At 48.9% G+C, this 121,896-nt stretch overlaps 7 protein-coding genes across 8 annotated transcripts; 2 read left to right on the top strand and 5 right to left on the bottom strand.

Moving 5' to 3' along the window:
- The first annotated feature begins 5,724 nt into the window (after positions 1-5,724).
- On the top strand, positions 5,725-15,764 carry MPO (myeloperoxidase). Of its 2 annotated transcripts, none has more exons than XM_059149511.1 (14): positions 5,725-5,809; positions 5,945-6,022; positions 6,145-6,238; positions 6,569-6,744; positions 6,957-7,080; positions 7,167-7,296; positions 7,399-7,605; positions 8,481-8,799; positions 11,196-11,356; positions 12,504-12,759; positions 13,113-13,283; positions 13,912-14,149; positions 14,827-15,041; positions 15,675-15,764. In XM_059149511.1, exons 2-13 carry the CDS (start codon positions 5,947-5,949, stop codon positions 15,032-15,034), a joined length of 2,160 nt encoding a protein of 719 aa, XP_059005494.1. In that variant the 5' UTR covers positions 5,725-5,809; positions 5,945-5,946; the 3' UTR covers positions 15,035-15,041; positions 15,675-15,764. The 2 variants fall into 2 exon arrangements, with proteins under 2 accessions (XP_059005494.1, XP_059005495.1); XM_059149512.1 differs by having other exon boundaries at positions 5,749-5,813.
- Positions 15,765-16,718: 954 nt separating this feature from the next.
- Positions 16,719-41,758, bottom strand: LPO (lactoperoxidase). The gene is made up of 14 exons (XM_059149333.1): positions 41,701-41,758; positions 40,723-41,061; positions 36,657-36,734; positions 35,431-35,518; positions 30,933-31,093; positions 28,658-28,775; positions 28,214-28,343; positions 27,231-27,437; positions 25,418-25,742; positions 23,009-23,169; positions 20,635-20,887; positions 19,307-19,480; positions 18,157-18,394; positions 16,719-17,989 (listed from the first exon to the last, which is right to left on the bottom strand). Exons 3-14 carry the CDS (start codon positions 36,730-36,732, stop codon positions 17,782-17,784), a joined length of 2,139 nt encoding a protein of 712 aa, XP_059005316.1. The 5' UTR covers positions 36,733-36,734; positions 40,723-41,061; positions 41,701-41,758; the 3' UTR covers positions 16,719-17,781.
- A 12,657-nt stretch (positions 41,759-54,415) lies between these two features.
- Positions 54,416-66,138, top strand: MKS1 (MKS transition zone complex subunit 1). Its single transcript, XM_059149083.1, has 18 exons — positions 54,416-54,518; positions 54,917-55,026; positions 56,301-56,371; positions 57,063-57,218; positions 58,474-58,571; positions 58,750-58,878; positions 59,144-59,248; positions 59,910-60,018; positions 60,555-60,611; positions 61,100-61,142; positions 61,398-61,463; positions 63,084-63,154; positions 63,488-63,557; positions 63,647-63,754; positions 64,432-64,565; positions 65,070-65,152; positions 65,238-65,335; positions 65,437-66,138. The coding sequence occupies exons 1-18, from the start codon at positions 54,439-54,441 to the stop codon at positions 65,526-65,528; spliced, it is 1,680 nt and encodes a 559-aa protein (XP_059005066.1). The 5' UTR covers positions 54,416-54,438; the 3' UTR covers positions 65,529-66,138.
- A 218-nt stretch (positions 66,139-66,356) lies between these two features.
- EPX (eosinophil peroxidase) lies at positions 66,357-75,986 on the bottom strand. Its single transcript, XM_059149081.1, has 13 exons — positions 75,803-75,986; positions 75,599-75,692; positions 75,225-75,400; positions 74,949-75,066; positions 74,699-74,828; positions 73,727-73,933; positions 72,282-72,600; positions 71,466-71,626; positions 70,826-71,081; positions 70,226-70,396; positions 67,784-68,021; positions 67,041-67,253; positions 66,357-66,771 (listed from the first exon to the last, which is right to left on the bottom strand). Exons 1-12 carry the CDS (start codon positions 75,927-75,929, stop codon positions 67,052-67,054), a joined length of 2,199 nt encoding a protein of 732 aa, XP_059005064.1. The 5' UTR covers positions 75,930-75,986; the 3' UTR covers positions 66,357-66,771; positions 67,041-67,051.
- Positions 75,987-89,756: 13,770 nt separating this feature from the next.
- Positions 89,757-90,701, bottom strand: LOC131816436 (olfactory receptor 4D2). The gene has a single exon (XM_059149170.1). The coding sequence runs from the start codon at positions 90,699-90,701 to the stop codon at positions 89,757-89,759; it is 945 nt and encodes a 314-aa protein (XP_059005153.1).
- Positions 90,702-103,654: 12,953 nt separating this feature from the next.
- LOC131816408 (olfactory receptor 4D2-like) lies at positions 103,655-104,651 on the bottom strand. The gene has a single exon (XM_059149096.1). It carries the CDS (start codon positions 104,649-104,651, stop codon positions 103,707-103,709), a length of 945 nt encoding a protein of 314 aa, XP_059005079.1. The 3' UTR covers positions 103,655-103,706.
- Positions 104,652-115,289: 10,638 nt separating this feature from the next.
- LOC131816455 (olfactory receptor 4D1-like) lies at positions 115,290-116,225 on the bottom strand. Its single transcript, XM_059149222.1, has one exon. It carries the CDS (start codon positions 116,223-116,225, stop codon positions 115,290-115,292), a length of 936 nt encoding a protein of 311 aa, XP_059005205.1.
- Positions 116,226-121,896: the final 5,671 nt, after the last annotated feature.

The following is a 121,896-nucleotide window of genomic DNA, read 5'->3' as shown; positions in this document are numbered from 1 at the left end:
TGGACTTCACCCTAGGGGTGGGGATGTTTGGGGAAGGTAAGTGGGGAGAAGGGGTGGCTCCCTCAAAGGACTACAGTCTGGGGATGTAGGAGTGGCAGCAGTGCCCTCCAGAGGCCACCCCCAGGATGGCGACCAGGGGTAACTAATAGGGCAAGATTGGTCTGGAGTATCTCCTCGGGCAGACATGTTCTTCTGGTTGCTTCGAATGCTGAGAAGCCTTCTGAGCCTCACAGACCCCTGTGCCACACAAACAAGGCCCACACGAGGGATCCCCCATGGGCAGCCTTCAGCAGAACCTGCTGTGTCATCACTGATCGGTTGGAAACCTCGTAAAGTCACGAAGCCTCCCAAGCCTCCACCCACCTGCAAACGCAAGCGCACAGCCCCAGGCCTGAGCCAAAGGCAGGTGGTTTGGGGATGGTTGAGAATTCCTGAGAATCCTCCCACCTCCATATGGGTACAGCAAAGGGCATTTTTAACATCATTCTTTGAAGAGGCTTTAGCTTTCCAAACATTCATTGCATCATTGCCCCCTGTGAGAAAACAGGGCTGGCCTCTCACCCCCAGCCCTTCATCCCAGGGGTGCCTCCTGCCCAGCGTTTAGCCTCTGGGCCTGGAGCCTGGGGCACCCTCCACTCTGCTGAGTCAGCTTTCTAAAACGCCCTTCAAGGCCTTTACGGCTCCCTGGAGCCTTCAGGACAAGAACTTCTCAACAGGCCATCAAGACTGTTAGGTTCCTGCCTTTCCAAGCTCATCCGGCCTCATCCTTGCCCCCAGCTGGAACCGTCTAAATGAAGACCACTGGTGTCGAGGCCTTTGCTATGCTGTTCTCTGGCCCACAGTGCTCTTCCTCCCTGTGTCTACTTGGTCAACCTCTTTCTTTTTTTAAAGATTTTATTTATCTAGGGGCGCCTGGGTGGCTCAGTGGGTTAAAGCCTCTGCCTTCGGCTCAGGTCATGATCCCAGGCCCCACATCGGGCTCTCTGCTCAGCAGGGAGCCTGCTTCCCCCTCTCTCTCTCTCTGCCTGCCTCTCTGCCTACTTGTGATCTCTGTCTGTCACATAAATAAATAAAATCTTAAAAAAAAAAGATTTTATTTATCTATTTGATAGAGAGAGAGAGAGAAATGAGAGGGAAACAAGCAGGCAGAGGGAGAGGGAGAAGCAGGCTTCCTACCAAGCACGGAGCTCAAAACGAGACTCAGTCCCAGGACTCTGAGATCATAACCCGAGCCAAAAGCAGATGCTTACCCAACTGAGGCAGACGCTTAACTGACTGAGCCACCCAGGCATTCCCTACTTGGTTGACTTCTAAACATTCCTAAAGATAGTCTCAAGCACCAACTCCTCAAGAAACCCTTCCTCCGTACCGATTGGTCTAAGTGCTGCTCTTCAGTGCTCCCAAAGAACCCTGCACGAGGCTCTTACGTTCTGTTACTGTCATCTGTATTCTCCTGTGCGCTCCTCGAGGACAAGGCCTTCGCTCTGCAGGGTATGCACAGTGGTGAGCACAGGGCAGGCGACATATGCAAGGGCCTGGTAAATACTTGTTGAATAAGTGCCCGAAAGAAAGGTCACAAATAAGTATGCAGAGGTCACTGGGTGAAGAGTGCTGGTGTGGGAGGCAGGCAAACCTTAAGAGATGGTAAACTCTAGGAAACAAAAAGGGTTATTGGAGGGTGGGGGTGGGGAATGGGGTCACTGGGTGATGGGCATTAGGAGAGCACGTGATGTGATACAGTTAGATGCAACTGAGGAACCACTAAATTCTACCCCTGAAACTAATTATACACTATCTGTTCACACACTGAATTTAAATAAAGAATTTTTTTTTTTTCAAGATTGCTTGTGTGGAAGTCAGGAGACCTAACAGCCAGATTATCCTGAACTGTGCCACACGGTCACCTTCGGCACAGGCGCTTCCTTTCCTGTCTCTGTCTTTTTTTATCTGTGCTGCAAGGGACTTGTGTTAAATGTCTCTTTCCCCCTAAAAAAGTAAAAGGACGCTGACTGTCAGAGTTGACGAGGGTAAAGAGGAACAGGTGTTCCATGCATGGCTAAAGGGAGGGTGAAATGCAATCGTCATGAGGTCATCTGACGATTTTTTTAGTCTATGTTTTATGCGCATTACTTATAATAGCCAAACTATGGAAGCAATCATAGTGTCCATCAATAAATGAATGGACAAAGAGGATATGCAAAGGATGAATTAAGATACATACACAATGGTACATTAGGCAGCCCCCCAGAATAAGATCTTGCCATTTGCCAAGACACTGGTGGACCCAAAGGGTAAAATCCCAAGTGCTTAAATCAGAGGAAAACAAATGATTCCACTCATATGTGGACTTGCAGAAACAAAACAAATAACAAAGAAAAAAAGGAGATGAACAAAACCCCAAACTCTTTTTTTTTTTTTTTAAGATTTTATTTATTTATTTGACAGACAGAGATCACAGGTAGGCAGAGAAGCAGGCAGAGAGGAGGAAGCAGGCTCCCCGCTGAGCAGAGAGCCTGATGTGGGGGCTCGATCCCAGGACCCTGGGATCATGACCTGAGCTGAAGGCAGAGGCTTTAACCCACTGAGCCACCCAGGCGCTCTAAAACCCCAAACTCTTAAATACAGAGAATAAATTGATAGTTACCAGAGGGGATGGAAGGATGGGTTAGATAGATGAAGGGGATTAAAAGTCCACATATGGTGATGGGCACCGAGTAATTTATAGAATTGCTGAATCACTCTATTGTATCTCTGAAACTACTAAAACACTGAATTAATTATACCGAAATTAAAACAAAGTAAAATTAAGGTGTTAGGAAAACAGTAGATGCTATACGGATTACAAAAGATATAGTTCTCCAAATATTTTATAAATACTTAACATATGTTTAACTCAAATATTAAAAGAGAAAAATTAAAGTGGGATACTTGACAATTTTTTTAAAGACTTAAAAATATTGATACCTAAATATGCAACAATTTTACTTCAAGGCCTAAGGAAATAATTGAAGATGTGACAAGAGATTTTACCCAACAGATGTTGGCCTTAGTACTGCTTATAACACTGAAAATAGGAAACAACCCAAGGATCTAACAAGAAGGGATTAGTGAGTAAATCCTAGTACTTAATGCAAAATATTATGCAGATATGTGAATGAACTAAGTCTATTTATCGACATAGAGAGAATCCAGGCTAAAGTACTAAAGTACTTTAAGTACTAAAACTAGGTCGTAAAGCAATATTTAAAGTATATTTTTATCACCATTTTAAATACATATTATATCTACATATAGGGTGTCAAATGATTAAATGGGGTTATTTATGCATAGTGGGGTTATGAGAAATTTTCTTCCTGCTTCTTATTTGTATGAAAAATGACAAGCCTGGAAAGATAAAAATTTTGCTTTTAACCTCACTTGATTAGAAGTAATTTTGGTTTATTTTAATTTTTTCTTGTGTTCTTTGACTTTTCATGATAGAAATATATTACCTGTAGGATTAAAAAAGTATTTTCTTTTTAAAAAAAGTTTTATTTATCTAGGGGCGCCTGAGTGGCTCAGTGGGTTAAAGCCTCTGCCTTCAGCTCAGGTCATGATCCCAGGGTCCTGGGATCGAGCCCCGTGTTGGGCTCTCTGCTCAGCGGAGAGCCTGCTTCTTCCTCTCTCTCTCTGCCTGCCTCTATGCCTACTTGTGGTCTCTCTGTCAAATAAATAAATAAAATCTTTTAAAAATTTTTATTTATTTATTTGAGAGAGAGAGAGAGAGAGAGCTCAAACAGGGGGCTGGGTCAGAGGGAGAGGCAGACCCCTTGCTGAGCAGGGAGCCAGATGCCGGGCTGAATCCCAGGACCCCAAGATCATGACCTGAGCTGAAGGCAGACACTTAACTGACTGAGCCACCCAGGTACCACTAAAAAATTATTTCAGGGGCGCCGGGGTGGCTCAATGGGTTAAAGCCTCTGCCTTCGGCTCAGGTCATGATCTCAGGGTCCTGGGATCGAGCCATGCATTGGGTTCTCTGCTTGGAGAGCAGCCTGCTTCCCTTCCTCTCTCTCTGCCTCTCTGCCTACTTGTGATCTCTGTCCAACAAATAAATAAATAAATTAAAAAAAAAGAAGGGTCAAATTAAAAAAAAAAAGTATTTCTAAAGTATAAAATTCTAGATCTGATTCACAAGGAGCCACTTGTCCAAGTTCACACAGAGCAAGTCACTGCGAGAGCAAGCCTGGAAGAATGGCCTCCTCTCTCATGGGCTCCAGTGGTGACGGGATCTGCGGGCACACCCGGAAGGTGTTCTTGTTGTGTTCTGTCCCTTGTTCCTCAGCCAAGATGTGGTGTGGGCATAAAAGACAAGAGGAAGGGCAGGAAAGTGGCTGGAGTGGGAGATGGGGCGAGACCACACATCATACGAGCCCAACAAGGGCCCAGGCAGGTAAACAAGCACAGCCATTAGTCAGAGGGTACCTGTCCTGCCTTGCCAGCGTTCTTAAGGGGAGACACCTCCCCCTCTTCTATTTCAGACCCATTCAGATCCTTTTTTTTTTTTAAGATTTTTTTTTTTTTTAAAGATTTATTTATTTATTTATTTGACAGACAGAGATCACAAGTAGACAGAGAGGCAGTCAGAGAGAGGAGGAAGCAGGCTCCCTGCTGAGCAGAGAGCCCGATGCGGGACTCGATCCCAGGACCCTGAGATCATGACCTGAGCCGAAGGCAGCGGCTCAACCCACTGAGCCACCCAGGCGCCCTTTTTTTAAGACTTTATTTATTTATTTGACAGAGAGATCACAAGTGCGCAGAGAGACCGGCAGAGAGAGAAGGGGAAGCAGGATCCCCGCTGAGCAGAAAGCCCAATGTGGGGCTAGATCCAAGGACCCTGAGATAATAACCCAAGCCGAAGGCAGAGGTTTTAACCCCCTGAGCCACCGAGGCGCTCCTTTCAGACCCATCCTAAGAGTTAACCCCAGTCCTCTTAACTGCACTGATCTTATCCCAGAGAGGCCCTGGGCTTTGTCACTCAACTGACCACTAACCACATCCAGCTCTGCTCTCTCCTGGTTCCTGAAATCCAGGAGCAGATGGCAGGAGTGCTGAAGACAGCCTGCTGCCCGGAGCCGAGAAGAAAGGGGAGGGGACCAGGGAGGGAGGAAGTTACCGTGGTCCCCAGCCTGTAGCCCCCAGGCTTTCCTATGAAACCCAACGGTCTCCTGCCAGGTTTCCTGTCCCTTCAGCCTTTGTCAAGAATGGGGTTGCTGCCAGGGGCCAGCATACTGTTGGGGGTGGGGGGCAGCCCCTCCAAGGCTGATTGATCATTACTCCAGGTGTCTCCTACACCTTCCCTCCTCCTCTGGGGTCATTCCATGTCCTATAGTTTCTTAGGCTGTTGGTTCCTGACTTTTGTACCTTTCAAAGGACCCCCAGATAGTTTAACCAGAATTTTAGAGGGGCATTAATTGTCCCCCATAGGGATAGCGCTGGTCTAGGCACACAATGGGAGCTAAGAAGCTCTAGGGTGGGATGCTAAGTTCAAAGGCTGGGCACCGGTCTGGTCTCTCCTTTCTTGTCCCTCTCTCCCATATGAGGGGCCACGTTTTGGGCACCCCAACCCCAGTGGGGGGAAGAGAGAGCATTTAGTTTCCCAGGGCGGGGTTTCTTCTGCCCCGCCCCCTCCCTCAGTGCAGAAGACATAAAGGCCTTGATTCAGGTTAGCCTCCTGGCCAGTACCAGGTGAACTTCGGAGGTGAGGTCCTGGGGGTTAAGAGACTGAAGCTAGCAAAAGAGGGGCGCTGTGGACCCCTTCCCTGAGGAGGTAGGTAGGACCCACTGAGGTTGTACTGGAGTATGAAGGTGGGAATGAGGGGTCAGGGGGAGAGGGCTGGTGGGGCTCTCTTCTCCCAAATGCACTGGGCCCTCTGGACTTACTGGGCTTGGGGTCTTGTTGCAGAGATGAAGCTGCTACCAGTCCTTGCAGGGCTCCTGGCCGTTCTGGCTGTGCCCCAGCGCTCTGAGGGTGCCAGTCCAGGTAATGGTGCAGAAAGAAGGGAAAAGGGTGTGTTCAGGGTGGTTCTGAGTGTCCAGGACTTGGCACAGGCCACCCTAGCTCTGGGGCCCACTCCTGACTTTGTGACCCCCTGTTCTGGGCAGCTGTCCTGGAGGAGGTAGAGACTTCAGTGGTACTGACCTGCATGGAGGAAGCCAAGCGACTAGTCGACACGGCCTACAAGGAGCGGCGGGAGAGGTGGGGTGCCGGGCACTTCCCAGCTCTGGGCACGGCTGCCCCAGGTCTTTCAGAGAAGCAACTTGACACAGGGATGTCGTGGGTGGGAATAGAGCCCCTGTTTGCCTGTTGGTCTTAGTGTCTTTGGGTTTGAGAATACCTTCAAAACCATCCCTCCACATGGCTTTGCCTCTGTCTGGACACCCAGATCCACACTCCGTTTATAAAGAGAAACCTTCTTCCTGTCTGTGGTTCTGTCTGCGCTGTCCTGCATGCTGGCCTGGGGCTAGGGCTCTGCGGAGTATCCCCCGCCCCACTGTCTCTGGCCTCACTCCTCTCTTCTCTAAACAGCATCAAGAGGCGTCTTCACAGTGGCTTGGCCAGCCCCATGGAACTGCTGGCCTACTTCAAGCAGCCGGTGGCAGCCACCAGGACAGCTGTGCGGGCTGCCGACTACCTGCACGTGGCCCTAAGCCTTCTGGAGGGGAAGCTGCGGCCTCTGCAGCGGGGGCCCTTCAACATCACTGGTACTGCCACCCCTGCAACCTTGGTCCCCTGCTCTGCTAGTGACCTCGGCCATCTCCCAGTGACCCCCACCTCCCATTCTTCTTCTGGGGAGTCTCAGGTGCTCCGGGATCTGCTTTCTGTGTCCTCAGACTGGGCCCCCAAGGAAGACTCCCCAGCTTAGAATAGGAGATGAGGGGACTAGCCAACCACGCCCCTCTTTCCCTGGCCCCAGACATGCTGACACCAGCCCAGCTGAATCTGCTGTCCAAGTCTAGCGGCTGCGCCTACCAGGACGTGAGGGTGACGTGCCCGGAGAATGACAAGTACCGTACCATCACCGGTCACTGCAACAACAGGTGCGGTCGGCTACAGGTGGCCCCTGGCAGAAGGGCGACTCCCCCCCGGGGCCACCTTACGTCAGCGCCCGGTCCTCCCTCTGCAGACGCAGCCCCACGCTGGGGGCCTCCAACCGCGCCTTTGCACGCTGGCTGCCGGCCGAGTATGAGGACGGCTCCTCGCTGCCCTACGGCTGGACGCCCGGGGTCAAGCGCGGCGGCTTCCCGGTGCCCCTGGTGAGCGCCGGCCGGCGGTGGCGTGTGGGAGGTGGGGCGCTAGGCCCGGCCCCGAGGCGAGCGCGGGGTCCCAGGTGTCCCCTGACGCTCTGTGTCCCGCAGGCGCGCGCAGTCTCCAACGCCATCGTGCGCTTCCCCACCGAGCAGCTGACCCCGGACCAGGAGCGCTCGCTCCTGTTCATGCAGTGGGGCCAGCTAATCGACCACGACCTCGACCTGAGCCCGGACCCGGGTGCCCGGGTCTCCTTCGTCGCTGGTGTCGACTGCGAGACCAGCTGCCTGCAGCAGCCGCCCTGCTTCCCGCTCAAGGTGCTCCCTTCTTTCCGCCCCGCCGCTGCCTGCCCAGTGGGGAGAGGGGGAATCCTTCCTGGAAACGGCCACCTCCCTCTATGCCTAGAGTTCCCTCCCCAACAACTAGGGCTGGCCCTGCCACCAACTTGCCTCTGCCTCCGTGCGGAGGACCTTCCCGTCTCCCTCTAACTTCGGGGTGCTGGTGCCAGGTGCTCAGTCCCTTTCCTCCTCACTGACGGCCACCTCCTCACCCCTGCCCTTGGCACACATTGCACAGAGCCTGGGCTGTCAGTTGCAGGAGGGCTGGAGGAGACCGGATGGTTGAGGTACAGTAGGGAAAGGAGTAGAGAAAGGTAGGAGAGAATGGCTGAGAAGGAGAGAGGGAGAGGAGACCAAGGCACGGGCCAGAGTGAAAGACAGGAAAGGGACGGGGAGGTGGGGTGGGGGGAGCAGGAAATGAAAAGAAAGAGGAGGCTAAAAAAAAAAAAAAGAAAGAGGAAGCTAACGGAGAGTTCGAGACCGCATCCAGAGAACAGGGGAGTGAGGGGCGGAGCCCCTGGAGTAAAGGAGAGAAAGAAAGGACGTTTAGGCTAGGACTGGTTGGCCCTCCTCCAGGGGGCCCCGCACATTCCCCATTCCGGAGTTCTGGTCACACCCCCAAAGCTGGTAGCTGGGAGGAACACCGCAGGTGCAGCCTCAGGCAGTGAGCCTCTGTGGGCCTCGAGAGGCCCCCTGCAGGCCGAGGGGGCCAGAAGTCCTGAAAAACCCTCCTTTCGGTGTCTGGGTCTCCCCCTCTGGTCCTGGGTTCCAGGCTGCTTTGGAGGTGGGATCAAGGCCTTGGGACTAGGGGGTGGACAGGCAGAGAGCCAACCGGCCCTGTCTGTGTGTCACAGATCCCACCAGATGACCCCCGCATCAAAAACCAACGTGACTGCATCCCCTTCTTCCGCTCCTCGCCGGCCTGCACAGACAGCAACATCACCATCCGCAATCAGATCAACGCGCTCACCTCTTTCGTGGACGCCAGCATGGTGTACGGCAGCGAGGAGCCTCTGGCCGCCAAGCTTCGGAACACGTCCAATGGGCTGGGGCTGATGGCTGTCAACACCCGCTTCAGCGACAACGGCCGGGCCCTGCTGCCCTTCGACACCCTGCATGATGACCCCTGCCTCCTCACCAACCGCTCGGCAAACATCCCCTGCTTCCTGGCAGGTCAGCCCAGAGTGGGAACCTTGGGTGGGGGGGTGGAGGCGGGGGCGCAACGCTGGCGCCGCAGGGGGCCTGTTTGTGAGCAGCCTGTGGGTTTGCACTTAGACGGACTCTGTGGGCTCCCTCACCAACTTCACCTTAGTCCAGTTGCCTTGGTGACAAGTTGGGTGGAGCCGGGAAGGCAAACAAACCAAAAAACCCAAACTGAAACTAACAAAAAACCAAAAAGCCAAACCTAAGAAGGAGACTCAGGGATGGGTGAGGAGCCTCTGTCCTTCCGTCCATCCCTTTCTCCATCTCTCCTTTTCCCTCTGGACTCTGGCAGAGAGATGGGTCCCCAGGAGCAGTGAACTGTGGGGACAGAGAGGAACGCGGCGTCCTCACTCTCTAGGACGGCATCATCTGCCTGTGGTAACCACGCGCCAAATGTGGCAATTTTCATTTAAATTTAAATTAATTCAAATTAAATTAAATAAAATTCCGTTCCTCTGCCGGTCTAGCCACATTTCAAGTGTTCAGCAGTCTCCTAGATTAGTGGTTCCCATGTCGGGCAGCACAGATGTAGAACGTTTTCATCAATTCCGAAAGTTCTATGGGATGGTGCAGCTGCAGACTATCCCCTCCTGCTGTCTCCAGTCCCTGTAATACGAGAGGGTGAAATTTAAATTTAAATTTAAACATGTGGCAGCTCTAGGGAAGTGGTTGGAGCATAATGGTGCCCACGCCTAGAAATTTTCCACTGTGGGTTTTTTTTTTTTTAAGATTTTATTTAATTTAAAAAAAAGATTTATTTATTTGTTTGTTTGTTTGTTTGGGTGGGGGAGGGGCAGAGGGAGAGGGAAGAGCACTCTGGAACATGATATTGGGCTTGATCTCAGGACCCAGAAATCATGACCTGAGCCGAAATCGAGAGTTGGACATTCAACTGACTGAGCTACCCAGGAGCTCCAAGATGTTATTTTTAAGTAATCTCTACACCCAACCTGGGGCTCGAACTTATAACCCCCAAATCAAGAGTTGCATGTTCCACCAACTGAGCGGCCAGGCACCCGTTCAGTACTTTTTTTTTTTTTTTTAAAGATTTTATTTATTTATTTGAGAGAGATTTTATTTATTTATTTGAGTGAGGAGAAGGGCAGACTCCCCGTGGAGCTGGGAGCCCAATGTGGGACTTGATCCCGGGACTCCGAGACCATGACCCGAGCCGAAGGCAGTTGTCCAACCAACTGAGCCACCCAGGCGTCCCCCCGTTCAGTATTTTTTAACGGAAATCCGTTAAATCAGGGTAGTGGTCCTGAGGCCCTTCTGTTCACATCTGGCCTCCCAGCCTCTCCTCCTGTTGGCTTCCAGTGGCCTCTCCTCTGCCTGGACACTGGGGAGGAGAGTCAAGGTCAGCTCTGGTCCACACGGAGGCCCATACTTTTCTGGGCTAGTGAGGGAAAAGAAGGGCTCCTCCTCCAGCCATGGCCGCCCCCATCCTGGAATCAAGCTGCGTGTCCTGGGCCTGGATCGTCATGACCCCAGGCAGTTCATGGGATAGTAAAACCTGCTCTCAAAGAATTTCTTTTCCACCAGCATCTGGAGCTGATAAAGACTGGACCCAGCGTCCTGCTCATAGGGTCTGGCCCCAGTTCTCTGGCCTTCCAGAGAAGAGGTGGGGAGGGCTGGAGGGATTAGAGTTCTTACTTGGCTTTTGTTTTTTTGTTTTTTTTGAACAGTCTCAGCGGACTGTAAGCACCCTAGGACCTAGGCCCTCTCCCTCCCCCCCACTCCTGGGAGCCTGAGCAGGCTTCAAATTAGCATGTAGTAAGGATGGGGATGGCAACTCTGATCAGATGGTAGTGGCTTTCTAGAGTCTTGTATTGAGGTTGCATCCAGTTTGAGCAGGAGAGAGTGCTGTGATCATTAGCTGCCGTGCACAGGCATGAAAATAGGGAGGGCCAATGAGCACGCTACGTCTTGGCCCTCCATGCATCAAGGGAATAAGTCAACCAGGCAGTTCACGGATCACCCACTTTGTAGCCGGCACGGTGTTAAATTCCACATGTCTCTTTGCGAGCTGGATGGAGGGCCAGATACAAAAAGGCACAAACCTTGGTCCTCGTCCTCCAGGAGCCCCCAGTCTCGGCTACCAGAATGTGGCCAGTCATGTGTCAGCTCTGTTGCCTACTGAATGAGCATCTCCACCCAACAGGACCCCTACACAGAGGAGGAAGTTATCATGGTGGACTTGGGCATCAAGGGAGGACCTCTTAGAGGAGGTGAAAACTGAGCATGGTGTGGGAAGATGGACGGAGAGGAAGTCTGGGTCTCAGACCTTGGCTGGGGGAGGGAGTTTGGGGGGAACAAATCCTTCCTGATGGGATCTTAGGAATGACAGCAACTTTTGCTTCCCCAAGGCGATATGCGCTCAAGCGAGATGCCTGAGCTCACCTCCATGCACACGCTCTTTCTGCGGGAGCACAACCGGCTGGCCACAGAGCTCAAACGCCTGAACCCCTGCTGGGATGGAGAGAGGCTCTACCAGGAAGCCCGCAAGATTGTGGGAGCCATGATCCAGGTAGCAGGCCTGAGTACTGGCAGTGCCAGGGGTCAGGCAGGCTTGGGATCCAAACATGCCTACACCATATCCTAGCTGTGTGACCTGGGGCAAGTTAACCCCCGCCTCCCATGAGCCTCAGCGTGTGCAACCATGATGCTGTAAAGATTGAATGATAAGTGTGAAAATGCCTAGCAGATACTAAGCACCTGACAAGGGTCACTTGGCTTCCATCCACTCCTTCCTAGGCTGACTCCCCTTTCTGCTTCCTGTCTATGGGGAATGGTTTTGGGAGGGTTAAACGGGTGGGTCTGCAGTGCCTGGTGCACCGTAGCTGGACAGTAAGTGCTTTCCTTTCCTCGTCTCCTTGTGACTCCTGGCTCCTTTACCCACTCAGCTCTATCCTAGCTCACCCAGTCTCCTCACCCTTGGTTAACCCTGGGAAGTGCGTCTGGTTCTCTCTCCCAGCTTCTGATGCTTCAGCATTCCCATCCTCTCCCCGAGACACACACACACACACACACACACACACAGGCATGCAGGCACACGCATGCGCACCTTTTTTATACTCTTAGACTCAGAGTGGGAGAAGAGTTGCAGGTGTGGAGGGTAAGTTTTTGCTTTGCACTAAGAATGTAGGTGAGATTCACTGACGCCTCAGAAGATTCCAGACTCTAGAGTCTATGACTCCTGTTTGCCCTGGCGGAAATCATCTAGGGTGGCCCTTTTGCTTTTTGCTTCCCCTTCTCCGCAAACGCCTGTTGAACCCTACGGTGAGCCAAGTGCTTGCTGGGCCCCGAGTAATTTCCAGAGAAATGAGATATAAGCCTGGCCCTCAGGAACTTATAAATTAGGAGAAAAAAAGACTGGAGTAACTTGAGGGCAAAGGATCCGTTGATTAACAAAGCTCTTCGTTATTTAATCCTTTAAGGCAGAGGGGAGGGTAATTATCCTTAATTTACATTTGAGTAACTGGGGCTCACCGAGCTTCAGGACTGGTCCAGGGTCACACAGAGTGGTGGAGCTCGGTGCCACCCTTTTAGACCCAGACCCAGTGCTGTGAGAGACAACTCCCTGACCTGGACAATGGAGGGGACCCCCCCCCCCCCCCCGCAAACCAGGAGCAGCTGACAGTCTGCACAGAGGGTGAGTGGGGACTCTTCCTCAGATCATCACTTACCGGGACTACCTGCCCCTGGTGCTGGGACCTCAGGCCATGAGGAAGTACCTGCCCCCCTACCGCCGCTACAATGACTCGGTGGACCCCCGCATCGCCAACGTCTTCACCAATGCCTTCCGCTATGGCCACACCCTCATCCAGCCTTTCATGTTCCGCCTGGATAACCAGTACCGGCCCATGGGGCCCAACCCCCGTGTTCCACTCAGCAAGGTCTTCTTTGCTACCTGGAGGGTAGTGCTGGAAGGTGAGAGGGACCTCAGCCAGGCTCAGTTCACCTGACTGCTTCTGTATATAATACTAAACCCAGGGGTGCAGATGGCTCGTAGGGAGCTGGGTCCTTCCTGTGTATTATGATTCTTAGTGACCCAGGAGCCCAGGGGATTGGTGCACCCCAACTTGCAAATCTGAATGGCATTATCCCCTGAGATCTCGATTCCCCAGCCAAGACCTTCCCACTGAGGCCACCTTGGCACCAGGAGCTGCGTGTGCCCAGCCCTCTTCCAATGCCCTGACGGCACCTGGGACTTTTTCCTAACTCCAATCTGAACTCTGGCTTGTAAGCCACACCCTTCCCCAAGCTTATTCCTCTTGTCCCAGGTGGCATTGACCCCATCCTGAGGGGCCTCATGGCCACCCCTGCCAAGCTGAATCGCCAGAACCAGATCGTGGTGGACGAGATCCGGGAGCGGTTGTTTGAGCAGGTCATGAGGATCGGGCTGGACCTGCCTGCCCTGAACATGCAGCGCAGCCGGGACCACGGCCTTCCAGGTGAGGGGCTGCAGGAGCCCCCCAGGTCCCCCACCTCCCCGTCTAGGGTCCTGCCCTAGAGAGTGCCCCCAGCTGCCCAGGTGGGCTGGAAACCTGGCTCTATCACATATCATGTTGCTTTGTTTTACAGGAATTTTGAGGGGGAAGAGATTATTATCACTTTCATTTTACAGATGAGAAAACTGAGGCTTGCCCAGGTTCTTCTCCAGCCAAGTCAGTGATCGAGCTTGAATTTCAACTCAGCTTAGCCTAACACCAAAGCCTGTGCCTAAATTATGGGACAGCTGGTTTGGCTGAACCCTCTAGACACACCTCCCCCCTCATAGGTCTGAGATCTTCAGAGGGGGACAATGAGCTGTACCTATACTTGGAGGCTGTAGGACTTATGGCAGTTTAGGATCTGCCTCACAGTGGGGTGGGGCAAAGGAAAGAGAGAGGGCCTTGGCCCCTCAGTTCGGGGTTCCCTGGGGGCTTAGAGCCTGGGAGAAGGTGCTCTATGTCCTCCTCTCCCTCATGTCCCTCAGTAGAGGGTCGCGGCCTCGATCATGGTCATGGTCATGGGGTGTTGGCGAGGTGGGTTTTGTGGGACCCTCCCTCACCTGCCATTCCCCCCTCCCCCGCCCTGCAGGATACAATGCCTGGAGGCGCTTTTGTGGGCTCCCCGAGCCCAACACGGTGGGCGAGCTGGCCACAGTGCTGAAGAATCTGCAGCTGGCGGAGAAGCTGATGCAGCAGTACGGTTCACCCAACAACATTGACATCTGGATGGGTGGCGTGGCCGAGCCCCTGGAGCCCTTAGGCCGCGTGGGCCCGCTTCTCGCTTGCCTCATTGGGACCCAGTTCAGGAAGCTCCGCGACGGTGACCGGTGAGGGGCGGCGAGCGGCTCAGGCCGGTCATATGGTTGCAGGCCTGTTCTCAAACCTCTGGGGGTGGGGGCACTGTGGGCGGGAAAGAATCTGTGGTTTTCCAGGGTGTTCCAGGGCCTCGAGGTCATCCCTCATATACTCTGAACCTACTATGCAGCCAGGAGGGGCCTGGACCCCTCATTGTGAAAGAGGGAAGACAGAAAGCACAGCTCTTCCTTACTCCTCCGGTTCCGGGATGCTCGCTGTTGAACAGTTCCTAAGGCTCTGCTAGTGTCGCGACATCTGCCACGCTCAGTTCTTACCTAGCCCGTATTACACCCTTAGGAAAACTAGAGAAAAGTGTCCCTCTCTGGGTGGAGCCATTGTAAACCGACAGCAAGGTTCTCTGCGCCACCCTGGACATGGCCCCGGGCCAGAGTGCAGGGAGTCGTGAGGGAGCACCGCCACCGCTCTCCGTGCAGCGTGAGTGGGGTGCCGAGGGTGCTCCTCTCCACCGCACTGTGAGGAGGGCCCCACTCGTGCGAAAGCCCCTATAATGCCGGGGTTCCCGGAGCCCTCCCAGCCGTGGAGCTGGTGTCTGCGGTGGTGCTCTTACATCCAGGGAGCTGTTCAAGCCAGCAGAGGTGCTCCCGGCCGATGCAGCCTGGGCACAGTGTCTGCGGGTGTCCCCATGCAGGTTTTGGTGGGAGAACACGGGCGTGTTCAGCAGGCAGCAGCGGCAGGCGCTGACCAGGGTCTCCCTGCCCCGTATCATCTGTGACAACACGGGCATCACCACCGTGTCCAAGAACAACATCTTCATGTCCAACATGTTCCCTCGGGACTTTGTCAACTGTAGCACACTCCCCAGACTGGACCTGACTTCCTGGAAGGACAGTGACTAGAAGCTGGGTAAGGGGGTGTGCTGGTGAGGGGTCACCTGGGCAGTCCCCAGGCTGGTCCCATGGGGGCCCCTTCCTGAGGTGAGCTCTTCCCTGTTCCGCCCGAGAAGATGAGTGTGTGTGTGTGTGTGTGTGTGTGCGCGCACACGCAGTATGGATAAGTTGTATGTCCTGTGTGTGAGTTTTCTGAGACCGTGGGTAGTGTTTTGTGTGCTGTGTATACGAGTCGTTTTTATGAGGGTGTGTTTGCTGTTCATGGGAGGGTTAAGAATACGGAGGAGAGTAGCGTGTGGAGGCTGGCTCTGAGCCAGCCCGCTGGGTTCAAATTCTGACTCTGCCCCTCTCCCACTGTGTGACCTTGAACAAATGACTCAACTTCACTTTTCTTGAGAAAACCTTGAGTTTTCTTCTTTGCAAATCAAAGCTGTCGTGGTTCCTTAGAGGCTCTGTTTACACCATGTCTGGCCCCAGGGAGCGTATACCTGGGAGTGTCCAGGCTAGTGGAGGTGACTCAGTGACCCCTGGGGAAATGACCATGAGCAGTTAGGCTGGGAGTGCTGGTTGAGCTGTGGGCTCAGGGGTGCAGGGCTCGGCCGGTGGCTCCCCTTTTGCTTCCTTACACTGTTCTCTTGCTTGTTCCCAGGAGCCCCCCTGGAGAGGAAGTGGGGCCCATTGGCCCTTCTGTGCTATGTTTTTGTACCTGACGTGACAATAAAGCGCCACTGATGGGGATCTTCGCTCTGTCGTTGTCTGCTATGGGGCTGGGCCCTTGGCATGAGGCTTGCTCTGGCTTCTGATTTTGAACCAGGGTGGTCCGTGCCTCCGAAATGGGGGTGGGGGAGAGGGTATCTGGGAGTCATCCTCTGATGCACACGTAGCAGGCAGTTCTTAGAAGCCTCCGGGCCCGGACAAGCCCAGCAGACTATCCTGACTCACCTTCCACCCACACCATCCCAGAGAACAGACACTGCGGTCACCAAGGCCTCACGTGCCTTCACTGCTCTAGCCAGTGTCTGCTGTGTCCTCACTCTGTGTCAGGCCTGTGTCAGGGGTTGGGAGATGGAGGGGACACAACGCTGTCCTGCAGGAGAGAAAGGACAGAGGTGTGATAGGAAGGTAGGCCCTTCCCAGGTGATGGGGTGCCTCTGGCTCGGGCATCCCTGCAGCCTGGCATGGTGGCTCGGAGGCCCTCAAGAGAGCAGACTCCTCAGTCCTGGCTTCATGCAGCCAGTTTCCGAGAGCAGGGACAGCAGATGGCTGGCTGGGCCCAGGAGGACAGAGCCAGAGCTGACGGAAGGGAAGAAGGTATTTCCCAGATAATCTTGCCTGGAGCTTGACCCCCTCTATCTGAGACTGGTGGGCTCCCCTGCGCCCCGTCCCAACTGGAAGCCTGAAGGTGCAGGATACTGAGGCTTGTGTACCCATAGGAGCCACAGGCCACATTAAGACCTCCCATAACAGGACAAATACTCCACATTTCACTGATGCCAGAGAGGTGATGGGGCTTCTCTGAAGCTCAAAGACATAGGTGCGAGAGCTAGGACAACAGCCCAGGTCTTTGGCCTCCTGGACTCTTCCCAGAGGATGGCTAAGAGCCTCCCACCCCTACTCCACCGCTCAGGGGACCTGGAGGTGCCAGCTAGGCTGACCGTACCTGGAGGGTCATTTTATTTATTTATTAAAAAAATTTTTTTTTAAAGATTTTATTTATTTATTTGACAGAGAGAGATCACAACTAGGCAGAGGCAGGCAGAGAGAGAGGGGGAAGCAGGCTCCCCCCTGAGCAGAGAGCCCGACACGGGGCTCGATCCCAGGACCCTGAGATCATGACCCGAGCCGAAGGCAGGGGCTCAAGCCACTGAGCCACCCAGGCACCCCAAGGAGGGTCATTTTAAAAGAAGACATGAGTATATATTGGGTAGCAGTGCAAGGAATATTCTGGAGATGCCCCTTCAAGGGTCTTATAGGCTCCAAAGACTGCCCTCAAAGAAGAGGGTAGTTCCCAGAAGGGTTTCTGGAAGGAAAATCAACTTTAGCTGTAGAAGAATCCAGGCTTGGAAGTCCTCCCTGTTTGATCCCTGGACAGCACCCCAAACCCTCTCCCTTGGCTCTATCTGTGGTCATTGTTTCTTTCCCCAGGAGCCCCTTGCTTCCTTCTTTTCTCTGAGAACTGAAATCTCCCCACACCATAACTTCTCACCCCCTAGACCCATGCACACAGCATCTTAGTGTAAGACATGTCTGCGCTGTAAACCTCCAGTTACTTATGTGGCCGTGGTTCCAAGGTCGGCCTTCCGGAAGGGAATAGCGTCACTGCCACTACCTTCAGTCACCCATCAGATGTTTATTGAGCCTGTGCTGTGTGCTGAGCGTCATGCTGGGTGCCACAGGGGACACACGGAAGCAGACTGGTCTCTGGCTCAAGGAGCTTACAATCTAGTTGTAAGAGCCCAACGGCCGCGGCCTCAGATGAGACATGTTGCAGGGAGAGGATAGGAGACATCCTGTGGACCGAGGGGATGACGTAGGAGCAGTAGAATTCAGGTGGAAATGCTGGGAAGGCTGAGGTGCTGGTCTTGGGCTTGAGCACAGTGTGCATCTGGTGAGTAGAGAGAAACCTGGCTGGAAAGAAGGGCCGGGATGGGGTGTGGAGCTCTAAGGAACGGGGTCACCAAACTTGCTTGAAATGGGATCAAGGACCAAAGGGAGCGCTACTGCACAGTGCCACGGAGGCCAGGAAGCCTGGGTCCCTAATTCTCCACTGAGGCCCAGGGTGACAGGTCCAGCTTGTCAATGGCCGAGCAATCCACAAAGCCCTGGGGGTAGCTGTTGGCCTGGAATGGGTCGCGTGGGACCTTGGTGATGTGGGTGTTGTCACAGACCAGACGTGAGAAGGACATTTTCTGGAGAGAGTCCCGTTGCTTCTCAGTGAAGACCCCAGGGTTCTCCCACCAGAATCTGCAGAGACAGAAGCAGGGTCTGTCCACACAGCCCCGCTGGCGGCCCCTCCCGCGCCCACTATGGTGAAGGGGAAGGAAGGAGGTGGCTGGGAACACGTGGAGGTCTGGGCCCCCCCACAGAAAAGGGTCTGCTCTCCCCTGTCTTCCTCACAAGATCTCACTTGCCTGTCTCCGTCACGGATTTGCTGGAACTGCTTCCCCAGGAGGCAGGCCAGGAGAGACCCCACTCGGCCCCTCTCTACCAGGGGCTCAGCAACGCCCCCAACCCAGATGTCAATGTTGTCAGGGGTTCCGTAGAGATCCAGTAACTTCTTAGCCAGCCTCCGGTTCTTCAGCACAGCGTTCAGCTCCTTCAGGGTCTGGGGCCGGGGGAGGTCACAGAAGCCTCTCCAGGAGTTGTACCCTAGGGCAGAGGGGCCGAGGCTGTCTCATCCCAGGGGCTTCTTCCCCATAACTCTCCTTGGGGACATACCTGCTCCAGTTCCACCGGCCCCAGAAAGCCTGGCCTCATAGCCTCGGGGGCAGGGTGGGCAGGGCTCCATTGTTTTACACTTGTGGTCCTTGAGGCTTGAGAAGGGTAGCAGGTTACACGGGGCTCGCTGTGGGCCCAGGCACTATGCCAAGCTCTGTACAAATATGTCAGCTGAAGAAGAGAGATGCTAAGTAACTTGCCCAACATGTCCCTAGAAATGGCACAGCTGGGATTTGAAACCCGGGCTGTCAGCTCTTAATTACTACATTAAATTGCCTTTTGTGGGCACAAAAGAAAGGTCCAAAAGTCATTGGTTTGTCTCTATTCTCCTTTCTTAATGTTTTTCTGGGATTTTTTAAACCAGCTTGACAAGTCAGTTGTTGGCCTCTTGTTCATCTGAGGAGCTCTGGAATGGTACTAGGTATGTTCTCTTATCTCTGCAGTAGGGAGAATGGAAGGCTCCATTTCACAGATGAACAAAATAAATTTTTTAAAAACTGGCATCTGGGGGGTGCCTGGGTGACTCAGTGGGTTAAGCCTCTGCCTTCGGCTCAGGTCATGGTCTCAGGGTCCTGGGATTGAGCCCTGCATCAGGCTCCCTGCTCAGCAGGAAGCCTGCTTCTCTCTCTCTCTCTCTTTGCCTGCCTCTCTGCCTACTTGTGATCTGTCAGATGTATAAATAAAATCTTTTTAAAAATAAAATAAAATAAAAAAATAAAAACTGGCATCTCTGCTAAAGTTTTAGAATTGGCCAGATCCCCTGGGTTATAGAAGAGAGTCCCTAAGACCCTCAGAAAGTAACGAGAAGTTCCCTGGGCCAGGCGGGACCCCAGGCCCACTCACCAGGCATCCCATGGTCTCGGCCCCGCTGTATGTTGATGGCGGCCAGGTCAAAGCCGTGGATCTTGTGGGTGGGCTGGAAAAGCTTGTTGCGCAGCTCTCTTGTCATCATTTTGTTCTGATCCAGGAGCTTGGACTTCTTGGCCAGCAGGCCCCTGACCAGAGGGTCAATTCCACCTGCAAGGGAGGAATTGAGGCCATCCTGGGGGCGGGGGGTAGGGTGAGGCTGTCTTCCACTGCTAGCCCCTCCCTCCACCAGACGTTTCCTATCAGGTAAAAAGTGAGGCCAACTGAACATCTCAGGCTGGCAGCCGGGAGAGAAGAGCGAGGCGCAGCCTTCAGGGTGTGCTGGGCCGAGGGCGTCTAGACTGCCTGCTGGGGGTGAGGAGGGGCTGGGGAACGGACCTTCCTGGGATGATGGCAGGAATATAAGCTTCAGGAGTTTTCTGAGCTTGGGCTCAGAGAGTCGGCGCGTTTTCCTTCCATGTGTTCCCCCGGGGAACTCTGAAGCATGGGGAGAGGTAGCAGGAGGCTACAGAGAAAGGCCCTGAGTTGTCAGGACTTAAGCAAAGCCAGGTTCAGTGCAGCCCCGCCCAGCCTAAAGAGGAACTGGCCCAATCTTTGGCACCTGATGGAGGTGGAGAGTCCTAGAGGACAGCAGAAAAGAGTAATTTATTTACCAGACCCATGAATTCTTTCTGTAGGGAAGCCTGTGGCAGGGAAAGGTCAGACACCTTGGAGGCCAGAGGAGGAGAGAAAGAAGTATAACTCATTTATTGACCACCTCCTGGGTCTCAGAAACCATTGTAGTGCTCTCCACACCTGTGCCACATGATTTTTTGTATATCCTACTGCTGTGGGTACCATTGTGGTCCCTGTTTTACAGATGAGGAAACTGCGGCTCAATGAGGTGAATTCACTTGCCCAAGGTCACATAGGAAGGAAGTTCCTGGAATCTGACTTCTAAGCCAGGGTTCTCTAGAAGAAGGGCGCCGTGCAGGACAGCCAGGTCACAGTGCCTCCCTGAAAGGACATACTGTCTTTTTTTTTTTTTTTTTTTAGGACTTTATTTATTTATTTAACAGATTGAGAGAGAGAGAGAGAGAGAGAGATCACAAGTAGGCAGAGAGGCAGGCAGAGAGAGAGGGGGAAGCAGGCTCCCTGCTGAGCAGAGAGCCCGACTCGGGGCTTGATTCCAGGACCCTGAGATCATGACCTGAGCCGAAGGCAGAGGCTTCGACTCGGGGCTTGATCCCAGGACCCTGAGATCATGACCCGAGCCGAAGGCAGAGGCTTTAACCCACTGACCCACCCAGGCGCCCCAGACGTACCGTCTTTGACTATCCTCCAGGTGTTGAAGAAGAGGGTGTGAAGAGGAAGCTCTGCCTCTGGACCCCACGGCTGATAGTTCTCATCCAGGCGGGACACAGTCGAGGGGACCTCCAAGTGGCCAAAGCGGAAGGCAAAGGTGAAGACGTTGGAAATTCGGGGGTCGGCAGATTTGTTATAGCCTTGGTATGGGGGGATCCACTTCTGCATCTCCTCACCGAGCACAATGGGTAGGTAGTCCCTAAAGGTGATAATCTGCAGGGGGAGAAACATCATGAGCCGAGGGTGGGAGAATGCAGAGACCTCTGCAGAGTGAGGCTGGAGGAAGCTGCATCAAGGGGACAAGTGGCCAAAAATCTAGGAGGGCAAATGGAAAGCAAACGTGCCCATTTCCCTTCCTGTGACCGTGGTAGACAGTTGCTAACTGATCATGACATTCTTTCTGCTGGCTGCTCATCGTCGGCCTCGAAACACGGGCCCTACTGATCAGTCCTTTGAATTGGCACTAGACATGTACTCTCTTGGTCACCTCTGCTCCAGGTCTATGGCCTTGAAGCTAAAGTGACAGTCCTCGTGTGTCACTTGAACATAACGATGCCACATCATCCAACTTTTCCCCATAGAGCCCAGAGCAAAAGGAACGATGAACCACAGGAATGGTTCACAGTGTGAGTTCACCTCATCTCCAATTCTGAGACAAATGTTGCGCCATGGAGAAGCAAGTTGGGGGGCTTGTTATACTCAAAGCAATGAGCTAACACAAACAGAGGAAAAAAAGAGAAAATCATGACACCACATAATGCAATAATTCTATTTTTTCTTTTTTCTAATCTTTGTCCATATGACGCATATTTTTACACACTTGTGCTCATAGAGAAGACATACTTTTACTTTCTGCTTTTTCATTTCAAGCTTCTCATGTTTCTACCTAGCTCACCATTACTATGTATTTCAACCTGCATAAAATTCTCTTGCATTCACGGATCCTTTTCTTATTGTTTTACTTTTAGGTTGCTTCCAATTTGTTCAGCAGCAAAGGCTATAGGGATTTCATCCTTGGAGCAGGCAGCTGCTTCTCAGACTCTGCAAGGTAGCTGTGGCATCAGACCAAGCTGGTTAGTCAGATTCTCACTCTCAGAAATTTTGGAGTTTTGGATCCCACAGTCCTGGACAGTTCACAGTGGCATCATTCAGAATAGCCCCAAACTGGAAACCATTCTAATGTCCTTCAGTGGGTAGATGGTTAAGTCAACCATTGAACACTGCTCAGCAGCAGAAAGGGAGGGACTTTACACCTGCAACAATCCCAGCGGACCTCAGGGGCATTACGCTGAATGGAAAGAGCTGATCTCAAAAGGATACAGACTGTTCTGGAAACAACGTAACTGTACAGACAGAGGGCAGACTGGTGATCACCTGTGGATAGGGACCTGGAAGGGGGTGGGTGGGTGCAGCTCTCAGAGGGTAGCAGGCAGGAGACTTGTGGTGATGGCAGAGTAAAGTTTCTTTATTGTGGGGGTGATTCCCTGAGACCACCCATGTGATAAAGTTGCACAGACACACACACACACACGCACACACACACACATACATACACACACGACTGTATTTCTAACGGGTGAAATCTGAATAAGACCTTTGGTTTTTGTCAATGTTAATGTCCTGGTTTGTTTGTTTGTTTGTTTGTTTTAATTTGACAGAGAGATCCCAAGTAGGCAGAGAGGCAGGTGGAGAGAGAGGGGTGAGCAGGCTCCTCGCTGAGCAGAGAGCCTGATGCGGGGCTTGATCCCAGGACCCCGAAATCATGACCCCAGCCGAAGACAGAGGCTTAACCCACTGAGCCACCCAGGTGCCCCAATGTCCTGCTTTTGATGTTGTACCACAGTCATGCAAAACATTAGCACTGGGGGAGCCTGAGTGCATGTGCTGCTTGTTTACAACTTCCTAAGAATCTGTACTTATTTTTTAAAAAATGCTTAAATATGTGCCCAGTTAATTCTAGCTAGTCAATCAGCCTATCTCCTAGCACTGGACGATGCCTGTGACCTGTGGCTTGGATGTGGAGAATTGACAAGAAAAGCATCCAGCTGAAACAGCTCGCCTAGCTGCTGTTCAACGGTCCTGGGCATGACAGAGACTTTGGTCCCAGGAATGACACTGGAGTGACCAACATACAAATGACTCTCGGACACTCTGAATCCAGATATTTGTTTTGGGGCAAAGATGCTAAAGAAATGAAAGAGAGGGTGAGAAGCATGAGACAGAAGGAAAGAAGAAACAGAGAAGGAGAAGGGGAAGCAGAGGTAGGGGAAACAGAGCAGAGCCAGGGGTGGAAGCCAGGTGGGCATGGGAGGCAGGGCTCCTGGGCTTCTGTACCTGCACGAAGGCTCCCAGTATCTTCCGGGCTTCCTGGTAGACCTTCTCTCCATCCCAGTGAGGGTTGAGTCTCTTTAGCTCAGTGGCCAGCCGGTTGTGCTCTCGGAGAAAGAGGGTGTGGGAAGTGGCCAGCAAGATCTGCTCGGAGGCTCGGGAATCTCCTGAAAGCCCAGAAGGCAGGAAGGTTTGTTTCCCCAGAGCAGCCCCAGAACCCAGTAATCTGCGCAAAGAAATAGATGATAGTGCCCCCAAGGGCCCTTCTCCTAAGCCCCTCCTTATAGTTAACCTAAGGGAAGTCAAGTGGAAAAGGGATCAGGACGGGGAGTCGCAGGTTTGAATCTTAGCTTCACACTCACAATTTTTAGCTGAGTCACTTTGGACAAGTTACTGGGCACTTCCAAGGCTCAGTCTGTGGGAGAATGGGGATAATAACGCTGACTGCACAAGAGTGTGCTAAAAACTACAGATGACACTAAAAAGGAAAATTTTGCTGATTACAATCCCAACTGCTCACTAAAACGGGGCAGTACAAATTAACGGAGGCTTTTTGGTGGAGCAACTTCGGAAGTTTTAGGAATGCCAGTTTGAGGCCAGGAGCATGGGTAGGGTCGAATTTCTCCGTGCAATAACGGGAGAAGAATCTAGAGATGGGGGTCTTTGGGAGAAAGGAAAGAAGGGAGGAATGGGGGTGGGGACTTAGTTAACTGGCAGAAGAGCAGGTGTTTCACAAGGGGACATTTTGTGTCCTCTGATCTTCAGGAAAAGTCTACTAAACTCACAAACGCTTGGTATGCACGGGTATTTTTATGGAAAACAGCAAAGGGTTTGGTTTTGTATCTGGATTGATGTGAGATATGTGTGAACATGGAATCCAAGAGGTCTACCCAAGAGATCTGGGCCTATGGACTGGCTTTCTGCCATGTCTGTCTGGGTGGGCAGGGGGTTTGTCCTGCAGAGTGGATTTTTGGAAGAGGAAAGGTCTCCAGAAGCCCAAGGCAGAGGGCCTGAGGGCATATCAGGAGGACATGAGCCCCCAGAATGAACAGAATTGGGGGGCTTTGGTTGTGCGCAGGTTGTATAGAGTGGGGACTTTGTGTTGAGTTTATAAAAAACCTTAAAAATAGGCATTCCTAGGGTGCCTGGGTGGCTCAGTCGTTAAGTGTCTGCCTTCGGCTCAGGTCCTGATCCCAGGGTCCTGAGATTGAGCCCCGCATCAGGCTCTCTGCTCAACAGGAAGCCTGCTGCTCCCTCTCCCACTCCCCCTGCTTGTGCTCCCTCTCTCACTGTGTCTCTCTGTCAAATAAATAAAATATATTTTTTAAAAATAGGCATTCCTCTTAATCTAGAATCTCCTCCTCTAGCAAGTTATCTTAATAAAATTATTAAAAACGAGGGGCACCTGGGTAGCTCAGTCAGTTAAATGTCTGCCTTCAGCTCAGATCATGATCCTAGGGTCCTGAGATCGAGCCCCACATGGGGCTTCCTGCTCAGCAGGGAGTCTGCTTCTCCCTTTGTCCCTTTCCTCCACTTGTGCTCTGTCTCTCTCTAATAAATAAATAAAATCTTCAAAAAAGTAAAAATTAAAAAATGAGTACAAAGATTCATCAACAAGGATGTTCATGACCTAAAAAACAGCAATAAATCACAGAAAATCTAGAATTATTATTATTATTTTTTTTAAAGATTTTATTTATTTATTTGACAGAGAGAGATCACAAGTAGGCAGACAGGCAGGCAGAGAGAGAGGGGGAAGCAGGCTCCCTGCTGAGCAGAGAGCCCGATGCGGGACTCGATCCCAGGACCCTGAGATCATGACCTGAGCTGAAGGCAGCGGCTTAACCCACTGAGCCACCCAGGCGCCCCGAAAATCTAGAATTATTTAAATGCTTCCAAGTAGGGTTGATAAAATAAATTATATGTCATGGAATACCAGGCAGCCAGTAAAAATCAAGTTGTAGAAGAATGATTAATGATGTGATATATTACATGAAGATATCAGGTTATAGAACATAACTGATTGTATAACCCCAATTATATAAAAACAGTGTAGAACTCTACCTATGATTTTTTTCAAAAAACTCTGGAAAGATGGGCACTAAAAATGTTAACAATCATTATTGGTGGGTGGCGGGGTTTTGTGGATTTTATTATTTGTGCTTCTCTGAACTGATTTGTTTTTTTTTTCATAGTGAATACACGTTCTTAGATTTGTTTTCATCTGGGCCCTTCTGCCACGCCTGAACCGGAGCCAGAGGCGGTGGCGACTTGGTGTGCGTTTTTTTTTCCAGAAGGCACAGGAGAAGAGGCAGTGGCAAAGCCTCTTTGGAAGTGCCTAGTAGCCTCCTGAAGCTTTTTTGGTGTCTCTCTGCTCCCAGTCCTTGGGTCCGTCTGTTCCCAGCCTAGACTCACCTGCCAGGAAGCAGGGCACTCGGGCGGTGGCATTGATGAACTCACAGGGGCTTGGCTTCTTGATGTCGAAGGGCAGGTAAGCCAGTCCATGGTCACAGAACTCCTGGTTCACAGCCATGAGGCCCAGTGGGCTGCTGAGGTTGCGAAGGCGGCTGGCCAGGCTGGGTTCGGGGCCGTATACCAAGCTGGCGTCCAGGAAGGAGGTCAGAGCGTTGATCTGATCTCGAGCCAGGGACTGGTAAGGTGGAGTGGGGCAGACGAACCCAGCTCGGAAGAAAGGCATGCATTTTCCTTGAGTCTTCAGCTTGGGGTCATTGGGAGGGAACTGTGGAGAGATTGGGGTAGGTGACTGGGCAGAGCTGGCACAGCTGGGAACTGACAACCTCTCCCCAGGGCAGGTCTGGATGCGGCTGGCAAAGATGCTGACGGAGCCCTCCTGGAACCCTGAGACCAGACACTGGCTCCAGAAACCTCCTGCTGACATTGTACCTCCTGGGCCACGATGCCCTGAAGTTCTTTACATTGCCACCATGTAAAATAGGCTCAGGGGGATCATTCAATCTTTCATAGCAAAGCTTCCACATTTTTGGTGGGGAGGGAGTCCTGAGATCCCTGGACAGGGAAGCAAGACATGACCCAGGAAAGGCTCTCTTACTAATTATTACCAACAACAGCTACCATTTATTTATTTTGGATCTAACATGTGCTATGCATAATGCATACCTTTTCTCACTTCGGTCCTCAAAAAAGGTAAGGTAGATCATTTAGTCCCATCTTACAGGTGAGAAAATGGAGGCTCAGAAATGTTAAGTAATTTGCCTAGGAACTTAGAAACTGGAAGGGATATATGGGATTCAGATCTAGATTGACCTCAGTCCACAGCTCATGTTCTTTATATCACAGCACACAACCTTGATTTGTTTGAGTGAATAAATCACTCTTCAACCGTAAAATCACAAATAAGAAGAAAATGGGGCACCATAGCAAGTTCCTCTCTCTTCCTGCTGGAAAGCCCCACGAATCCCAGCCCTGGCTCGGATTCACCCATCCAATCGCATCTCTTTCTGGGAGCAGCCCTCCCAGACCCCACGGTGACTTACAGCAGTGTTCTACCAAATGAACTGTGTATCAAAAGCATCTCCCGGGGGCACCTGGGTGGCTCAGTGGGTTAAGCCTCTGCCTTTGGCTCAGGTCATGATCCCAGTATCCTGGGATGGAGCCCCGAGTCTGGCTCTCTGCTCAGCGGGGAGCCTGCTTCCCCCTCTCTCTCTGCCTGCCTCTCTGCCTACTTGTGACCTCTCTCTCTCTGTCAAATAAATAAATAAAATCTTAAAAAAAAAAAAAAAAAGCATCTCCCGGGGATCCTGGTATAATGTAGACTTTGTTTCTCTCCGTCTGGGAGGAAGCTTGAGCTTTAATATCCCTAGTAATGGGAGGAAGCTTGAGCTTTAATATCCCTAGTAAGTCCCTAAGTGATGCCACTGCTTCCAGGGCAGGCACGGAGATGACCCTACCCAGAGCTCCCCCCAATTCTGCCATTAGCGATTACTTGCCCATTTCCCACACAGGTCTCAGTCTTTGAGGAAAGGAGCAGTGTTTGATTCCCCAGCGCTTAGCTCACTGCCTGGCATGGAGTCGGTAATAATGTCTATTCATGGGATAAATGGAAGGTGAATGAACGGACGTGTGAGGTTTGGGAAGCCGTCAGATCAGCATTTGGGATCTATCCTGAGCCCCTGGCTGACCAGCTGGGAACGTCTTCCCTGTGGTCAGGGAGGTGAGAGGCTTGTCACTGACAGCCATAGGGGCCTACCATGATGGGGAAGCAGTTGTCTCCCTGGATACAGTACTTGTCACACTGGGCTTTGGAGTACTCGCTGCTCCCCAGCTCGGTGTCGGGGGCAAAGTCCAGGTCATGGTCCACGATTTGACCCCACTGCATGAAGAGCAAGGATCTGTTTTGGTCCAGAACACCCTCCTCGTTCAGGTAATCTACAATCTGGTTGGATACGTCTCGGGTCTGCGGACGGAGAAAGGGCAGGAAGGATTGGAGGAGGAAGAGCTTTGAGGGGTCCAACTCAGCTGCGGTTTACTGTAAACCTCGGGCGCAACAGTGTGTACCTGTGTCCTGTGTACCTTCCATCCCCATGGCAAGTTTGTAAAGTGGATGGCATTACACTTGTCCTATAGGGGACGGCACCCAGTCCTGGAAAGGCCAGGCCAATCCCCAGCAGTCCTGCAGCTACCAAGGTGGGGACAGGACTGTGCACGGGTCTGTGTGACTTGATGGCTTGCAAGGCCAATGCCCTTTCCACGACGGAAGGAGAAAACAAAGTCTCCTGCCATCAGTGTCACTGAGGTGCCAGGTGTCTGGCAATAGGAGAGGGGCTCTGGGGAGGGGCTGCCAACTCAGATGAGGCCAACAGATAGGACTTCCAGGCAAACAACAGCTGATGCACCCCAGGGGCGGGGGCGGGGTAAGCGCAGGCAGGATGGGGCAGGGAGGCCATCTGCCTGGGACACCCCAGGGCATCTGGCCTGTGGGGCCTCCGGGCCGCGACCACCGCGTGGCGGGGCCCCGGGCTCTGCTGCCCTCTCGTGGCACTTTGGGGGAACACCGCCGGGGAGCCCGTCCAAACCTCCATCTCCGCCGCCGCGGCCTCGCCTCGCACCCTCTACCCTCCCACCTCTTTTTTCTGGCATCCCGCGTGTGTTTGGGGGCGCATCCCCACCCCTCTGACTGCCCTCCCGCCCCCTCCCATTCGGGGCTCGCGCCCACCCCGGGCCCGCCCTCACCAGCGGGACGGGGAAGCCGTTCCGCGTCCTGCCCGGCGTCCACCCGAAGGGCAGGGAGAGCCCGTCCTCGTACTCGGCCGGCAGCCAGCGCGCCAGCGCCCTGTTGGCGGCGCCCAGCGCGGGGTTCCTCCTGAAACCGAGCAAGACCCGCGCTCAGCCCGTGGGGACCTGTGTGGGAGCCGCGGGAGCCTCCGCCCGCGGGAAAGGGGGCGCGGAGGAGACGCCTCTTATATGTGGGGTCTGGGAAGGTCGGGAGGGTTCCAACAGAACCTTCCGGTGGGCCGCAAGCCCAGGAGGGTAAGGTAAAGGGGGCTCTGCCGGGAACGCCCCAGCCGCCCCGGGCCCCGGCTGGGTTGGGCAGGGCAGGCGGGCGGGGCTGGAGCGGGTCCTCTGGGCATGGCCTTTGGGAGGGGCCGCCCCCCACCCGGGCCTATGCCCGCTCACCTGTTATTACAGTCTCCTGTAATGGTTCGGTAAGGACTGTCCTCGTCACATTGCACCACCGGAACAGGGGCGTCACAGCCCACCTCCCAAGACAGTGCAGTCAAGTCCAGACTGGGGTCTGAAACAGAAGGGGCGCCAAAGCTGCTGAGTTCTTTCTCCATTCTGGGGCACTCGGGGAAGGCAGGACACTGAAACCAGAGGTCAACTTACATTTCTTGGAATACAGGTCTATGTTCTAGGGAGGTAATTCTTGGGTGGTTTCTGGTTCAATCCTGACAACTCGCTAAAGTAGAATTTTAATTCCCATTTTGCAGATAAGAAACTGAGATCACAGTGCTGAGGAGACTTTCCCCCGAGGCCAAACAGTTAATTGTGAAAGTTCCCAGAATTGTTAATGATTCTTTGTTTTTATCAGGTCATTTGAAAAAACAGACCTTTCTTTTAGAATGAAAATGCCCTTGAGAGGTAGAGCACCATTAGTCTGAATTAGTTTGGTAAGACTGCTTTTCTTCTAAAGGGGAACCCTCCTGCACTGTTGGTGGGAATGCAAGCTGGTGTAGCCACTCTGGAAAACAGCATGGGTGTTCCTCAAAAAGTTGAAAATAGAGCTACCCTATGACCTAGCAATCGCACTACTGGGTATTTACCCAAAGATACCAAATGCGGTGATCTGAAAGGGCACGTGCACTGGAATGTTTATAGCAGCAATGTCCACAACAGCCAAACTATGGAAAGAACCTAGATGTCCATCAACAGATGACTGGATAAAGAAGATGTGGTATATATACACAATGGAATATTATGCAGCCATCAAAAGAAATGAAAACTTGCCATTTGCGAAGACAGTGGATGGAATTACAGAGTATCATGCTGAGCAAAATAAGTCAATCACAGAAAGACAATTATCATATGATCTCCCTGATTTGAGGAAGTTGAGAGGCAATGTGGGGGGTTTGGGGGGTAGGAAAAGAATAAATGAAACAAGATGGGATCAGGAGAGAGACAAACCATAAGACTCTGAATCACACAAAACAAACTGAGCGTTGCTGGGGGTAGGGGGGTAGGGAGAGGGGGGTTGGGTTATGGACATTGGGGAGGGTATGTGCTATGGTGAGTGCTGTGAAGTGTGTAAACCTGGCGATTCACAGACCTGTACTCCTGGGGCTAATAATACATTATATGTTCATAAATAAATAAATAAATAAATGACTACAATACCTAAAAAACAAAAACAAAAAAAAATTGCTTTTCTTCTAGAGCTTCACTGACATCTGAAGTACCAAGCAAGCAGGAATCTAGATGAGGAAGATGTTGGGAAGGGACAGGGAATTTTCAAGTGAGAAGCACGGTGGTCTTGGAAGGAGTACCATGGTGTGGGGGCTTCAGGCATCGAAGGCGCAGATCGGAGGGAACTGCTAACCTAATGCAGCCTGAGAGGCACCTGGGTGCCTGGGTGGAAGGGAGGCAGGGGAACCTGGTTCTGTGGGGGCTTCGTCAGGGGACCATCTGTGAAGGGTGGCGGGGGCTGGGGTTCAACCTGCCCCTCCTTTGGAGTCTCATAGTTTCAAAGTGATTGCTACTTCTCCCCACCTTGTCCCAGTTTCCTTCTTTTGGAACTTTGGAATTTGCCCAAGTCCTGGGCCACTTATCTTCCCGCACTTGATATTTTCTCAGGGAGAACCTACAGCCTCTTCCTCCGGTTGGGACCAAACCCCTTCCTCCATGACCCTCCAGGAACGGTGACATTTGTTGGGGCGGGGTGGGGGGAGGCGGGCTGAGGGGTTGGAGGAGGTCACGCTCAATCCACTACCTCATTGTTTCAGGTCCTTACCCCAAACAAGAGGGAAATCTCATCTCCTGTGACCTAATCCCAGTAAATCCCCCTGATCAGGTGGTTTAAATGTCTCCTTTACAGGCCGTAGTGGTGGCACTGTGGTTTGGGACAGGGAGCCCATGTTTATTGACTTTAGAACTTCCTCTGGACGGAGGCTTACAGATGGCATTATACAAAGAGCATGAATGTCCCCTCATTTGGAGTTGGCAACGTGATCGTGCTGGGCCTGGGCTCCTTTCTCTGCAAAACACACCCCACATTGACATAGCTTCTTCTCTGTCCCTCCTCGCCCTGCAGGTCCATGACTCTGAGAAGGGAGAGCCGGGAGGACCCCTCCTTGGAGGTGCTCCTAAGAGAGGATGCAGGTTTTGGAGGCTTCTGTTCTCTCTTACAGAGGGATGGCCCCTTGCTGCCATCAGAGGGTTAGTGGGTTTTCTGTACCTGTGGCATTGGTCAAGGCCGCTTTCTGCCTCAGTCTCTTTAAGGACTCCTCCCACACCTGCCCAATGCGGATGGCTGTGCGTGCCCGGCCTTTGGCATGCTTGAGGTACTCGGAGAGCTGTCGAGTGGTGGGTGCCTCGGAGCTCATGGCCGTCTTCAGCCTACAGCAGAGAGCAATGGGAGAGTCATGACCAGACCCCTCGAGTCAGACCCTGTAGAAGGGGCGTGAGGGGACGTGTGGGGATGTGGGCAGCACGCAGGAGACAAGCGTTCCCTGAGTTCTTTTCTCATTTTCCTTTGGATGCCTCTGGAAAATCTCTTCTGGGAGGAGGAAGCTACAGTGTGTCTGGTTCTGAGAAAGGGCAGAGAGCTGGAGCTGAGCGCTGAATGAGAATCAGAGGGTTGTAGCTGTGCTGGCCGGGTCAGAATCAACTGGGGGAAACTTAAAAACACCCAGACCCACGATGTACGGGTTCAGACTGAGGAACTCCTGCCATGTGGCTGTGCAGACCAAGAATTCTAGAACGAGCAAACCTGTGGGCCTGTAGTTCTTCCCATAGAAACACCCCCAGTTCCATGTGACCCTAGAGTCCGAGTGGAGTTTGTTTAGATGTGGGCTGTAGCACCCGCCTTTTATGGACCATTTTTGGGGCAAGATGTTCAGTCTTTTATTCTTAATTTCCCGTGTGTAAAACGAGAAGCCCCAATCCCTGCTCCTAAGAAATTCATGACAACACAGAGATGACTGAGCGCAGGGTGGCGTCAGAAAAGTCCCTCTGTGAGAATCCACCACCCCTTCCCTGTGCCTCAGTCTCCTCAGGGGGGAGAGGAAGGGGTCTATGAGAGGATGTCCGTGGCTCTGAGACTGAAATCTTGGAAGTGGCTCACATTCTCCAAAAGATAGCTCTGCTTTGGGGGGGATGCTCACTAGCTCCAATATCTGGGCTGCCACTCATCAGGTTCTTAGCTATTTCAAGAGTGAGGGGCATGGTGTCTCCGCTGAGGGACTTTCTGGGCTAGCGGGAGAGGCACAAGGACAGCTGTGATAACTGGGTTCTCATCAGCAGGCCTACCCCTGACCAACTTCCCCCAACCTCAATAAAATAGGACCCAGGAAAAGAAACGAGGCTGTCTTGTGGCTGCTGTCGCAGGGACAGCATGGCCCAGTAGCCCAGAGTGCTGCCCTGTCCAACATGGTAACTGCCAGCCATGTGTGGCTATTTAAATGGAACTTCATCAAAATCAAGTTGAATTCAGCTCCTCCCTGGCACTAGCCACATTTTAAGTGCTCAGTAGCCATGTGTGGTTAGTGGCTCCTGTACTGGATGTCCCAGATATAGAACATTGCATTATCCTAGAAAGTTCTAGCGACCAGCCCTGGCCTAGAGTTTGAGCTTAGGAAACAAGATTTGAATGTTTGGCTGTTTTGACTCTGTTTTGATGCCTGCCACTTTCTAGCTGTATGCCTCCGGGCAAGTTACTCAACCTCTCTGTACCCAGCTTCCTTATCCCTAAATGAGGATAATGACAGTAACCTTAGGTCGAACCGTGCTATTTGATCATTTTGCCCTCAACAACAAGCTACTTGACATCGGTGGAGTTAGCACTGCATAGGGTTGTGGGGAGGAGGGAGCGTAAAGCTGGCATAGAATAAACAAACCCTCATGCATGTTAGCATCAGTGCTACCATCCTCATGAGCCAGGACCCAAAGGGACCCCCCCACCCCAGAAACAAGGTGGGCTGCTGAGCCTTGTAGGGCTCTGCCTGGAAGGTCTCACGCAAGGTTGTCTGTGCTCCTTCACGCTTCCTCTGCCCTGAGTTGTGTGTGGCTCTCCTTCCTGAAGGCTGAACCCCGGGGCACTTACCCCCTACTTGGCTAGGGCCTGGGCTCTGCGGGAACAGTCAGGGTGTGGGGAGAATTCTACCCATCTCCAGGCCCGCACCCTCACCCTAGCCACCATGCCCTCCCACCCAGACGGCTGCAGCAGCCTCCTGCTCCCATCCCTCTCCGGTCTCCTGTCCATGCCCCACACAGCCGCAGCAGGGACCTTTTGAGAAGGAAAAATAGACCACGTCACTCTGCATAGCAAAGCCCTTCATCGGCTTATCCTGGGGACATGGATGAATCCATGAGGATTCATGGAGCACTGCACACGTGCTCCTAATGTTGCAGAACATCTTCATCACCCCCAAAAGAGACGCTGTACTCCTTAAGCAGTCACTTCCCGTTCCTCCCCTGCTCCCTCTTCCTCACCGACCCCTCCCCCAGCAACCACTGATCTGCTTTCTGACTCCCTGGCCCTCAGGACCCGCCTCTCTCTCTCACGCCTCCACCAGCACTGGCCCTCTTAGCCTCCGAAACCTCTTTCCTGCCTTAGCACCTTTGCCTTTGTCCCTCCCCTGCCCAGCTCTCTACATGGCTAGCTGCTTCTCATCCTTGTCAGGCTTCCCTGGTCCCTGACCTCCAGCAGCAACCTTTGCTCTGTGTATTTCCCTGGTCCTTTTCACAAATCATGACTTGGATTGTTTGTGTTCGTGTCAGGAGAGGTTTCCGTATGATCCTTTATGTCTGAGGCTCCTGAGTCCAAGAACTAACCAGTGGGGATGAGTCCCAAAGCCGGGCCAGTCGTCCTGTGCACAACTTGCAAAGAAGTGAGGAACTCTGATGTTGTGGGTTTTACTCTAGCCCCACCTTGGGGTGATAGAAGGGTTGAAGCTAAGCTGGGAGAGAATGTTCCTTTGGAGGTGGCTGCTGAAGTCCCAGGTACTTCCCTGCTGCCAATCTGGGGCTTCCCCCTGTGCTTTAATTCTGGTGACAAGGACCTCAGGAGGAGGGCCTGACTGTGTGTCCTAGAGTCATGGCCAGTGGTTGGCACCTGCTCAAAGAGCCCCACGGGGTGGTGGCTGTCACTATGCACCTGAGAGAAAGCGTGAGCCAGACAGGGCAGCCCTGGGCAAAGTCTACACAGCCTCTGGCCACGGAGCAAAGCCTTTTGTCTTCTAGAGCCTGCTTAAAAGGGACCTGTCTCACGAGGGGGCTGGGAGGTGAGAGCTGAGCCAGATGGTTCTGGGTTGAGGGTTGGAGCTGTAGGCTACTGGCCAGAGACTTCTCTGGGTTAGGCAGCTGGCAGCAGAATCTCCCAGAGAGCTGACAAGTGCCCCAGGTGGGGAAGACCCTCTGTCTTCCTCAAGGCACTACGCTGTGAGGTGACTTAGACCTTGACCTCTGGTGTCTCTCCCCCTTTCCCCAACGTAACCCTAAGGAGTCAGACACCTGTGCTGGGGGAGAGAGAGGAGCCCAGGAAAGAGAGGGATCTGCAGACTGTGCTCCCTTTCTCACTCTAAGCCTAATGCGGCCCCGAGCTGAGGGAGGTGAGATGCTCTGGATTTGTTCTCCTTATGCTGACGTAGGAACTCCTGAAGGGACACTGTTCTTGGGACTAGAAGTGACGACAGAATGTATTGTCATCTAAAAGTCAGCAGAACAGGGGGTACCTGGGTGGCTCAGTGGGTTAAGCCTCTGCCTTCAGCTCAGGTCATGATCTTGGGGTCCTGGGATCGAGTCCCACATCAGGCTCTCTCTCTCTCTCTGCCTGCCTCTCTGCTTACTTGTGATCTCTCTCTCTCTCTCTCTCTGGGTCAAATAAAAGTCAGAACACTTAATGGGACTGCTTAAGAGTTCATTCAAAGGCCAAGAAGGAAGGAAGCCTCAATTCCAGCACAAAGGGACAGCAAGAGGAAGGAATAAAGTTGCCTTCTGCTCAACACAATGGTTATTGTTGGTCTGCCTTTAGCTGGCTGGGCTTGGTGAGGGCAGGGACCCAGCCGGCACAGCCCGCAGAGCTGGGGTCGGAGATCCCAACCCCACCTGTGGTTGGAGGGTGGCTCACTCTGCTGGTACCCTGTGGGGTCCCCAGGCACCCTCGGGTCTTCTTATGGGGTTGGGGTGATGTGACCCTAGCCACCCCGGGTGCAGCTGCTGAAGGCTCACATCTGAACCCGTCTGGTGTGATTACTGAGCCAGTCCTTGCTTAACTTCCTCCTTTGAGCTCCCCAGCTCGTCCCCTCACTCCATTCACAGCTTTCCTGAGAGCATGCCTTAGTAAGACCGCCTGTGTAGGAACCCACGCGTCAGATTCTGCTCCCAGGGAACTGGACTTAAGTTAGTCAATGTTAGTTGAACGAACAGAGAAATTCTACCTACAAGCTTGCTGAGACTCTGGAATGCATGACCCAAGGAAACACTGGGCCACGCGGAAGAAAGTCCTTACAGGGTGAGATTAGACATCCTCTTCAAGGTGGTTTACGGGCTGAGGATTTTTAAGACTCTAGTGGGCTATTACTCCCACTTGGCACACACTACAGGCCAAGGAGGTGGGGTGAGGGTAGCACAGCTTGTAAAAGGCTTTGCTTGGGTTTGTCAGGGCTGGCCCGGAGGTGCTTGTCATTAGTTAGAAGCCAGGAAGGGGAGGTAGGCTGTGTGTGCATCTCACGTACCTGGTCCGGGATTCCAGAAAGGCCTTGTTGACTTGGACCTTGACCTGACTCACGGCATCAGAGATGGCAGCAGTCATGGTGGTCTGTGCTTGGAGAGGGAGGGGCAAAGAGCCAAGTATCTGACACCATTCCTTTGAGATACCCTCTGCTTCTGTCTCCCTCTTTCTCAGCCATTACCCCCACCCCTTAAATCTGGGCAGGCAGAAGACCGAGATTAGGAAACATTCACAAGAAAGAGAAAAAGCACAGAATGGGACGGATATTCTCTGGGCCTTGCTAAGATGTCAAAGTCGCTCTTCAGGAGTCCACTAGAATACCCAGAGATGGGACTAAGGTGGGTGACCATTCAGGTTGGCTCAGGCTACTGGGCTGTGGGGATTTTTCTGGTTCTTGGTAAGATAGATGCTTAAGCGAGTCCATCAAAGGGCTTGGCTGATCAGGGCCCTGAGGTACAGAAGGGGATGGCACAAGGTAGAGGAAGGATTTCTTCTTGTTTTCACTTGTATTGCCCTCTAGTGCATGGGAGGCAGGATGCATTCTCTGAACAGGGAAGTCTGGTGAGTTAAATGGTGTCCTCCCCCCAAATACATGTTCAGCCAGAACCTCAGAATATGACCCTATTTGGAAATAAGGTCTTTGCAGATGTAATGAATTCGGATGAAGTCATAAAGGTACAGGATTAGGGTAGGCTCTAAATCCAATGACTAGTGATATTACGGCAAGAGGAGAGGGCACACGGGATTCACATAGGTGTGGGAAGACAGGGACAGAGACTGGACTGCTGCAGCTCTAGGCCAAGGAGTACAGAACTTGCTGGAGCCACCAGAAGCTAAGAAGAAGGAAGAAAGGATTCTCCTCTAGAGCCTTCAGAGGAATGGGACTCTGCTGGCACCTTGATTTTTGGATTTCTAACCTCCTGGACTATAGGAAAATAAATTTCTTTTTTCTTTTTTTTTTTTAAAGATTGATTTATTTATTCCAGAAGTGGGGGAACGGGCAAAGAGAGAGGGAGAGAAAATCCTGAAGCAGACTCCCCATTGAGCGTGGATCCTGATGGAGGGCTCAATCCCAGTACCCCGAGATCGTGACCTGAGCCAAAATCAAGAGTCAGCCACTTAACCAACTGAGCCACCCAGGTGTCCCTAAACTTCTGTTGCCTTATGCCACCCAGTTTGTGGTCCTTTGTTTCAGCAGACCCCAGGAACCCCATATAGGGAGACACTTACCATTTGCAGCCAGTGCTGCAGTCTGGAGCAAGGTCAGGGAGGCCAGAAGGGCTGGGAGATGGAGAAGGACCCGCATTGCTGAAACGAGACCCAGGATCATATGTGAGCTTGCTGTGTTCTCACAGGAGGGAGTGAGTCACAAAAAGGGGATGGTAAAGCAGAGAAGGCCCAGGGACCAGCAGATGCCCTCACACTGGAGCAGAGAAGGGGAGACTAACTCAGCATCTACCATCTGTGAGATCCATGCCAGGTACTGGCACACGTGGGAAGAAGCAGTACTGGAAGGGAAAGAACTTGGGCTTCGGGGTCAGGACATCCTGAGTAGCGTACTTCTGCATTTGCTATAACTAGCTCTGTGACATCGGGCAGGCTACCTAACATCTTTGGGCCCCTGGTCTGCCAAGTGAGGGAGCGAGACCAAGTGACCCAGGATGTCTGACTCTGCCCTGACAGCCTGTGACCCGAGATCCTGCACCTGTGGTGACAGGTGTGAGACATGCTGTTACCAAACCTGGAGCAGGGCTTTGGAGTTCCCCTCCCTCCCTTGAGGATGTATTGCATCAGGGAAGTGTGACTGAGAAGCAGGCACTCAACTCCTCCCTTCTGAAACCAGCAGGGGCTGCCCCTTTCCTTAAAGAGCCAATTTAATGGGAGCATAGGAATGGAAGTCCTGACAAAGCTCAGGGCTTACCCAAGCTCATAGCTTGTCCCAGGCTGCCTGGAGAGATTCCAGCTCTTAGATGAACCCCTCCATTGTAAGCTTTAACCCTAAACCTGAGTCATCAGACTAAAATTGGCACAGCCTTGTTTGCTGATGAGGGGCTCTGGGGCTTACGTAGAGTGTTTCATGAGGTTTGGTGGAATAGAACCAAAATATCTTTCGAGTAGATTCTAGCTCCAGCCCGGGGAAGAACCCACGGCATGCAAATGGAATGATGCCGTGTTTAGACCTTACTGGCAGGCCTCTTCGGTTTCACAGGTGGGCATGGGTTCTCCCCTCCATGTGTATTCCCTGGTTGGACTCCAGAAACATACCAGGGAGAGCATCTCAGATTGGCTGCCCCCTCCATAGTTGCTTGAAGCTCCCTAAGGAAAACTGTGGCTTCCCTAAGGGAAACTTGCCTGAGGGGCCACCCCGCTGGTCTCCTGGACACCCACTGATACACTCCCCTTGAATTAGACCAGCCCAGAAGAGAACTTTGTATCTAGACAAGGTAATTTTGGTCTAACACTCCCCCAATATTTCCCTCTGTCCTTCTACGATTCCCCTACCAACTTTTATCTTGTTGAGTATATTTTTTGTAAGCTAACTCTAGAAAAAAAAAAAAAAAAGTATGAGTAAACACCTTTCTGGCCAAGAGTCTCCTTGGCACTTTTATTTTTTTCCAAAAGGAGTTCCCAAATGGCTTGGGATCCTGTCTTACACTTCTACGACCCCAAGTAGAACCACAGTCCTTCCCTTTGTGACTCGAGGGGACCACTGAGCCAGCAGAAATCTGTCCTTTAAGGCACACAAAGATGATGGTTTGGGAGTAAAAAACAACAACAACAACAAACCAGTACTATATATATTTTTTAATTCTGGTAAAAACACATAGTATAAAATTTAGTATCTTAACCATTTTCAACCATCCTTCACAGTGGTGACTAGTATATTCACGATGTTGTACAACAATCTCTAGAACTATGTCATCTTGCAAAACTGAAACTCTATACCTACTAGAAACCAACTGCTTTTCCCTCTTCCCCTTGCCCCTGGCAACAGCCATATCGTTGATTTTTTAAAAGGGCTGTTGGCTACACAAGTATTCATTACACGACTCTTTTAGTGACTCGTAATAAATTAAAAACAAAAAGGAGAAGGTCCGTCTATGAAAAAGGGCATCATCTGAGATAGACTGAGGAAGAAAAATATCATAGCTGAAGACATGACAGTTGAGAAATCTGAACAGGGAAAAACAACCTCGGGGCTCGTTTCTCTTTTCCTTTCCTTGGGACCCCCTTTATGCTCCCCTCACTGGGAAGCAGGGAAGGGACCTCGAGGCCAAAGTCAAATTGTTTTCCATGTCTTGGCCAACTTCCCTGGTACGTGTGAAGGAAGGACGTAGGGCAGAAAGCAGACCCAAGCAAACGCAAGTTCATGCCACTGCATGGGAAAAAAGCTGTGCTAGAAGATCCTCAAGGATCTTTGAACACCTGGAGGGACACTGTCTACAGCCAGAGCCAAGCAGGACAGAGGCAGGAGGACTTGGAGCTTCACAGTGTAAGAGGCCAACCAGAGGCTTCTGTGATGTTTGGATATTTGTCCACATTCTTATCATCATGCTCAGTGAAGAAGCATGCTCATTTCCTAGTCCTTTGGAAGCCTGGAGCCTTCCCTGTGACATGAAGCATTATCTGGAGACAGAGTCATAGCCTCTGCTTCTCTAATGGCAGGCTGACCGATGAATTATTCATTCTTCAGCAGTCAGGTCAAATGCCACTTTCTCTGTGAAGTGAGCAGACTTCTCCAGGCAAAGTTAGGTCATTCACCTTCCCGTCCTCCTGTACTCTACTCATATCATGTACCTCTGTTTTCATCAGACCATGAGCTCCTCAAGGGCTATGTCTTATTTACTTTTATTTTTTTCCACACCCAAGCATACTGTTGGTACATAATAGGCATAGGTACATATGCTGAATGAATGAAACTCCTAGGACAGAGAAGGAGTTCAGCACCTGGAGGGTTCAGAGGGCGAGGGTGGTGATGGTCCCTTAGCCTACACCTTAATGTGCCTACTAATCACCTGGGGACCTTGTTAAATGCATATTATAACTCAGAAGGTCACAGAAGGGGCCTGAGAGCCTGTACTTCCAACAGGATCCCAGGTGATGCTGATGTTGTTGGTCTGCAGACCACACACTGAGTACCAAAGCCTTCCAGAGACAGGCTTTCGGATTTGCTGAGAAGTCACTACATTACACTGGAATGTAGAAAGGCATGAGAAGGGAAGGAATTAGTGGGATTCTTTTCCATGAGTGACAAGAGCTCTGTTGAGGATGGTGGGTTGAGCCAATAGGAAAACCAACAAACACAATCACTCCTTGAGCAGCTCCAGGGTCAAGAGGGAAACAGTGAGGAGAAAGTTCTTCTCAAGATCTCTTTAGGAGAAACAATCCCACACCTCAGCCACAGGGTTTTGGACATTTGATTACATAAAACACAGTAAAATCCAACCACTCCATTCTCCCAAAGTGAACCCCATTTAATATGATTGCAACTCATATGTCTGATTGAGATTCAGGTGTACACAAGAGCATTGAAGACACCTGGGACTAGACATTCAGGGATAACTAGATGTTTAGATATGTTAGAAATAGCAGGTCTGCGATGCTGGAAACAAGATAAAGAGCTAAGAGCCCCAACTTAGGGAACCCTTAAAACACTGCACAATTTTCCCTCTAGAATGTCACAGGATATCACCTTAGTCTCCAGAACACCATACAGAGCACCATTCTGTTACTCTTCATCCCCAACTCTCTGTGTTATCTCTTAGGCTTCAGTTTCTTTCTTTCTTTCTTTCTTTCTTTTTTTTTTTTTTTTTAAGATTTTTTATTTATTTATTAGAGAGAGACAGTGAGAGAGAGCATGAGTGAGGAGAAGGTCAGAGAGAGAAGCAGACTCCCCGTGGAGCTGGAAGCCTGATGTGGGACTCGATCCCAGGACTCCAGGATCATGACCTGAGCGGAAGACAGTTGTCCAACCAACTGAGCCACTCAGGCGTCCCTAGGCTTCAGTTTCTAAAGAGGATGGATGAGAGGTCTCTGGTATCTTCCAGACCTAAAACTTTACGATTCTTTGACTGTTTTCAGACTCAGAAAAGCTGCCTTGCTCTACCATGGATTTAGTCACATTCTCCCTTACACCAAATAGGCATGAACCACCATGGCGGCAGCCAAATCTGGTGCCAGATATTACCCAAGGAGGACAAGACCCAGTGCAGTACCAAGCTTTCTGAGAAGGCTTTAGGAAATTTCATCATCAACTTTGTAGAAATCAGGAAAGATTAAAGTTAATGAGTCTTACCTGCCAAACGCCTTGGCCTCTGGTGGCAGCCACGGAGTTGTTCTGCTTGGAGGAGCTGACGTTTTATAGCTTCCACCAAGAACTTCTTACTGGGAAAGGCCCAGAAGGAAAGGTTTTGAGGGGCTGATGTGACTAGGAGGAGACACTCAGGTTCAGCAGGAAACACCCTGCGGCTCCAGGCGGATGCACGAGGAAACTGCGGTGATTGGTCGATGCAGTATCACTGGCCCGGTAAAGCAGAACTTCTTCTTCCCATTTTTGAGGTTAAATACATCATCCTCCTGCAGTCGTGGAAGGTAAAACTCCAAACTCTGAGCTCTCCGTGGGATCCGAACAGCTCTTAAGAGAACAGAATTCAAGAACAACTGAATCGCTCTCTTTCCCAGTCACTTATTCACTGTCTTTTGATCCCTTCTTTACTTTTCCCTATTCTTTGTAGAAGCAGGTAGATTTGTCTTTTGGATTTAAAACAATTAAAAAATGCTGACTTTTTTTTTTTTTTTTTCTTCTGGTCTAAATTTCAAAATACTGCCCCTGTTTGAGCCACCAGAGGGGTTCAGAACTCTGGACTTGTTCTCAGCGTGGTAGATTATAAGTCCTTGCTTCTGTCATTATATGGCCCCTGGGAGTCTTTTTACCCTCTGGTATGTCACATTCTCTAGTTACAAAATTGATAGTTAAGTCAGATAATTATTAAGGTGGCCCATGAAAAAATACCAGTATCGGGAAACATAATGATTTAAAGCCTAAATATAATATTATATACCACCCCTACTTCTACAAGTTTGAAACTTCAAGTTCATTAGATCCACACAGGAAGGAAAAAGAAAGGTTCAGAGAAAGTGAAATTTCATCCAGATGTATTTTACAGACAGACTATTTAAAGCATAAGCTCTCTATGAAATTATATCTTGGGTCGAAAATACTCTGGGAGATTGTCAGAAATTCAACAACCAAACGTGAAACTCCTGGGTTTACCTTCCAAAAAGTGATATCCCTTTTCTCCGGCTGATGGAGTGTAGTTAAAACCTGCTTCTCTTGGGATTTGCTCAGGCAAATGAGCTGGGCATCTCGGAAAAAGGCAGCTGTCCAGGAAACATGAGTGAGGGACGTCAGGCTCTTCTTGTTTTCTTTGAAAGACATTTCTGTTCCTCAGCCAAGCATTGTTTCTCTTGGTCTGACCATTCCCTGAACTTTGGGGCTTGTTTCTCAAGGCTCTTGCTTCTGAGTTTCATGCTTTATGGGTTAACAAAGCTGTGTCTTTATATGAACCTTGACCTCGTTGGTTTTGATTGATTTCGAGATGGAACTTTGTTCTAGAAGACCTATGGGATAACACCACTTTCCTAAGTGTGATAATATAGTGAACTGCTGGAGTCAAGGTAACAGCAAAAGGCAGGTCTGACTGTGCCCGGCTCTTGATCATCTTATAACAAGATGTGATATTTTCTAGACCTGACCATTTTTGTAATGGGCAAGGATGGGGCAGTGTCAACTCCAGACCTCTATGATCCTTCCTTTGTTCTCCGTATGAAGCATACCTGGAGCCAGTCACAGGGACATGTAACTGTCCTGTGGTTAATTTGTGTCTTCAGAACTTTGCTGTCATGTGATGACATGTTTTCACGGAGTTATCTCAATCTAGTTAAATCTGTTCAGCACAGCTAGATGTCTCCCTACTAGGGAATGGCAAAGTGGCCTGAGAAATGGAGACTGGAGGACAGAATGTCAAGTAGAGGGGCACCTGGGTGTTCAGTCATTAAGTGCCTGCCTTCAGCTCAGGTCATAATCCCAGGGTCTTGGGATCGAGCCCTGTGTTGGGCTCCCTGTTGGGCAAGGGAGCCTGCTTCTCCCTCTCCCACTCCCCCTACTTGCGCTCTCTCTATTGCTGTGTCTCTCTCTGTCAAATAAATAAATAAAATCTTGAAAAAAAAAAGTCCAGTAGAAAGCTATAAAACCCAACACATTTTCATTTATAAGCGCAGAGATTCCAAGATATTTTAGTAATAGAGCAGCAGCAGCTGGGAGTACCAATGGAGATAGAGTCCAACTGACCTCAGACATGGTTGGGTCACCTTTACCACCTTCCAGAATTAGAATTCTGAATGCTGCATACCAAACCTTTGGCTGGGGCACCTGGGTGGCTCAGTGGGTTAAAGCCTTTGCCTTCGGCTCAGGTCATGATCCCAGGGTCCTGGGATCCAGCCCCACATCGGGCTCTCTGCTCTGCGGGGAGCCTGCTTCCTCCTCTCTCTCTCTGCCTGCCTCTCTGCCTACTTGTGATCTCTGTCTATCAAATAAATAAATAAAATCTTAAAAAAAAAAAAACAACCTTTGGCTGATCAAAGCGACACTCATGGTTAGCGATATAGTGGCCCCTCTCTTTCTATGAGGTGATTGTGGCTCTCAAACTCCCCATGGATCATGCCACCGCCCATAGACCCACCATTTCAGGTGCCATCTTCCTTGGAAGCTTAGCTAGTCCCTTCCTCAGCTGTCTGTTTGCATCCATCTCCCAGTGGCTTGGCTATCAGTCAGAGCTGGACGGGTTATTTTTTTCTTTCCTGGCTAAAATGCATTTCCTTTTCTTGTTTCCCAGAACACCAAACAAATAGACTTCTTGTCCCCAGCATGGCTTCATATGCCAATTTTTTTTTGTTTTTAAAAAAGATTTATTTATTCATTTTAGAGAGAGGGAGAGATATTGTATGCCGTAGGGAGGGGCAGAGGGAGAGGAAGAAAGAGAATCTCAAGCCGACTCCCTAGTGAGCATGGAGCCTGGCACACAGGGCCCTATTTCACCATCCCGAGATTATGCCCTGAGTCAAAATCAAGAGTTGGACTCCTAACCAACTGAATCACCCAGACGCCCCTCCATAGGCCAATGTTACCCTGTCTATGCCTTGTCTATTTGTTCTACTTCGAGAAGGTGGAACCCAAGTGCTCTGGCTTAAGGACCCCAGGAACCTTGATGGAGTGGGAAGAATGCTGTCCCTCCTTTCCCTTCATTAAATGAAAATCCTGGGGCGCCTGGGTGGCTCAGTGGGTTAAGCCTCTGCCTTCGGCTCAGGTCATGATCCCAGGGTCCTGGGATCCAGCCCCACATCGGGCTCTCTGCTCTGCGGGGAGCCTGCTTCCTCCTCTCTCTCTGCCTGCCTCTCTGCCTACTTGTGATCTCTGTCAGATAAATAAAAAAAAAATAAAATAAATGAAAATCCTTTTTTTCGGTCAAGGCCGTTCTCCCATTTCCCACCAGACTTCTTCCTCTCATTCTCTCTCCTCTTGGGTATTTGCTGAGCACCTGGCCTTAATGTCTGTCCCATTTTTTTTTTTCTTTTCTTACACTCAACCCTCTCTCTTCTAAGCTTACAAATGATGAACTCGTAAGTTTGTTTTAAAATGAAAAAGGCATCAGATCTGTTCCCTGCCTTGGCAGGGTAATGTCAGGATAGGGCTGCGAGAAGCAACAGATCTGAGTTCCACCAAGACAATGTGACCCCAAGTAAATCCAGACATGCTGAGTGTAGAGATGGGGAGACAAGCTAATTATCGTATAATCACACATGAACTCTGGATTTTCTTTTTTTTTTTTTTTTAAGATTTTATTTATTTATTTGACAGAGACTACAAGTACACAGAGAGGCAGGCAGAGAGAGAGAGGAAGAGAAGCAGGCTCCCTGCCGATCAGAGAGCCTGATGCGGGCCTCGATCCAGGGACCCTGGGATCATGACTTGAGCCGAAGGCAGAGGCTTTAACCCACTGAGCCATCCAGGTGCCCCAAACTCTGGATTTTCAACAAAAGCAACCTTGAATTATTACCATTATTATGTGAGGAGTCTGGTAAGGTATGCTTTATGGTAAATCCACAGACAAAACACCACTCCAATAAATGCCCCTGGGGCTCAAGCAAGCACGTGTTGCAAGCACGTATTGCACACATGCACATGCACACACACACGTGCACACACATGAAACACTAAGCAACATGCAGAAAAGCAAGGAGCACTGGTGTAAGACGCAGCAAGCAGCTTCCAGTCTTAGCTCACTTCTCACTGGCTGTATGACCTTGGGGAAGTCACTCTTCATCTGCAGGCCTCAGTTTCCTTGTCTGAAAAGAGAAATGGATCCACTAAATAACCAAGGTGCTTCCCTGAGCCTCCGCCATTTAGGATCCTGTCATCAGATCCAGAGGCCCTAGTACCTGTCTGCTTTGTCCCCTGGAACAATTCTGTACCAGTCCCATCTCCTTGAGTTCTCTTTGCACAAACAGGGAACCAGAATCCCATGTTACCAGCTGGGACGGGGTTCTCTTTAGTTCTGGGGGACAATCAAAACAAAAGAATGAGAAGATTCTTGCTGACAAAGGGGAAGTAAAATTCTGCTGGGGATATGATCATTCGCTCAGTCACCCAAGCTGGAAACCACAAAGTCCTCCTGGATGCCTTTATTTTTCTCCTCTTCCTTCTCCTCCCCTTCCTCCTCCTCCTCCTCCTGCTCCCTTTCTTTCTCTTTCTCTTCCTTCTGTCTCACATCCCAGTCACCAGCTCCTATCCATTGGTCCTTCATAAATCTCTTGCATCTCTCACTTCCTTGCCTTCCTCACATTCTGGTTCTGCTCTGGGTTACCTCAGCTTTGCTGCAGTGTCACTCCTTCTCCCTGGCACCACTTCTCTCCACCCCAGCCCTCCCGTACAATAGACTTTTCACCACAGAACTCCCACTACCCAAAGGACAAAGTCTTGAGTTTAAGCCAAGTTTCTATCCTGCCTCCCAGCCCACCTCTCCTAGCCCATCACACATCACCCCCCAACCCAAGCGCTCCATTCCAGCGAAACTCACCTACTCCTTTGCTCTAACATGCTGTGCATGTTCCTGCTCCTGTGCCTTTCCTTTTGCCATCCTCCATGTCTAGCTTGTTCTTTCCCTTTTTGTCCAAGCCCAATGTTTAGCTCAAGCCCTATCTTCTCCAAGAAGCCTTCCCTATCTGCCAAGCTCCAGAGGGCACTGCCCATTGGTTCTTTCTCTCCCCTTTGCTTTTCCTATTTATTATCTCTTTATACATTTTTCTGTTGTCAAAATTAGATTATCGATATCTTAAGAGCTCTAAATTATATTGAATAATCAATGATAGTTGTTTTGATTATAAAGATGATGACAGTGGTGTAACCCTTGACTTAAGTTAGTCATTCAAGTTCAAGTTCATGACTATCAGTTCTAAAGCTGTTTCTGGAAACCATTTCCTGGCCTGATTAAAATACTCTGACTCTTTCAGGTGTAGCTGGAGGAGATAACTTCTGGATTTTTCTCTTCTCTCCTTCATTTTCCCCCAGTTAGAGCCCCACCGCCCATCTTAAGATGCACAGAGACAGAGCCGAGTGATCATGAGGAACATCTGAGTCTTGGTCCTTTCATAGTTGGGAGAAAACATCAGCTTGAAGCTCTTTCTCAACCTGAAGGTGAAACTCCAATGCCTATTTCTCAAGTGGTTGAAGACTCTTGCAGGAGCAGCAGGACCCATGTGCCCCTAGTCTTGTAAAGTTGCCTCCGGAGGTCCCTGTGCTGGGTGGAGGCCGGAGTCCTGAATGGACCTCCCTGAGAAGGCAGCCTGCTTCCCTGATGACTAGCCCACCCCTCGGGGGTGGTGCCTGCTGGGTGCCACTGGGTGCACTTTCCACACTTCCTGTAAGTGGACGAGTTCTCATTACTTCTTGCTGGGGCTCCACCCAGGTGATCTGGGGGTGTGCACGGATCACATGCTCTGGAAAAGTGTTGGAGAGGCTAGAATAGGGTGAGGTGCCTAAACCAACTCTATAATAGAATCCCTTCCACTCTGGTGGGAACCTGGGGTGTGCTCGGTGCTTCTTTGCCTGTCGTTCTTCTCGCCATGCAAAGAAGGGGCAGAGGCCCAGGGAGGAAAGAATCTTTACAGTTCTGCCTTTTTGTTCTTTTCTTAAGAAATCCAGACTTGGGGCGCCTGGGTGGCTCAGTGGGTTAAGGCCTCTGCCTTTGGCTCAGGTCATGATCCCAGCGTCCTGGAATCGAGCCCCGAATCGGGCTCTCCGCAGAGAGCCTGCTTCCTCCTCTCTCTCTGCCTGCCTCTCTGCCTGCTTGTGATCTCTCTCCGTCAAATGAATAAATAAAATATTTAAAAAAAAATAAAAGAAGAAATCCAGACTTTTTAGAAAGCTGTAGAATGTCCTTCTATTCTGCAAACAATAGGGCATGGGCGATGCTTTTCAATTATCGACTCTGTGCACCTCTAACAAAATGGGACTGTGAGCAGGTACTCCTGGAAGAATCTGAGATCTTACAATTCCTTTAATGCCTCACCTTTTTAGACAGAACTTTTACTTTGGAACACTTCTGGATTTACAGTATTACTGCAAAGAGGGCACAAAGCTCCACAGACCCACACCCAGCTTCCAGTATGATGACATGTCACTGTGGTACGTTTGTCACAATTAATCAAGCAACACTGTTACATTATTATTAACTAGAAGTTTGGTATCTTGCATTTTCACTTTCAAGAATTATGCTTTCATGTCCTGCTCCAGAAGTTACCTGGGTTTGTTTTTACACAAAAATTTTAAATTTTCTTCACATCCAGCTAAAACAGACACCATGATAGGAGCCACATTCACCTGGGCTCTGTGTTCTCTGGGCTACTCTCGCTACTCTGGAGAAGCGTCTGGCTAGCCTGGGCGGTAGGGGTCACAGACAGTGAGCTTAGAAGGTCTAACTGGGTCTCACTTGGTCAATCGGTCTCTAAGCCTTGGCTTCCTCCGCTGGCAAAGGGAATGACAACACCTGCCTGTCTCCTGGGGTGCTGCCGGGGCCACCCGCGATCCCGCGTGCAGACATATGAGGCATGACTCACATGTGCCAGATGGTTAGCAGGAGGCGTTCTGAGCCATGGGGGCCAGCAGCCGCAGCAGGGTGAGCTTGTTCTTAAGACTTCACATTTCGCGCTCCCTTGGAGTCTCTGGAACCTCCAGCTATAGTCCCAAGCAGGGTCCAAAGCTGAAACTAAGAAAGGAACCTGCTTAAATCCCATGTCCTCATTGCCGGGTGGTGTGTCACCAGTGGGAGAGAGGGAAATAAAAATTGTTTGGCATCTGCTGTTGGACTTCCTGTCTGTCTCGGTGACTGTGGGGAACCCCACCCCGCACCCCCATGGCCTGCTTGCTGTCTGATGAGAGAGAGGTAATGGGAACCATGAGGACCACCCTGTCTCCTGAGGTGTCAGCTCTTGGTTTTGAGCTAGCTGCTCCCTGCTCTCAGAAGTCCCTGTGGGTCTGGCTACTACACAGGTGGGGATGTCTGTCCACCAGAAAGCAGTCTTGCAGGCTTTCCTAGCATTACGTCTTAAAACCAGCCTTCAGTGTTAACAGTAATCTGTGTTTTCTCTTTTCTCTTCTGACTGCAGACCTTAGGAGGCCACCCTTCATCTAAATACCAGGGCTTCTGAGTTGATGGCCTCACTGTTGCCCTCTCCTGTCCAAACCCTGGAATTCAACCCGCCCACCCCACCCCACTACCCCCGAACTCTAGCTCATTCCCTGGGGCACTGCGACTGCTGATCTTTTAACTCTGTTCAGTACAATCCAAGTAAGCATGCATTGAGCAATTGTTTGGGTTACTTGAGGATACAAAGATAAATTAAGTCTGGGTTCTTCCTCTTAGGAAGCTTATTGGTTAGTGAAGCAGAAAGAGTTATAAAAAGATAATTGTTCATTAATTGAACAAGTGCCTACCCTGTGCTGGGCTCTTATGTTCTGGGGATGCCTTGGGACTCAAAATCAATGTGATTTCTGCCTTCATGGAACTTAGAGATGGGAATAATTCTTTTTTTTTTTAAATTACACTTCTAACTATGTAACTACAACTGAGAGAATGGCAGAAAATAAGGGAACATGTGCTCTGAAAGCATGTGGCAGGTGTCTAACACAGAGGAGAGTAATGGAGGCTACCCTGAGCAAGACGACATTGGGGGAAGGTATAGGGAAGTGGGCTCACGTAGGGAAGGAGAGGAGTAGAAGGGGGCCCACAGTGAGAACACCCTTGTGTGTTGTGGGGACACTGGATGGACACAGGATCCTGACTGATGGGACTGTGGGAAGATCACCCAGAAACAGGCCCCTATATGCCTGTTTTCTTCCTCTGGGCCTGTACCCGTTTGCCAAGGCACTCGTCAGGGCCAACCTTACGGGCCTTCCCTAATGCTTGCGTCTTTCCAGGCTCTCCCCTGTAACCCATGGATTTTGCATCCTACCAATTCACTGGCCCTTCTCTGATCCCCTGTTGTGTGGGGGAATGTCCAGCTTCTCTCTCCAACCCCAAGGTCTAGGACCATGTCTTTGCCATCTCCACGAACCCTTCCGTATGTGACTCTGTCACAAGAAAGGATAGGGATGATGCCCAGGTATGAAAAACAGGAATCACTGTCTGTGATTCTGTCTTCTTGGAATTTATTAAATCTACAAAATAAACATCTATAGCCTTAGATTAGGGCTCTGCAACTCTTGGCTCACAGCTGCTTCTGGATTAAGAGATCATGGCTCTAACAAGCCCCATTTGGGTTATTCATGTTTATGGGATATCTTCAATGTGTCACACAGGGCCGAGATTTCCTTGCTATTTTTGTCTTTGGAAAAATTCTCCAAGAAACTCATGGTGGAAGTTCCTTTTTTTTTTTTAAACATACTTATGTTATAACACCATGGGTTGATGGTGCTCAAGAAATCAATAACGTAGCTATTTTGGGAGCACAATGGAAGTCACTCTGCAAAAGGATGGAAAATGCCAAGTTCCCAGGAAAGGTAGTGAGTGTAAATGTAGATTCCTATAACAGGGAAATGTTTTGACCTTGTGCTGGCTACCATGTAACACTGCCGGCCTCCCTTTGTCTTATCCTGATTGATATTTGTCAGATTGTTGAGAAAAGGAAGCTTAGAATTTGAAATACATTTAGGAAACTTCTGGTTCAGTGGTTTCCAAACACGGTCTGAATTAGTGGGAAGCTTGTGAAAAATACACATGTCTAGGCCTTGCTCCTGATCCAGGAAATTCAAATCTCTGCCACTGGGCTAAGGAAGCCTTATTTCTAATAAATCTTCTGAGTGAGTCTGACATGCAGGCAAGTTTGGAAACTATTAATCTAGTTGAACTTTCTACCTATCGTAGGATTTCCCACTGTATCCTGTATACTCAAAGTGAGGTTTGAGGACAGCAGCGTTGTAATCTCCTGGGAGCTGTTTAGAAATATAGAATCTGGGGGCACCTGGGTGGCTCAGTGGGTTGAGCCTCTGCCTTCGGGTCGGGTCATGATCCCAGAGTCCTAGGATTGAGCCCCGCGTCGGGCTCTCTGCTCAGCAGGGAGCCTGCTTCTTCCTCTCTCTCTGTCTGCCTCTCTGCCTACTTGTGATCTCTGTCTGTCAAATAAATAAATAAAATCTTTAAAAAAAAGTGCAGAATCCCAAGCCTTATCCCGGACTGCCCATTCAGAATCTGCGTCTTTCACAAGATCATTTACATCAAAGCTGAAGAGGCACGGCTCGTCTTCATCCTTGACAGATGGTCACCAAGTCACTGCTTACAACCTCCAGGTTGGGGAGCTCATTGCTTTCAGTAGCAACCTACTTCTTTGCTCAGTACTTTTTTTCCCCTCTTCTTTTTAAAAATTTTTATTTATTTATTAAAAGATTTTATTTATTTACTTGACAGACACAGAGGCAGAGAGAGCGGAAAGCAGGCTCCCTTCTGAGCAGAGAGCTTGATCCCAGGACCCTGAGATCATGACCTGAGCTGAAGGCAGAGGCTTAACCCACTGAGCCACCCAGGTGCTCCTGACATTTTTTATTTATTTGACAGAGAGAGTGAGAGAGCCCAAGTAGGGGGAACAGCAGAGGGATAGGGAGAAGCAGGCTCCCCACTGAGCTGGGACTCCCGTTGTGGGCCTTGATTCTAGGACCCTGGGCTTATGACCTGAGCCAAAAGCAGATGCTTAACCAAATGAGCCACCCAGGCACCCAAGAGGAAATTAAAAAAAAACTATGAGGATACCAAGGGAGAGAGGAGCACAGAACGTGAATTTTAAAGTCCTTGTATTTCTAAAAATGGAAACTTCTTGGAGGGGGGAGGGGCCGTAGAAGCCAATGTCATCAGAATCCTACTATTTAGAACACTCCTATTGCTCCAAGTCTTGACATGTCACTGAAGACCTGGGCTAACCTGTTGGGACACACTGTAGGGAAAATGGGGCTGCCCAAGATAAAAGCAGTTAATTATCAGAAACAGAGTATATTTCTTGGGCAAAGTCACTTGAGATCTGACTAGGGCATATGAAGGAACGTCTTCAGAAGCTGAGCTTCTGGGTACTGCGTACCTATTGTATTCTCCTGCCAGCTCTGGTGATGTCAGTGTGCAAACACCCATGACGTCCCACCTATTCCACACTGCCTGGAAGAAGCGAGGGAAAGGAATGCCCTGAGTGAGCTGGCCTGGGGTTAGCCCCACTCGCATGCCGGTGTTTCCTAGGATCACCTCCCTCAAATGTACTTGTAACAGATGCTGCTGGTGCCCTGCCCAGGTACCCCTGACCAGCTGCTAAGCACGCTAACTGTCAACAGCTCATACAACGACCTACCTCAGGATTGCTCTAATGGGTGCTCCCTAGCCCAGAGGTGCCTAAGAGGTTCCATTCTGCTTCTTTCAAGGAATCAATCATTTCTCCAATGAGCCCTGATGGCTTTGTAATGGAGAATGGTATGGTAGGAAGAAACCAAGATCTGGGTATGGGATTAACTAACTGGCCTGTATTCAAGTTTGCTCATTCATTTTTCTGCCAGTGCTAATGTGCTATAGAGGTTCTCTAGTGAATTTTCATTTCATTTATTGTTCTCTCCAATTCCAGAATTTCTATTGTTTCTTTTCAAAAATAAGTTATATTTCTTTACAGATATTCTCTGTTTGGTGAGACATCACTCTCTTACATGCCTTTCATTCTCCAGACATAGTTTCCTTTAGTTCTTTGAACATATTTATATAAAAATTCTTTTCATATAAACATTATACATTTTTAAGCTCTCTATTTCTCATATATGGATATAGATATGATAGAGTCAAGCATCTCATGTCTTTCCTGGATATACACACCACCCTGCACATGTATGTGGTCTTCTAGATTTCCAGGATAATATCGGAGCTTTGGAAAACTCCAATGGGCATATCAGTTCCCAGTTTTTCCTTTCAAGGCTTTGGTTAGTTTCTTGGTTGTTTCAGTTATTATCATCATCTCAAGCAGCTGCAGTATTAAGAAAATGCAATAATAAACAAAAGCAATGTCATTGCTTTTGACATTCCCCCAAGGAGAAAAGGCTATTCACAGTAAGCTTGAGCTGAGGAGAAGAAAGAGGACAATTAAAATGCCACATATCTCTCAGTTCCTACTGAAATATGGCTGTTTTGCCTGAATAAATGCTCCTTGGATTATCGCATGCCTTTGGTTAACTTCTAAATTTCTGAAAAAGTTGATGATAAGTGTTGCCAGCATTCTCACTGCTTTTATGAACAAGTCAGTTTTTGAGATTCTTCCTCCACCATTCTAGATGTGGCTTTAAAAAAAGATCGTCTTTATGTTTCCTATTTAATTGATTACTGCTCTTAGGTTTATTGTTCTTTCCCTGCTTCTTACTCTGGTTTTATTTTCTTCCTAGATTATTAAAACTGAAATTTAGATTATTGGTTTGAGAGTTCTTTTTTTTTTTTAAATTTATTTATTTGACAGATAGATCACAAGCAGGCAGAGAGGCAGGCAGAGAGAGGAAGGGAATCAGGCTCCCTGAGAGCCTGATGCGGGGCTCGATCCCAGGACCCTGGGATCATGACCTGAGCCAAAAGCAGAGGCTTTAACCCACTGAGCCACCCAGGCACCCCAAGAATTCTTTTCTTATAGAAGCATTTTATACTATAAATTTCTCTCTAAGCATACCCAACATTTTGATACATTGTATTTTGCTTTTCATTCAGTTCAAGATATTTCCTAATTTCCATTATGACTTCTTTCTTGAAAAATTGATTATTTAGATGTTAAATACCAACTATTCGAAATTTTCCAGATAAATTTCTGCCTTTTTTTTTTTTTTAAGCTTATTTATTTGTCAGAGAGAGAGAGAGAAAACACAAGCAGGGGGAGCAGCAGGCAGAGGAAGAAGCAGGCTCCCCGCTGAGCAGGGATCCACATTCGGGGCTGGATGCCAGGACCCTGAGATCATGATCTGAGCTGAAGGCAGAGGCTTAACCCACTGAGCCACCCAGGCATCCCTATACTAAACTCTTGCTGCATGCTCTGCCTTTGTCATTTGTTGTTCGTGTGGCATAGTGTTGTCTATTTACAATTTTAAAAGGAAAAATGAGACTATTTTGTAAGAGCAAGTATTCTGAAGCCTCCATAGTTCTATCTGTTGAAATAATTGTTTCCCACGTTGGAGATTGTGTGCCTTTATGGACTAACGAGCTCAGTGGTAAGTGAGAGGTTGCAAGGCAGAGTGGAAGGTGTTTAGGCTTCGAAAGAAGGACCTGGATCCCAGCTCCTTCACCACTTAATGAGAGTTCAAACTTAGTAAGCCCATTAAGCCCTGGCCTTCCCTAACTTCATCCATTACATGGAAGTAGCAATGCCTACTTAAGGGTTTTCTATGAGGATTAGGGACAGTGCGAACAGAGTGCCCAGGCTGTATTAGATACTAAATAAATGGCACTATTATTCTGGTGAGTCCTTGGTGTTACACAACAGCAGCTATGCTGTCCAGGACTCCCAGTGCCATATAATCAAACTGGCATGAGATTACTGAGTTTAGGGGACAACTGCTTACTCTCTTGGGGGAATGGCAAATGTCAAAGGTTGATAACTGGTGACCTACCCCAAGGTGCCAGGGAGCCAGACTGGCGGTTACGATGTGTCCCTGCTTTGATCGTCCAATGAAGCATGACTTCTGGATAGCACTTTGCTGACTTTTCAGGAGGCCAGTAGAGTGTCTTAAGGTGGCTTAAAAATCCGGAAATAACATATACAGGGGAAAAACCAGTTCAATAATAAGAAAATTTCCTTCCTTACTGTTAGCTTCCTTGTTTCTTCTTTCTCCGGCTCAGTGAATACCAACACAAGGACTACTAACTCTTCTGACACTTTTTTTTTTTTGGTTTTCTTCCAAGAATATATTTTCTTGTCTGAGTAAGTGCCAACGCCTTCCCTGACTCCTTTGGGAAGAATGGGTGCATTCTGTGAGTCATGTCCACCGATTTTCAGGACAGTTTCCGAGCATTCTGTGGAAAGCAGTGCGGCGTGGTGAGAAAAGTCGAATCCGGGACTCAGGTCACCTGGGTCTAGTCCCCATCATCATTTCTGAATCTACGTGAAAAGGGCCGATGGCACTACCTTGGTTTCCTCATTTATTAAGTGCATCATGTGCAGTCTTAGGTGTGAGCGAGCTTTGTCGCACACGTGGTAAGCGGTGACTCCGCAGTACCCCAAAAGGACCGCGCTCACACCCTCCACCGGGGTCCGACTCGCTTCGGGCTCGCGCCCGCGGCCCACGGCAAGAAACCTTAGGTTGCGCGCGCAGCATCTCCTCCGCCTCCCGAGTCCCGCGTCCCTGTTGCCAGGGGAACTGGGGGCGGTGCGCTTTCCGGCGCTGTCGCGGCGAGTCACAGCTGTCATGGCGGAGGCGGTCTGGAGCACTGACACGGGGGAGGCTGTGTATCGCTCCCGGGACCCCGTGCGCAACTTGCGCCTCCGGTAGTCGCATCGTCCCAGAGCCTGTGCTTTTATGCTCTCAGATAATTCGAGCCTGAACCTCACTTCTTGTTTGCTGAGTGCCCACCTGCGCTTTCAATCCCGACTCTGCCTCCTGGTCTCCCGGCGTCTCCCTCACTACCCTCAACCCGCTCCACTTACGGCTTCCAGACCTACCTAAACCCTTTCAAGCCTCTGCCCTTCTCAAATTCCTCAGAACTCTGTACCCAATGCACTTATCCGCACCCTTCCCCTTAAGACCCCCGGCCGTGCTCACACGCACACAACACACCTTGAAGCCCCACCCTCTTCTTTCTTTTGTTCCTCCCATCTTTGCTCTGTGTTCATCTTCAGGTTGTGTGTCTTGTAATGAGTGTTCTGGGCTTTTCTTTTCCTGACAGAGTCCACCTGCAAAGAATCACATCCAGCAACTTCCTCCGTTACCAGCCTGCTGCCCAGCCTGGGAAGGACCTCATAGACTTGGCCACTTTTAGGCCTCACCCAACTGCCAGTGGGTGTATGGTGGTGATGTGACCCCTTGGGGACTTGGGGAAGGGCCTGGAGCGGTAGTTGCCTTTTAAGACAGAGTAGGCCCATATCTGTAGTCTGAGAAAAGGCATAGAGAGGTGTTCCTTGCCCAGGGTCACATGGTTGCTAAATGTTGAAGCAAGGATTTGATCTCAAGCAATTTTAACTATTCCGTTATGTTGTGTTAAGAGAATTGAGTAAGACATGATTCTTGCCATCAAGAGCTGAACTGAACTATGGCCAGATGTTGTAAAATAACAGAAGACTATACTTTTGATAGGTTAAACACCTGCCTGGCAAACTAGATACTGATTGTGGCATTTTTTGCTAAGAGAAAATATGCTTCAAACTCCTAATGTATGTGGATACTATACATAAATGTCTGTACTATGCATACATATATACATGGTGTGTGTGTACTACATACATGTATATAGTGTATAAATGTATACTTTATAAATACATACTTTATAAATTAAATGTATAAATGTATACTTTAAATACACTTATAAATGTATACATAAATGTATATTTATGCCCACTACCTAAAACAATTTTAAAATTGGGGTAGGCTTGAAAAAGGTACATATTAACATCAACTGTGCTTCTGCAGTTTCCTTATCTCAGAAGCCAGAAGAATGAGAAAGAGAGGACAGTGTGTTTGTGTTAAATCACTAGTCTCTCTGTATTTGTTGTATGTGTTCAGATATATTCCCAGGCATGAGTGTGCACTGGTGTGTTATGAAGCACATGTCTCAAAAAGGCATACTCAGCCAAGAGTGTATTCGGTTTGGTTCTTTAAGTAATAATTTATTTGCTTTTCCTCTTCTCTTCTGGCACTTTGTCTCCTAAGGTTACAGTGCTTGTGGTTCTAGACGTATGGCTTCAGGAACAGTAAGGACAAGGACGCCAGGGCTCCTTTCTAGAAAATGTGGACAGTGGGATTGAGGAAGAGCTATCCAGCCTATATCCTGAATTTAACTCTTGACACTGAATTAGATTAAATAATTCCTGGGAGCCATGCCTTCCTTTTATTCAAATTAGAGTGATAATTAAGACTGCTTGGGCCTAAACCTGGCTTCTACATACATCTACAGCCTCTCTAACCTTTGTTTAGAGTGAGCACTTAATAAATCCCCAAACTCCAGCTGGTTTTGTGGCAAATATTAAAGCAGGGACTTGGGTTATAACCAGTCACAGAGTGAAAGGTGGGGCTGATTTGACTTAAACATTTGACTCACTCTGTGGTCTTTGGAGGTGGACACCGCTCAGAGGAAGAGGAAGAGGAAGAGGTCGTGATTGGGTGGCAGGAGAAGCTCTTCAGCCAGGTGAGCCCATGCCACCTCTCCACTCAGTTTACATCCACCTGCTCCGCCTCCACCTGGCTGGTAGCAGGGAAGCCTTCCTGATACATACTGCCTAACTGATTTCCAGAAAATTATAGCAGTTTATACTTTTCCCTGTTTTATTTTTTTTTAAAGATCTTATCCTTTTATTTGGGGTGGGGGGAGAGAGAGAGAGAGCATGAGTGGGGGGAGTGGCAGAGGGAGAGGGAGAAACTGACTCTCCATGGAGCATGGAGCCTGACATGGGGCTCGATCCCAGGATCTGGAAATCATGAATTGAGCCAAAGGCAGACCTGCTTAACTGACTGAGCCATACAGGTGCCGCCCCCCTCACCCCCCATTGTGTTTAAAGGGCAATATGACATAGTGAATGACACTACCCAGTTCTATGATCCTGGGTAAAACACTTTTCAGTTCTGGGTGAAATCTGCTGTTTGTAACAGGGTCTGGACCCAGACCTAGACCAGGGTCTAATTGTTCTAGACCCTCACTTTGGTTCCATTTAGCTCTAACATTCTTTGGATCCCCTGCCCTCTGTTAGTTCAGATAAGTGGAAGTGGGCTATGGGAACATATCAAATTATACTGGCTCTATAGAACTGATTTGACGAAACAGTTACAGGAACAAAAGTTTGACATATTCTCAATAGATCTCTGTGTCCTTGTGACCTCAGTTTGAAGTAGATCTGTACCGAAATGAAGCAGCTTGTCAGAGCCCTTTGGATCATCAGTACCGACAAGAGATCCTGAAACTGGAGGATTCGGGCGGCAGGAAGAACCGACGAATTTTTACCTACACAGACTCTGATAGATACACCAATGTGGAGGAGGTATTGTTTTTCCTGGGCTCCCATAGCTTCCTTCTTTCCCTCCCCTAGCTTTCTGGCCTCATTGGGTTCTGTGTGTTAAACCAGAAGCCTGTTCAGACAGGCAGCCTCTCCAGAAACTGCCTGGTGCTGCTGGTAGCCAAGCTGGAGTCTGGGCCCAGTCTTCAGGTGGTGTGGCTGCTGCTCCTTCTCCACCTGCTGGAGGGCCTGGGGGAGCAGGCAGTGTCTCTCATGATAGGCAGGCTAGAGACCCAGGGAAGACTTCCTCCATGCCTCATGAGATAAGGCAGGTGGGTGGAGCCTTGAACCATCTAGATAATGCAGCCACAACTCTGAATCTATAGGTTTCAAGAAGGATTCAGTACAGCTGTGGGGAGTGGGTTAGTGCTCTCTTCCCCACTGCTCACATACCCTTACGTTTGCCTCAGTCCCTGTATGACATGTTCTTTCTTCTCAGGAGATTTTTAAAAATTCCTTGAGAGAAAAGCCTGTATTTTCTGATTTTTGCCTATGACCTTTGTAGTTCTGCAAGGAGCAGGTATTAAATGAATGTTTTTGAAAGACTGATGCTTATGTTAGGTAGCATATAAAAGTTGGGTTTTCTGTTTTAGAAAAGTAAATGAAATTAGTTAGTGTTGAATTACCCATGGGAGGACTTTTCACAGGATACTTTGTATCCCCTTTGGCATCTTTCAAGTACCTGGTAACATCAGCATCTACCAGGCACACTCACTCAACTTTTTGTTGGTATGTACTCAGAGATTGCAGACTCATTTATTTTTTTTAAAAGATTGATTTATTTATTTGAGAGAGAGAGAGAGCGAGCGCGTGCATGGTGGGGTAGGGGCAGAGGGAGAGAAAGAGAGAATCTCCAGCAGATTCCGGTGCTGAGCATGGAGCCCGATGAGGGGCTTGATCCCAAAGTTCATGACCTGAGGCAAAACCAAGAATCAAACATTCAACTGACTGCGCCACCCAGGTGCCCCTGCAGACAGACTCATTTTAATGTTAGCATAAATAAACTCATTTCTGAAGGATGATATGCTGCTAAAATCTTGGAACAAACCAAGGCATGGTAGGAATCTTCTTTGGCTTCTTTGTGCGACTGCTCCCCTCCCCTAATGTTTATAACTGTGAGGTGGGTGTACCTCTTAGATATAGGTTCCAGATGAGGTTTCAAAAGGAGGGCTTGCCTTCAGCACTTCATCCCATGTGGCCCTGACCAGAAGGGTCACACAGGGCTGTTCCCTTTCCCTAGCACTGTCAGAAAATGACCACCGCAGCCTGGGAGGCGCCATCATTCTTGGTGGAACGGATGGCCAATGTCAGGCGGCGACGGCAGGACAGGCGAGGGATGTGAGTACAAATAAGTAGGGGGTTGGGGCGGGGGGCTTCATAGTCCTTCCAGGCCAGTGTCTGGGTATGTCTGCCACCTCGAGCTTCCCGTTCTGCAGGAGGCCTCCTCTGGGTATGCTCCCCCAGGTGCTTCCTTTGGGCTCTTCAGGGGGTGGCACCTTCCTGTGGTGTCTTCCAGGGAGGGCAGCATCCTCAAGTCACGGATTGTCACCTGGGAACCCTCAGAAGAGTTTGTCAGGAACAACCATGTCATCAACACCCCTCTTCAGACAATGTACATCATGGCAGACCTGGGACCCTACGGGAAGTGAGTGAAGCCCTCACTGCCTAGCTCAGATCTTCCTCCTCTTCTCGTCACCCATCACGTACCCTGTTATAGTTCCCCTGGGGAGTGCAGAAGGGAGGGACTGTTTCTTCTTTTTCCTCTTAGTCGTACTCAGAAGAAGGCATTTGACTGACAGTTCTCACTCCAGCCTTTGTCCTCTCCCCTGACGTGGGCTGACTACCTCTTCCTCTCTCCGCTTAGTGGGACCAGCAGTGTTGAACCTGGGTGTTGATTTCCTGGTTTCTAGGCTTGGCTATAAGAAGTATGAACATGTCCTCTGTACTCTGAAAGTGGACAGCAATGGTGTGATCACAGTAAAACCTGACTTCACTGGCCTCAAAGGACCCTACAGGTGAGGAGAGGAAGAGAGGGGGCGTGGGGACTGGCATTCCTTTTCTTGGCTTCACTTCTTGCCTCAAGTTGAGGAGATTCTGAGAAAGTCCTTCATCTGCCTTGGTTTCTAAATTCCCAGCTAATGGTTCATATTCTCTTTTATAAGAGACCATTAGCATCCCGGGGACCCTGTTCTTGGAAAGTGGGCAGCTGTACCAGTTTGAAAGAGCTAAGTAACTTCAGTGGCATCGTTAAGTGAAAATAATTCTCTGTGCTGCTGCCTGCAGGGACCAGCCAGAGCAGGGCAGGACGAGCTCAGCCAGGTCTCTTCCTCTGGCCTGACTCTTGCTACCTCCCTGTCTTACAGTAAAAGAGCTATAAATTAGAAATGACCTAAGCCTACCTGTTGGTTTTTTAGGCAAGTGAATTGGTTGCCAGGAATGTCATGCTTTAGGGTTTCCGCATGACTTTGAGGCAGAAATGGGCCCCCAACCCATGCTCCATGTCCACTCTAATGCTCTTTCTGCTTTTCCATTTTGTTTCCCTCACCTGCTCATCGTTCCGGCCACTTTCGTCCTCGTTTGCTTTGAGCAAGGTGTATGGCCAATGATGACTCATTCCTGGGCTAGGTCTGGAGAGATCTCATCAGAGCTGGTCTTTCTGTGGCTTTGACCTTACAGAATTGAGATCGAGGGGGAGAAGCAGGAGCTGTGGAAGTATACAGTGGACAATGTGTCCTCCCTCGCGCAGCCAGAGGAGGAGGAGCGGGAACAGCGTGTGTTCAAGGATGTAAGAGTGACCTCCTTCCAAGTGCAGGGATGAGCCTGGGTGCCTGGGAGCTGAGACCGAGTCTGAGGTTCATGCCCACATTTGCAGGGTCTTTCTTACTGGCCCTTTCCTGACATAGGAAGCACTGCTGACATATCAGACCCGAGCTTTTGATCCTACCGTAACATCATAATAATAACAATGGCCATTTATTTGAGCATGTACCATGCTCTGTGAGGCCTGTCATGTACTTTATTTCCTCACTTTAAGGTGAGTGCTTTTATTATTACCATTTTATAAATGAGGAAGCTGAGATTGAAAAGCCAAGAAGTCTGCCCAAGGTCATGGGGCTTATAAGTGCCAGGAACAGGACTGGGCCTCAGAGCAGCAGACTCCAGAGCCTCTGTGCTTTACTTGAAAAAGTTGGCGGTGTGGATGCTTCAGCCTGGGCTCTCTGTGGCATTTCCTGTTACAGCATCTTTTCTCCCTCCCATTCAGAACTGACCCCGGTCTGGCTGGGTTTGCATCTTGAGTTTGCTTATGGTTTTTTTCCTCAGCTTTATGGCCGGCACAAGGAGTATCTCAGCAGCCTCGTGGGCACAGACTTTGAGATGGTGAGTGGCTTGGCTTCCTGCCCCACCACAAGCTGGCTTTAGCCAGAGCATTTGGACTGTGGCTGAGTAACATCGTGTCTCTTAAAGGACATGGCTTCTGGCTTCATGCCAGAAGGAAATCAGAGACTGGCATATAGAGCACAGTTCTTCTTAGGTGTTTTAAAATATAGCAGAGGTGCATAGGTGGCTCAGTCGGTTAAGCCTCCGACTCTTGATTTCAGCTCAGGCTGTGATCTCATAAGGTAAGGGTCTTGAGATAAGCCCCGCGTTGGGCTCCATGCTCAGCGCAGAGTCTGCTTGAGATCCTCTCCCTCTACACCTCCCGCCCACCCCCCAGCCTCGCTCGTGTGAGGGGAGAGCGGGGAGGAAGCCCACGGCAGCACATAAGGCGGCTGCCAGTATCAGGTCTTCCAGGGACTGGTGAACGGCTGGAGGACGAGTGCCGACTCCCCTGGCTCCTGATCCTGTCCCACTTCTCTCTTCTTTAGACTGTACCAGGTGCCCTCCGGCTCTTTGTAAACGGAGAGGTGGGTAAGTGCCTTGCCAGACAGGGATCCCCTGATGCTTGGGCAAGGCCCCGACAGTTGTGAGGTAATCTGTCCCCGCTGGTGGAGGTGCTGGCTTGTCTGCCCTACTTGGGAAACTCAGTCGTGAGCCTTTCCTGGAAGCGCAGGGAGTTCCTGGCCCTCAAGGGCCTTGCTTCCCGAAGTGCATAGGCCGTTCAGTACAGGGTTGGGTGCTAAGGGTGACAGGAGAATAAGCTAAAATTGTTTATTGTTTTCTTAGTTTCAGCACAAGGCTATGAGTATGACAATCTCTACGTCCACTTCTTTGTGGAACTGCCATCTACTAGTAAGTAATATTCCTAAGTTTCTTTTATATCCATTCTGATAGTTTTGTAGAGGCATTAAGTCATGCTTCCCCACTTTGTTTTTTTTTTTAAAGATTTTATTTATTTATTTGACAGACAGAGATCACAAGTAGGCAGAGAGGCAGGCAGAGAGAGCGGGGGAAGCAGGCTTCCCACTTGAGCAGGGAGCCTGAAGCGGGGCTCGATCCCAGGACCCTGGGATCATGACCTGAGCCAAAGGCAGATGCTTTAACCCACTGAGCCACCCAGGCGCCCCAGGCTTCCCCACTTTTTTCAATGAAACTGTGACTGTTCTTTTCAAGATCATAGATCACTTTCAAGTTGTCAAATCCTGTGGTGACATCTTTGCATTCCTGCTACATGACCTCTGAGAAGCACGTGGCACAGCTCACGTTTCCTCACTCAAACTCTCCTCTTGGCTTCTGGCTCCATGCTCCTCTCTTTGCTCTCATTGGTGGCTCATGAGTCCCCTTGGCTCTTGGCTCATCTGTTGGTCTCAGAGCTGTAGAGTGTCCAGGGCTGGGCCTGGGCCTTCTATTTCTCCCTCTCTGTAGTCTTTCTAGGTGGTTCCGTCCATCTCATGGCTTGTCTACTACGTATGTCTCGGGCCCCTAGTATTCTCTCTAGCCTTGGCCTTTCCTCTGAACTTCAGGCTCATATCCGCTTGTCATTCCTGCCTAACATGATCCAAGAACTCTTGATTCTCCCTCTTGTGTCAAACCGGCCTTCTTGGTCTTCCCTAAGGGACATGATGATGCCGTTTACTTAGTTGCTGCTGCCAAAATCCTGGGAGACATCCTCGATTCCTCACTTTCTCTAGCTTCCCACAGCTAGTCATTCCATCAACAGTTTCTGTTGGCTCTATCTCCCGAAGATGTCCCCGGCCCCTCTATCAAGCACCTTGCACCAAACCTCCTCCATCTCCCGCCCAGGCCCATGGATTAACTTTCTAACTTACCCCTTTGCCTCCTTTACAGTTCCTTTGCCACAGACACCACAGCCAAATGGAACCTTTGAAAATGTGAATTAGTTGGATCTTTCTTGAACTTTAAACCCCAACAGCTTTCCCTCCCACTTAGAGTAAAATCCCAGCTCCAAAGCTGGAGCAAGCTGGCCCCTGCCGATCTCTCCCTTACAATATTCCAGCCATACTTTCTGTTTTTGAACATGCCAAGTTCATTTCCTCCTTAGGGCCTTTTGGAGGTCATTTCCTTTGTCTGAAACCCTTTCTGTCCTATCTTTGCACGACTGAGTTCAGGTCTCAGCCCAAGTGTCCCCTCTGAGAGGTATTCCCTCACCACCCTGTCTAAGAGCCTGCTCTGTATTTAGTACGGCCTCTGTCACTACCTGATAGCCTCTTGTTGGTTTGTTGCCGGTGTCCCCCACAAGCTGGCATGCTAGCTCCTTGAGAGACAGGGATCACTTCTGTTTGCCCACCACGATATCCCCAGTGACTGGTCATGGCACATAGGAGACACTCAGCAAATGTTAGGTGAACGTTGGTGTGTGTGAATGCATGAAGAGGTGAAGGAACTTTGTTCTTTTCTCAACCCCTCACCTCCCTCCCAGGTCAGTTACCATATATGGTCTTTGGCTTTCAGATTGGTCAAGCCCAGCATTCCAGCAGCTCTCAGGAATAACACAGACCTGTGCCACCAAATCCCTGGGAATGGTATGGAAAACAGGAGGGCTCTCTGGCAGGGGAGCGGGACTCTGGAGATTATTGGGCGCTGGCCGGGGGAGCAGTCAGAGTTACGTCCGGCCCTTCTCTGCAGGCTCTCAGGCTGCCGCCTGGTGCAGGGCTTCCCTCTCTGTCTTTCTGAGCATGGTAGCAGCTTATATGTGGGTTCTCTGTCCCGTCTGAGCCTCTTATTTCCCCTGTTGGTGGGGGGATAGTTTTTCTTTCTCCCTTGTGAAGGTATCACTGGCCTCAGAGAGAACAGATTCTCAGTGAGGCCTTGCCTACCCCTGACCCTGAGTATGAAATAACACTTCTCTTGTTTAGGATAAGGTGGCTTACTTCTCCTACCCGTTCACATTTGAGGCCTCCTTCCTCCATGAAGACGAATCTGCTGGTGAGTAGCTCAGTAGATCCTGGGCCCAGGCTGTCCTCTGGTTGGGGGAAGGCCTCCTGAGACCTGGCTGCTTCTCTCACTTTTCCCAGACGCCCTCCCGGAGTGGCCTGTGCTCTACTGTGAGGTCCTCTCGCTGGACTTCTGGCAGAGGTATCGTGTGGAAGGCTATGGCGCTGTGGTGCTGCCTGCCACCCCAGGTGATGTCTCATCCCTGCCCTCCACGTTGCCCACATGCCCCAGCTCCGAGGACTGACACTAACACTTCTCAAACATTTGGCCTCTACCAGAGGAGGAGGCACAATTTAGAATTAGAAGCATTGAATTTGCTGGATTCCTTGCTCCTTTGAGGCTTTCTCCCTGCTCCCTGAGAGACAGCTGAGTGAGCCTGCGGCTACCTCGGAAGCTGAGCAGCCCTGGCGTCTGTGGCATCTGCTTCGAGCGCCTCTGTTTTGACTCTCAGCCTAGAGGGAGATGCTCAGGCAGGGTGGGCTCTTGGTATCCGTGCATTGAATGGATTGGTAAGAGCCGCTGTGTCTTGTGTGCTGGGCATTGTGTACGGGCTTCCTGGGTAATCCCACCAGCCACTCTGCGAGGTGGAGGCATTACCATTGCCCTTTTACTAGTGAGGGGCACGGGGCTCGGAGGAGTGAAGAAACTTCTGCTGGGTACACAGGTAATAACTGGCAGAGCTGAGGTGTGAATTTCTAGCTGACTGATTTCCAAACAGGTACCCCAGACCACCAGGATCCCCTCTTCAGAGGTCAGGTCGTCCCCAGACAAGATGTTCCAGTGGTGGCTAGGCTTGTGTCACTGCTGGGAGTCCGGTGAGGGACCGCATGCCCTCTCTGGCTGAGGCCCCACTCTCCCGGCACAGGCTCGCACACCCTGACAGTCACCACGTGGAGGCCCATGGAGCTTGGCACGCTGGCTGAGCTGAGGAGGTTTTTCATCGGCGGCTCTCTGGAACTGGAGGACCTCTCCTACGTGCGGATACCAGGAACCTTCAAGGTACCTTTTGTCTCAGGGCAGACTTCACGTTGGGAGCTTAGGTTCCTATTTCTTCTGCAGAAGGTGGGATCAGGGTTAAGGCCCCTTTGTTGCCTCATTATTACTTAGTCCCTCCCTTCTTTCCCATGGCTTCAGCTGGAGGTCATGGCCACATCTTAAACCAGGTGCAGACATCTACACTGCTATCCTGGGAGATCTTGGGAAATGAGTAGATTTAAAGTCCTGTCAGAGTGACTGGCCACTCCTTCCAGACCTTCACTGAGGCTTCAGTCACCAAAGGTGGCGGACCTCTTCTCAGATTGCTTATTCTCAGCTGAGGTTAGGGCATCCCCTGATGTACAGTTGGGAGCCCCACATTAACCTTGAGGTGATGGAGTCTGGGTGCTGGGAGGAGGTCCCCCCCAGTGGATCTCTTTTCCAAGAGTGGGAGTAAGAATGGGTCTGCACAGTGCTTGGGGTCTAGAACCCCCAGAAACCTGGCACTGTCTTAACTGCATGCCTCAGGGGGAGCGTCTGAGCCGCTTTGGTTTCCGCACCGAGACCACTGGCAGTGTCACCTTCCGCTTGCACTGCCTACAGCAGTCCAGGTGAGTGACCCCGGCCCTCCGCCTCGGGGAGCCTTACCCCATGGGCTGGGCAACAGCCCTGACCATGTGCTGGGCTTCTGTGCAGGGCCTTCATGGAGTCAAGTTCCCTCCGGAAAAGGATGCGGAGCGTGCTGGACCGTCTGGAAGGGTTCAGCCAGCAGAGTTCCGTTCACAATGTGCTGGGTAGGTTTCCCTCCACCCCTTAGCCGGCCACCCCGCATTGGCACAAGCCCCACCCCTCCCCACACCTCGGTGACTGACCACTCCACTTGCTCCCCTCACAGAGGCCTTTCGTCGTGCCCGGCGCCGCATGCAGGAGGCCCGAGAAAGCCTTCCCCAGGACCTCGTGAGCCCCTCGGGGACCATGGTTTCCTAGCTCACAGCGGCCCTGTCCCCCTTCCCCCCTGTGCAAGAGGATAAGACGGGTGATGTTTGAGGCTGGTGTCGTCCTGCCTCTTCATCTTTCTCCCCAGCGACCCCACCAGCCTGCTGAGACCCGGAAGAGCAGAGAGTCCCAGGCCGGTGCCTCTGCCTAGTCTTCGGCAGGGCCTCCCTCTGCCCGGGGGGCGGTACCGCTGGAGACCTGCGATCCCTCTCTGCATATTTCAGTTCCTGCGAGCGGCTGTCATGCCAGGGCAGGCTTGCTGGGTTAGCCCAGTGTAGGGTGACCCCACCATTAGTCCTTGCTCACACAGCCTCTTTTCTGGCTTGTCTCGCTGTCTTGAGAGCAGAGAGCTGCAGGCGCCTCCTGCCTCACAGCCTGCGTTACAAGCGGAGGCTCAAGAAAGGAAGAGGAGAAGATCCGGAATGCCTGGCCTGGGAGCCTCGGCCTCCTCTTTCCAGGGTAGCCTCCTCCTGCCACTCGGGGCTTGTTGGATTTGAGATACAAGGAAATGAAGGCTGAAGGCAGTGCCCAGTCCTTTCTGCTAGCCGGGTAGTATCTTTTATTGTGTTTTTTGTACATAAAAACTTTTTGTACTGACTAACATGTTGGCCGTTTTTCTGCTCAGGTTGCTGGCGTGGCCAGGGTATTCTCCTGAACCTTCCCTTTTCTGCCCTTCCCCACTCAAGAGTGTCTGGAGTCAGCCCACAAGAGAGGCTTAGGGGTTAGTCCCAGTGGGGCCCTGGCAGTGCTCCTCTCAAATGTTTGGAGCAAAGCACGAGGCTGAGGCTGTGCCCTCCCCAGCCTAACGCAGAAACCAGCTCTTGCCCGAAGCAGTCTTTTATTGGTACAAGCGGAGCTCACCACCCAGCCTGCAGGCTCAGCAGAGGGTGGTGGGGTGGCTGGGTCCGGGTGTGGTGTGGGCTGCAGTCATGGCCGGGGGATGGGGACAGGCTGGGAAATAGCAAAAAGGTCAGAGACCAACCAGATGACTCTTCTTGCCTGGGCCTCAAGACCTTCTTGCATCCAGAGGCAATAGACCTAAGACTTACGAGGCTCCCAAGGTGGGCAGGTTCACTGCTGCCAGGAGCCCTGGCTGCCGCTCCCAGCCACAGAACCAGCCATGAGCCAGAGCCAGCAAAAGCGTCAGCAGGTGCGGTTGCTCCAGGGGAGGAGGCCTCCTTGTGGTCTTCCCCGGGTTCCCTTGTGCCTGTGGCCGGAGGCTTGGGGTGGGCTCCTATGGAACAGCAGACATGGGCAAGTGAGGAACTTGCTGGAGGTACAGATACAGGGCTGCTTTAGGATGCTGACGACTAAGCTAAGGCTTCCCAATTGCCCCCCAAAGTCCTAGGCCTTGGATTAACTCTGTCCAGAAGCTAGCATACCGGAAGCTAGCAGGGAAGACTACCCTGCCTCTGGTGGCAAGTTTGGTTGTCTCTGCTTGGAAGTCTAAAAGGACTCAGCCATCTGGTCAGGGAAGGATGTTGGAGGAGGGCCGCCCCTTACCTGTAGAGGCCTCATGTGCCCCGCCAGGCTGACAGGTTTAGCTTCGGGATGGAGCTGCAGCTCACAAAGCCCCGCGGGTAGGTGTTGGCCCTGAAGATGTCCCTTGAAACGGTGGTGATACCGGTGTTGTCACACACAATTCGAGACAAGGAAATCTTGCGCAGGGCCTTGCGCTGTCTCTTGGTGAAAACACCCCGTTTTTCCCACCAGAACCTACCAAGACAAGTCAAGAGATGGAGGTGAAGGTCAGGGAGGAATGAACATAACCAGCACCTGTGGTATGCCCTGAACGTCACATTATTTCACTCATTTCTCCAGAATTCCTGCAAAAACTTATAAATGAAGAAATTCACAAATGAATTTATAAATGAAGAAACAAGTACAGTGGTCAAAGAAATTGCTCAGTATTAAGGGCGTAGTAATTTAAGTGGCCAGGGCTGGATTTGAACCTGGGCTCGGGTCGTAAATGATAAGCTTTATTGGAAGGAAACCAGATTTAGTCCTTTCTGCCTATGTTTTCTGGGACCTACTGGCCAAACAGCTCAGGCACCATCAGCCTTGCCCAGCCCATGGTCTCTCTCACGCTGACCAGGCTCTCCACAGAAGAGCCTCCTGGCCTCAGACCCTGTGAGCTCAGAAGAAACGAATCTAAAAAGGGCGCTTTCCCCCTTGCTGAGTCTTGACATGCTAGTGCTTTTCTGCCCTGTTTCTGGGGCTGGTCTCTTCAGGGGAGGGTCCCTTACCTGTCCCCATCTCGGGCTCTCCTGAACTGGTTTTCAAAAAGACAAGCCAGAAGAGGCCCCACTCGGGCCCCTGGCAAAAGAGGCTCGGCAATGGCCCCAATCCAGATGTCAATGTTGTCAGGTGTCCCGTACAGGTTCAGGAACTTCCTCGCCAAACCCCGGTTTCGCAGCACCCGGCTGAGCTGTGCCAGGTTCCGGGGCTGGGAGAGCCCACAGAATCGCCTCCAGGCATTGTACCCTGTAGGGAAAGGGGATGGAGGAAGGTCAGTCTCACCCTGCTGACTTCCCCTTAGCTTCTGCTTCTCCACGGTTTCTTGCGAGAGAGCTCTGGGGTCAGGAAATGCCAGGCAGCTCTGGGGTCAGGAAATGCCAGGCAGAGCAAGATCCCTGCTGACAGAAGAGACTGAACCTTCCAAAGATCAAACCACTGCCCTCTAGTTTCCAAAGTGAGTAGACAACCATGCTCTGTTTGCACCAAACTGAGGAGTGTGTCCTAATACAACACCTAATACCCCAGGGCTCTTGGGCTCAAGTGCATCACTTAGGTACAAATGAGACAGACACAGAACATAAAAGACTCTTACTCAGATCTGGAGAAGGAAAGAATGAACAAATACATAGGTGAACAAACAAAGAAATGAAGAGCGTGGTTAAAGTTTATTCAGAAAAGGACCACATGCTGTGTGATTCCATCTACATGAAAGGTCCAGAACAGGCAACCACGTAGACATAGAAAAATCAGTGATTGTCAAGGGCTGGGGTGGGGACAGGCAGTGACCGTTATTGTAAGGTTTCTTTTGTGAGTGAGGAAAATGTTCTGACGTTAGCAGTGGTGATCAGTGGGCCGAAGACCTGAACAGATGCCCACCCCGCAAAAAGAGCGATAGATGCACAACTCTAGATATACTGAAGTTATAGAATCGTATACTTTATATGGGAGAATTTTACAATATGCTAATTATATCCCAACAAAGCCATTTGAACATTTTTTTTTCACTACCAAGGCCAGTCTTCTGATTTCTCTGCTATTAGGATCCCACCCAGGACCAAGCCAGAGGATGGGGCAGGGACCATGAAGATAGGAGACAGATTTGCCCTAACCTTGAAGAAACACCTGCCCAATATTGTCCATTGAACTACACCTCACAAACCCCATCCTCAGGGTGAGCAAAGGAAGACGATATAATGCTTTACTAAGCACTGGTCGTGATCATCTCTTAGGGTCCTCACAGCACCTCTGTGAGGCACTTTGTAATCTCCATTGTATCAATGGGTCTTTGCCCAGCTTGAGCAACTGTGACTTTCTTCAGGTCACCCCATGAGTAAGTGAATTTCATACAAGCTCTTCCAATTCTAAATTTGGTGTTGAACTTGGGAAGGGATTGGAGGAGTCTGTGGGAGCTAGTGTCTGGACAGTATTTCTGGGACAGCTTGGAAGGCAAGGTGTAGCACCTGAGTAACTGGCAATCTCAGTTCTCCAGCAGGGGGCGCCCACGGCTCTTTAGTGGTAGGAAATTGCCCCCACCCCCTCCCCCCGTGTAAGGAGGCAAGAACAGGTTCTTGAGTACCAGCTGTGAGCCTACCAGGTGCTGTGGTAGGTGCAGTGGAGACTGTCCCCATCCCATTACACAGAGCCACAGATGAGCGGAGGCAGATGGTGATTCAGGTAGTAGACAGGAAAATAGGGGAGGGGGAAAGGGGACAAGATGGTGAACAAAGCCTTCCCCTAACATTATGACTTGCACAGAAGGGAGGAAGGAGACATTCTGAACCTGATTCAAATTTTACTGCTTCCTAGTTATGTGGCTTCGAGAGGATGACTAGCTGTCTCTGAACTTATTTCCTCATCCATTAAAACGGCCGTAATAATTGCTTCTCAGGGTCATTGGCAGAACAAAATGATTAGTAGCCATGAAAATTCCTGGCAAAGTGCTTAAGTTGCCTTCTTTCCTCGGATACACTTTTCTTCTTTCCTGCGATTTTTTTGTCCTCAGGAAATAGCTAAGGCCGTCTTAAGTTTACTCTACCTGGGTTCCTGCCTCTTGGGCTCTTTGCCTTTCTGCCAGGAGCCAGTTCCTATGTCCCCAGAACTAGAATCTTTCTCCTTGGAACTCACCAGGGTAGCGGGGAACGGGGCACTTCTTCCCTGCCCTTTGAACCTACTGTTTTCTCCACCCAGGATGTCCTAATCTGCTTTGTCCACAAGCAGATCGTGGCCGTGCTATGCACCTACAGCTAGAGGACCTACAGCAGGGGGCGAAGATGTGGCAGGATGGCAAAAGGTGGTCCCAGGGACACTTTCCTTTCCTTTCCCAAGCTCGGCCTTATGTGCTTCTGAACCACAGCGCACGGGGTACATGGTTGCTGCCAGAAAGGATGCCCCAAGGGTCTCCTCTGAAACCTGCCCCCGCACCCAGCGGCAGCCCCTGCCAGGGCCCTCACCTGGGAGGCCATGGTCCCGGCTGCGCTGCATGTTGAGAGCTGCCAAGTCCAGTCCGATCCTTCGCACCTGCTGAAACAGCCGGTCTCGAAGCTCGTCCACCAATATGGAATCCTGACGGTTCAGCTTGGCAGGGGTGGCCATGAGGCCTCGGATGATGGGGTCGATGCCACCTGGTGGCGGGAAATGTGAGCAGCAAGGACCGGATCAGCCTCTGGGGAGACCCTAGGTCATTAGGAGACCAAACTAGCTCAGAGGGGGACAAGTCAGTGGCTTACATTCCGTAATGTTTGTATCAGGAAACAAAGGCCTGGGTAGACTTGAAGGGAGCTGAGCTGGCAGGGAAAGAAGTTACCCCTACTTCTTGAAGAAGGAGCAGAAGACAACCTCCTACCCGGCCCACAAGCCCATCTGACATGAGTCTCCTTCCCTTTGGAAATCCTCTGATCCCCGAGAGGGTGGGAGGCCCAGGCTGAGGGTCTTGGTGCAACTGCCTTGTACTGCCCTGAGGAGATGGTTAGCAGTGGCCTGAGCAGCAGCCGGCCTCCTGGCACAAAGCTTGGCCCCACCCCCATTTCCATCTGCTTTTAAGACCTGGTCACCTTCATGCACGATTCGCCAGCTGGCAAAGAAGCTCGTGCTAAGCGGGACACGTGAATTGGGAGCTGAGGCCCGGTACTGGCTGTCCAAGCGGAACATGAAGGGCTGGAGCATGGTGTGGCCGAAGCGGAAGGCCAGGGTGAAGACATTGGCCACACGAGGGTCCACTTTGGAGCAATACCCATGGTAGGGTCCTAGCGTTCTCCTGGCCCGGGCCTTGCCCAAAACCAGGGGCAGAAAGTCTCGGTAGGTGATGATCTACAAGAGATGGCGGGAGGAACATCACCTTAGCAGCCGCCCACCCCATTCCTTTGCCTTTGGACAAAACTTTTGCTTTCTGAAGGGCCCCTCAGACATACCAATTCTTTACTGCCATCGTGTCAAATGTGGAAATATGCATTTCCCATTGGTCGATGAAGGTCCCAAAGCACAGAGAGCAGGGTGACAAGGACAGTGTCACACAGCAAGTTAGTGGCAGAGCTTGCCACACAGGTCAGATCTCAGGTACACTCCCCATTACCCAGACCCAGCTGATTTGAGGCACAGCCCCAAAGGATGTATTAAGGGAAGTGGGAGCCACTCTACCAAATGGTGTCTCATGCCAGATTGTCTTCTGAGAGTGCTGGGCCCAGGACTCCCTACCTGTACCATGGCGCCCACGATCTTCCGGGCCTCCTGGTACAGCTTGTCTCCCGTCCACCGAGGATTCAGACGCTTTAGCTCCGTAGCCAGCCGGTTGTGCTCCCGCATAAAGAGGGTGTGCATAGCCGCCAGTTTGGGGGTTTCCGATGATCGGGAGTCACCTTGAAAACCCCAGGTTCAGAGTCAACACAACCCTCCCCAGAGAAATGTCTTTCTGCTAAGGCAGACAGAGCTCTGGGGACCAGAAGGAGGTGGTAGCATGTTATGACCCGGGCCAAGTTCCCGGTCCTCACTGGACCTCCATCTCCTCAGCTGGGCAATGGGGCTCCTCACTGACTGCCACCCGCCACCCCACACAACAGGTCAGGACAGGGGAGACAATGGGGTCTCAGGTCCCAAATTTATTGAAACAGGTTCACGCAAGCGGGAAAGCACAGAGCAGCTGCTGGGCTTGGGCATGATTCTATTCTACCAGTGACCAGGCCTACAGCTGGTGGAGGGACACAGATGACCCTAGGAACCTTGACTTTGGGACTTTGAGCCCACCTGTCCGGTGAACTTAAGCCATCAGCACACTCTCCACTAAGAGCTAGAACTTTACCCAGCTGTGGACTTGGGAGCAGACTGCTTTCCCCAGGAGCCCAGGGGAAAGAGAAAGAGGGTTGCACAGAGCCTATTCCTATAGCCAAAGCTTCTCCTGGAGGCCCGGAAGGAAAGCAAATTCCTGGGTTTTACAGTCACTTGCTGGCTTTGAACAAAACTCTTTTGTACCAGGTCTTATTTAACCTCTTATTCAGGCGACCACTGGGGGCTGACCTGCTAGGAAGCAGGGGATGCGTGCTTCGCGGTTGGTGAGGAGGCAGGGGTCATCACGAAGGTTGTCAAAGGGCAGCAGGGCCCGGCCGTTGTCGGTGAAGCGGGTGTTGACAGCCAGCAGCCCCAGGAAATTGGTGTGGTTGCGAAGCCGCAGGGCTAGGGAGACCTCGCTGCCGTACACCATGCTGGCATCCAAGAAGGAGGTGAGCGAGTTGAGCTGGTTTCGGACTTTGTTCCTGTTTTGGGGGCATGCGGGTGCCGAGCGGAAGAAGGGGATGCAATCACGCTGGTTCCTGATGCGGGGGTCATTGGGTGGGATCTGAGGTGGAAAAAGAGCCAGTGACAAGGGGGGCCCTCAAGAGCAAGCTCACTCCTCTGGATCATTCCTCACCTGCTTCAAAACATTTCTTGAAACTCTTCTCCTCTAGGAAGCCCTCCTTGACTCACCCAGACACATGCTGCTCAGCAGGTCAATCTGAGCATCCTTAGTGCTTTGTATCAGAGAGTCACGAAAGGATCCTCATTTTACAAATGGAGAAACTGAGGCTCAGAGAAAGGAAGTGACAAATCATTAGCAGGAGAGGAAGGATTATGACCTAGTTCTCCTGACATTTGGGATTGTGTTGCTCTCATTCCATTTAATTCTACAGACATTTCCTAAGCACCCTTCTATGCTGGGCGCTTTGGAAACCAACAAAGGTCAGCACAACCCAGCACAGGTTGCAGGAAGCTGGCGTTCAGTGAAAACAGGTGCACAAATAGGGAATGTGACTCTAAATTGAGGCGTTATTTGATATGCTTGATCTAAAAGCCAAAAACAAAAGGTGTGCTAGGAAGATATATGAAGAGTCCCCCAAGGAGCTGCCCTTGAACCAGAGCTTGAGGAATGGGTAAGATTGCCCCATGAATGTCACCCTACCTGCTGGGATGAATGAATGTGGGAGTGTATGCACGTGTGTCCCCCGCCTCCCTGGGCCCATATCCCCAGAGAGGCTCTGCTCCCTGGAGCCCAGCTTTCCTTCCCCAGTGCTCTCCACCGTCCTTGCCTCTCAGCCTGAATGATAGCACCCTGCTCACAACAGCACCCCAGGAACTGGTGAGAGCTGCAGGGCCCTTGGACCTCTTCAGGAAGGAAAGAAGGGCAAGAGCTGAGTCCCTAAAGGCTCTCAAAAGCAGCAGTCCAGAGGCTTCCCCTGTTGGGATCAGACCCATGGGTCAGGGCTAGTCTCCAGTGCTTCCTCCTCTGTGAAACCTGCACTAAACCTGCTGGCAGAGTGCCCCGCCCCTATCCTCACCCTCCAAACAGACACAGAACCCGGGGTTATGTACAGGGTCTAGCTCCTTACCTTTGTCCAACACTTCAGCACCACAGACAGCTCCTTAAATTGGGAGCTTTACCTTACACACCCCATCCCCAGCTCTTGCCCGGGGCCCATCGCAGGTACCTTGATGGGGAAGCAGGGCGGCAGCTGGGCACAGCTCTTCTCGCAGTCCACACCCGCAGTGAAGGCCACTCTGGCTGGGGACTCAGGGGTGAAGTCTAAGTCGTGGTCAATGAATTGGCCCCACTGCATGAACATAAGGGCCCTGCCCCGGTCGGACGTCAGCCTCTCACTGGGAAAGCGCACGATCTGGTTGGAGACGGCTCGGACCTGGTGGGAAGAGAGATCAGTGTGAGGCATCCCAGGCCAGCTCTGCAGATTGCCCTTGCTGGCGTGAACATGGTCTCTCCTCCTCTCTTGCCCTTCCCTCCCAATTGCACTTTGTCCCACCCACTGTGGGGTGCTCATGGCCTCAGGTGTGGCTCCTGAGGATTCTAGGAGTAGAAAAAGGCAGAGGCCAGGTTGGCTGGCTGAGACCTGACCAGCTCTTCCAAAGAGGTAAACAGATCGAATGGATAGATCAGTTTATAGACCAATGAGATGACAGAAGTGACTGAGAGATGCATGGGCCAGTTGGTAGGTGATGGATAACAAATACAGAAGGAATTGGACAGACAGATGGAAGAATTAATACACAGATGTTGATGGAGGAGTCATATTGACATATGAATAGAAAATTGATAAACTGATAAATGTGAAATCATTTCAATCAATAGACTTAGAGTAAGACATGCCGCTCTTTTACTTGGATAGATACTTTGATACCAATTCTTTCGGCCCTATACTGGCTGGCATTACTAGATCACGTCCTATGTAGATGTTCATACTAGGGACCTTATAATTCACACACCAGAGACATGAAGTGGATTCTATTGCCATTTTACAGATGGGGAGACTGAGACTCAGCTGTAGGAGTTGCTCAGAGTCGGAGCTGGCCAGTGGCAGAGCCAGGATTCCAGCTGGCTGGGGGCTGTGCTGTTATTGTTTCAAAGCGGCAGAGTGCCCTCTGGACCTGGACCCGCAGCCCCTACTCACAAGAGGGAGGAGGAAACCATTGCGCTTCCTGTTGGGTGTCCAGCCGAAGGGGAGAGACAGCCTGTCCTCGTACTCAGCTGGCAGCCAGCGGGCCAGGGCCTGGTTGGAGGACCCCAGTAAGGGTCTTCTCCTGCAGCAGAGAGTTGGCTCTAGTCGGCAGGAGTTCTGGGCCTGGAGAGCACTCACCGTGGGGTGAGGGGCTGCAGAGGGGAGAGAGGCCTCCTCGGTCAGGTGCGACCCCCGCACCCACCTGTTGTTGCATCTCCCGGTGATGGTTCGGTACTTGTTGCTGCACTTCTCCTCCTGGTCCCGGAGAACACAGCCACTGGCCTGGGACAGCAGCCGAAGCTGGGGTTCTGTCAGTACATCTAGGGGTGGGACAAGGGGGCAGGGTCTTGGCTCCTTCCTGAGCTGGTCTGTTCCATACCTCCCATCCCCAGAGCCTCTTCCCTCCAAACAGTCCAGGCTGTGTACCCTCCTTTCCCAGGCCAGGGCAGGCCCTGGGGCTCAGTAGGGAGCACAGTACCAGTGACGTTGAGGGAACTGGGTCCCTGGAGTTGTAACTTCCCCTCCAGCAGCTCCAAGGCTACGTGCATGTAGTCGGCAGCCCGGACCACTGTCCTGGTGGTTGCTAATGGTTGTTTGAAGTAGGACAGGAGGTCCATGGGGCTGGCCAGGCCACTGCGGAGGCGCTCTGTGATTCTGTGGGGGAAGAGCAAGGGCTGGAGAAAGGAAGCAGAGCCCCCAGCAGAGCCCCAGCGTGGGCAGTGTGAACCGACAGGATGGACGGAAGGGAGACTCTTTACCGACATGTCACTGTCCCAAGTGCCCAGGGGCAGGGTGATGGCTGACATGACCATGGCTGGAGCCCACCCACTGCACTGACCCTCCCAGACCCACCTCCTCTGAGTCTGATTGTAGGCAGAATCCACCAGCAGCTTGGCCTCTGTTATGCAGTCCCGAAGGACGGATGTCTCCACGGTCACAGGGGAGGCTGTTCAGAGGGAAGGGGACTCAGGGTCCAGGGGACCCATGGGCTCCCCCCAGACCTGGACACCTCCTCCCTCCGTTGCCCTCCTCCTTGGCTTCCCAAAGGGCTATTACCTGAGCCAGTGCTCTCACAGGGCAGGGCAAAGATGAGTGTGGCCAGGACCCCTGCCAGGGCAAGGAACAGCTTCTTCTCTGCAATGAGGCCCCTGGCGACAGTGGGGCAAGGGATCGACACCCGCATCCTTCCCACAGGCAGGTCCCCTGCACGCCTCTCACCTGGAGGTCTGTGAGCTGACACCTCTCACCTCCTCTTTTCTGCAAGGAGCTAGGAAGGGACTTTTATATCCTGAGGGTGAGAGAAGGGAAGTCCAGCCTCCTGAGGTGGGGCCCTGGAACTTCCCTCTCATTTTCAGGGGAAGCATGAGACTGAAGCACCCCACCCCCACCCTCCTTACTACTGAGCTCACAGATGTATTTCCCCGAGGCTCAGGGCAGGGCCTGGAACACAGGTGTTGCTCAGTGAGAATTTGCTGGAAGATTGAGGAGCAGCGTGCCTCCGAAGGAGCCTGGGTCTGAACCTGCTACGAACTCGTTGTATGGCCTTGGGCAAGTCACTTCCCCTCTCCAGCCCACATCCTTAAATGATACTTGGACCTGATGGTTGGAAAGGCTTCTCTCATCCCCCTAACTGGGGATGACCCAGAAATGGGTCTGCCTTGCTCTTGTATCTCCCGAGAGGCCTCAGCACTAGGCCGGGTGTTCAGTAAGTGCTCAATAAATGTTTATTGAATGCACAAATGATGTCCGATCAGTGATTCTAGCCCTCCCCCTTACTCCCCTTTCCTGCCAGGTCTCTCTAAGATGCAGGAGAGGACCAGGCGATGGTGGAGGCAGGGCTGAGCCGTGAAAACTAAGGTACTGCATCAGGGGCCCCCCATGGGACGTGGTGAGCTGTCACAGGGAAAGTGCCAGCAGAGCGATGGTAGCAGGACTCCACGCAGGCTGAGGGTGGTCCAGGGCTTCACGCTGCTGCCCAGGTTTCCTCAGTGAGCCTCCCTGACAGGCTTGTACCCGAGCAGTGGGCCTGGGTCTGGACTGGCTCAGGCACTACTTGTGTGACTCTGGCTGGGCCTCCATTTCCATGTGGGAAGGGTAGAAGGCCCTCAAGGGCGGTGCCTTCTCATACCCTTGCCTTTGTTCCCTGGGCGGCCTCCCCTCTGGGCCTTGGCTCCAACACATCCCAGTCCACCCCAGGCTGCTGAGCTCCAGAATCCTCACCCCAGCCCAGCCCATCCCTCCCCCGACACCCCACAGCCTGCCTGTCCTTGCTCCTGCTCCAGAGCGGCCCCTTCCTCACCTGCTCCGAGGCCCCATGTCACCCGCCCTCCACGGCCCCCGTCCCACCTCAGAGCCCCCGGCCGCAGCGGCCGTTGCCCTTGAGACACCCCTTCAGCAATGTCTTTCACAAGCTCCCGTTGAAGGCCTGGGCTCTACTGATCTTATCTCCCTTTCTTCAGCAGGTGCTCCTCTCCTGTGACAAGGCAGCCTAGAAGGAAAGTCATAGTATAGTGGCTAAAAGCACATGGCGTTGCTGGTGCTGAGCCCCTGCATGGCCTGGGGTAAATCGCAAAGTCACAGAGTGCTCCTCAAACGCGCCTCACCTCCCTGCATGCAGGGAGCCAGCGGCCACAGGAGACTGAAGTCAGCAGCCATAGGAGACTGGCAGCCAGGGTAGGCTGGAGGTCACCCAGGTTGCCCTCTCTCCAGGATCCCCCTAAAGAGGACTAGGAGTGAGTTCCGCTCTCCCCCCAGAGAGGACTTTAGCTCTCCAGCAGTCATGAATTGTGGGGTCTGCCATAGCCACGGGCTGCCGTGGGTTCCCTGGAGAAGCTTGGAACAGAACCTGGACTGTTGGCTGGTCTCTGGGGCAGCTGACCCATTGACTGCTGGAGATGGTGACGAGAGGCAAGCAGATAGAAAGGGACTGCCTTGGGGCACCTGGGTGGCTCAGTGGCTTAAAGCCTCTGTCTTCAGCTCAGGTCGTGATCCCAGGGTCCTGGGATGGAGCCCCACATTGGGCTCTCTGCTCAGCGGGGAACCTGCTTCCCTTCCTCTCTCTCTGCCTGCCTCTCTGCCTACTTGTGATCTCTATCTAATAAATAAATAAAATCTTAAAAAGAAAGAGAGAAAGGAAGGAAGAAAGAAAGAAAGAAAGGAAGGAAGGGACCGCCTAGGGGCCCTGTACAAGCAGCTCATGGGGGGCAGTTTCCCAGGGGTTATGGCCAGGGCTGGGCTGATGGGCAGAACTTCTGGCAAGGAGACCAAAGATAGGTCTACCCTGGGCTTCTCCTGTCCCTTCGGCCTGCTTTCTGCTGCCCTCCGGCAGGACCCTGCCTCTAAGCTCCAGACGCCTGACCCTACATGGACAATGTCCCCCGCACCCCTGTCCTCTGCTTCCAGGCCTCTCTGGTTCGGTAGGAAGGCTCCCTCTGAGGACAACAGCCTGCGCATTCGGGAGCTCACTGACCAGCACCCACTCGGGTCAGCTGCTCAGCCCCTGAGCTGGCTTCTCCACTGTCAGATGGAGGTCATTGCTGTGTCCACCCTATGGGAACCCATGTAAAATGCCACTGCCGTGCCTGGCACACAGCAGGCACTCAGTAATGCTGATTAGGTCTTGCTGTCCGGCCTCGGGTTGCTTCCTTTATCGAGCTCACTCCGGGCTGTGCTGGGAGGAGAGCGACCACCCTCAGGGTGAAGGCAGGGGCTGATGAATATAAGGGCTTTGGGGCCCGTCCAGGCCGGGGCACCTGAAAGGAAGGGAAGAGAGGGAGGGAGAGAGGGAGTAAGGCAGGCCCCTTTAAGTTAGGTTTGTTCAGACTTGGGCTCTCTGTGCCTGCCCTCCTGCTCCATCAGAGTGGGCATTCCAGCTGTCACACCGGGGCCACAGGAAACCCAGTGGACTGACAGGGGTGGAGGGAGAAGCCATCCAGAGGCTCCCCAGTTTGGGGACCTTCACTGGGAGGCCGGCCGGTCCCTGTGGGGTCCTTGCCAGGTCACACAATGGTTTGCTTTGATGTGTGCTGTTTTCTGTGGTCAAGGTGGAATACACCCGGGGGCCAGAAGAGGGATATGGGCTGGGGCCACAAGCCAGTGCCCACTGGGGCTTCCCAGAAGGGATTTCAGATTTTCTTTGGGGCTAAGTGTTGCCCAGTGGTATCTAGAGTATCTGCTACTGGGAGCAGACTGTTTTTTTGATAGCCTCTCCTTTACATAACAAAATTATTTCCAGTAATACTCATGACATGAAACAAGTAATGATAATGGTTAGAAAAGAAATGTGTGCGTGTCCTCATATTCAATTTTGTACGTGGAATCATACCAGTAAAGAAATAAAAATAAAATAGTAAAATATAAAAAGGTAAAGAGTATTGGATTAATACATTTTAATTATGTGACTGTGTTTTAAATAAAGGGGGAAAGCTACCCACGTATTGATGGTTTTAATATAATAGTTAACATGTTATTGCAGTTTCTGTTTTCTTGATTCATTTTTCAGTTTTAAAATAAACAACTTGAAATTTTTTTTTAAAGATTTTATTTATTTATTTGTCACAGAGAGAGAGATCACAAGTAGGCAGAGAGGCAGGCAGAGAGAGAAGGGGAAGCAGGCTGCCCGCTGAGCAGAGAGCTCAGTAAACTAACAGTTTACACTATTTTACTGTTGCAAATTTTAAACACAAATTATAACTCCAAATGGTCACAGAAAGTGACAGAATTGAAGGAAATCAAGTTCTGCCTCTCTATCTTTGCAATCACTATGTTCTCACTGTTGTATCAAACCACTTTTTTTTTTAAAGATTTTATTTATTTATTTGACAGAGAGAGATCACAAGTAGGCAGAGAGGCAGGCAGAGGGGGGTGGGAAGCAGGCTCCTTGACAGCAGAGAGCCTGATGCAGGGCTCGATCCCAGGACCCTGAGATCATGACCTGAGCCGAAGGCAAAGGCTTAACCCACTAAGCCACCCAGGTGCCCCAAACCCACTATTTTTTTAAAAGATTTTATTTATTTATTTGACAGACAGAGATCACAAGTAGGCAGAGAGAGGCAGGCAGAGAGAGAGAGGGGGAAGCAGGCTCCCCGCTGAGCAGAGAGCCTGATGCAGGACCCGAGATCATGACATGAGCCGAAGGCAGAGGCTTAACCCACTGAGCCACCCAGGTGCCCCCCCCCTTTTAAGATTTCATTTATTATTTATTTGACAGAGAGAGACACAGCGAGAGAGGGAGCACAAGCAGGGGGAGTAGAAGAAGGAGAAGCAGGCTTCACGCAGAGCAGGGAGCCCGATGTGGGGCTCGATCCCAGGACCCTGGGATCATGACCTGCGCCGAAGGCTTAACGACTGAGCCACTCAGGTGCCCCCACAAACCCACTATTTATTTATTTATTTATTTATTTATTTATATTTTATATATATATATATTTTAGTTTATTTGACAGAGAGAGATCACAAGTAGATGGAGAGGCAGGCAGAGAGAGAGATAGAAGGAAGCAGGCTCCCTGCTGAGCAGAGAGCCCGATGCGGGACTCGATCCCAGGACCCTGACATCATGACTTGAGCCGAAGGCAGCGGCTTAACCCACTGAGCCACCCAGGCGCCCTATTTTTATTTTTTTAAAAGATTTTATTTATCCATTTGACAGACAGAGACCACAAGTAGGCAGAGAGGCGGGGGCGGGGGGGAAGCAGGCTCCCCACTGAGCAGAGAACCTGATGCAGGGCTCAATCCCAGGACCCCGAGATCATGACCTGAGCCGAAGGCAGAGGCTTAACCCACTGAGACACCCAGGTGCCCCCACAAAACCACTATTTAAAAGTAAAACTGTGCAGCGCAAGGGGGTATGGAAGGCGCCAAGGGCAGCCAAAGCCAGCCCCAAGACCAAAGCTTCCAGATGAATGCATGCACGCAGCCCAGGGAGCCACGCTGAGCCAGAATTCTCCTACATGACTTCCGGGGAGAATATGGTGCTATTAAAGGATGAGTAAGAAGGACGCGTTCATTTGAAGCTTACGCGTATTATTATTAAGGCAACAGTCATTGCAGAGCGGAGACCGACAGAAGACATCTTTGGGAAGGAGTGTTTATCACTGACACTGCCTGGCATTGCCTACATGATCATCAGGAGCGGCCCCACCTTTCGTCTGGGGTATGAGGACGCTTACATTTCCTTCAGACAGTGCGCCCCTTCTTTTCTGCACAGAGGTGACCGCCTCCTCTGCCCTGCCGTTGGTACTGGTGCTTTGCCCCTTCCACTTGCCCTTGATAAAAGACAAGTCAGGAGGTTTTCAAGTCCCTCCTCACACACTCCAACTTTGGGTGCCTGGGAGAGGACAAGGGGGAGCACGGGGCTCTGAACGCCGGGGGCTGAGGAGAGGGCTGCTTAGGAGTTATGCTGGGAGTGAGCCTAGCCCCTACCAGGATTCTAATGGGCAGCATCATGGTCTCTGAGAGCCTGTACAGCAGCCCAGGGAACCCCGAATCCTTGCATGTTTCTAGGCCCCGCAGGATCCCTCCAGCCTCCACTCATTCCTTCCCACCTGCTCACCACACTCCAGCCTTGAATTCCCTGATGCTTTCTGGAAGCACTATGTTCTCCCTCACCTCCAGGTCCCTGTAATGTTCCCGATGAACTTCTACTCAACTGCACAACCCAGCTGAGAAATCACCTCCTCCAGGAAGCTTTCCTTCATCCCTTTCTTTTTCACCCCCCAACACTGTCTGGGTTACATCAGCAGAGCTCTGATGCTTTTCTCAGCACATATCAGGCTGTATCAAAGGCACACTGTCACTATGTCCATCTCCCGGACTGGCCTCTGAGTCCTTTGGGGACCCCAGGCCTGATCTTGTTTACAGCCATGTACCTAGCACCTTGTACTGGCTGGGCCCATGGACAGTGCTCAGAAATGTTTGTGGAACATGAGTGAACTGCGCTGTGTCCCGACTTAACTCAGAGAGTAGGCATACCCTCTCCCACCCTGGGAAGGAGGACATGTCCCTTCCCCTACCCAGCTAGGATCTCTTCTCCCTTCCCCAGGTGGCTGTCTGGGACTCCCAGGATCTTGACCCTGAGAGGCCAGGTAGGCAGGGTGCGGCCGGGTTGGGGGGACACCATGGTGACCACATGGAGCCTTGAGGTGGGCACTAGGTGAGCCCCATGACTATCCTCAGTGTAAGGCTGAGAGGCCAGGAGCCTGTGCTGGGGGCAGCTGGAGTGGGTACTGCCTGAAGGACATGAGGACGGGACAGTCAATTGAGCATGGAGGTCCCTTGCTGAGGACATCAGAGTGGGATGCCCCGCCCCAGGGTTGGGTGTTTGGAAAGCTTGGCTCCTTGCCAGGAGCAGGTGAGTTCTTCCCTCCATATGTGGAGTCCAAAACTTGCGGCTGGGGATGGGCCAGGCTCTTTACAGGCTATGGCCCGCCTGGACCTCAGAGGCTGGGGATTGAGCAGGAGAGCCCCTCCTCTGAAAGGGAAATGGGCAAAATGAGAGTCTAAGCCTGAGCCATACAGGAGAGAAGGATTTGTCTAACCCCAGCGAAAAGACAGCCTGGATGACAGGAAGAGACGGGGCTGGTGGAGACTGAGAATAAGGGGGCCAGAGCAAGGTAGGGGTGCCCTGAGGGTCAGCCCCTCAACTGCTCCCCCTCGCTCGCTGGTGGTCATCGAGTATGAGGCCCTGGAGGACGTGGCACCACTGATCCCACAAGCATTCTGTCCCCTCTGCTGACTCATCTTGGCTCTCCATACAGTGTCTCCTAAGGAAGGAGCCCCGGGGGCTCACACAGTCAGGTTCCAGCCCCCTCCCCCCTCCCCCAGAACCCTATCTCCTCTCTCTATTCCTTGTCCTCTAAACCCGCTGGCTTTCAGCTCCTGCAACAGGCCTGTGTCCACCTACTGTGGGTTTCAACCATGATGGCTTCTCCTTTTGTGCCTGGTGACTCCTACTCTCCCTCCAGGCCCCACCTCAGGGAGTCTCGCCTGCCCCAGCCCCACGAGCCAGAACTCAAATGGCCGGGTTTTCTTGTTCCCTGCTTACAACTCCTTTCATAGAACCCAACATGCTTGTAACTGTACACATATTTCCGTGGTTGGATCCGATAAAGCTCCATCCCCCAGTAGGTCTGTGTGTGTCTATTCTATTGCTCACCCGAGGCCTGGTAAAGCCTTAACAAGGGTTTGTGGAATGATGGCATCTGCTGTGACCTTGCCCATCCCAGCTCTTGGGTCAGGGAGGGCATTTGTGCCTTTTCCTCATTTAGGACCCGTTGTCCCTGGTCGGCGACATTATCTCCCTGGGCTGGGCCGCCTCTGGGTTAGGGAATGCTATTGTAGGCCTGGCCCTGCCAGGTTAAGGCCCAGACCCTCGACCACAGGGGAGCCTTCCCTCCCTGGCTCCTGGCTTCTTTTCACTGCAGTACCCTAGAACTTTCCCGCCCACCCTCCCCTGGCTATCTCAAAACCTCAAGATTCTGCAACCACTTACATAAGAACCGTCCCCCAGCCACGGTGGAGCTGCTGGCCTGATTGGATCTCTTTATCTGCTTGGCTCCAACGGCCCCCATGGAGACAGCTGCAGTGGGGCAGGGCTTAGGGCCTGCTGAGCCTGCTCCTGTTCCCAGGCTGTCTGGGAATGGGGTCTTTGGCCCTATTCGCATGATAGGAACACTGAGGTCTGCAGGAAGTAGGTGCTTGGCTCAAAATGCGGGGACTGGGCACTGTGCCAGAGGCCAGCGTGGGCCAGGAGTGTGTGCACAGGTGTGCACGTGTGTGCTCTAGAGCTGAAGACTCTCCTGAGCAGGCTGGAAGAAACCTACTGTGGGTCCTTGGAGAGCTGGCCTGGAAGCCCTGTACCATGCTGGCTCTGTGACCTCGGGTAAGGGCTTAACCTCTCTGATCTGCTAGTTAGCAATGAGGGGGGATGTTCAGAAGGCAGGAGCACTCTCTGGTGAGCACCTGAGAGCTGCAAAGGTCCAAACTGGGGGGTCCACTGAGGGCAAGCGCCCTTCTCTTCTCCTCCTTCCTGCCTTGGCCTTCTGTGAGAGCTGTACCTCGCCTCTTCCATTGGACTGGAAACTCCCGGGGCAGGGACTGGGGGCAGGGGAAGGAGGGTTGTGGACTTGCAGACAAAGCAGCAACATAGTGAGTGAGAGGGGCTCAGTGGGACATATGACCCACAGGGCCCTGATGTTTGTGGGGAAACTGTGGCCAGGCAGTGGCTCAGTCAGTCAAGGACTCAGCTGTCCTTGTCATTTGCCAGCCTAGGCTCTGTGCTTTACTCTGCTCACCTGAGTCCTCACTGCAACCCTATGAGGCAGGTGCTGCCCCCTGAGACCTCAGTTTTATGGTCAAAGTAGAGTGCAAACTTGTCATGGTCTTGGAGCCAGGGAGGGGATGTCAACCCTTACTTACTCAACGAGCTGTTTCCTTCTCCTCCAAGCACTTCTCCCCCAAGCACCCACACCAAGCAGGTATGACAGATTGGGAAGGTGACCTGGGCCTGAGCCCACAAAGGCAGGCCTGGTGGCCCCTAAGTTGGACTTAAGGGCAGTCTGCCAAGCCACTCTGGAGGCCACTGTACTCCAGGCTCCCTGCTGGGTGAGGCTGTCCAGCTGTGGGGGAGGGGGGGTGGAAGCCACTACGGGCAAGGGGAGATAGGGAGGAGCACGAAGGGGTAGAGGCTGGGTCCCAGAGCCTGAGAGGGAGAGCTGCCCCCTCCCTCATCCCCCTTGTCTTCACACGCTCAATCAAACCCTCCAACAGTCTCTCCACAAGAGAGGGCCCACACAGATCCATTTTTGCCTCCTGGCATCTCAATACATCTAGAAAGAATAAATGCCTGAATGCTGTAGAAATTTACACATCCTGTTGAACACAATAGTCTCTTGCCTGGGACACTTACAATTTAGGAGTTTTAAAAATGTGAACAATTGGGGCACCTGGGTGGCTCAGTGAGTTAAGCCTCTGCCTTCCGCTCAGGTCATGATTCCAGGGTCCTGGGATTGAGTCCCGCATCGGGCTCTCTGCTCAGCAGGGAGCCTGCTCCCCCCTCTCTCTCTGCCTGCCTCTCTGCCTACTTGTGATCTCGGTCTGTCAAATAAATAAATAAATAAAATCTTAAAAAAAAATGTGAACAATGACTTGAGTGGTTCCTGGCTGACTCAGTGGTAGAGCATCCGACTCTTGATCTCAGGGTCATGAGTTCAAGCCCCACATTGGGTGTAGAGACTATTGAAAAAATGCGTTTTAAAAAGGCAAGCAATGATTTGAAAGATTGTGCAGATCTTCCCCCTACCTTCCCAGTCACAGCCTCCTCAGCATCTCTGGTGGGGAGGATGAGTTCGGGGGTGGCCCCAGCCCCTCGGCAGCAGGGGAAGTGGCTGGAACCAGCGCCCAGTGTCCTGGGCAGAAAGCCTACTATCCGGGCCCTTTGTGGTAGGTGAGGGTCGCTCTCTTTCTTTACTCTACCTGTCCTACCCACAGTACAATCTTCTGATATCATCATGGAAAGAGTGACACTCATTCCCTCAAGGAGCAGTAGCCAAGCATGAAGGTGCTACTATTTGCTGCCTCCTTCAGCCCTCAGAGCCCCAGAGTGGGCTGTTCTGAGTTGGCCGCTGGTGTTGGACTCTGGGCAAGGACAGGTCTTAGCCTTTGTTATGTCCCATCTGGGCAGCGATGACAGTTCTGACTACAGCCAGGCCTTGTAGACTCCAATACACAATGGGCATGGGAACATTCCAGAAGAGATGGAGCCAGATGCTCCCTCAGTGCTCCTCCTGACACAGCCCTATCACTGAAGGCTTGCTGGGCTGGTGGATACACTCCAGAACTGGAAGGTCAGAGAGATGGGTGCTTCCATGAGATGTAGGAGACATGGCTGTGGGGGGCTCTCTGGGAGGCATCATTGCCCTTGGTGCCCTAAGGCACCAAGTGGTGTCAAGGACCAGTATTTACAATAGTATTGGTTCCTTTATTCTTTCAACAAATACTTGTGGAGAGCCTTCAAATTCTAGGACCTGTGGGAGGCACTGGATTTATGGAGGTGAGTAAGAGCGGGCATCTTACGGAGAGACATGAAACAAACATTGTCCCCTGCAGGTCTGAGGGAGGAAAAGCCCTAGGTACATCCCATATAAGTGGGAAAGGGTATTCCTATATCCTCGTGTTAGGAGACTTGGCCAAGGTAACAGCCAGTTAAGGTAAGAACTTGAACTTGAATCTAAGTCTCTTTTCTCCATGTCAGATTTTTAGCTCCCTCTACTGGGTCTGACCTCTTTAACTCATTCTCTGCCCAGTAGCCACCATGTCCTTTCTGAAGTACAAATTAGATCATGCTACCACCCCAACCTCCAGTCAAGTCTTCCAAAGATTCATTGCATTTAGAATAAAATCCAAACTCTCTCCTCAAATGGCTCTTATCTACATACCCATAGTAACTTAAAAATATATCCACAAATTCTTTGACATTCCTCATCCAAAAGATGGAGTTTAATTCCCTCCTTTGAATGTGGGCTACACTCGGTGGATCACTTCTTTCTTAGAGAATGTGGTAGAAGGGATGCTCTGTGACTTCCGAAACTGAGTAGTAGAAAGGCCACAGCTTCCACCTGGCTCTCTGTCCCAGGACACGTGTCCTCAGAACCAGGCTACCAGGTTGTGGTAGACCAGTCAACTGCCCCACCTAGGTTCCTAGCTGACACCAACATCAACAGCCAGACACGTAAGCTAGTGAAACTCACGTGCTCTTGACTGAATTTCGAGTCTTCCAGCAGAGGCCCAAGAAGCAGAGATAGGTTGTCTCTGCCATGGCCTGCCAGAACTCCTGGTCCGTGGACCTTGTGAGAGATTATATAGGACAACTTGTTTCAAGCTGCTAGGTTTAGGGTTGATTGGTTATGCAGTGGTAGGTAACTCATACAACATCTTAGAGCTCACCTTCTACCAAGATCTTCTTCGTTCACCACACTCTGGTTACACTCTCTTTTCTTTTCCCTTTGACTACCAAGTTCATTCTTAGCCCAGGACCTTTGCACTTGCTCTTTCTTCTATCCGGAATGCTTGCCCATCACCCAGATCTTGGTCTGCCTGACTCCTCGCCATCCAGATCTTTGCCCAAATATCCCCTCCTCAGAAATTCCTTCCCCAATCTCATCTTGTAACACAGCCCACCTTACTAGTCACATTACCCCATGCATTCCCTTCATAGCTTTTATTCATGAAATCATTTATGTGTCCATCTATGACTTATCTGTCTCCTCACACTTCTTCCTTCCTCTTTCCATCACCACCTGTGGGGAGGACGAAATGATGTGTCTTTTCCTTATGAGAGTTCTCACTGCAAGGCAGTGGGTCTCCTGGTCTTTGTTGATTTTCTGTCAATTCACACTGTAGGGCAAGCCCAGGAGCCTGGGGGCCCCATTTCCACATTCTTGGGAGAGCCTCAAGGGGCCTCCTGGGCACCTTCCCGGTCATAGGTGCCAGAGCCTCCTCTCTCCCCCCTCGGCCTTTCACCTCAGCGGTCACCCCGTAGCCTTGCTGTTTTATTGACATTTGCACAGAATCAGAGAGAGCATGAGGTCCTCGCTTTCCAATGCTCACACTCTCCTTCATAAGCCTCTGGTCTTCTCCCCTCTCTAGTTCTAATTCTTTCCCCCACTTTCTCAGGGTCCCCCCTAGATCTCATGTACACCACACTACACACACACACACACACACACACACACACACACACTCAGGGTCCCCCCTAGATCTCATGTACACCACACTACACACACACACACACACACACACACACACACTCCAGTTCATGAAGGGCAGGGTGGTGGAGAAAACCCACTTGGCAGGGAGAATTTTAGCTCTGATACTGTTCAGAGTTGCCCAGGCATGGCAGTTATTGAAGCACCTTCAGTCAGTCTTATGGTTTTAAATTCTCCACGGAGAGAACCTCTAATGGCCTTATAGGCAGGCTCTGCCCTTTTCTTGCATGCCCTGCATCCATGAGGTGTAGGAGACATGGCTGTGGGGGGGTCTCTGGGAGGCATCATTGCCCTTGGTGCCCCAGCTGCTGCTTCTCCTTCTTTCGGTTCCCTCCCCATCCCAGCTCCCTCAGCAACGGCTAATGGTTCCTACTGGATTAGCCACTGCTGTGGGAACATGGGTCTTCACAGGATTCCCTTCTTCCACAGGGTCCTGCCCTTTCTTCCCTTGGGTCAGCCAAAACAAAGTCAGTTTCCCTAAGAACCTAGGGGTAAAGAGGACAAGTAGGACAGAAAAACAAAATTGGAAGTAGCTGTTTAATGGTGTTTAGTGGATGAATAAAAACATGAATGCCTAGACATAAATAATTATAAGTTCCTTGGATGGTATCATTTAAGGAGTACCCTGCTTGTGCCTTTCATGGCAGATACACCTGGGAGGGAGTCTGTCCACCCATATGCTCATTCTCTGGGAACAACCCTCACCCACAATTCCGGCTGGAGGGATGGACTTTGACGGCCATGCTTATGTCACCTGACCTGCACATCCCCTTAGCCACATGGGACATGTGACCCAATCTCAGCCCATCACATTATTCTCACAGGGCTTTGGAATTAGAACCAGAGACCCTGAGCTGAAAGCAGAAAGCAGAATGGGAAGGTCTAGTTTTTGGGTTGAGGCTCCCATCTGAGCCATACACATGGTGACTGGGTAAGGACAGAGAGAGGGCAGGAAGGAGGAGACACCAGCTGTGTCTCTCCTGACAGCTTCATAGCCCCACAATATACAACTTCAGGGAGAATTTTAAACCTCCTCTTTTTATTAAAAGTGGCTGGGGTTGTAGCCCCTTGAAACTGTAACCAAAACCTACTTCTCTTCAACTCTGCAGAACAACCTGACCCCAAAGGCCCAGGGTGAGAGTGAAGGAAACATGCAATGGTTGTGTGGCAATGAGGTCCAGGAAGAGAGGGACACCGGAGAACTGGAGGTTGGGGGAGAGCCCTTATGGACATGAAGACTGAACTTGCAGAAACCAATGCAGAGAGGGAGAGGAAGGGGAGAGGCGGGGAAGGGGTGTGGGTAAGGGAAATGAGAGTCAGCACAGAGCTGAGGAGTTGTCTACACACAAGTACTGCAACAGGCCTGAATGCGTGTTCCCGAAAATGAATGCATGAACGCATGGAAAGATCTTCCCAATCCTATTTGCAAGAAGTGTGGAGTCTAAAAATGGGGGTGAGGGCGGAGGGGAGAGCAGTAAGCTGTCAGAGCCCTGCAGACATGCCCCTGAACTGAGGCTCACGCTCTGCTCTTAGTTTCACTCTCAGGCATGTCGCAGGGTCCTCTGGAGCTCAGCCGCCACCCTCTCCAGGTCTCCCTCCCTACATGGAGGAATGGCCACCAAACATTTCCAAAATACTACCCATCTGATGAGAGAAGAAATGTCAGGAGAAGGATAACAAGGACAATAATCCTTGCCTAAGTTCTGGGTAAGGCTTATTAAAATCTTCTTCTACACATTTTGGACTCTTACAAGAAACCTGGGAGCTTATTGGGACAGATACTGCTCTATGCCAGTGCAGTGAGGAAGAATCCGTGAGCTCAAGAGAAGCCAGAGAGCTGCTCCAAGGTCACCAGTCTGGGAAGAAATGGGTCAGGGGCTCCCAACAAAGCTTCAAGGCCTGTGCTTTCTCTAAGACTCTGGACACCAACCCAAAAGGGCTGGGAAAACATGTGAACGAGAACCGCTCTCACAGGGGAAATAGTCCCTCATTAGAGGAAGCCATCCACCAAGAAGAAAAGAAGGGTGTGGCTTTCCAGAACCATGAGAACACTTCTCATAACTCCAGCATAAACCTTAGCCACCAAAGGAGACTTTTTCCTTCTTCCTAAAAAGCTGAGTCAGTTGCTTAGTTTTAAAACTCACCCTCCTAGGAGGACCTCCACACCATATCCACAAGCTCTGAAGACAGAAGACACAGTAGATTTCCCTCCGTGTAACAAATGGAAAACAAAGCCAAGGAGAAGGAACCTACTCATTGTTGCTCCTCTTACAAACCAGCCGGCGCCTCCCTAGTCTCCTCACTGCTGCCTGCACCTCCTGGTTCCTCAGGGTGTAGATCATGGGGTTGAGCATGGGGGTCATGACCGTGTGGCCGATGGACACAGCCTTGTCCATGGAGAAGGCAGTGAAGGGCCGGGCATAGAGGTAAATGCTGGGAATGAAAACCATAGACACGACGACGATGTGGGTGGTGCAGGTGGAAGCTGCCTTCCTCCTCGCCTGCCCAGAATGGGACCTTAGCATCACTAGGATGATGGAGTAGGAGGTCAAGAGGAGAAGGAACCAGATGACATCCAGCATTCCACTGTTGGAGATAATGAGGAACTCCAGGAAGGAGGTATCCGTGCAGGCAAGTTTCAGCACTTGGGGGACATCACAGTAGAAGTTATCCAGGACGTTGGGGCCACAGAAAGGCAATGGGAGCATTAGAGCCAGTTGGGAAATGGAATGGACAAAGCCTCCTACCCAGCTAGCCACCACCAAGCCCACACAGAGCTGAGTGTTCATGATGGTGATGTAGTGGAGGGGCCGGGAGATGGCAACAAGGCGGTCATAGGCCATGATTGAGAGGAAGAAGACCATGGCACCTCCCAGAAAGTGGAAGAAGAAGATCTGGGTCATGCAGCCCTGGTAGGAGATGGTCTTCTTGTCAGAGAGGAAGTCCACCAGCATCTTTGGGGCAGTGACAGAGGAGAAACAAAGGTCTATGACAGCCAGATTTCGGAGCAGAAAGTACATGGGAGTGTGGAGCCGGGGGTCCGAGGTCACCGTGACCATGATGAGGAGGTTTCCCACAACAGTGGTGGTGTAGACAAATAGGAACACCAGGAACAGGAGGAGCTGGAGCTCTGGAGTCTGGGAGAGTCCCAGGAAGACAAACTCTGACGTCCATGTGAGGTTCCCTGGCTCCATAGCACCTTCTCCAAACACCTAAAGAAACCGAACCACAGGCATAGATGCCTGGAGTGACTACATGCCGTTTTAGTGTCTGGAGCTCAGAACTGAGTTGTCCAGGTCTATATGGTGGGCATTCTAGGTGTAGACCATAACATGAGATGCTGATTAAATGACTTTGTCTGTGGAGAGTTTACAAGTTGGTGCTGTAACATACATTCATGAGATATCTTAAAGCAACCCGCTTTTTAGAGACTCTGTGTGATATAGTTGTGGGGAGACACATGGAGTCCAACAGAACATCAGTCAAACTTCAGGTGTCCCATTTCCTTAAGATTTGACCTTGATTAAGTTTACTTAATCTCTTTGGTTTGTCTCATTATCCAAAAGTTAGGAATAAAAATACTTTATGGCATTTTCTGAGGATTTAAGTAGAATGACACTTGCAAAATTTCTAGAAAGTGCCTGGAAATAAGTGATAATCCCTCTCTGGGTCATCTCCTCCTCTAAAGACATCCTTCCTTCTTCTAGTCTCAAATAAATTTTTCTCCCCGTCACTTTTCACACAATGTTTAACACATCGTAATGTGAATGAACTTTTTATGTTCTCTGTTTTCCCTCCACAACACAACCCAACAGAATCCTACAGACACATGGTCTCGATTTCACAACGCATTTGTGTCCCTCGTGCCCATCCTCGCTTACAGATGGTACTTGGTTAAGCACCTGGTGTTGAGTGCCAGATGGGTGAATGGCTACAGGGCATGCAGGTGGGCGCAGAGGAGCCCCTGAACATGGTTGGATGCCTGGGATATGAATTCTTCCCCATGCCCTAGTGTTCCTTCCCCATACCTTAGTGTTCCTAATGTTCCTTTACTTGGTGAGATTCCCCAGAATGTACCTGACACGAGAAGCAGAGGGATCGGGGACTTTCATCAGATGAAGTAACAGAATGAATATAATGTTTGAAGAACACTTTGCTCTTTCCAAGGAACCACCATTTCAGAAGACGGTACTGAATCCCAGGGCAGAGGAGAAAGGGAAATGTTGCAGGAATAGAAGTGGAGATTAATGAAGGACTAAAGAAGGAAGATGAAGAGGGAGGGAGAGGAAGGAACAGAGCAGGTGAAGGAAGGGGAAATGGGAAGATGGTGGGTAGAGGGTGGGGGGAGGAAACGGGCCAAAGCTGGAGAAGGAGGTGATGGAGGAGGAGAGATAGAGGGGCCCCGGGGTGGGGGGGCTGGCCGCAGTACCCATCCTCTCCCACCTGCCTGTGCAGCCCACTATCTACTAGAGATCTTTCTGTTCTTTTTTTTTTTTTTAAAGAATTTATTTCTTTGACAGAGAGGGAGAGAAGGAGAGAGAGCACAAGTGGGGGGAGCAGCAGAGCGGGGGGCGGGGGAGCAGGCTCCCTGCTGAGCAGAGAGCCCAATGCGGGGCTCCAGCCCAGGATCCTGAGATCATGACCTGAGCCGAACACAGACGCTTAACCCACTGAGCCACCCAGGTGCCACGAGATCTTTCTGTTCTTACCTCCCACACCCATGCCCCTTCCCTCCGGTCCACCTTCTGCGCAGCCCTCCTGGAGACCCTTCTCAGCGCGACTCCAAGCCGAGCTCATGTTCTGGTGGCGCCGCACTCACTAGCGCTGGTCCGGAGCCCAGCACCTCGTAGATCCCATCACGGGGGAAACACCTACCTGCATCTGTGCAAACAGCATCCACGCAGCGGGTCCAGCGGGCTCTGGGCTGTCACAACAAAGCCTCTGCCTGCCTTTCTAGTCAGGATCTCCTCCTCCGAGGACCACGGGCTCTTTAATGGATTGTGGCTTCTTAAACCTGCCACCTCTTTGTTCCTTTCCTCCTTTGTCTTTCCTCGTTTGTGTCCTAGAATTCCGTTCGTTAGCGTCTCTGCCTTAGACAATACTCACTCGGACCTCACCTTCTCTGGCACCCGTTTCACCCATTCTCCCCTGCAGAATTAATTCCCATGTCTTGGGCTTCTTGTAATATTTTAAGAACCCCCCTCGGTTGTGGGTCTGTCATCATTTATTTGTTCCATCTTCTCCCATCAACCAACTACACTGTAATTTCCATATCTCAGTAACCTCAGAACTTGGAATAGCAGCTCTGACATGTACATGCTCAATAAATATTGTCAAATTAATGTGGCAATTAGGTAACTGAGGGATGCCTGGGTAGCTCAGGAGGTTCAGCGTCTGCCTTAAACTCAGGTGATCCCTGGGTCTTGGGGTCGAGCCCCCTGTCGGCCTCCCTGCTCAATGGGGAGCCTGCTTCTCCATCTGCCTCCTGCTCCCCCTGCTTGTGCTCTCTCCCTCCCTCTCTGTCAAATAAGTAAATAAAATCTTTTAAGAATTAGGTAATTGATTTTGTGGAGAGTTTCTGAATAATGTTGCTTGTCCCCTGCCCCTAACTCAAAAGGCTGGTTCTATGTCCAGTTGCTAACATTACTGGGTTTTACATGTAACTAAAAGCGGCCGTTTTAACAGCACATTCCCCCTGAATTACTTCCCAAGGCTGACCTCACAGTCAAGTCTATCACCTATTTATTCTGCCCTCCCTCCAACAAGTGTTTTCAGGAACCCAATTATTGCTGACCTATCGGCAGGTGAGGAAACCCTCAGCCGCCTCACACGCATCCTCATGGGCATGACCCTGGGGAAGAGGGCATGACCCTGGGGAAGAGGGCATGTTCTCAGGGAGAAACCATCAGTTGAGCTCAGGAACCTGAGCGGGAATGATTCCCACTAGGGGCAAGGGAACAATGGGAGTTGTTAAAAACTTGCTAAGTCTCTCAAAACACTATTTGTGAGGTCTGCCTTGAGGGCAAAAAACAAACAGAAACCCTACTGAGGATGTTGGAAATTGTAGAGATTCCTGAAATAGAGGATTAGGAGACCAAGATGAGAAAAAATAGAGTCTCTTCAAAAGAAGTCAGCTTTCTGAGATTTTCAGAAAGACTCATTTCATAGAGCAGTGGTTCGCACACGTGAGAATGCCTGAGAAGCAAGCAGGGTGTGTTGACACTCAGAAAGCCCCACGTGGAATTTTCGTTGAGTAAGACTCCAGTGGCACCTGAGAACTTGAATTTCTAACAAGTTTTCAGAAGATGCTGCTGCTGCTTCCCTGGGGCCACAATTTGAGAACCACTTCAAGGTCGTCAGCCCAGCATGTGAACAGTTCTCTCGCGACATCCCCAACACCACTGGTTGGCTATCTCAAAAAATAGTTTTAACTGATCTTGACTTGGGCAAGTCATAAGTGGGGAAAAATTTGTATATGACCTTGGAAACCAAAATTGTGTAAACTTTGTCTCTTTTCTGCCAACCAGACCACAGAGTTGATTCCTCATCCATAATCCAATTCTACTGGACCATCTATAAAATTCTAGTACTCCGTATATATAAGCATAACTCAGTAAGATCTTTCCTTTCGTACAAGGACTAGTATAGGAAGTACATATATTTCCTTATTATGCTGAACTGGTGATAATTAGAATTACCTGGCTTTATAACTTTGGTGTACTATCAAAACTATGATTTCTTAGACTGCTCTGTCTACATGAGATTTCTAGGTTGGTTTGAGTTCTTTCAGTGCAAATATTTATACTTAGCAACATGAGGTCCCTCTGGCATATAAAAACTCTATTCGAACTTTGGTTTCTCCCACATGCAAGAGCTATAGATTTAAAAAGCTAATACTTCCCAATATTTAGCATTTGAATCCATTTTAAAATCCACCCACTTGTGGGACCCCTGGGTGGCTCAGTCTTTTAAGCGACTGCCCTCAGCTCAGGTCTTGATCCTAGGGTCCTGGGTTCGAGTCCTGCATCAGGTTCCTTGCGCTAGCAGGGAGCCTGCTTCTTCTGCCTGTCATTCCCTCTGCTTGTGTGTACTCTCTCTCTTTGACAAATGCATAAATAAAATCTTTTTTAAAAAATGAAATGATAAAATCCAGCTGCTTGGGGCTGCCTGGGTGGCTCAGTGGGTTAAGCCTCTGCCTTCAGCTCAGGTCATGATCTCAGGGTCCTGGGATCAAGTCCCGCATCAGGCTCTCTGCTGGGCGGGGAGCCTGCTTCCTCCTCTCTCTCTCTCTCTCTCTCTCTGCTTGTCCCTCTGCCTACTTGCCATCTCTCTCTGTCAAATAAATAATCTTAAAAAAAAAAAATCCAGCCACTTGTAAAAATAGCCTGTGTTAATGCTGGGGAAGGCAATAGGTTTTTACCAATCTCATTGACTATCAGATGTCACTAATTATAACATTATTAACTGTAATTTAATTATCTAGCTAATTCCTTATGATTCTGATTTAGTTCTCAATTAGAAAACACATGTGTGTTCTAGTTGATATATGTCTCCTCTCAAGGCACACAAGTGTCCGTAGAATGTCTGTTATACCACCTCTCAACCCCAAAGTTGATTCCTCAGTGTGAGATGGTGGGTGATTTATCTGTTTTAAAAATTGATTCCAGGGGCGCCTGGGTGGCTCAGTGGTTTGGGCTGCTGCCTTCGGCTCGGGTCATGATCTCAGGGTCCTGGGATCGAGCCCCGCATCGGGCTCTCTGCTCTGCAGGAAGCCTGCTTCCCTCTCTCTCTCTCTCTCTCTCTCTCTGCCTGCCTCTCTGCCTACTTGTGATCTCTGTCTGTTAAATAAATAAATAAAATCTTTAAAAAAAATAAAAATAAAAATTGATTCCACTGTGGCTTATTGTTTTGAGGTATTGTAGCTGACCCACTGTGAAAATTCAGTAAATGTTTGTTAGTGTGAGTGGAAGTTATCTTCCTTAAAGAGCAGGAAAGCCCAGAGAGCATGTCTGAGTCCACCTCTATGCTCAGTGCTGGGGATACCAAAATAAGACACACATTTTGCTCTCAACCAACTCCCAGTCTAGTGGGGAAAACAGACCCAGAAACATATAAATGCACTCACTTCAAAGATGAAACAGCTCTATCAGGGGAACACTCAAAGGTTAAAGGGCTAAGCCACCAGCCATGCCTGGGAGAGAGGGGAAAGCTTCCCAGAGGAGGTGATATTTGAACAATGGGGCAGTTCATGTCTGTGGGCAGAAGTTTGTTTCTGGCAGGGAGAACAGAGGCCCAGAGGTGAAATGGCACAGCATACACTCCGGGAACCCCAAGTGCCTCAACAAGGCCAGTGCACAGGGAAGGGGTGGGGGATGAGGGTGGAGAGGAGGCAGGGGTCAGACTCTGGAGAGCTTTGAGAAATCAGGTTAATGAATTTAGATTTTATCCTACAGGACATGAGAAGCCAGTGGAGGAGATGAGCAGGAGAGTGACCTACAGAGGAAGGCCTTCCTGGCCACAGGAATGGGGGAGATAGAAGGTTGGGGAGACTAGACAGAGGGGGATCTGCTCCTTTGTTCCTTCACACCCTATCTTGTTTCAGAAAAGGCTTAACGAACCCTGAGGGCCATTAAGGGGCTGTAACTTTGCCTGTGGCCTTGACCCATCCCATTCCAGGTTCAAAAACTCTTGAAGATGTGAGGAAGGTGAAGAGAAAAGAAGAGGAGGGGAGGGGAGGGGAGGGGAGAGATAAGACAAGAAAGAGGAGAATAAAAAGGTAATTCAGAAAAATCAAGGAGTCAAAGCCAATGAGCCAGCTGGGACCCATGGCCCAATGATATTAAGACACTTCCTCAGTGACTCTGTGATACTCTTGGCCTTTCCATAATGAGCCAAGATGGTCTCTATGGCTCCAATCCTCATACACGCCATTCAAAGGCTGGAGGTGAGGAAAATGGTGGGGACAGTTTCCTTCTCCTCCTGCATCACTTGCCTTGAATCACAGAGGAAAAATCTTTCTGAAAATCTCCCCAGCAAACAAACACATCCTTTGTTGTATTTGTCATTTCTGGATCACTTGAACATATGAGCACTCTTAGCTTTTAAGTGTTCTGGCAAAGTGAACATCTATATTAGGGAACAAGCAAGGAGAAAGGAGTTGGGAATGACTGTTATGGTCTTATAAAGCACCTGGGAGCAGGAATGAACATAATGGGCCAGAAGCAAGAGACTCATGACAGTGATGCAAAGTTTCTCTTAAAAAAGAAAATTCATAATAGGAGAAGTCACCAGCTCAAATGCAAGTAATGTAAATGAGAGAGGGAGGTCAGGTAGGAATCTCTCTCTCCAAAGAAGTCCTGAGATGCATCACCCATCTCCATCCAGTACAAAATTCCAGCATATGAGCCAAAGACAGGAAATCAAGATTATTTTTCTTTAGAGAAAAGAATTCAGAAAAGTAATCCTTTATGTGTTAACACTTAAAGGTCCTTCAGCAAATAGCTGCTTCCCACCTGAATCCCTGAGCAAAATTTAAAAGCTTTACTTATACATGGAAGTAGCAACTAGCATTATATTGTCTTACTCTTAAATGCAGATAAAAAAAGATCACCAGGATTTAAGGAAGACCACCAATGCAAAGAGCAAATATAAAATAAATAGAAAAATGAAAGACAGGAAAACAGAAATGGCCTGGGAAAGAGAAGGAAACTTTTTTAAAGGGTAACTTCTTTTTTCTTTTCTTTCTTTCTTTTTTTTTTTTTTTAAGAATTTATTATTTATTTATTTATTTATTTATTTATCAGGGAAAGAGAGAGAAAGCACAAGCAGGAGGAGCAGCAGGCGAAGGGAGAAGCAGGTTCCCTGCTAAGCAAGGAGCCCAATGTGGGACTCAATCCGAGGACCCCGGGATCATAACCTGAGCCAAAGGCAGGCGCTTAACAACTGAGCCACCCGGATGTCCCAGAAGAAAGCTTTTTAAAAAAATCTCCTTTTTATATAACCAGTATCCTCTGAGAGAAGCACTGAAAAGATATATATGCCAAAGAATAGAATTAAAGACTCCAGGAATAAATCCATACATTTACAGTCAATTGATTTTTTTTTTTTTTACAGTCAATTGATTTTTAAAAGACTTTTCAGTGGGGGCAAAATAATCTCTTCAACTAATGGTGTTGGGACAAGTAGATATCCGCATGAAAGAAAAAAGCTGGACGACCACCTCAGACCATATACAAAAATTAACTCGAAATGGATCTCTAAGGGCCTATTTAGCCAGAGTGGCCCCACCTCGGTTGAACAGCCATTTTGTTGTTTATGCAGTAAAACTTAAATTGACCCTGCCCCTTCCCCCAGGGGACTTAACTTAAAACTAGTTCCAGGTAACAAAGCCCAAATACAAGCGTGGGTTAGGCCAGGTGAAGGTGTTCAATCAGTGGGGGTGCATACTGTCTCCCTAGCTACCAAGGAGTATGGACCCCGCCCTTTGGGTGCCTTTTGGGTGCCAATTCTGACCAAGGTGATAGGCTAGTTCAAGTAGTTACTATGGGGTGAATTATAATTCAATTGGCCACCCGTGTGGAACCTAGCATGACTGTGCAGCTTTCTACTGTGTGTTACAATCTCATTGGCCACTTGTGTGTGGCCAGGCCCAACCACATGGCCTTTGCTCTATAAAAGTTAGTCTGTAAGGCAGGGAGGGGTCGCCTCTTTGCAAGAGATGTCCCTGGCCGATCAGTTTGATTCTCAGTGCTTGGCGCGAAATAAAGCTTTTTTTGACCTTCTCTTTGTATCAGTCTCGCTCCTTTGACCATGGATCCAACAGTTCAAATACCTAAATGTAAGAGTTAAAGCTACAAAACTCTTAGAAGAAAACTGGAGTAAATCTTCATGACTGGGGATATAGGAATGAGCAAGTCAAGCAGCCAAAGAGTGACTCCTAAGGGCCATTCCTCAGCAAAAGGAAGCAGAGTAGGAGGCATTTCCCTACTCTTTAAGGCAATGCTTGATTCCAGAGCTGGAACAGGGAAGTACAAGGTAAGCGTGGGCATATCACTGGGCCAGAAAGTAAGGATGTGTTCAAAGAAGAAAAAGAACACAGAAGCCAGCTAGGAAAGACTCTAACCACCCAAATAGGGGGAAAATTAGTAATAGATCAGAACTCAATTGATTTTAAAAAGGAAAACACAAGTCCACATAGATATAAATAAAAGAATAAATTGGAAGTTTGTTAAGGAACCATATGTCGACAGTATCAAAGTACCTACCCACAAAATATTTACTATTTTTCTTTTTTTTTTTAAGACTTTATTTATTTGATAGGCAGAGATTACAAGTAGGCGGAGAGGCAGGCAGAGAGAGAGGAGGAAGCAGGCTCCCTGCTGAACAGAGAGCCCGATGTGGGGCTCGATCCCAGGACCCTGAGACCACGACCCGACCCAGAGGCAGAGGCTTTAACCCACTGAGCCACCCAGGTGCCCCTATTTACTATTTTTCAAGAGAAAATGATAACAAAGATGAGAAGCCATTCAGGGTCTCTTCTGGTTCCATACAAATTTTGGGATTGTTCGTTCCAGCTCTTTGAAAAATGCCATTGGAATTTTGATCGGGATGGCATTGAAAGTATAGATTTCTCTGGGCAGTACAGACATTTTAACAATGTTTATTCTTCTGATGCAAGAGCATGGAATGCTCTTCCATCTTTTTGTGTCTTCTTCAATTTCTTTTATGCATGTTCTTTGAGTACAGATCCTTTACCTCTTGGGTTAGGTTTATTCCCAGGTATCTTATGGTTCTTGGAGCTATAGTAAATGGAATTGATTCTCTAATTTCTCTTTCTATTTTTTTGCTGTTAGTGTATGAAAGAAAGCAACTGATTTCTGTACATTGATTTTGTATCCTGCCACATTACTGAATTGCCGTATGAGGTCTAGTGGTCTGAAGGTGGAGTCTTTTGGGTTTTCCACATAAAGTATCATATCATCTGCAAAGAGAGAGAGTTTGACTTCTTCTTTGCCAGTTTGAATACCTTTTCTTTCTTTTTGTTGTCTGATTACTGTTGCTAGGAATTCTAGTACATGTTGAACAACCGTGGCAAGAATGGACATCCTTGTCGTGTTCCTAATCTCAAAGGGAAGGCTGTCAGCTTTTCTCCATTGAGGATGATATTTGCTGTGGGTTTTTCATAGATAGATTTTTTTGAAGTTGAGGAATGTTCCCTCTATCCCTATACTTTGAATCGTTTTAATCAGGAACGGATGCTGTATCTTATCAAATTCTTTTTCTGCATCAATTGAGAGGACCATGTGGTTCTTCTCTCTTCTCTTATTGATTTGTTCTATCACATTGGTTGATTTGCAAATGTTGGACCACCCTTGCATCCCATGGATAACTACCACCTGGTCATGGTGGATAATCTTTTTAAGGTACTGTTGGGTCCTATTAACTAGGATCTTGTTGAGAATCTCAGCATCTGCATTCATCATGGATATTGGTCTGAAATTCTCCTTTTTGGTGGGGTCTTTTCCTGGTTTGGGGATCAGGGTAATGCTGGCTTCATAAAGAGTCTAGAAGTTTTCATTCTGTTTCTACCTTTTGAAAAAGCTTCAGGAGAATAGGTATTTACCCCAAAGATACACATGTAGTGAAAAGAAGGGCCACCTGTACCCCAATATTCAGAGCAACAATGGCCACAGTCGCCAAGCTGTGGAAAGAACCAAGATGCCCTTCAATGGACGAATGGATAAAAAAGATATGGTCCATATGTAATGGAGTATTATGCCTCCATCAGAAAGGATGAATACCCAACTTTTATATCAACATGGACGGGACTGGAGGAGATTATGCTGAGTGAAATAAGTCAAGCAGAGTCAATTATCATTTGGCTTCACTTACTTGTGGAGCATAAGGAATAACACGGAGGACCCTGGGAGATGGGGAGGAGAAGTGAGTTGGGGGAAATCAGAGGGGGAGACAAACCATGAGAGACTGTGGACTCTGAGAAACAAACTGAGGGTTTTGGATGGGAGGGGGTTGGGGGGTTGGGTGAGCCTGGTGGTGGTGATTAAGGAGGGCACATTTGCATGGAGCACTGGGTGTGGTGGATAAACTGTGAATTTTGGAACACTGAAAAAAAAATCAATTAAAAAAAAAAATAGGTGAGAAGCCTAACAGGTAATCAAAGTGATGGGACAGCAGTAATGGGACAAAGCGAAATCACTTGCACTTCATAAGATGTAATAAGAACACAGCATGATTTACGGGATGCCCCTGAAAAAGTCACTGAAATGCATCACCTGAGTCTAATCACCGTGAAACATCAGAAAAATCTAAATCAAGGGACATTCTACAAATCACTAGCCTGTAATCTTTGAAAGTGGCAAGATAACTAAATTCAAGGAGAAGCTCTTCCAGATTCAAGGAGCCTAAAAAGACATGACAACGAAATACAAATTGCAGTTTTGAACCAGATTCTCTTTCCATACAACTTTCCATACAACTTTGACATTTGGCAAAACTTGAATAGAAGCTGAAGATTGGATTCTAGCAATGTATTATTACGGCATTAATGTTAATGATGGTATGGCAGTTCGTAAGAAAATGTCTGCAGAAAATGCATGTTTAAGTATTATGGAATGGTGGGCATCAGGTTGGCTACTTACTCTCAAGCCTCCAAAAATAAAGTCCTATATACTACACTGGCAACTTTTCTGTAAGTTTGAGATTTTTCAAGAAGTTAAAAAAATTTTTTTAATATCAATAATCAATTGCTTAGCCAACTGAGCCAACCAGGCCACCCCTAATTTTTAAAGTTAAGAAAATGTTTAAGTTAAAGTAAAAGAAATATGTAGAATATCTTTCTGTCCTCTATATGAGATATCAGTAAGTGTTAATATAAGATATCAGTAAGAGTTAATATCAAAATAGGTATCATTAAGAGTTAATACTAAAACAAAAGGACTGATACACTGGACTACATTAAAATTAACACCCCATATAGAAAAGACAGACCACAAGCTGCAAGAAGATATTGCAATGCTGTAACTGAAAATAGAGCAGTAACCCAGTGATAGGAGAATTCCTACATTGACTAGAAAAAGTCAAGAGAAAGATTAACAAAGGGCTTTCATGGGAAAAGTGAATGCAATAAAAACATAGAAATAAACATTAGGGAGGAGAGAAGTACCAATTTCTACAGACTACAGAGAAATATTTTTTACCCACCAAACTTGCAGAAATTAAGAGGTCTGACAATATCAACTGTTAGAAGAATGTGAACTGATGGGAACACTAAGACACTACTTATGAACATGTAATGGGCATAACAATTTTGGGAAACAATTTGGCACTATTTTGTAAAGTTGTATGTTTGGAGATCTCAAAATTTAGCAATCCCATTACAAGAAATATAACCCATAGCTCCTCCACAAAGGCACTTGGAGACAGAGGAATATTGAAAATAGCAATGTCGGCAATAGCAAAAAACAAACAAACAAACAAAAAAACCAATAAACCTGAAAAAAACCCAAATAAGCTTAAAAATATAATGTTGAGTAAAAAAGAACCCAAATTCCAGAATATTATGTATAGTAGGATATTTTCATAATGCCCAAAATAAGCAAAACAAAGCAATATACTGAATATGTAAAACTGTGATAAAAATGTTTTTATAAGCAATATGATGGCAAATGCAAAATTTAAGATGGTTTATTTTGGGGAGGAGTGAGTGAATATGAGGGAAAGCACCCTCTGAGTATTAGTTACTGGTAACTTCTATTTCTTGAATCAAGTAGTCTTTACAGGAGCTTTCATAAGGCTATAATATTTTATAACTTACATGTATTTTACATATTCTTTTATGTATTTTACACAATCTTTTGTTTGTAACAATTATTACCCTACACTGAAAATGTAAAGAGGAAATACTCTGAACATCAATGATATTTTCCAATTTGGAAATAAAATAAAAGCGTTGGAAAAAGACTGGAAAAAAATAGTTACATGGTTTACCCAATGTTATCTCACACAATTTTTTTATTTGATTCTTACGATAAATGTGGAGTTTGGAGGTCAGATATTACTTGAAGCAAGTTTATTGAAGAAGATGTCATGAGGCTAAGAGAGTCACGTGAACCATCCCAGGTCAATCACCTGTTTGGTAAGTGGTAGGTTAGGGGTGTCTCATTTAAAGATTAACCTTGAAATCTTGTGCTGTTCCCAACAGCCAGGCTCACACCAAAACAGCGTATTGGAAAAAGAAGTCAAAATACAGACAGTAGATACCTCTTATGGAGAAATGGTACCAACATTTGGTGGAAACTGTCCACCAAGAAGGCAGAAATGAAAGTGTGGCTTTCCAGAATGCTTTCACGAGACTATACTTGTAATATGATCATAACAGTTCAAGCCATCCACCACAAATGAAAATAAGAATATTTTCTTGCAGACATGTCCTCAAACTGAGGTGCACTTTCTAATCTCAGTTTCACTCTTGGGCATGTTGTGGGGCCCTCTGGAGCTCAGACCCAACCCTCTCCAGGCCTCCCTTCCTGCACAGAGGAATGGCCACTAAACACTTCCAAAACTCTATCCATCTGATGAAAGAAATGTCAGGGAGAAGGATAACAATGACAATAGTTCTTGCTAGGTTCTAGGTAAGGTTTATAAAATCTTCTACACATTTTGGACTCTTACAAAAAATCTGGGAGCTTATTGGGATGGATACTGCTCTATGCCTGTGTGGTGAGGAAGAATCCATGAGCTCAAGAGACGCCAGAGAGCTGCTCCAAGGTCACCAGTCTGGGAAGAAATGGGTCAGGGGCTCCCAACATAGGGCTAAAGCTTCAAGGCCTGTCCTTTCTCTAACACTCTGGACACCAACTTAAAAGGGCTGAGAAAACATGTGAATGAGAACCGCTCTCACTGGGGAAATGGCCTCCTCAAAGAGGAAGCCATCCACCAAGAAGAGGAAAAGAAGGGTGTGGCTCTCCAGAACCATGAGAACACTTCTCATAACTCCAGCATAAACCTTAGCCACCAAAGATGACTTTTCCCTTCTTCCTAAAAAGCTGAGTCAGTTGCTTAGTTTTAAAACTCACCCTCCTAGGAGGACCTCCACACCATATCCACAAGCTCTGAAGACAGAAGACACAGTAGATTTCCCTCTGTGTAACAAATGGAAACCAAAGCCAAGGAGAAGGAACCTACTCATTGTTGCTCCTCTTACAAACCAGCCGGCGCCTCCCTAGTCTCCTCACTGCTGCCTGCACCTCCTGGTTCCTCAGGGTGTAGATCATGGGGTTGAGCATGGGGGTCATGACCGTGTGGCCGATGGACACAGCCTTGTCCATGGAGAAGGCAGTGAAGGGCCGGGCATAGAGGTAAATGCTGGGAATGAAAACCATAGACACAACGACGATGTGGGTGGTGCAGGTGGAAGCTGCCTTCCTCTTCGCCTGCCCTGAGTGAGACCTCAGCATCACCAGGATGACTGTGTAAGATACCAGAAGGAGAAGGAACCAAATGACATCCAGCATTCCGCTGTTGAATATCATGAGGGACTCCAGGAGAGAGGTATCCGTGCAGGCAAGTTTCAGCACTTGAGGGACATCACAGTAGAAGTTATCCAGGACATTGGGGCCACAGAAAGGCAATGGGAGCATTAGAGCCAGTTGGTAAATGGAATGGACAAATCCTACCATCCAGGCCAACACCACCAAGCCTACACAGAGCTGAGTGTTCATGATGGTGATGTAGTGGAGGGGCCGGGAGATGGCAACAAGGCGATCATAGGCCATGACTGAGAGGAAGAAGACCATGGCACCTCCCAGAAAGTGGAAGAAGAAGATCTGGGCCATGCAGCCCTGGTAGGAGATGGTCTTCTTCTCAGAGAGGAAGTCCACCAGCATCTTTGGGGCAGTGACAGAGGAGAAACAAAGGTCTATGACGGCCAGATTTCGGAGCAGAAAATACATGGGAGTGTGGAGCCGGATGTCCGAGGTCACCGTGACCATGATGAGGAGGTTTCCCACAACAGTGGTGGTGTAGACAAACAGGAACACCAGGAACAGGAAGCGCTGGAGCTCTCGAGTCTCTGAGAACCCCAGAAAGACAAATTCTGATACCCATGTGAGGTTCCCTGGCTCCATGGCACCCTCTCCATCCTCCTAAAGAAAAGGAATCATAGATACAGATGCATGGAGTCACTTTAAGTGCTCATTCGGGGCTCCAGCTGAGTTGTGTGGGTCCAGAGGATGGAGCCTCACATGCAGACCATAGCACCAGGTGCTATTATAAATGGGCTTGTCAGTGGACAGCTGACAAACTAGTGCTGTCATATAAATTCGTGAGGTATCTTAAAGCCATCCAGAGACATATTGCAACCTGCCTTTCAAAGATTCCATGGGATCCAGTCTGGGGACACAGTTGGAGTCCAACACACCCGCCGTCAAATTCAGGGCTTCTAGTCACTTGAGATTTGACCTTGATTATGCTATTTAATCTCTCTGAGTCTCAGTTTCCACATCTGTAAGACAGGAATAAAGACCTCTTCTTTAGAGAATTGTCTAGGGCATGAAATAGAATAACCCATCAAGTTCCTTAGAAAGTGTCTGGAAACGAATCACTCTGGCAATCACTTCTTCTGGGTATTCTCCTCCACTAAGACATCCTCCCTTCCTCGGGTCTCAAATACACTTTTCTAGGAATGACTTTTCATGCAACATTTACCAGATCGTCATGTTAATGGGCTTTTCCTGTGACTATGGTTTTCTTCCACAGTTCAATTGAAAGCTCCCAGAGGCAGAAAGACACGAATCATTTGTGCACCACAGTGCCCATCTTAGTGGACAGTCAATGCTCCCAAGTCAGGTGGGGTTGATGCTGGGTTCGTGAAGAGCTGTGGGGTGCATTCCCTTACCTGGTGCGGCCTGGAAAGAAATGGATTGTGTGCTGAGACGAGAGAGGCCAAGGTGAGAGAGAGTCTCTGGTTTAAGAAATAGGTGATGGATATTGCATGATGGAGACTCTGAGAACTCTGCTGAAAGGAACAAGAAGTTTAGAAGATGTTACTGATACAAGGGGAGAAGATGGAGGAAGATGTTGAAACAAGAGCATGGAAACAGACAAAGGAATCAAGCTGGGGGAGGAAGAGGAAGGGAAAGGGAGGAAGAGAGCAGAAGGAAAGGGAAAGGTTGGGGGGAGCAGGGAACAGGGCAAAGCTGGAGAAGGGGGTGAGGGGGAGATATAGAGGGAAATGTTTTAGGGGTGGGGGTCTCCCCACTCCTTCTGCCCATTCTCAGTCCCATCCTCTCCCATGTGCCTACAGCAGTCCATCAGAGATTAACGGTCAAGTTCATCTCATTCTTTGTCTTCCATTTGCTTCCACCGCAAGCCAGTTCTAAAGGACCGTCAGTGAGACCTTTCTAAGCTCATGTCTGATTCACACTTCTCTCTCATTATAATCTTCCAATGAATCTCTAGTGCCCCTGGTTTATAACTCAAACTCTTCAAAGCTGCCTAACATGCTTGGTGGACTTCCAGGGATTTTGTGGTGCGTTTCCTCATGCTCTGCTCCCAGCACCCTCTATCCCTGCTTGGTAGTTAAAAGCCTTGGTTTTCACATGTGACCTGAGGCATCTGTTTTCAACATATTTCCCCCGAATTCCTTCCCGAGACTCTCCTCACACTTTAAACATACTAGCATCTAGTCTATGTCACTTGTTTAATCTCCCCATGTTTCAGTAAGTGTTTCTGGTTCCTTCTCGCAGCTGACTCATCTACAGAGGAGAAAACCTGGGTGTCTCACCTTCCTCCAGCCCAGGATGGGAGAATGGCTTCAGGTCTCACATCATCTTGGAGATTTCCTTCCTGCAGCGTCAGTTCCCTGGCCACTGCCCACACAACACCTATGACAGCAGGGGTGACCCTAGGGAGAGAGGACATATCCTCAGGGACACAGTATTGAACTGGGATCCGCTCTAGGAGCAGAGCTGAGCTGATACCCGCCTAACCACCACCATTTTCTCTGGAGGCAAGGGAACAGAGGGGGTTGTTAAAAAATTTTTAAAGGTCTCAAAACCACTTACTCTCTGAGAGATCTTCCTTAGGGGCCCAAGTACCAAGGACAATGAAAACTTTAGAGATTTGCAGGATTCTCAGCCCATGATCTAAAAGAGACTCTCGGAGTTTTTTTCGACAAACCCACTTGTTAGATCAGGGATTCTTACCCTTAAAAGAAGCACCTGGGGGCGCCTGCGTGGCTCCGTAGGTTGAGGGTCTGCCTTCCACTCAGGCCGCTATCTCTGGGCCCTGAGATCGAGCCCGCATCAGGCTTCCTGCTCATGGGGCGGGGCGGTGGGGGGGGTGGTGGAGTCTGCCTCTTACTCTATCGCTTTCTCCCCCTCTTCATCATTCATTTTCTCTCCCTCTTTTTCTAATAAATAAATAAAATCTTAAAAAGAAAAAAAGAACCACCTGGAGAGCTTTTGAAGAATGAGTAGTGTCCCCAGCTCCAGACTTTCTCATTCAGCAATAATAGGGCCAAAATCTGCATCTGGAACGAGTTCTCGGATAATGCTGACGCTCCCGGTTCTGAGCCACATGCTCAGCTCGACTGACTGTTCTTTCTCGGGTAGGTGCACTCAGAATTATCAAGCTAACAGGTTTGGTTTCATTCTTTCTTCTTCTCCCCCTACTTTTTCTTTTTTTTTCCTTTTCCTTTTCCGTATAAACTTAATCGATCTTTATTTAGAGAAATTCATAGGTGGGAAAATGTTTCTATACTACAGTGGAAACTTATGAAAAATCTTGTCCCTTATTTTACCTACTAGACCCTCTGATTTACTATTCATATTCCAGGTTTACTCACATTATCTATAAAATTCTAGAATTTTTAAATTTTTTCTTGAAATTCAATTCATTATAATACAAGGTATTATGAGTTTCAAAGGTAGAGTTTAGTGATTCATCAGTTGCATATAACAGCCAGTGCTCATCACATCACATGCCCTCCTTAATGCCCATCATCCAGTATCCCCATCCCCCACCCACGTCCCCTTCGGCAGCCCTCATTTTGTTTCCTGTAGTTAAGAGTCTCTTATGGTTCGTCTCACTCTGTGATTTCATTTTATTTTATTTTTGCCTCCCGCTCCTATGATCATCTTTTTTGTTTCTTAAACTCCACATATGAATGAGATCATACATTAACTATCTTTCTCTGACTGACTTATTTCACTTAGGATAATACTCTCTAGTTCTGTCCGTGACCTTGTAAATGGTAAGATTTCAATTTTTTCATGTCTGAGTAATATTCCATTGTATATAAAGTGCTAGAGTTTTTACGCATGAATTATTACTGCTTCTAACACATGGATTCCTACAAGAAATTCCTATAATTTCTCATGATAAGAACCTGATCAAAACAGGAATTGACTGTCCTTGTAAGCTTGATGTGATGTAAAACCTGATTTCTTAGACTTCTCTGATCTACACAGCATTTCCAGGCTGAGCCACAGCAAATGTTGACAGTTGGCCAAATAAAGTTCTGTCTCTGGCAAATAAGAATACAATGTGAAGATCTTCCACATACAAGAGATGTAGATGAAAAAACAAACCAACCTGGGTGCCAGAGTGGCTCAGTCTTTTTAAGTGCTGGGTCATAATCTCAGGGTCCTGGGATGGAGGCCACATCAGGCTTCCCTGCTCGATGGGGAATTGGATTCTCCCTCTCCCTCTGACCCTCCAGCCTCCCTGCTCAAGCTCAGTCACTGTCTCTCTCTCTCTCTCTCAAGTAAATAAATAAAATCTTACAAAACCAACCAACCAAACCACTACTGATTCTTATTTAGAACTTCAGACTATTTCAAAATTTAATCACTTGAAACCAGTTAGCCTGGATTGATTCTGGGGAAGGGAACAGGACTTGTATATTTCATTGACTATCACATGGGTGACTTTGAGTTCTGATTCTGACTTAGCTTTCACTAAGAGAAAACGAATATGTTTCAGTTCATGTATTTCCCCTGTCAAGGCACATATGGGTTTGTAGAATGTCCACCAGACCTCTTCTGTTCACTGCATCCACTAGGCAATATAATGAATTCCAAAGACCAGAATGGCAGGGAGAGAGGAATCACACTAAAGACCCAGTCATGGAAAATGAACTGAGAAAATGATTTCCCCATGTAGCATTATCTAAGAAAAGAAATATTTGTCACACTTAACTATTGTTACCACTTCAAACTTAAATGGATACATCCAGAAGCAACTTCATTTAGATTCCCATTGAGGGTGCCCAGCATCACTGATAATCAATAATTCTCCCATTACGATGGTCGGTTTTCTATGTCACCTTGACTGGTCTATAGTTCCCAGTTATTCGATCCAACACTAATCTAGGTGTTGCTGTGAAGGTACTTCACAGATGTGATTGCTGTCTACAATCAGTTGATTTTAAGCGGAAAAGAATTTCCTAGATAAACTGGATGTGCCTGATTCAATGAGCTAAAAAGCCTTGAGGGCAGGCCTGAGGTTTCCTTGAAGAAGGTGACATTCTGGACTGTGGTGGCTTCAGCTCATGCAAAGTCCCCACCTGCCCATCCTGTGCATTTCTACTGGCCTGGGGGTCAGTCTCACAATCATATAAGCCAACTCCTTGCAACAAATCTCTTATTAGACATATGTCATCTATATCCAACTGGTCTTGTTGCTCTGGTGGAACTCGGACAGATACACCACCTTTCATGGATCCAATGTAAAGTAAACATTTAGGCAAGGTTGAATGAGGTCTTTTCCTCCTCACACCTCAGTCATCCCTGAACTTGATTAAAAATCCAACTGGAGGGGCACCTGGGTGGCTCAGTCAGTTGGGCATCTGCCTTCGGCTTGGGTCATGATCCCAAGGTCCTGGGATAGAGCCCCACATCAGGCTTCTGGCTCAGCAGGGGAATCTGCTTCTCCTTCTCCCTCTGCCCCTGCTCATGTACTCTCTCTTGCTCACTCTCTCAAAACGTAAATAAAATCTTTTAAAAAATCGAACTGGAGGGTGCCTGGGTGGCTCAGTGGGTTAAGCTGCTGCCTTTGGCTCAGGTCGTGATCTTAGGGTCCTGAGATCGAGTCCCACATTAGGTTCTCTGCTCAGCAGGGAGCCTGATTCCCCCCCCCCTCTCTGCCTGCCTCTCTGCTTGCTTGTGATCTCTGTCTGTCAAATAAATAAATAAAATCTTTTAAAAAAATAGAACTGGAATGGCAAGATCAACAGATTCATAAGGCTGAGACATGAAATATTCTCTGAGCCAGGACCAAACTATGACTGAGCATACCAGATAGAGAAGCTGAATCACCCAGAGGTACACCTGAAAGTACCGCCGTGAGTCAGTTGAGTAGAGTTACATTAACAAAATTGTCTCAATCTGCTAAAACTGAAATAATTTACAGCCTTCCATCAACAACTTCTAAGAGAACTGTTTTCATTAATCCTATATATAAACAAAATGACAATAGAGCATTACTTCAGTAGACCTGATTGTTTAGACCCTAACGAACCAGTTCACTAACTATCTTGGTTTAATTTGAAAGTACTGATGGAGAAGTGCTTGGCTGGCTCAGTCGGTAAAGTATATGACTCTTGATTTGGGGGTTGTAAGTTTGAGGCCCACATTGGGTAGAAAGATTATTTAAAAACAAAGTCTTAAAATAATGCAAATAAAGATATTAAGGTGAAGATTTCAAATTATACTACAAAACTCAAGTAATCAAAACAGTATGGTACTGACACATAAATAGACACATACACCAATAGAACAGAATAAAAATCCCAGAAGTAAATCCACAATTATATAGTCAATTAATCTTTGACAAAGCAGGAAAAAATAGCCAATGGGAAAAAGACAGTCTTTTCAATAAATGCTGCTGGGAAAATTGGACAGCCCATAAAAAAAAAAAAGAACTGAACCAAGGTCTCACTTCATATACAAAAATAAAATAAAATGGATTAAAGACCTAAATGTGATACCTGAAACTACAAAATTCCTAGAAGAGAGTATAGGCAGTGATGTCTCTAACATCAGCCAAAGCAGCATTTCTGTAGATATGTCTCTGGAGGCAAGGGAAATAAAAGCAAAAATAAGCCATGGGACTGTATCAAAATAAAAGGTTTCTGTACAAAAAAAAAAAAAAAAAAAAGTTTCTGTACCGTGAAGAAAACAATCAACAACACTAAAAGATGACCTGCTGAATGGGAGAAGATTTTTCTTTTTTTTTTTTTAAATAATAATGCTTATTTATTGTTTTATTTGAAGATTTTATTTATTTATTTGACAGAGATCACAAGCAGCCAGAGAGGCAGGCAGAGAGAGAGGGAAGCAGGCTCCCCACTGAGCAGAGAGCCCCATGTGGGGCTCGATCCCAGGACCCTGAGATCAAGACTGGAGCCGAAGGCAGAGGCCTAACCCACTGACCCACCCAGGCGCCCCAAGGAGAAGATTTTTCCAAATGACATGTCCAACAAAGTGTTAGTATCCAAAAGATATAAGGAACTTCTACAACTCAACAGCAGAAAAACAATCCAAGTTAAAAATGGGCAGAAGACATGAACACACATTTCTCCAAAGAAGACACCCAGATGGACAACAGACACATGAAAAGACACTCAACATCACTCATCACCAGGGAAATGCAAATCAAAACCACAATGAGACATCAACTCATACCTTTCAGAAATCAAAAACGCAAGAAACAAATGCTGGTGGGGCTGTGGAGAAAAAGGATCCCTCATGCACTTTGGTGGGAATGCAAACTGGTGCAGCCACTGTGGAAAACAGTATGGAATTTCCTCAAAAAATAATAAAAAAAAGAACTATCCTACCAACTAGTAATCACACTACTGGTTATTTACCCAAAGAACATGAAAACAGTAATTTAAAAGGATGTGTGCCTATATGTTTCCTGCAACATTATTTACAATAGCCAAATTATGGAAACAGCCCATGTGTCCATCGGCAGATGAATGGATAAAGAAGATGTGGTGTCTGGGTATGTGTGTGTATATATATATATTTTTTTCATACACATACACATATATGAATATATTCATACACATATATATATAAACAAAGGAATATTATTCAGCCATATAAAGGAATGAAATCTTGCCATTTCCAACAACTTGGGTGGGTCTAGACAATATAATGCTAAATGATATAAATCAGTAAGAGAAAGACAAATATTATTTCACTCATATGTAGAATTTAAGAAACAAAACAAATGAACAAAGGGGAAAAAGAGACAAACCAAAAAATAGACTTTTAACTATAGAAGGCCAACAGAGGGGAGGTGGGTGGCGGGATGGGTGAAACAGGTGAAGGAGATTAGGAGGACAGCTTGATGAGCACTGAGCAATAGATGGAATTGTTGAATCACTCTAAACTATATACTGTATATTGTTGAATCACTATAAACTATAAATCACTATAAGCTAATTTAACACTGTACATTGACTATACAGGAATTAAATTGAAGAAAAAATATTAATGAGAAGTCAAAAAACTATTGTAAATGGGAATGGGTGGAGGAACTAACATTAACTGAATGCCTACAGTATGCTAAGACCTGTGCTGGAATTTTTCCATTTGCCCCACTGACCCACACAACACTGTGAGCTGTTATGGAAATTTTATAGCTAAAGAAGTAGAGATTCAATGATGTCCAAAAGGAACACAACCAGCAGGAGTTAGAGCCCAGGTAAAACACCTTGGCTGCAAATCCTGTCAATGTCTCACTATATAATGTAAGGCAGCATCAGAACTTGAGAAATATTTTTAATTTAGACCATTTTATGAACAATTTCTTTTAAATTTTTTCTCTACCATCTTTATGAAAGACATTGCACCAATCCACTAAGGTTTCATAATCTTTTTTATTTTTATTTTTTTATTTATTGTGATAGAGAGAGAGCATGAGCTGGTAGGGAGGGAGAGAGGAGGCGAGACAATCTTAAGCAGGCTCCACTCCCAGTACAGAGCTCAGTTGTGGGCTTGATCTTACCACACTGAGAATCATGACCTGAGTGGAAATCAGAGGCAGACACTCAATCCACAGAAACTCAGACGCCCCATAGGGTTAATATATTTAGATATGAGTCACATTTACATCATAAACATAACAAGCTTCAATAAGAGTTGTCTTAAATTCTCATGGATATTTAAATTTTAAAAACTCTCATGCATATAGCTGTGTTCATCAAAAGGGGGTATCGCTCAACAAATTCAGTTCAAAACTGAGTATCTCATCTTGGGGAATGATCACATGTAAGATACATCTGAGGAAATATATCCCATTTCTCTCCTTTAGGTCAATGTTATAAATTATAATTTATAATTATAAATTTAATTTATAATTTAATTAAAATAGTTTAATTAAAATATGATTTATAATTATAAAATATAAATTATAATAGGAAGAATTTCTATGCTTCCTACTATCCTTAGAATTGAATTCTGGATCATGTAAAAGTAAAATTTTCATAAATTAAGAAAGGAACTCAGATAACTTTTTATTTCTTTTATTTTATTTTTTTAAAGATTGTATTTATTTCTTTGACAGACAGAGATCACAATTAGGCAGAGAGGCAGGCAGAGAGAGAGAGAGAGGAGGAGGCAGGCTCCCTGCTGAGTAGAGAACCTGATGCAGCACTTGATCCCAGGATGCTGGGATCATGACCTGAGCCAAAGGCAAAGGCTTTAATCCACTGAGCCACCCAGGCGCCCCCCAAGATAACTTTTTTTTTTTTTAAGATTTTATTTATTTATTTGATAGACAGAGATCACAAGCAGGCAGAGAGGCAGGCAGAGAGAGAGGAGGAAGCAGGCTCCCTGCTGAGCAGAGAGCCCGACGCGGGGCTCGATCCCAGGGTCCTGGGACCATGACCTGAGCCGAAGGCAGAGGCTTTAACCCACTGAGCCACCCAGGCTCCCCCCAAGATAACTTTTTAAATTGTGTTATGTTAGTCACCATATGATACATCATTGGTTTTTGATGTAGTGTTTCAAGATTCATTGTTTATATATAACACCCAGTGCTCCATGCAATACGTGCCCTCCTTAATACTCACCAGCAGGCTCACACATGTCTATGCTGCCCAGAGCAATATTTCAGTGCCATCCTGATAAAAACACCAATGGCATTTTTCAAAGTGTTGGAACAAACAATTCCAAAATTAATATGGAACCAGAAAAGACCCCGGATTGCCAAGGAAATGTTGAAAAAGAAAAACAAAGCTGGAGGCATCACATTGCCCAATTTCAAGCATTATTACAAAGCTGTGATCACCAAGACAGCATGGTACTGGCACAAAAACAGACACATAGTCCAACGAAACAGAGTAGAGAGCCCAGATATGGACCCTCAACTCTATGGTCAAATAATTTTCAACAAAGCAGGAAAAAATATCCAGTGGAAAAAAAGGCATTCTTCAATAAATGGTGCTGGGAAAACTGGACAGCTATGTATAGAAGAATGAAACTTGACCATTTTCTTATACCATACACAAAGATAAACTCAAAATGGATGAAAGACCTCAACGTGAGACAGGAATCCATCAAAATCCTAGAGGAGAACTTAAGCATTAACATCTTCGACATCAGCCATAGCAACTTCTTTCAAGACACGTCTCCAAAGGCAAGGGAAACAAAAGTGAAAATGAACTTTTGGGACTTCATCATGATAAAAAGCTTGTGCACACAAAGGAAACAGTCAACAAAACAAAGAGGCAACCCACGGAATGGGAGAAGACATTCGCTAATGACACTATAGACAAAGGGCTGATAGCCAAGATCTATAAAGAACCTCTCAAACTTAAGATACCTTTTAAAAAATTGAAGCAGTAAATGACTTCTGATCATTTTAAATTGAATCAATAGATTGAAAGGACACAGGAAAACTGACAACCATCAGTGAATGCAAATACCTAGCTGAGTAAAGTTACAGAACTCCATAGATAAAGAAGAGTAAAAGCAGGGAGCAGAAAAGATTGTGATTATTCCAGAATTAAGATGAGACTGTTCACCAGTCATCACAGATATTCATCCACAGCTGAGGAACTCTCCAGGTTTTCGCTTGTGTCTGGGAAACCTTGAATTTCACGTCCCACCCACAGCCTTGCCTCTAAACTTGGAGTCAGAAGAACCTAGTCCTGGCCAAGCTCTGCCACTCACTTGCTATTCACCACTGAGTCACCTCTCCCTGAGTTCTCTCATTGTTAAAATGTTTAATATAATAATAATATATCCACTGTCCATCTTATGAGGAAGAGATTAAAGTGAGAACGTGCCAGAGCACCTGGGTGGTTCAGTCATTCGAGGATCTGGCCCTTTGATTTCAGGTCTGGTTATGATCTTGGGGTCCTCCTCAGCAGGGAGTCTGGCTTGAGATTCTCCCTCTCCATCTCCCTCTGTCCCTTCTCCAGACACAGTCTCTCTCTCTCAAATAAATAAATATTTTTTTTAAAAAGTGAGAAAGTGCCTAAAATAATACCAAACATAAGAGTACGTACACAGCAATATTGATTTAATGTCAAATGTCACACTCCATAAAGACTTTCCTCTATTTTTCACATGGTAGAACAAATGTTCATATGGAAAAGTTGTCTTTTAAAGCCAAGATTATTTCTTTAATTAGGCTGTACATAGGGCTTGAACTCACTTCCTGAGATCAAGACCAGAGCTGTTATCTAAAGTTGGACACCTAAACGACTGAACTGCCCATGTGCCCGTAGTCAAGACACTCTAAGCTCACTTCCTATTACATATCATGAGGTGCTTGCGTAATCTCTTCATGGCTGCCTGCATCTCCTGATTCCTCAGAGTGTAGATCATGGGGTTGAGCATGGGGGTCATAACCGTGTAGCTGATGGATAAAGTTTTATCCAAGGAAAAGGTACTGAAAGGCCGGGAGTAGACAGAGATACAGGGAATGAAGATCATAGACACTACAATGATGTGGGTGGTGCAGGTGGAAGCTGCCTTCTTCCTCGCCTGCCCTGAGTGGGACCTCAGCATCACCAGGATGACCGTGTAAGATATCAGAAGGAGAAGGAACCAGATGAGGACCAGCATTCCACTGTTGGAGATCATGAGGAACTCCAGGAGGGAGGTGTCCATGCAGGCAAGTCTCAGCACTTGGGGGACATCACAGTAGAAGTTATCCAGGACGTTGGGACCACAGAAAGGCAATGGGAGCATCAGAGCCAGCTGGACAATGGAGTGAACAAATCCCCCTACCCAAGTAGCCACCACCAAGCCCACACAGAGCTGAGTGTTCATGATGGTGACATAGTGGAGGGGTCGGGAGATGGCTATGTAGCGGTCAAAGGCCATCACTGAGAGGAAGAAGACAGTCCCGCCACCAAAAAGGTGAACAAAAAAAATCTGGGCCATGCAGCCCTGGTAGGAGATGGTCTTCTTGTCAGAGAGGAAGTCTACCAGCATCTTTGGGGCAGTGACAGAGGAGAAACAGAGGTCTAAGACAGCCAGATTTCGGAGCAGAAAATACATGGGAGTGTGGAGCCGGATGTCCGAGGTCACCGTGACCATGATGAGGAGGTTTCCCACAACAGTGGTGGTGTAGACAAACAGGAACACCAGGAACAGGAAGCGCTGGAGCTCTCGAGTCTCTGAGAACCCCAGAAAGACAAATTCTGATACCCATGTGAGGTTCCCTGGCTCCATGGCACCCTCTCCATCCTCCTAAAGAAAAGGAATCATAGATACAGATGCATGGAGTCACTTTAAGTGCTCATTCGGGGCTCCAGCTGAGTTGTGTGGGTCCAGAGGATGGAGCCTCACATGCAGACCATATCGCCATGTGCTATTATTAATGGGCTTGTCAGTGGACAGCTGACAAACTAGTGCTGTCATATAAATTGGTGAGGTATCTTAAAGCCATCCAGAGACATATTGCAACCTGCCTTTCAAAGATTCCATGAGATCCAGTCTGGGGACACAGTTGGAGTCCAACACACCCGCCGTCAAATTCAGGGCTTCTAGTCACTTGAGATTTGACCTTAATTATGTTACTTAATCTCTCTGAGTCTCAGTTTCCACATCTGTAAGACAGGAATAAAGACCTCTTCTTTAGAGAATTGTCTAGGGCATGAAATAGAATAACCCATCAAGTTCCTTAGAAAGTGTCTGGAAACGAATCACTCTGGCAATCACTTCTTCTGGGTATTCTCCTCCACTAAGACATCCTCCCTTCCTCGGGTCTCAAATACACTTTTCTAGGAATGACTTTTCATGCAACATTTACCAGATCGTCACGTTAATGGGCTTTTCCTGTGACTATCGTTTTCTTCCACAGTTTAACTGAAGCTCCCAAAGGCAGAGACACAGATCTTTATTTGTGCCCCACAATGCCCATCTTGGTGACAGTCAATGCTCCCAAGTCACGTGGGGTTGATGCCAGGTTCATGAAGAGCTGTGGGGTGCATCCCCTTACCTGGAAAGAAATGGAGTGTGTGCTGGGACAAGAGAGAGGCCAAGATGAGAGAGAGTCTCTGGTTTAAGGAATAGGTGATGAATATTGCATGACGGAGACTCTCAGAACTCTGCTGAAAGGAACAAGAAGTTTAGAAGATGTTACTGATACAAGGGGAGAAGATGGAGGAAGATGTTGAAACAAGAGCATGGAAACAGACAAAGCTGGGGGAGGAAGAGGAAGGGAGAGAGAGGAAGAGAGCAGGTGGAGGAAAGGGAAAGGGGAAGGTGGGGGGAGCAGGGACCAGGGCAAAGCTGGAGAAGGGGGTGAGGGGGAGATATAGAGGGAGACATGTTAGGGTGGGGGCCTCCCCACTCCTCCTGCCCATTCTCAGTCCCATCCCCTCCCATGTGCCTACAGCAGTCCATCAGAGATCAATGGTCAAGTTCATTTTATTCTTTCTCTTCCATTTGCTTCTGCCACAAGCCAGTTCTAAAAGAACGTCTGTGAGACCTTTCTAAGTTCATGTCTGATCACATTTCTCCTGTTCAGGGGGGAGTCTCACACTCTCTCTCTCACCATCTCCATCATTCCTTTTCTCTCTCTGTTTTTCTAATAAATAAATAAAATCTTAAAAAGAAAAAAAGAACCACCTGGGGAGCTTTTGAAGAGCGAGTAGTGTGTCCCCAGCTCCAGACTTCCTCATTCAGCTGGTCAGTAATAGGGCCAAGAATCTGCATCTGAAACGAGTTCTCAGATAATGCTGACGCTACGCTCCCAGTTCTGAGCCACACACTCAGCTCCACTGACTGTTCATCTTGGAGAGCTCCTTCCTGCAACATCAGTTCCCTGGCCACTGCCCACACATCACCTATGACAGCGGGGGTGACCCTAGGGAGAGAGGGCATATCCTCAGGGACACACTATTGGACTGGGCTCAGCTCTAGAAACAGAGCTGGACTGATTCTCCCCACCCCCCACCAAACACACACACTGCCCCTGATTCCCACTGGAAACAAGGGAACAATGGGAGTTGTTAAAAAGTTTCTAAAAGTTCTCAAAAACATTTAGCTTTCTGAGAGGTCTTCAATAGGAACCAAAGTACCAAGGACACTGAAAACTTTAGAGATTTGGAGGATGTGGGATTGTCAAGCCGTGATCTAAAAGGGTAAGAGTCTCTTCCAAAGAAACAGTTTCTGGGAGTTTTAGACAAACCCATTTATGGGCCAGGGATTCTTTTTTTTTTTTTTTTTTAAGATTTTATTTATTTATTTGCCAGAGACAGAGGGAGAGAGAGCGAGCACAGGCAGACAAAGAGGCAGGCAGAGGCAGAGGGAGAAGCAGGCTCCCTGCTGAGCAAGGAGCCCGATGCGGGACTCGATCCCAGGACCCCGGAATCATGACCTGAGCCGAAGGCAGCTGCTTAACCAACTGAGCCACCCAGGCGTCCCTGGGCCAGGGATTCTTACCCTTAATAGAATCACCTGGAGAGCTTGTGAAGACCGAGTAGTGTGTACCAAGTCCCTGACTTTCTCATCCAACTGGTTAGTAATAGTGCCAAGAATCTGCATCTGCAACAAGTTCTCAGATAATGCTGACGCTCCCGGTTCTGGGCCACACCACCGTCTGTTCTCTCTCTTACTCTCTCTCTTTCTTTTTCTCTTTCTTTCTCTTTCTGAGAGTGTGCAGAATCATCAAGCTTACCGGTTTGATTACTTTCTTTCTATGCCTTCTCCTCCTTCTCTTTCTCCTTTTCTTCTTTAAACTTTATCTTTTTTTAGAGAAAGTCATCCATGGGAAAACATTTCTACAATATAATCAATACTTTAAAAAATCTTTTCCTTTATTTTACCAACCAGACCCGCCAGTGTTGATTTACCATCCATATCCAGGTCTACTAACATTATCTATAAAATGCTAAAATTTTTTTTACATGTGAATTACTATGGTTTCTAACACAAGGGTTGCTGCAAGAAACTCCTATAATTTCTCAATATGAGAAAGTGATCAAAACCAAAATGGACTGCCATTGTAAGCTTGATGTGTTGTAAAACCCGATTTCTTAGATCTCTCTGATCTACACAGTATTTCCAGGTTAGTCTAAATTCTCTCGTTGTACATGTTTATACTTGGCCAAATAGTTTCTGCCTCTGGCAGATAAGAATGTAATGTGAAGATCTCCCACATACAAGAGACGTAGATTAAAAAGCAAACTGACCACTGACTCTTATTTAGAGCTTCAGTCCATTTCAAAATTTAATCACTTGGAGCCAATTAGCCTGGATTGATTCTGGGGAAGGAAACAGGACTTATATAATTAATTGACTATCGCGTGGCTGAATTCTGATTCTGACTTAGCTTTCACTAAGAGAAAACGAATATGTTTCAGTTCATGTATTTCCCCTGTCAAGGCACATATGGGTTTGTAGAATGTCCACCAGACCTCTTCTGTTCACTGCATCCACTAGGCAATATAATGAATTCCAAAGACCAGAATGGCAGGGAGAGAGGAATCACACTAAAGACCCAGTCATGGAAAATGAACTGAGAAAATGATTTCCCCATGTAGCATTATCTAAGAAAAGAAATATTTGTCACACTTAACTATTGTTACCACTTCAAACTTAAATGGATACATCCAGAAGCAACTTCATTTAGATTCCCATTGAGGGTGCCCAGCATCACTGATAATCAATAATTCTCCCATTACGATGGTCGGTTTTCTATGTCACCTTGACTGGTCTATAGTTCCCAGTTATTCGATCCAACACTAATCTAGGTGTTGCTGTGAAGGTACTTCACAGATGTGATTGCTGTCTACAATCAGTTGATTTTAAGCGGAAAAGAATTTCCTAGATAAACTGGATGTGCCTGATTCAATGAGCTAAAAAGCCTTGAGGGCAGGCCTGAGGTTTCCTTGAAGAAGGTGACATTCTGGACTGTGGTGGCTTCAGCTCATGCAAAGTCCCCACCTGCCCATCCTGTGCATTTCTACTGGCCTGGGGGTCAGTCTCACAATCATATAAGCCAACTCCTTGCAACAAATCTCTTATTAGACATATGTCATCTATATCCAACTGGTCTTGTTGCTCTGGTGGAACTCGGACAGATACACCACCTTTCATGGATCCAATGTAAAGTAAACATTTAGGCAAGGTTGAATGAGGTCTTTTCCTCCTCACACCTCAATCATCCCTGAACTTGATTAAAAATCCAACTGGAGGTGGGGCGCCTGGATGTCTCAATGGGTTAAAGCCACTGCCTTCGGCTCAGGTCATGATCTCAGGGTCCTGGGATCAAGCCCTGAATCAGGATCTCTGCTCAGCAGGGAGCCTGCTTCCCTTCCTCTCCCTCTGCCTGCCTCTCTGCCTACTTGTGATCTGTCTGTCAAATAAATAAATAAAATCTTTAAAGAAAAAAATCCAACTGGAGGGCGCCTGGGTGGCTCAGTCAGTTAGGTTGTGATCCCAAGGTCCTGGGATAGAGCCCCACATCAGGATCCTGGCTCAGCAGGGGGTTCTGCTTTTCCTTCTCCCTCTGCCCCTGCTCATGTATTCTCTCTTGCTCTCTCTCTCAAATAATTAAATAAAATCTTTTAAAAAATAGAACTGGAATGGCAATATCAACAGATTCATAAGGCTGAGACATGAAGTATTCTCTGAGCCAGGATCAAACTATGATTGAGCATACCAGATAGAGAAGCTGAATCACCCAGAGGTACACCTGAAAGTAATGTACCATCGTGTGTCAGTTGAGTAGAGTTACATTAACAAAATTGTTTCAATCTGCTAAAACTGAAATAATTTACAGCCTTCCATCAACAACTTCTAAGAGAGCTGTTTTCACTAATCCTATATAAACAAAATGACAATAGAGCATTACTTCAGTAGTCCTGATTGTTTAGACCCTAAAGAACCAAATGACTCTCTTGGTGTAATTTAAAAGTATCGGTGGGAAGGTTGCAACTTATACAACAAAGCTCAAGCAATCAAAACAATATGGTACTGGCACAAAAATAGACACATACACCAATGGAACAGAATAAGAAACCCAGAAGTCAATTAATCTTCAACAAAGCAGGAAAGAGCACCCAGTGGGGAAAAGAAGTCTTTTCAACAAATGGTGCTGGGAAAACTGAACAGCTGCATGCAAAAGAGTGAAGATGGACCACTTTCTTACTCCATATGCAAAAGCAAACTCGAAATGCATTAAAAACCTGAATCTAAGACCTAAAACCATAAAATCCTAGAAGAGAGCACAGTCAGTAATGTCTATGACATCAGACAAAGCAATATTTTTGTAGATGTCTTCTGAGGCAAGGGAAATAAGAGCAAAAATAAACTGTTGAGACTACAATAAAATAAAAAGCTTCTGCACAATGAAGGAAGCAATCAACATTGAAAGATAACATATTGAATGGGAAAAGATATGTGCAAATGATGTATCCATAAAAGGAATTAGTGTTCAAAAAAGTAAAGAACTTCTACAATTCAACAGCAGAAAAACAAATAATCCAATTTAAAAATGGGCAGAAGACATGAACACACATTTCTCCAAAGAAGACATCCAGATGGACAACAGACACATGAAAAGACACTCAGCATCACTCATCATCAGGGAAATGTAAACCAAAACCGCAATGAGATGTTACCTCTTACCTATCAGAATGGCTGAAATAAAAAACACAAGAAACAACAAGTGCTGGCGAGGATATGGAGAAAAAGGATCCCTCATGCACTGGTACAGCCACTGTGGAAAACAATACGGAGGTTCCTCAAAAAATTAAAAATAAAACCACGCTAGTATTGCACTATTCCATATTTACCCAAAGACTAGGAAAACTCCTATACAAAAGGATATGTGCACCTGTATGTTTACTGAGGCATTATTTACAATAGCCAAATTGTGGAAACAGCCCAAGTG

Source organism: Mustela lutreola, chromosome 15, assembly GCF_030435805.1.
Source record: "Mustela lutreola isolate mMusLut2 chromosome 15, mMusLut2.pri, whole genome shotgun sequence".
Taxonomy (NCBI): Eukaryota; Metazoa; Chordata; class Mammalia; order Carnivora; family Mustelidae; genus Mustela; species Mustela lutreola.
The sequence above is the reverse complement of the archived record's forward strand: the minus strand, read 5'-3'. Positions and strand labels throughout refer to the sequence as shown.

What these genes read in the sequence shown, in the direction of transcription:
- LPO (XM_059149333.1), bottom strand. Translation starts at nt 36,732, where the DNA reads ATGCGGGTCCTTCTCCATCTCCCAGCCCTTCTGGCCTCCCTGACCTTG. An exon ending in TTTCTGGAATCCCGGACCAG is followed by an intron (nt 31,094 to 35,430) that starts GTACGTGAGATG and finishes TCTCTGCTGTAG; the next exon opens with GCTGAAGACGGCCATGAGCT. An exon ending in CCGAGACCATGGGATGCCTG is followed by an intron (nt 18,395 to 19,306) that starts GTGAGTGGGCCT and finishes CCTCTGCCCTAG; the next exon opens with GGTACAACTCCTGGAGAGGC.
- EPX (XM_059149081.1), bottom strand. Translation starts at nt 75,929, where the DNA reads ATGCGGGTGTCGATCCCTTGCCCCACTGTCGCCAGGGGCCTCATTGCA. An exon ending in CTGTGAGAGCACTGGCTCAG is followed by an intron (nt 75,693 to 75,802) that starts GTAATAGCCCTT and finishes CCCTCTGAACAG; the next exon opens with CCTCCCCTGTGACCGTGGAG. An exon ending in TACAATCAGACTCAGAGGAG is followed by an intron (nt 75,401 to 75,598) that starts GTGGGTCTGGGA and finishes CTTCCCCCACAG; the next exon opens with AATCACAGAGCGCCTCCGCA.
- LOC131816436 (XM_059149170.1), bottom strand. Translation starts at nt 90,701, where the DNA reads ATGGAGCCAGGGAACCTCACATGGACGTCAGAGTTTGTCTTCCTGGGA.
- MKS1 (XM_059149083.1), top strand. Translation starts at nt 54,439, where the DNA reads ATGGCGGAGGCGGTCTGGAGCACTGACACGGGGGAGGCTGTGTATCGC. An exon ending in AGGAGAAGCTCTTCAGCCAG is followed by an intron (nt 56,372 to 57,062) that starts GTGAGCCCATGC and finishes TTGTGACCTCAG; the next exon opens with TTTGAAGTAGATCTGTACCG. An exon ending in CCATGAAGACGAATCTGCTG is followed by an intron (nt 63,558 to 63,646) that starts GTGAGTAGCTCA and finishes CACTTTTCCCAG; the next exon opens with ACGCCCTCCCGGAGTGGCCT.
- LOC131816408 (XM_059149096.1), bottom strand. Translation starts at nt 104,651, where the DNA reads ATGGAGCCAGGGAACCTCACATGGGTATCAGAATTTGTCTTTCTGGGG.
- MPO (XM_059149511.1), top strand. Translation starts at nt 5,947, where the DNA reads ATGAAGCTGCTACCAGTCCTTGCAGGGCTCCTGGCCGTTCTGGCTGTG. An exon ending in TACAAGGAGCGGCGGGAGAG is followed by an intron (nt 6,239 to 6,568) that starts GTGGGGTGCCGG and finishes TTCTCTAAACAG; the next exon opens with CATCAAGAGGCGTCTTCACA. An exon ending in CCGGGACCACGGCCTTCCAG is followed by an intron (nt 13,284 to 13,911) that starts GTGAGGGGCTGC and finishes CCCGCCCTGCAG; the next exon opens with GATACAATGCCTGGAGGCGC.
- LOC131816455 (XM_059149222.1), bottom strand. Translation starts at nt 116,225, where the DNA reads ATGGAGCCAGGGAACCTCACATGGGTATCAGAATTTGTCTTTCTGGGG.